The sequence below is a fragment of the Sylvia atricapilla genome, chromosome 22 (genome assembly GCF_009819655.1).
Source record: "Sylvia atricapilla isolate bSylAtr1 chromosome 22, bSylAtr1.pri, whole genome shotgun sequence".
In the NCBI taxonomy this organism is placed as follows: Eukaryota; Metazoa; Chordata; class Aves; order Passeriformes; family Sylviidae; genus Sylvia; species Sylvia atricapilla.
The window spans coordinates 7,279,643-7,394,849 of NC_089161.1; the positions used below are offsets into that span (position 1 = coordinate 7,279,643).

The 115,207-nt window shown below is 56.5% G+C and overlaps 7 protein-coding genes across 13 annotated transcripts; 3 read left to right on the forward strand and 4 right to left on the reverse strand.

The window, feature by feature from the left end:
* Positions 1-208: 208 nt before the first annotated feature.
* HSPG2 (heparan sulfate proteoglycan 2) lies at positions 209-40,746 on the reverse strand. The gene is given in 100 exon segments (XM_066334499.1): positions 209-658; positions 1,135-1,257; positions 1,317-1,387; positions 1,500-1,548; positions 1,551-1,569; positions 1,670-1,748; positions 1,872-1,947; positions 2,041-2,094; positions 2,678-2,812; positions 3,155-3,257; positions 3,709-3,941; positions 4,325-4,546; positions 5,222-5,320; positions 5,390-5,477; positions 5,479-5,502; positions 5,577-5,686; positions 5,771-5,830; positions 5,833-5,857; positions 5,859-5,870; positions 5,940-6,050; positions 6,052-6,085; positions 6,172-6,259; positions 6,514-6,606; positions 6,609-6,629; positions 6,713-6,860; positions 6,944-7,056; positions 7,131-7,397; positions 7,894-7,991; positions 8,071-8,263; positions 8,542-8,716; positions 8,718-8,803; positions 10,496-10,675; positions 10,762-10,954; positions 11,030-11,211; positions 11,682-11,816; positions 11,891-12,034; positions 12,125-12,263; positions 12,350-12,501; positions 12,584-12,722; positions 12,806-12,957; positions 13,040-13,178; positions 13,264-13,415; positions 13,497-13,635; positions 13,731-13,882; positions 13,966-14,104; positions 14,420-14,577; positions 14,695-14,833; positions 15,237-15,388; positions 15,522-15,660; positions 15,785-15,939; positions 16,017-16,155; positions 16,238-16,383; positions 16,472-16,607; positions 16,692-16,834; positions 17,789-17,929; positions 18,015-18,137; positions 18,318-18,377; positions 18,866-19,046; positions 19,369-19,469; positions 19,546-19,656; positions 19,730-19,956; positions 20,959-21,045; positions 21,128-21,255; positions 21,345-21,458; positions 22,496-22,726; positions 22,808-22,888; positions 22,973-23,065; positions 23,618-23,809; positions 23,892-24,032; positions 24,107-24,195; positions 24,276-24,325; positions 24,412-24,498; positions 24,576-24,703; positions 24,783-24,896; positions 24,977-25,088; positions 25,164-25,282; positions 25,481-25,660; positions 25,761-25,937; positions 26,602-26,742; positions 27,170-27,237; positions 27,312-27,370; positions 27,462-27,548; positions 27,618-27,745; positions 27,834-27,981; positions 28,058-28,254; positions 28,625-28,801; positions 28,872-29,035; positions 29,099-29,245; positions 29,325-29,473; positions 30,158-30,302; positions 31,236-31,367; positions 31,441-31,560; positions 32,701-32,943; positions 33,519-33,644; positions 33,854-34,014; positions 34,629-34,687; positions 34,776-34,885; positions 35,307-35,390; positions 36,245-36,374; positions 40,667-40,746. Coding segments are annotated over 100 exon segments (12,519 nt in total). The 5' UTR covers positions 40,727-40,746; the 3' UTR covers positions 209-494.
* Positions 40,747-43,465: 2,719 nt separating this feature from the next.
* CELA3B (chymotrypsin like elastase 3B) lies at positions 43,466-47,541 on the forward strand. Its single transcript, XM_066334216.1, has 8 exons — positions 43,466-43,649; positions 43,727-43,803; positions 43,925-44,022; positions 44,855-44,989; positions 45,065-45,201; positions 46,106-46,251; positions 46,329-46,481; positions 47,458-47,541. The coding sequence occupies exons 1-8, from the start codon at positions 43,607-43,609 to the stop codon at positions 47,473-47,475; spliced, it is 807 nt and encodes a 268-aa protein (XP_066190313.1). The 5' UTR covers positions 43,466-43,606; the 3' UTR covers positions 47,476-47,541.
* Positions 47,542-49,509: 1,968 nt separating this feature from the next.
* Positions 49,510-52,949, forward strand: TMEM269 (transmembrane protein 269). 3 transcript variants are annotated; one of them, XM_066334503.1, is made up of 7 exons: positions 49,510-49,704; positions 50,604-50,645; positions 51,004-51,151; positions 52,123-52,220; positions 52,310-52,453; positions 52,524-52,724; positions 52,802-52,949. In XM_066334503.1, the coding sequence occupies exons 1-7, from the start codon at positions 49,680-49,682 to the stop codon at positions 52,909-52,911; spliced, it is 768 nt and encodes a 255-aa protein (XP_066190600.1). In that variant the 5' UTR covers positions 49,510-49,679; the 3' UTR covers positions 52,912-52,949. The 3 variants fall into 3 exon arrangements, with proteins under 3 accessions (XP_066190600.1, XP_066190599.1, XP_066190598.1); XM_066334502.1 differs by lacking the exon at positions 50,604-50,645; XM_066334501.1 differs by lacking the exons at positions 49,510-49,704; positions 50,604-50,645 and having other exon boundaries at positions 50,709-51,151.
* An 833-nt stretch (positions 52,950-53,782) lies between these two features.
* On the reverse strand, positions 53,783-55,074 carry SVBP (small vasohibin binding protein). Of its 2 annotated transcripts, none has more exons than XM_066334510.1 (3): positions 54,941-55,074; positions 54,053-54,174; positions 53,783-53,971 (listed from the first exon to the last, which is right to left on the reverse strand). In XM_066334510.1, exons 2-3 carry the CDS (start codon positions 54,170-54,172, stop codon positions 53,885-53,887), a joined length of 207 nt encoding a protein of 68 aa, XP_066190607.1. In that variant the 5' UTR covers positions 54,173-54,174; positions 54,941-55,074; the 3' UTR covers positions 53,783-53,884. The 2 variants fall into 2 exon arrangements, with proteins under 2 accessions (XP_066190607.1, XP_066190608.1); XM_066334511.1 differs by lacking the exon at positions 54,941-55,074 and adding an exon at positions 54,799-54,931.
* An 886-nt stretch (positions 55,075-55,960) lies between these two features.
* LOC136370856 (E3 ubiquitin-protein ligase TRIM62) lies at positions 55,961-61,362 on the reverse strand. The gene is made up of 6 exons (XM_066334509.1): positions 61,224-61,362; positions 59,299-59,715; positions 58,463-58,558; positions 57,234-57,490; positions 57,048-57,163; positions 55,961-56,697 (listed from the first exon to the last, which is right to left on the reverse strand). Exons 2-6 carry the CDS (start codon positions 59,704-59,706, stop codon positions 56,147-56,149), a joined length of 1,428 nt encoding a protein of 475 aa, XP_066190606.1. The 5' UTR covers positions 59,707-59,715; positions 61,224-61,362; the 3' UTR covers positions 55,961-56,146.
* A 6,045-nt stretch (positions 61,363-67,407) lies between these two features.
* ZNF362 (zinc finger protein 362) lies at positions 67,408-77,793 on the forward strand. 4 transcript variants are annotated; one of them, XM_066334507.1, is made up of 10 exons: positions 67,514-68,786; positions 69,137-69,163; positions 69,274-69,358; positions 74,323-74,386; positions 74,514-74,760; positions 74,845-75,166; positions 75,266-75,490; positions 76,339-76,417; positions 76,492-76,650; positions 76,724-77,793. In XM_066334507.1, the coding sequence occupies exons 1-10, from the start codon at positions 68,726-68,728 to the stop codon at positions 76,838-76,840; spliced, it is 1,386 nt and encodes a 461-aa protein (XP_066190604.1). In that variant the 5' UTR covers positions 67,514-68,725; the 3' UTR covers positions 76,841-77,793. The 4 variants fall into 4 exon arrangements, with proteins under 4 accessions (XP_066190601.1, XP_066190602.1, XP_066190604.1 ...); XM_066334504.1 differs by lacking the exons at positions 67,514-68,786; positions 69,137-69,163 and adding an exon at positions 67,408-67,479; XM_066334505.1 differs by lacking the exons at positions 67,514-68,786; positions 69,137-69,163 and adding an exon at positions 67,408-67,479 and having other exon boundaries at positions 75,300-75,490; positions 76,724-76,824.
* Positions 77,794-79,146: 1,353 nt separating this feature from the next.
* PHC2 (polyhomeotic homolog 2) lies at positions 79,147-92,309 on the reverse strand. Its single transcript, XM_066334508.1, has 15 exons — positions 92,148-92,309; positions 88,871-89,056; positions 88,628-88,786; positions 88,479-88,556; positions 88,233-88,394; positions 87,556-87,660; positions 87,274-87,487; positions 86,439-86,794; positions 85,053-85,212; positions 83,487-83,680; positions 81,854-81,983; positions 81,624-81,738; positions 81,019-81,160; positions 80,389-80,683; positions 79,147-79,929 (listed from the first exon to the last, which is right to left on the reverse strand). The coding sequence occupies exons 2-15, from the start codon at positions 89,012-89,014 to the stop codon at positions 79,775-79,777; spliced, it is 2,409 nt and encodes an 802-aa protein (XP_066190605.1). The 5' UTR covers positions 89,015-89,056; positions 92,148-92,309; the 3' UTR covers positions 79,147-79,774.
* Between the last annotated feature and the right edge of the window lie 22,898 nt (positions 92,310-115,207).

The following is a 115,207-nucleotide window of genomic DNA, read 5'->3' on the forward strand; positions in this document are numbered from 1 at the left end:
CCCGTGCCCCCTAAATCGTCCCACCTATACCTCCTCTCCTATACCCCCATAGCACCCCCAAACTATCTTGCCGATACCATACCCCCCTGCACCCCAACACCAAAGCCCCCCTATATCCCCACAGCGCCCCCCAACCCTCACGCCCCCCATCCCATCACTCGTGTGCCCCCATCCTGCCGCGGCGCAGCCCCCAAACACGGCAGCCGCATTGGTTGTCTCTCCTTTAATACTATCCCTGCGAGGAAGTCCCCGCCAACACCCCGATTGTCCTTTGCGCCCCCACCCCGCTGCCACCCCGGGGAGCACCCAGGCGGCCCCGGCCGCCCCAGCACAGTTCGGGGGGCCGCTGGAAGGGGGGTGTAACATTTCTGGGGGTCCCGGCCCCCCACCCCAGAGTCACCCTGGGGCAGTGAAGCATCGTTTCCTCCTGGTGGTATTTTTTTTTTAAAGAATAAAATTGGCCAAATTCCCCCCAAACTCTGTTTTGCGGGGAATTAGGAGGGGCAGGGGGGCACAGGGGAGCCCCCCACAGCACCATGCCGGAGGTCGATGGGGTGTCGGGGGATCCCGGCGGACTCCAGTGCCAGTCCCCGCACGCACCCCGAGAGGCCGGAGCTGAACTTGCCAGCAGTCAGGGCACGGGGGTCAGGGGCACCACCTGTGGGGGGACACAGGAGGCACTAGGTGGGGGACAGCCGTTGGGGGCACCCGCTGGGCCCACCCATGTCCTTGCCTAGGACATCTGCCCATGTCTGTCTTGTGTCCCATCAGGTGTCCCCACCCCATGCCCCACTGTGTGTCCATCCCAAGTCTCTCCCTGCATCCCATCCTCTATTCCACCCTGTCCCATCCCATGTCCATCCTGTGTCCCATTTCACGTTCCTCCTGGTGTCCTATCCCCACTGTTATTCCATGTCCATCCTGTGTCCATGCCATATCCCATTCTGTATCTGTGTCCCACCCCACGTCCATACCATGTGTCATCCCATGTCTCACTCCATCTACCCTACATTCACCCCATGTGCGGTCCACATCTATCCCACATCCACCCTGTGTCCATTTGTGTCCCAACCTGTCCCCCTCATGTTCCATATCCCCCCGTGTCCCCCCCATATGCCCCATGTCCCACCGTACCCACGTAGACGCTGCCCTCTGTGTTGGCCATGATGTTGGATCCAGGTGATTCCCCACTCACTGGCTCCTCTCCGTCCACCTGGAGTTGCCCACGCCGGCCCTCCCTGTGGGGCACTATCAGCACTTGCAACCCCATCCTTGTCCCACCTCATGCCCAGACCCCCGCCCACCTTGTCACCAACACCCGTGCCACTCGCCGTCATTGACCGGGTCTTCAGAGGTGATAGTGGCCTCGCCGCTGCCCAGCTGGTAGCTGTTGGGGGGCATGGTGTCAGTGTGCAGGGCACCCTAGGGGGCACCTTTTGGGGCTTAGGGGACCCCTGGGTGCCACACGTCATGCCAGGGGACCCTGTCTGCCTTCTCACCTGAACACCAGGTGCCCATCCTTCAACCCGAGGCCAAGGAAATCTTTGCTTTGCCACCCTCGCCAGGCTCCTGTGGGCACAGTGAGGGGTTTGAGCACCTGGGGGGGTACCCAGAGCCCCACCCCGAGGGGGTCTGGCAGCCTGGTGCTCTCCCTGTCACTGTGTCTCACCATGCCATGCCACAGCAGCAGCCCCTGGGTGCTGCGCGTCCGCAGCTCCAGCTCGATGGTCTCAGGAGCCTCAGGGGGGCTGCCACGGAGGGGGTGGGTGTTGGGGGACAGCACCCAAAAATGGGGTGATGCCATGGGGGGAGTGCAGCACCGTAGAAACAGGGGGGTGCTGCATCCGTTCGGGGTGTACTGTGTCACTCACCCACGAGGGAAGAGGTGCCCAGGAAGGGCCAGGTAGGATCCATCCTGGAATGCAGCGCTGAACTGCCCAGGGGCATCTGGGGGAAGATGGGGTGTCAGGGGGGATGGGAGGAGGGGACCCCACCTGCATTTTGGGGGGGGGAAAAGGGGAAATGGGTGCAGGGACCCACCGCCACCCCCGCTGCCCTCCTGCCAGTCCTGCTCCAGCTCTGCCAGTGCCGAACCTGCGGGAGAAGATGGGGTAAAAAGGAGGCAGGTATCCCCCTAGTGTCTCCAAGTGTCCCCCCACCATGTTCCTGGGTGTCTCCAGCTGTTCCCAGGTACCCCCAAGTATTCCCCAAGTGAATATCCTCAAGTGTCCTCAGGCGTCCCCCATGTCCCCGGATGGCTTCAATTATTCCCAGGTATTCCCAATTATTCCCCAAATGTGTGTCTCCCCCCTGTCCCCAGGTGTCCTCCAGGTGTCCCTAAGTGACCTCCTCCTATGCCCCAAGTATCTCCTCATGTTCCCAAGTTTCCCTCATGTCCGCACACGTCCCAAACTATCTCCAAGTGTCCCCAGGCATTTCCAAGTATCCCCAAGTGTGCATGTCCCTTGTGTTCCTGGGTGTCCCCCTGTCTTCCCTTTGTCCCTCCCATGTCCTCCAGTGACCTGAGATGCCCCTCCATGTCTTCAAATGTCCCCAGGTGTCCCTTCTTGCCCTTCCATGTGTTTCCCCCTCACTGTGCTGGCAGTGTCCCTGCATGCTCCCTGTGTCCCCAGCTGTCCCCAAGGTGTCCCCCCATGGCCCTGTGCTGTCCCCTCACGGTGCTGGCAGCGGGCCCCGCTGTGTCCAGGGGGGCAGCGGCAGGAGCCATGGACACAGGAGCCACCATGCAGGCAGGGCCGGGAGAGGTGACAGCCTTCGGCCTCCTCCTCTTCCTCCTCCTTGCAGCGTGGGCCTGGAGACAGCGGGACATGGTCACTGGGGGTGATGGGTGAGTGTGCATGGCATGCATAGGCAGAGCCCCCGCAGGGTGTGTGCAGTGAACAGCTGTGAACTGTGTGTGCACAGCCCACACATGCAGTGCATACACACAAATGCACACAGTGCACACACAAGCAGCACATGGCCACGCACAAACACACATGCAGTGCACAGAGTGCAGGCATGCACATGTAGTCCACACACAGAATGCACACACACACACAAACACACATGCACTGCACACACACACAGAAATGCACATGCAGTGCACACACGTGCGCAAACGCACCACACTCCCCCCCGTTCCCACTCTCACCGCGGGTCCCCGGCCGACACTGGGCGCGGTGGCTGCAGGGCCGCACCCCCTGGCTGCGCAGGAACCGCTCCCGCAGCTCCAGCCGCTTTCCACTGATGGACACCTGCGGGGACACTGCCCACTGTCACCCCTCTGCTGGCAGGGTCACTTCCTAACCAGGACACCAACAGGGTCACCCCCGCAAAGGGGACACCAGTGAGGGTCACCTCTCCAATAATGGGGCATCCACAAGGGAACACCAATGGCACCATTCCCCAGCCAGGAGGGTCACTTCAAACTAAGGGCATACCAAGGTGTGGCATCACCAACCCAGTGAGGGAACTCCAACAAGGGGATGTGAAGGGAAGTCACCTCCCCAACAACAGGGGACACTGCCAACGGGGTCGTCTTCCCAAGGGAACACCAAGAGGCGTCATCCCCCCATCAAGGGGACATCAATGGGGGTCACCTCCCTCCCCACCAAGAGGATCATGCCCCCGATATGGGGGAATCCCCTTGGCATGTGAGGGGGGTCACCTGGCCTCCAAGGGGACACAACGGGAGGGGGGTCTCACCTCTCCGATGCAGCCGTGGAAAGAGGCATTGGTGGGGGGGCGCAGGGGGGGCTCAGTGCCCCCCAGGTACAGGGGGCTGCGCAGGTTGAGTCCCTGGCTCTTGCCAGGCGAGGAGCGTTTCAGTGGGGCGGCATCGTCCACCACCAGTGTCCCATCCTTGTGAAGTCGTTCAGCTGTCACCCAGTGCCACTGGCCCAGAGCCACCGGCTCTGCGCTCCGCAGCACTGCTGGGCCTGTGGGGAGAGGGGTGGTGTTACAGGGGGTGCTGAGGGACAACCAGGCATGTTCATGGACCTGAGATGTGCCCTGGGTGATGCCTGGGGACCAGAACAACTCCAAGGACCTTGGTGACTCCCAAGAACCTCAGTGATGTTTGGGGATCCCACTGTGGCTCGGGGACCCCACTGTGGCTCAGGGACCCCACTGTGGCTCGGGGACCCCACTGTGGCTCGGGGACCCCACTGTGGCTCAGGGACCCCACTGTGGCTTGGGGACCCCACTGTGGCTCAGGGGGTCCCCTTTTGTGCCAGTGAACCCTGGTAATGCTGTGCCACTCCCTTACTCCCACAGCTCCCAGTGCCACTCTCCACAGTGCCCCCCACCCTGTGCCACCCACCTGAGCCCAGCTCGTAGCGGAACTCAAGGTGACCACCAATCATGGCCAAGGCCACGAAGTCCTCGACAGGGGCGGCTTTGCCAGCGCTGAAGAGCAGGAGCCCATCGGGTGCCAACGGCAGAAACTCAACCTCCAGCCGCAGCTCATGGTGCACGTTGGTGAGGGGCGGGTACGAGATGAAGGCTCCCTCCTCATCGAACGATGGCACATTCACCACCTCACCTGCACATCCCAGTCAGTGCCCAGTGTCGGACCCCCCCATCCTCGGTAAGACCTCCAGCTTCATCCTCAGAGCAACGTCCGTCCACACCCTTCATCCCCAGGGTGGGACAACATCCATCCATCCATCCATCCATCCATCCATCCATCCATCCATCCATCCATCCATCATCCATCCATCCATCCATCCATCCCCAACCTTCATCCCATGATGGGACCCCATCATTCATCCCCAGCCTCCAACCCACAATGGAGCCCAATGTCCAACCCCTTGGTGAGACTCAACCTACATCCCCAGGATGGGACCCTAGCCTTCATCCCCATGATGGGACCCCATCATTCATCCCCAGCCTCCAACCCCACAATGGAGCCCAATGTCCAACCCCTTGGTGAGACTCAACCTACATCCCCAGGATGGGACCCTAGCCTTCATCCCCATGGAGCCCATCTTTCCAGGCTGATCCTTATCTCTTGCCAGTGTCCCCAAGGTGGTGCCCAGCCCTACCCCATCCCCATGTCACCAGGGTGGTCCCAGACATGTCCCCATCTCCTTGGAGTGGTCACCAATCCTACACCCACTTCACCAGGGTGGTCCCAGCCATGTCTCCATTTCCCTGGTTGATCCCACCCCGTCTTCATGTCCTAGGATTGTGCCAGCTGTGTTCCTGTGTCACTCACCCTCGGTGCACCTCTCCCCAGTCTTGCCCAGGTGGCAGCGGCAGGTGTAGCCCTGCCCATCTGGCCGGTTGACACAGGTGGCATCAGGCCCACATGCCTCTGTGGGGTGAGAAGCCATGAGTGCCCATCCTGGGATGACATCCCCATGGAGGGAGTAGTGTCACCTACCTGGGTGACAGTTGCAAAGCCCTGCGAGTACTCGCAGTTATCTGCCAGTGAAGCCGTGGGGACATTGGCAGACGTAGGTGCCACCTTTCGTTGTCCTGGCACACGCCGCCGTTCTGGGTGAGGGGTGACATGGATGTCAGCAGTGGGCAGGGATGGGTGGGCATCACCTCCTCACCTCCATTCTCACCTGGCACGGTCGGTCCTGGCAGGTGGGACAATTGGTGACACCATGTGCCTGCAGGTCCATGTCCCCAAAGGCCACCTCTTCCCCCTGGATGCGGAGCTGGCGCACGCAGCCTGTGGGGTGGTAGAGATGGGTAGAACTGTCACATGAGGCCCATCATCCCCTCACCCTGGTGCCCCCCAAAACCTCTCACTCACCCATGAAACCCCGGCTGAGCCCTGTCTTTGCCACAGCATCAATGTCGGGGTACCCCCCAGGTACAGCTCCTCGTTCAGATCCAGACCATTGGAACTTCCCCTGCAGGCACAAGAGGTGGGCACCAACTCCAGCACCCTGACCCCCACCCCCCCACCCGCAAACTGATACCTGAGAGGTGCCGTTCACAGCGGGGTGCCCATCCAGGCCCAGCGAGCCCCAGGTGAGGTTGCGGAGCAGCCGCACAGTGTGGTACTCACCCAGCCGCAGCGCTGTGGGGTTGACGGATGGTGGCCATGCCCGAACCAGCATCAAACCTGATTTTTTTGAGGGTACAAGGGGTGTGGATGGGTGCTGGCACCCATCTTCCACCTCTTCCATAGCACCTACTCATAGTTCTCACCTAAATTCGGGACGTCCACCCACCAACCCAAAAGAGATGAAGTTCGGACACCGCTGTTTTTTCCGCTGCCCATTGTAGAGGAGAAGCCCTGAGGGGTGGCAGGGGATCAGATGGGACAGTCCCATCCTGAGGTGGGGGACACGTTCTAGGGGACCCCAAAATCCTCCCAGAATGGAGGAGAAACCCCCCATAAACTGGAGGCTCTCAGGTGCACAGAGAATGGGAGATAAAGGAGCGCAACTGGAGCATGAAGGGAAGGGATGATAAAGGCAGGGAAGGGAGGGTGAAATCATGGAGGGGACATGATGGGGGACACAGAAGACGTGGGGAACACGGGCTCACCATCAGCAGCATCAGGTCGGAAGGTGATGAGGATCTCAAACCTCTTGTAGGCATCCTTGATGGTGGGCAGGGGGAGGAAGGAGAGGGGCGACTGCCGAAATAGGGGACCACGTGCTCTGCAGGGATGGGGGGGGTAAGGAGGGATGGCGTACATCACCTCCACTCCCATCCATCCATCTGTGCCTCTGTCTGTCCTCACCTTGGACCTTCAGCACATAGTAAGCTGTCTGCTGGCCACGGTGATTCGAGGCCACGCAGGTGTAGACGCCGGCATCCTCGGGGCGCACAGCTGGCAGTGTCAGCACGTTCCCCTGCACCCTGGCACCTGCCGGCAGCTCCCCCTCCAGCTGTGGCACAGCAGAGGGGGGTCAGCACCCACAAGCAGCCCCCACTACCCCTGCCACACCCAACCTCCACCCCTCCACGGCACCTTGCTCCAGGTGATCTCTGGCACTGGGAAGCCAGATGCCAAGCACGGCAAAACAGCTGCTGATCCAAGGGACACCTCCTTCACCTCCGGCTGCCCGGTGATTTGAGGAGCAGCTGGGGACACACAGAAGTGTCACCACCCTGCAGTGACATAGTGTGCATCCCCACCTCCACGTCCCCATGCTCACCTTGCACGTGGAGGATGACATGGGACTGGACGGTGCCCACAGCGTTGGTGGCAGTGCAGCGGTACTGCCCGGCGTCTGCCCGCTCCACCTGCTTGATGGTAAGGGTGCCGGTGCGGACCAGCACCCCGGGGCGGATGCGGCCCCCCACTTTGCTCCAGGTGACATGGGGACGGGGCTCCCCCAAGCCCAGGCACTCCAGCTCCACTGTTGTCCCTGCCAGCACTGTCTGCACTGCAGTCCGGATGTTGATAAGGGCCCTGGGGAGAGCTTGGGGGACAGCAGGGTTTATGAGGTGAACCCCTGGCACAGGGAGGCATTGAGGTCTGGCACCAGAGTAGAAGATAGGAAGAAATGGGGTTCCTGAGAGGGGATGTGGGACAACTGGGGTGGCTGTGGGAATGGGGAGAGGTCAGAGGTGTCAGGAGTCATTGTGAGCATGGGGGAGACATGGGGAGTACCAGGGTGGTCAAGCGTGTGGGGATAGGGGGCACTGGGGTGTCTGTGGGTGTGGAGAGAGACTGATTGTGCTGGGGTGCCTACAAGCATGGGGAAGAGTGAGGGATATTTGGGTGCCTGTGGGCTTGAGGAGAGATTTGGGGTCACCATGGGCATTGGGGGGTATCAGGGTGCCTGTGTGTGTAAGGAAATGTAAGGTGCTGGGGTGCCCCTCAGTGGGGGGACATGGGGGTCCCGGGGTGCCCTTGTTGGTAGGGGACAGGTGAGGGGGTGGATGTGTCCCCTGGTACTGGGGTGATGCTCCTACCCTGGACAGTGAGGGTGGCCCGGTCCTCCGCCTGCCTGCCTGGGGCACTGGCCCGGCACACATACACGCCCTGGGCCCCCGATGCCAGCTCCGGCATCCTGCAGAGACACAGCCGGGATGAGGGACCCCATAGGGGACCAGTGTGAGCATCCCATCTCCCTGTCCCGTGTTCCTTACCTCAGCACCCCATCTCGCACACTGTGGGTAGGAGGCAGCTCCCCACCTTCTTTCAGCCACTCCACATGGGCATGGGAGTCCCCGGAGACAGAGCAGGTGAATTCAGCAGTGCCACCCACCCCTTTGATGAGGCTCCCTGGTGTCACTCGCACTACCAAAGGACCAGTGATGTCCCCACCTTCACCAGCATCACCTGGAAGGAATGCAGAGCCTCAGTGGTACCCAGTGGCACTTGCATCATGCCTGTGGGATGCAGAGCCCTGGTGGTATCCAGCAACACCAGGACAACCCAGGTGGGTTGCAGACCCCTGGTGGTACCCAATGGCACCACCCAGGTGGGATGTGGTGCCCCAATGGTACCCGTGAGCACTGGGATTGTCTGGCCAGGATGCAGAGCTCTGAGGGCATCCGGTGGTGCTACCACCACCCAGTGTGGAGCACGAATGGTACCCAGGATGGGGATGGGCTCACCATGGACAGACACACGAGTGAAGGCCTCAGCACTGCCAACGCGGTTGGTGACGAGGCAGCGGTAGGTGCCAGTGTCAGCAGAGGCTGCGGGGCTGAGGCGGAGGAGGCCAGCACGGTGGGCCACGCGCGCTGAGAGGCTGCCGTTCACCTTGTCCCAGGTGTAGTGCAGTGGGGGGGGTGCCATGGGCCAGGCACTGCACCTGCAACGTGTCACCTGCCCGCACTGCCATGTCCTCCGGGAGGATGGTCGCATATGGAGGTGCTGCGGGATGGGAGGAGCCATCAGCCATGACGAGGCCAGGAATGGGTCAGCGGGGCAAGAGGGGTGTTGGTGAGGGGTGTAGGGGGTGATGGAGATGGCCATATGGTGGGACAGATGCGAGTCAGATGGATTCATGAGGAAGGGGTTGATAGAGTAATGTGAGAGGAGATGGAGATATAAATGGCTGGGATAACCAACAGTGATGGATCAATCTACCAGGGAAGGAAGGGATGGATGGACGGATGGATGGATGGATGATTGGAGAGTTTTAGAGAAGATGGTGAATTGGGTGTGTGCTGGGATGGATGAGATGGATGATGCACAAGGAGAAGATGGATGCGAGAGTCAGGAAATTTAGAGTTGGATGTGAGCTGGAAAGATTGAACGATGGATGAATGTACCAGGAAGGAGTGGATGGATAAATTTGAGGGGAGATTGAGAAACTAGTGTATGCTGGGATGGATCACATGAATGGATACACAAGGAAGGGATGGAGAGAAAAGGTGTGAGAGGAGACAGAGAGATGGATGTAAGCTGGGATGGATGAGCAATGGATGAATCCACAAGAAAAAGCTGGATGGAGAGTTGAGAAGATGTAGAGATGGGTGTGTGCTAGGATGGATGAGTTGGATGAATGCACAAAAAAGAGATGGATAGAAGAGTTAGGAGATGGATGTGAGCTGGGCTGGTTAAGTGATGGATGAATCTACAACCAAGATGTAAATATGTGGGTGGATGGATCAATGACTGGCAGAGTTTGAGAGCAGATGGTGAGCTGGGCACATGCTGAGATGGATGATGCACAAGGAAGGGATGGATGGAAGGGTGTGAGAGGAGATGGAGAGATGGCATGCGCTAAGATGGACAAGAGATGGGTGGATGCACAAGGATGAGATGCATAGAGGGGTGTGAGAGGAAACAGAGAGAGGAATGTCAGCTGCAGTGGGTGAGCGAGCAGTAGATGAGTCCACCAGGAAGGGATGGATGGACAGGCATGAGAGGAGATAGAGCGATGGATATGAGCTAGGATGGATGAGAGATGGGTGAATTCACAAGGACAAAATGAATGGAAGAGTATGGAAATGGGGAGACAGATGTGTGCGAGATTGATGAATCCACAAGGAATAGACGGATGGAGACGTGTGAGCAGAGATGGAGAGATGGATGTGAGCTGTGATGGATGAGTGATGGGTGAATCCACAAGAAAGAAAGGGATGTTAGAGTAAGGAGATAGAGAGATGGGTGTGTGCTGGGATGAATGAGATGGATGGATCCATGAGGAAGAGATGGATAAGAGATATGAGCAGAGATGTAGAGATGGGTTTGAGCTGGGATATTGAGATGGGTTTGATACAGGATGGATGAGCCATGGATGGATCCATGGGATGGATGAGCCATGATGAATGGATAGACAGATGGATGAGAGAGCAGAAGTGGAGAGGAACATACACAGGGATGGACAAGCAGGTGGACATATCCACAGGAAGGGTTGGTGACAGAACTTGAGAGGAGCTTGAGAGGAAGAGGATGAGTGTTGCAACGGAGTGAGGAGGGTCCCATGAGGAAAGGCTGGATGTAAGGGTGGAAGTGGTGATGGAGGTGGTCATATGCAGAGGAAAGACAGGTGATGGCCACAGCAGAGGTGGCAGAAGGAACCCAGGGGCACCCAAACCCCTGCTGTCCCCTTCTTACTCTCCACATCAAGGGTGACGAATACTTCGCTGGAACCAACGGGGCTGCTGGCATTGCAGATGTATTGGCCCGAGTCCTGCTGCGCGGCACGAGGGATAACCAGGCTGCCGTTCACCACACGGTGCTGCCAGGGCAGGGGTGCCCGCAGCTTCGACCACTCGATCTGGGGCACTGGGTCACCTATGACCACACCATGCCCATCACTGTGGTGTCAGGTACTGCTCAGGACATCCCTTCTCCACCACTGTCCTCTAGGCTCCCCATACCTCTGGCCATGCAGTGCAGTGTGGCAGTGTCCCCGGCCACCACGGTGACAGTAGATGGTGCGGTGACCTCGGGGGCTCCAGGGTGCTTCTGCACTGACTCCACGCTGATGTCCACCTGTGCCTGCGCTGAGCCCAGGGCACTGTGTGCCATGCACACATAGGTCCCGGCATGCTCTGGCTTGGCTGGTGAGAGCTGTTGGGGGGACAGGGTGGGGATGAGTACCAGGCACTCCCTGGTGCCCCATGGCACCCCTGGGTGCCCCCTCACCTGCAGGATGGCCTGGCTGTCCATGTGCAGCAGCACCTGGTGCTCCACCTTCTGCCGAGAGCCCAGCCGGCTCCAACGCACCAGTGGCCGCGGCTCGCCCCGGCCCAGGCACTCTAGGCTCAGGGATTTACCCTCCTTCACTGTCACAGGGCCTGGTGGCATCACTGACACCGTGGGGGCACCTGGAGAAGGAGGAGGGAATTGGGGTGGGGATTGGGACACCACCATGAAGGGCATCTGGAAGGTGCCTGGCCATAGGGGTACCCATCACCCTTGGGAGCACTGGGAGCATGGGAAGAAATGAGCATGAGTGTGTGGATGGGGACACAACATCTCAGGAGCATCTGAAGCCCGTGGAGGACATCTGCATGGGGATGGGGACATCACAACTCCTGGGCCCCTGGAAGGACATCAGCATGGGGACATGGGCACCACCACTCTAGGAGCACCTGAAGCATGGAAAGGAGATGGGGATAGGGACACCATCACTCCAGTGGTATCTGGATGACATGGAGGACACCAGCATGGTGACAGGGAGACCACCCTGCGGGCACCTGGAGCATATGGAGAACATGAGGATGGGCACACCAGTGCCCTGGGGACACCTGGAGCACATGGAAACAGGGATAGGGCTACCCTGGCCACCTCATACCTTGCACCACAAGGTTGACGACGCTGCTGGCGACACCAAAGCGGTTGGAGGCCACACAGTGGTAGGCGCCCTGGTTGCCCACGTGGGCGTTGGTGATGGAGATGACTGAGCCATTGGCACTGATCTTCACATTGTCTGGGCAAGGAGGAGCCATCAGCACCAAGGCCACCCTGGGGACCATGCCAGGACCACCCTGGGGACCACCATACCTTGGAGGTGTTGGCCAGGCCCCATCCGCCAAGTGATGTTGACAGGCTGGGCGCCATCGTGGACGCGGCACTTGAAGATGGCATCTTCACCTGGTGCCACCGCCATGCTGTGTGGGTCAATGGAGATGATGGGGCTCTGCAGACCTGTGGGGACAAAGGGACAGAGAGGCTTTGAGGTCACTCGTATCAGCCATCTTCCCTTAGCATCTTCCCTCACTCTGTGGCTGCACTCACGGTAGCTGGAGCTGTCACGGGAGGTGACAGTGACAGAGACAACGGCCTCGCGGGAGACGCTGCCCATGTCAGCCCGGCACACGTACTCTCCCGAGTCGGCCACTGAGAGCTGTGACAGCCGCAGCCGGGACCCTGAAATCTGGAGACACCATAACAGAAGATGGTGGCATCACCCAGCCATGCACAGCAACCACCATCCTCCACCCCACCGGTGTCCCCACCTACCTGGTGCTTGGCTGGGAGGGCCCCACCACGTTTGTACCAGGTAATGGTAGTCTGTCCCTGGCTGGCCACCATGCAGTCCAGGTCCAGAGTCTGTCCCTCGGTGACAGAGGATGCTGAGGACTCGATGTGGATGGGTGGCGTGATGCCGGTGGCTGCATGGGCAGAGTTGAGGGTGAATGGCCCCAGTAGTCCCTGACACCAGAGGGAACCTGTCCCCTGGAAGGTGGCACTCACAGTGGGATGGGTTGTCTCCGTCATCAATGGTGATGATGAGGGATGTCTCCTGTGTGATGCTGCCTGATGTCACCCGGCACACGTACTCTCCCGAATCAGCTGCTGTCAACTGGGGAATGCGCAGGCGGGTGCCTGACACCTGGAGGGAACAATTAGGGGACAAGTCACCACTGCAGAGCAGGGGATGGGACAAATTCAGAGTGACCCTCCCCTGTCCCCTACCTGGTGGCCAACAGGCAGGGAGCCACCTCGCTTGTACCATGTCACGGTGGTGGGGCCAGACCCTGTCACCACACAGTTGAGGTCCAGGGTCTGTCCCTCGGCAATGGCTGAGGACAAGGACTCGATGCGGAGGGGCTGGGAGATGCCGGAGGCTGGGGAAGGACAGGGAAAGGGAACGTTTATCAGGAGGGTGACACCCAACTGTCCCCAAGCACTGCCCTCTCTCACACTCACTGTAATAGGTGTCGGCACTGCTGGGCACGGTGACAATGACAGATGCCTCCTGGGTGACAGTTCCCAGGGTCACCCGACACACATACTCCCCTGAATCAGCCACTGCCACTTGGGCAAGGCGCAGGCGAGTCCCTGACACCTGGGGACATGACAAGATGGGGACACATCAGTACCTGATGCAGGGTTGTGGCCTGCAGGGCAAAGCCACTTCCCCCATGTCCCACCTGGCTGTTTGGTGGCAGAGCTCCCCCGCGCCGGTACCAGGTGACGTGGGGATGACCCTGTCCTGCCACCATGCAGTTGAGGTCCAGCGTCTGTCCCTCGGTAACAGCAGCGGAAGAGGTCTCAATCCTCACTGGTGGCGTGACACCAACAGCTGGGGGTGCCAATAAGGGTCCATAGGGTCACCGCTGTCTCATCACCATGTCCCTATGTCACCTCTCCCCCATCCCAGTACCATAAGAGGAGCCAGCACCAGTCTGGATGGTGACGATGAGGGATGTCTCATGTGTGACACTGCCTGATGTCACCCGGCATACGTACTCCCCTGAATCAGCCGCTGTCACTTGCGGGATGCGCAGGCGGGTGCCCAACACCTGGAGGGGTGACATACATGAGAATGGGGACATAAACCCCTCAACACCACCAAAAATCCCTTTTTGACCCGAAAACACTCCTCAGTGTCCCCTACCTGGTGCTTGGCTGGGAGGGAACCCCTGCGCTTGTACCAGGTGACAGTGGCCTGTCCCTGCTCGGCCACGATGCAGTTGAGGTCCAGGGTCTGTCCCTCGGCCACAGAGGAGGATGAGGACTCAATGCGCACCGGAGGGGTGACACCAATGGCTGGAGACAGAGACAGAAGGGTTGCCCCAAGAACTGCGGCCCTGTCCCGCAGTCCTCAGTAACCTCCTCCTGTCCCCACTCACGGTAGGTGCTGGCACTGCTGGGCTGGATGGTCACCATGATGGAGATCTCCTTGGTGGCGGCCCCACTGGTCACCCGGCATACATACTCACCCGAGTCGGCTGCTGTCACCTGCAGCAGCCGTAGCCGGGAGCCAGACACCTGTGGGGAGGGGACACAGGGGTCACCGGGGCCATCAGCTCTGGCAAGGGGTCATCTGGGACTGCACAAGGTCACTTGAGCTTGCACAGGGCTACTTTGGGTTTGCATGGGCGACCTGGGCTTATATGGGGTCATTTGGGTTTTCACTTGGGTCTTCCATGGGGTCACTCAGGCTTCTGTAGTCACGGGGCCACTAGGGCCTGCCTAGGACCTACCAACCTTGCATGGGGTCCCCAGGACTTAGTGGTCTTGCCCAGAGCTGTATGTCATCCCTATCCTCCCCACTTGGTGACATCCCCCCTCCGTGCCCCCTACCTGGTGCTTGGCTGGGAGGGTCCCCCCGCGCTTGTACCAGGTGACAGTGGCCTGCGTGGGGCTGGCGATGACACAGTTGAGGTCCAGGGTCTGTCCCTCGGTTACAGGGGATGACAGGGACGAGGACTCGATGCGCAGTGGGGTTATGCTGCCTGGGGCTGTGGAACAAGGTGGGTTCGAGACTCACCACCACCGTGTGTGTGACCCTCCCAGGGATACTGGGAACAGTGTCACCCCTGCATGGGTAATCTCCCATGTCCCCTGTCCCCACTCACAGTAGGCACTGGCGCTGCTGGGCTGGATGGCCACCATGATGGAGGTTTCTTTGGTGGTGGCCCCGCTGGTCACCCGGCATACATACTCGCCCGAGTCAGCCGCTGTCACCTGCAGCAGCCGCAGCCGGGACCCGGACACCTGTGGGGAGGGGACACAGGGGTTACTGGGGACACATGAGCTTCCATGGGGCCATGTGAGCTTGAATGGGACCACCAAGGCTTGAAAGGGGACACCTGACCTTTCATGGGCTACTTGGACTTGCACAAGCTACATGGGCTTCCATAGGTCCCCTAACCTTTCAGAGGCCACCAGGGTCTATGATAACATGGAGTTCCTTGGTCTTGTATGGGGTCACCTGGGCTTATAGGGGCCACCTGGGCTTCTATGGGACATTAGCATTTGCACAGATTACCTGGGCTTGCCCAGGGCCAGCTGGCCTTGCATGGGCCGACAGGATTGCAGGGGCCACCTAGGTTTACCCAGAGCTGTTGGTCAGCCGCATCCACTCCCTTTGGTGACAGCCCCTCTCCATGTCCCCTACCTGGTGCTTGGCTGGGAGGGTTCCCCCACGCTTGTACCAGGTGACAGTGGCCTCCGCAGGGCTGGCAATGACACAGTTGAGGTCCAGGGTCTGTCCCTCAACCACAGCAGAGGATGGAGAGTCGATGCGCAGGGGAGTCGTGTTGCCCGGGGCTGGAGAACAAGATAGGAGGGTGACACCAGTGACCACAGCAGGACCTCGCCAGCATGGGCACCTGAGCCCTGGCTCAGTGCTATGACACATGAGGACCCCCTGCTGGCACTGCCACCCCCTGTCCCTACTCACAGTAGGCACTGGCACTGGTGGGCTGGATGGTCACCATGACTGCACTCTCCTTGGTGGCGGCCCCACTGGTCACCCGGCACACGTACTCGCCTGAGTCAGCCGCTGTCACCTGCAGCAGCTGCAGCCGGGAGCCAGAGACCTGTGGGGAGGGAACACAAGGGTTATCAGAGCCACCTGGGCCTGCACAGGGTTGTGCAGCAACCTCAGCCACCCTTTGCACAGGGCTGTGCATCAACCCCATCATCACCCTCTGTGTCCCCTACCTGGTGTTTGGCTGGGAGGGACCCCCCACGCTTGTACCAGGTGACAGTGGCCTGTCCCTGCCCAGCCACGATGCAGTTGAGGTCCAGAGTCTGTCCCTCAGCCACAGTGGAAGAGGATGCCTCGATCCGGACAGGGACACCTGAAGCTGGTGGTCCTGCAGGGGAGGACAGAGCTGTGATCATCTGTTGGGAACCAGCTTGTTCCCTCCAGTGCTGCTGAGCCCAGTCTTACCATAGGATGAACCCGATGCAGCCACAACAGTGACAACGACAGATGCCTCCCGGACAGTGGTTCCCAAGCTTGCCCGGCACACGTACTCTCCTGAATCAGCTGTCGTGACGTGGGGGACACGGAGGCGGGACCCTGAAACCTGCAGTTGGGGACATGCTTTGGTGTCACACAGCAGGGGACAGGGCAGCGTTTGGGGTGCTTCCCAATCTGCTGTGCCCTACCTGATGGTCAGGGGGCAGGGAGCCCCCACGCTTGTACCACATCACGGTGGCAGAGCTGGGTCCTGCCACCACACAGTCCAGGTCCAGGGTCTGTCCCTCGACGACAGATGAGGAGGAGGACTCAATGCGAATAGGCGGCACCACCCCTGCGGGGAGTAAAAGGAGCAACATGGGTGGGTTGTAGCCCCATCCCAGCCATCCCCAAACACCACTGGCGTTCCCCACCCTCCTCACCTGGCACCACGGCCACCTCAATAGCAGCACGGGCCGTGCCAGCGGCGCTGGTGCCCACGCAGAGGTAGATGCCACCATCAGCTGCTGTCACAGCAGGGATGACGAGTGTGGCAATGTCACCGTGCTCAGTGCGGGACTGTGGCATAAGGGTGGGTGTCAGTGCCACCTGTGGTGCACTCACACCCCCTGGAGCACCCATGGGTGCCAGCACCCTGCTCACCTGCGGCGGCAGAGTGCCCCCCTGCTTCTCCCAGGTGATGGTGGCAGTGGGGGACCCTGAGACCCGGCAGTAGAGCCGCACCACGGAGCCCTCCTGTACCTCCGTCCGCTCTGGGCTCACCTGCACCTGTGGGGTGCCTGCACCTGTGGGGAGGGGGATCAGGGCGGTGCTGGGGGCAATGGCGGGGTGGGGACAATGGGGGTGACATGAGTGATGCAGATGATGAGGGTGAAGGGCACCATGGGAAGATGGAGGTGATGGGGGAAAATGAGAGTGATGGAAATGATGGAGATGATGAGGATGATAAGGGTGATGGGAACATGGAATGATGGGGATGACAGAGATGATAGGAGTGGGGGTTTTGGGAGCAATGGAGACAATGAGAGCAATGGGAACAGTGGTGTGGATAAGAGATGATGGAGATGATACAGATGAGGAAGATTAAAAGGGTGATGGGAACAATGGAATGATGAGAAACAATGTGATGATGGAGATGAAGGGAAAAGGGAGGATGAAAGGGAAGAAGAGAACAATGAGAACAGTGAGAGTGACAGATGATGGGGACAATGAAGGGTGTGAATGAGAGGTGACAGAGACAAGAGTGGTGATGATGGGATGATGGGTACAAAGGGAATGATGAGATGATAGGATGGTGGGGATGAGGTGGATGGACAATGGCAGGTGATAGGGATGATGAGGGTTACAGGGATGATAAGAATGACAGGGATGATGCAGACAATGGAGACAGTGGAGACAGACAATGGGGGTGATGAGGAATAACATGGATGATGGGTGATGATGGGAGCAAGTGGGGTGACAGGGACAATGGGGACTATAGGGGTGATGTACAAGACAGCAGCGATGGGAATGATCGGGGTAACAGGGATGATGGAAATGATGTGGATGGAGATGATGAAGACAATGGGGTGACAGAGACGATAGAGATGATAGGGATGGGGATGATGGGGACAATGGGGAAAAAGGGACAATAGAGATGATGGGGATGATGGGGAAAATGGGGTCACTGATGATGAAGATGATGGGGATGGGGATGAAAGAGTCAGTGGGTTGACGAGGATGATGGTGATGTTGCTCACCTTGCACGTGGAGGAAGGCACGTGCCGTGTGCTGTCCGGCGCTGCTCCGTGCCCGGCACTCATAGACCCCCATGTTGGTGGGCTCAACAGAGCCAAAACGCAGTGTCCCACCCTGAACCACAGCCTGTGGCGGCAGCGCACCTGCATGGACACAGCCCACCATCACCACTGCTCGTTGTGTCCCTCTGCCTGGTCCCAGTGTTCCCTTGCCCCAGCGGGCACCTACCGAGCCACTCAAGGGTGGGCTGGGGGCTGCCGGTGACCACACAGCGGAACTCGGCTGGCTGCCCCGGTGCCACGCTCAGCTGCGCCGGCTCCACGGTGGCAGTGGGGGCACTGGCGGTGCTGGCTGTGGTGAGACCCAGGGGGGCTTAGGGCTCACCAGGCCCCCAGGTGCTGTCTCCAGGTGGTGGGGCAGTGGGAAGCAGGGTGGCGTGGCACAGCCGGCAGCAGGGTGCATGTGGAGCCCCATCATGCAGTAAGTGGGGGGACCGTGCAGACCCCCAGGAACCCTCCCCTGCTGGCTTACCCGGTCTGTGCCCCTCCATGAACTCAACCGGTCCATAGAACATCTGAGTCTTCGAGGCAGCTGCAGGAGGGGATGGGTCTCAGGGGAGTGTGCCCATCACTATGGAGTCCAGGCACCAAACCTGCCCACCACTCTGATGTGCAGGCACCAAATCTACCCATCACGTTGGCATCTAGGCACGAAACCTGCTCATTGTCCCAGTGTCTGGGCATTCAGTGTGCCCATCACCCCAGCATCTGGGCACCATGCGTGCTCATCACCAAAGAGCCAGGGTGGTGAGTGTGCCCATCACCTGAAGGACTTGGCACCAAGCAAACCCGTCAGCCTGGTATCCAGGCACTGAATGTGTCCATCACCCCAGCATCTGGGCATCGACATCCGAACAGCAAGCGTGCCCATCAAACCCAGCATCTGGGGGCCAAGTGCAACTACCACGCTGGTGCCTTGGCACTGTGTGTCCCCATCACCCTGGTGTCTGGGCAGTCAATATGCCCATCACCCTGGTTTTGCCCATCACCATGGGGGTGAGCCGCAGTATCAGCACTCACCCTGGACGTAGAGCGTGGCAGTGCCCTGGTCCATGTCCAGCATGTTGGAGCCAGTGCAGACATAGACTCCGGCGTCCTGGGGCCGCACGCTGCGCAGCGTCAGGATCCCGTTGAAGTCCATGGCGCCTGCCGGCAGTGTCCCATGGTTCTGCCTTGTCCACACCAAGGTGTAGGCGGGAGACTGGGGGAGACAGAGGTGGGGAGGCCTGAAGCCATTGGGGGTGCATGGGGGGGCATATGCCCAGCTGTGCACCTATGGGGGAGAGATGGGCACCCAGGGAAGTCCCACAGAGCTATGTGTAAGGATCCAAGGGGGCTTCGGGGGGTCCATATGGGTACAGCTGTTCCTATGCTCTGGATGTCCCCATGACTACATTCTTGGCTGTCCCTTTGCTGTAAGACCAGGTGGGCACTCCAGAAGCATCTCCACACCCTGAATGTCCCTGCATACACCCAGGGGTGCTCTGCAGCACCCCTGCCATGCTGTGCCCCCTTCCCCTCACCTTGCTCTTGGCAGTGCAGACGAAGGTGACATCAGCTCCAGGCTGCACCCGCTGCACCCGCTTCTCCTCCACGGTGACAGTGATGGGCTTGTCGGGGGTCTCTGCGCCCACACAGAGAGGTGAGCCCCGCTCCTGCCTCCCCTCCGTGCATGACACCCCGCAGTGACAATGACCTACCGGTGACGATGACCTCGGCGCGGCTGGTGTTGCTGTGCTGGAGGTTGCGGCAGGAGCACACGTAGACGCCAGCTTCAGAGGGCTGAATGCTGGGGAAGTGCAGCTCCTCACCTGCGGGGACATGCAGGTGACACCCCACACCTTGGGGGACAACCCGAAGTTCCCCCATGGAGCCACTCAGTACCTTGTTGGCGGGTCTGGGCACCCTCGGGGAGCGGCCGCCCGTCCTCTCGCACCCAGTGGTAGTAGAGTGGGGGGTCCCCAGTGGCGTGGCAACGCAGGGTGACGGCACTGCCCTGTGGCACCGCGGTGCGCAGGGGGTGCACACGCACGGCCAGTGCAGGTGGCGGCCCTGCGGGGACACAGCCCTGCCCCCGCACCGTGGGGTCACCCGTGTAACCTTGGGCACAGCTGCAGGGAACAATGGGGGCACTGGGTTTGTGGGAGCGTAGTGGGGTGCAAATGGGAGGAAGTACATTGGAGTGGGTGCACTGGGGTGTGTATAGGGATGAGCATTTTGGGGTACAGAGGGTGGGTATACTGGGGTGTGTATGGGTGTGTGTATTGGGGGGAGCACATCACAGTGAGTACATCAGGATTAGTATAGTGGGGTGGTGACTGTATCAAGGTGGGTATAAGGGTGGGCGCTTTATTGGGGTGAGGCCATCAGGGTAGGTGCACTGTGTATTGGGGTGCATATGTCAGGCTGAGCCCTTTAGGGGTGAGCTCAAAGGGGTGAGTACATCAGGGTGGGTGTAGCAGGAGAACATTGGGCTATATTGAGGCTATATTGAGGTGGGTGTATTAGGGTGAGTATATTGGGGAGCACTTTGGGGTGGGTCTATAAGGGGAAGGCTATTGGGGTGAGTATATCGGGGGGTATACTGGGGTGAATAAATTGAGGTGAGCATATTGGGATGCATATGTCGGGGTGAGTACACAGATGTTCTTTAGGATGCATACATTGGGATGAGTTCATAGGGGTGAGTGCATTGAGTGGGTATATAGTAGGAGTACTTCACAGGGGGTATATAGTAGGAGTACTTCGGAGCGGGTATGTGTGTGTGGACATATGAGGGTGACCCCATCAGGGTATGTGAGGGTGAGGCAATGGAGGTGGGTTTTTGGGATAGTTACATAAGGGTGACTCAATCAGAGTGGGTTTTGGGGTGGGTATATGGGGATGAGCCTATGGCATGGGGTTTTGAGGTAGGTATATGGCAGTGAACCCATCAGGGCAGGTATAGCAGAGTGGGTACACGAGGGTGAGCCCACGGGGTGGGTTTTCGGAGGGGCATATTGAGGTTGGTTCTGGCAGGGGGTATACTGGGATGGGGTTTGGGGGGTGGGTATACGGGGGTGAGCCCATGGGGGTGGGTTTTGGGGCAGGTTTTAGGGTGCCAGCTGCCTCACCGCTCGCAGTACTGCCCAGTGTAGCCTGGCTCGCAGGCATTGCAGCGGTACCCACTGCCTCCCAGACTCTCACAGGTCCTAGAAAATCTGTGGGGACAGAGCAAGGTGAGGGTGCGCCCCTTCCCTGGCACCCCCAGCCCAGCTCCTCCACCCAAGTGCAGGCACTCACTGGTTTTCAGGGTACGGGAGGGGACAAGCGCAGGGCTGGCAGTCCTCGGGGGTCCCGGCGGTGGCATCCCCGTAGAAGCCAGGGGCGCACTGGTCACAGAAGTCCCCTGCCGTGTTGTGCAAGCATCCCTGGAGGATAGTAGGGGCACAAATTGAGGGTGTCATGGCTGGGGTAACACCTCAGCCCCCAACAAAACGTTCGGAATGTGGGGCCTTACGGAGCAGGCGCCGCTCTCGGGGTGGCAGCTCTCAGAGTGGCCGTTGCACTCGCATAGCTCACAGTGTCCCAGGTAGAGCCCCCCGCCTGCACGTGTGTACCCGGGGGCACAGTCCTGCAGGAAGGGACAGCATTGGGATCCCCCATAGCCTGGGGAAGGGGAGTGGGGAGGAGTGAAGAGGGGGCTTGGGGGACAGATGGGTGATGGGGGTGCTAGGGGGTGATGAAAAGTGATGGGGTGATGGGAACAATGCTGGGAGAAGGATGGAAGAGTGATGGTGATAAAGGGGGGATGCTGATGGGGTGATGGAGAATGGTGGGGGGTGATACTGAAGGGAGGATGGAGGGATGATGGGGGGTGATACTGAGGTGATGGAGGGTCTGGGGACAGATGGGTGATGATGGGGGTGCTAAGGGGGTGATGAAGAGTGATGAGGTGATATTGGGGGTATGCTGAAGGGGTGATGAAGTTGATGGAGGGTGACGGGGGTGATCCAGGGGATGATGAGGGGATTCTGGGGATGCTGAAGGGTGATGAGGACATGAGGGAGGGCACTGGGGGACAGATGGAGGATGATGGATGTGCTGGGGGCGTTGATGAAGCATGCTGGGGATAATGATGGGTGTGATATGGAGGTGATGGGGGTGTGATGCTGGGGATATTGGGGGCTCATGGGCAGTGATGTGACTGCTGGTGATGATGATGGTACAATGACAGAGGGATGATAGGGGTGATGGGAGCGCAGGGGGGTGATGCAGAGTGATGAGGGGGTGATGCTGGGGGAAGAATGGAGGGGTGACAGGGGTGAGGCTGACAGGATGATGATGGGTTTGATAGGGGGATGAGAGGATGGAGGGATGATGATGGAGGTGATGCTGGGGGATGCTGGAGGGATGACAGAATGCTGAGGGGCGTGACGGTGGGATGGTGGGTGATACTGGTCATGATCAGGGAATGCTGGGGGTGGTGGAGGGATGCTGGGGTTGATGATGGAGACAATGATGAAAGAGTGATGGTGGTGATGGAGGGTCACCCTGGGCGGATGGTGGGATGCTGGGGGGTGATCAGAGGCATGATGAGGAGGTACTGGGGAGGAGAGTAGGGAGGTGATGGGGGTGATGGGGTGTGACACTGGGAGGGGCTGGGCTCACCTGGCAGGACAGTCCATGGTATCCGGGGGGACAGCGACATTCCTCCACCTCAGGAGCTGGGGGCAAGCCAGGCTGGGGGGGCACGGCCGTGTCCATGGCTACATCGGCGATGGTGGCCACGGCTGTGCTTGTGGAGTAGGTGGCTCGGATGAGGATCTCATCCAGGTCAGCCAGTGCCATCAGCAGGTGCTCCCGTGTCGCTGGCTGCCCATCTGGGCGCTGCCAGTATTTCTGCACAATGGGGTGGGTTAGTGGGAGACACACTCTGGGAAAGGGGGACATTAGGGAGAAAAGCTGCCCACCACTTCCTACCTCCCGAAAAATTATCTCGAAGGCCTGGGGGGTCCGCGGGGGCAGGTCAGGCTGGTAGGCCACCAGCGTGATGTCATTGCCCTGTGGACAAGGGGGCCAAGGGTGTCAGGGGGTCCTGATGTCTCCCACTGTGTTCCTGTCCCACCCCAGGCAGCACGTCCTTACTGTGATCTGGATGTCGGCATCGGGCAGGGGGGCTCCCTGCCCCCCTGGAGTGTAGCTCAGGGTGTAGTGGAGCCGACCGCCATAGGAGCCTACCTGCACCAGGAGATGGGTGGGATTGGGATGGCAGTGGGAAAGGGAAGAGGTAGGATGGGCATAGCGAAGAGGATGGGCATGAAGAGGACAGGGATGGGGATGGGGAAGGCAATGAGATGAAATACGGATGAGGAAAAGAAGAGAGAAAAGTGAGAGAGAAAAAGGGAAAGGGGAAAGAAGAGGATAGGGATGAGGAAGGGAAGAGGATGGAGAGGGGATGGATGGGATGGGACGGAGAGAAAGAGAAGAAAGAAAAGAAGGGACATGATGATGGGGACAGGGGATAGCACAAGACAGGGATGAAAAAGGCGAAAATTATGAGAAAAAGGGAAAAGAGAAGGGGCAAAAGGGAAAAACAAAAGGTGAAAAGAGGAAAAAGGGAAGGGAAAGGGGAAAAGGCCAAGGAGAAAAGGAAGAAGGAAAAGGAGAAGGGCAGAAACGAGGCTGTGCCCATCTCCTCCCCAACAGTGCCCAGGGTGCCCATGGGGAGGGGGTGCAGCCCCTGGTGGGGCATTCCCATGGCTCCCATGGGCACCCCTGTTCTCCTGTTACCTTGTCCCCCTGGTAGGGGGGTGGCAGCTGCCAGTAGTATGAGTCAGGGGGCAGCTCCCCGAAGCGCTCATAGGTCAGGCGGGGCTGGGGGTGCCCCAGCTGCACCCCAAAGCCGCTGTCCACACGGGTGCTGCGCTGCCGGTTCACCAGGGCGAACCCCTGGGCATCCCCCAGGGCAAAGGACGTCCGGATCTGCAGGATCGAGAGGTGAAGGGTGGTCTTGGGACAGGTGGGGACACCCTGGGGACATGTGGGGACAACAGGGTACACTCACGGTGCCACGGGCGTAGGTGGTGCTGGTGCAGTGCTGAACAATGCCCATGCAGAAGCAGGGCAGGCACCCAGCTGGCTCATCTCTGCTTAGGTGGAAGTGGTGGGGACGGCACGTGGCACAGTGGGGACCCTCCACATTGGCCTGGAGGGGAATAGAGCATGATGACATTGCCCTGTCACCCCTCCAGGGGTTTGGGACACACACACAAGGCTCACCTTGCAATGACACTGCCCACTGGCATTGCAACCCTCACCAGTGCTGCCACGTTGGTCACACTGGCACTGCGCACCGGGGACACCAGGCACTGAGGGGTGACACACAGTAAGCCACGATCCCCCCTTGGTGCCACCACAGTTGACACCACTTTGTTCCTGTGACACTCACCTCGGCATGGCTCTCCTTGTAGTGGGTCCCCCACATAACCAGGCAAGCACCTACAGTGGGACAAACCAAAATGAAACAGTGAGAGGAGCATTCACCTCAAAAAGACCTCCCCACCACACCCTAGCACCCCTGTCACCTCTCGCAGAGGCGCCCACTGTGCCCTGCAGCACAGGCACTGCACGTAGGCTGCCCGTCTGTGTCCTCAAAGCAGATCTTTGTCACCCTGTGGAGGGGACAAAGGGACAGGTGACACCCAGTCAGTGTTCTGAGGGATGTGACAGACCATGGAATGGCACCTACTGGGTGTCCCCATGGGGTCCGTAGCAGGGACAGGGCTGGCAGTCGCCTGGGGTGCCCTGGGTGGCATCGCCATAGTAGCCAGGTTGGCACTTGTCACACTGGGGACCATCCGTCTGATCCTGGCAGTCCTGTAAAGAAACAGGGTGCTGGCACGGGTGTTGCTGCCATGGGGGCTCCCAGGATGTCCTCTGGCTGTCCCCATCTGACCTGGCAGATGCCAGTGTCAGGGTGGCACTCGCTGGCATGGCCGTGGCACTGGCATGGCTCACAGGTGCCCAGGTAGAGCCCAGTGGTGCTGCGGGTGTAGCCGGTGTCACAGTCCTAGAGGGGACACAGTGGCAGTGGAGTGGGACATGGCTCAGCATCCCCACGGTGATGGTGAGTGGACCAGAGGGTCTCACCTGGCATGAGGCTCCGCGGTACCCAGGGGGACAGGCGCAATCCTCCACCTCCAATGCGGGGGGGCGGCCAGTGGCATGGGGCACTGCCACATCCAGGCTAACATCAGCCAGTCTGGGGAGCCGGAGAGGAAGTCAGCACTGCCCTGCCACCCTGCTGTGTCCCCTCCTGACTCCACAAGGAACTCACCTGCTCTCCTCTGGCTGCTCTGAGTAGGACGCCCGGATCATGAACAAGTCCACGTCAGCCAGAGCCATCAGGAGGTGCTCGCGGGTGGCATCATGCCCATCTACACGGCGCCAGGCACCCTGTGCCACACCAGGATGATATGGGGGCTGCCATCCCCCACTGCACCCAGCTCAGGCCTTTGGGGCATCCAGGGTGACCTCCCCATGGCACCCAGTCTGAACCTCTGGAGTCCCCAGACCAACCCCTCCCCAGCACCTAGCCTGAACCCCTCCCTTCATGACCCTTCTTGCTGGGTGTCACACAGGGACCCCTCTCACCTCACGGATGGGCACAGTGACCATGGTGGGGACACCAGCCAGTGGGGTGGCACTGGAGAAGTGCTCCAGGAGGATCCCATTGCCATGGAGCAGGACATCAGGGTGCTGGGGGAGCAGGGGAGTGCCAGCTGGGGCCTGGTGTGTCACTGTGTACTGCAGCTCCCCGCCATACGCTGTCACCTGTGGGAACACTCAGCATGGCTTGGGGTCACCAACTCCCCGAACTTGGCGGTGGGGACATGGAGAGGTGCAGAGGTGCTCCCCGGAGCAGTTGTGTCACCTTGTCCCCGGTGAAGGGTGCAGGCAGCACCCAGTAGTGAACGCCCCGTGGCAGCTCTCGGAAGGCGTCAAAGCGCAGCTCCCGTGGGGACACGAAGTGTGGCATGGCTCCCACCAACCGTGTGCCTGACAGGTTGGCCAGGGGCAGTGGCGCTGATTCCTCAGAGCTGAGCAGCACCTGGCAGAGGGATTGTGGTGGGCATGGCCTGGCATGGCACTACATGGCACGCCATGACACTACATGACATCACGTAGCACTACATGGCATCACATGGTACAGCATGGCACTGTATGACATGACAAGGCACAACATATATGTTGTATAATATCGCACTACATGGCACAAAATGGCATGACAAGGCACCACATGGCATGGCATGGCATGGCATGGCATGGCATGGCATGGCATGGCATGGCATGGGTAACACAACATTATGGCATGGCATGGCACAACATGGTGCTATGTGGTATTACATGGCATGGCACAGTATAGCATAACACTCCATGCAATGACATGGTAACGTGTATCATGACAGTACATGGCATGGCAGGACACCATATGGCATGACACTACATATAATGGCACATCACTGCACAACACAGCAAGACATGGCAAGATGTGGCACAACACGGCATGGCATGGCATGACACAGTATGGCCCAGTACTTAATGGCATTTCATGGCACGGCTCAGCTTGATATGACACGGTATGGTCCAGCATGGCATGGCATGGCACAATATGGCACTACTATGGCCCGGAAATCCATGGAATAACACATCAAGACAATGATAAGACACGGCATGGTCCAGGATGGCACAGCCTGTCCAGTGCCGCAGAGTACCTGGTGGCGGTGCCAGGCGGAGCTGGCGCAGGAACGGGACAGTCCCATGCAGAAGCAGGGCAGGCAGCCCGCAGGGTTGGCAGCGCTCAGGTGGAAGGTGCCAGCGGCGCAGGAGTCGCAGAGCCGGCCACGGACATTGGGCTGGGAGCACAGGGCGGGCAGGGGTGAGCAGGGAAATGGGGGGGACTGGATGCAGAGGGTGGGATGGATGCTGGGGGGATTGGTGGGACTGGGTACCTGTTGCCACCAGGTACCCCAGGGACCAGTCTGGGTGCCATGGGGGATCGGAGTGGGTCACATGGGGGATGAGCTGAGTGCCATGGGGAGGTTGCCATTGGTGCTGGGGGGATTGGACTGGATGCTATGGGGGTGGGACTGGTTGCCTCAGGACATCTGACTGGGGGGTGGACTGGGTGCTATGGGGCAGAGGTAGCATGGGTGCTAGGGCAGGGACTGGGTACCTGGGACCAAGCCGGTGCAGTGGGGGATGGCAACATCCAGCCCCACATTGCCCCCACACTGTCCCCAGCAATACTGCCCCACTGTCCCCCCAGTCCCCTGCCCTCACCTTGCAGCGACAAGTGCCACCTGCCTCATCCTGGCCCCCACGGGCATCACACTTGACGAGCTCCTGGCCTGCAGGCAGCAAGGGTGAGGGTGGGGGGCACCCAAGGGTGTACAGACCCCCCCAACCAGCACCCTCCACTCACCAATCAGGGTGCACTTGCCACCTGGCTGGATGGGGTCTCCCTCGTAGCCTGGAGCACACCTATTGATGGGTAGGGGACAGGTGGGTGATAGGTGGGTGACAGGTGAGGGGGTCTCAGGTGGGGGAGTTATAGGGAGGGACCCCCACCCACCTCTCACAGCGGCGGCCAGCGTATCCAGGGGCACAGGCATCACAGGTGGCCTGGCCATCTGTGTCCAAAAAGCATGACTCCGAGAACCTGTGGGTGACAATGGTGGTGACACCAGGGCAGTGACATCAGGGGCTGATCCCTGGGGTCAGCACCTACCTGCGAGATGGCTCAGTGTAGGGGCAGGGACAAGGATGACAGGCAGAGGCTATGCCCTTGGTGGCATCACCGAAGAAGCCAGGTTTGCACTTCTCACACTGGGGACCCTCTGTGTTATGCTGGCAGTTCTGGAAGAGGGACACATGTTACAGGGGAGTGGTGATCCTGTGCTGTGTCCCTGTCGCCTTGGGACCTTGTCAACCCCTCTCTCCTTACCAAGCAGTGCCCAAAAACGGGGTCACAGGTGCTGGAGTGGCCATGGCAGCCACAGCCGGAGCAGGTCCCCAGATAAGGCCCCCTAGTCACTCTTTCAAAACGGGGGGCACAGTGCTGGCACGACAGCCCCGTGTAGCCCACAGGGCACCTGGGGACAAAGCAGTGTGACAGTGGCATCATAGCAGCAGTGGCACTGAGCCCGTGACCTTGCTGCCAGTGGTCACCTGCACTCCTCGATGTCGCCAGCTGGCCCCAGGCCAGTGTCTGCAGTGCTGGTGATGTCCATGGCCACATCACTGAGCCCCACGCTGGCCATGCGCCCGTCGTACACTGCCCGGATGAAGATGCCCTCCAGCCGCTGCAGCACCAGCAGCAGCAGCTCCCGGCTCACCAGGGCACCCTGCTCGTCCTCCCAGTGGTCCTGCCAGGACAGTAACAGTGGTGTCACAGCAGGGTGATGGCAATGCTGATATCACCCACCTGCCACCACCGGCATCAGTGCCCATCATCAGCATCATTGCTATCAGCATCACCCACCCACCACTGGTATCACTCATCCTTCATCAGTATCTCCCTCCTATCACTGAATTCACCCACCTGCTACTACATGACCCACCCATCTCCACTGGCATCACCCACCCACCACTATAACCAGCATCACTTACCCACTACCTGCATCACCCACCACCACCATCACCATCATCATGACCCACCCATCACCAGCATCACTCATCCATCTCCAGTAGCATCACCTCCTCACCATCAACATCACCATCCCTTCTCACACCCACCTCAGTGAGGGGCACGTGCCGCTGGTTGAGAACATCTGGCTGGGTGTCACCAGCACGCGCCCGCAGCTGCCGCCCGTGGCCCCACAGCAGCAGGTCGGGGTGGGTGGTGGGCTCAGGGGGCCCCCGGCCCAGCCGATACCGCACCCCATAGCTCAGCGCTCCCCCGTAGGCATCCACCTGGCAGCACAATGGGCTGTCAGCAGTCATGCCATTGGTGTGCCCAGCCCTGATCCCACCCCAACATCACCTTGTCCCCAAGGAAGGCCTCTGGCAGTGCCCAGAAGGCATCTAGTGCCAGGAAACGGCGGGACAGGTCCAGGAGCTGGAATTCCTCAGTACCCACATCCACATGGAGTTGGGTGGCCGAGAGCACTGGTGCAGATGGCACTGCTGGCACCGTCACATTGACACCTGCAAAGAAACACTCAGCCCCTGTTGTGTCCAGTGCCCCTGTCCCTTGTCCCCACAACTCACCCTTGAAGTCATCAGGGTGGTTGAAGCGCAGGTGAAGGCGGTGACGGTGCCGGGTGGTGGCACGGCAGGAGGTGGTGACACCAAAGCAGAAGCAGGGCAGGCAGCGGGATGTTCCTGTCACCTGGAAGTGGCCCTCGGGACATGGCCCTGTGGGAGATGACACAGCTGGTGATGGTGACAGTGCCATGGTAGGACTGGTGGCATGGAGCGGGGAGGGGCTGCTCACCAGGGCGGGTGACGGTGAGGATGCTGTCAGGGATGCCAAACACCATGCCCAGGGTGTTGATGGCTTCACACGTGTAGGCACCTTGATCAGCTTCTTTCACGTCCCGGATAGTCAGGGTACCCTGTCCAGCCTCACTCACGATCGACACCCTGTAGGGCACATTTGCTACCCAGCGCCTGGCACAAGTGGGGCCCAGCACACCCAGGAGCCACACACACCTCGTGCCTAGCACATGCAGCACTTGACACACCTGGTGTGCTGCACACCTTGGTGCCCTGCACGCCCAGTACACCCAACACCCTGAACACCCAGTGCCCCACACACCCACACCACCTGACACTCGGTGCCCTGAACGCCCAGTACACTCAGGGCCCTGCACACCCAGTACACCCAGTGCCCTGCACACCTGGCACCCAGTGCCCTGCACACCCAGTACACCCAGTGCCCTGCACACCTGGCACCCAGTGCCCTGCACACCCAGTACACCCAGTGCCCTGCACACTCAGTGCTCAGCCCCAGCACAGGAGCCCATTCCCGCTGTGTGACCGGCTTACACTCAGGCCCCGCCCCTCCCACAGGCACGCCTGGTCGTTGGCTCCGCCCACTTACCAAAGTCCCGCCCACACAGTCCACACCTGCACAGAAGCCCCGCCCTCAGGTCCACCCCACCACCTCAGCCCTCAAACAAAACCCGCCCATACAGGCCCCACCCAGTGGCAGCTCCTCCCCTCACAGACCACACCAGATCACAAGTTCATCCTCCCATGTCAAGCCGCGCCCCTTCCTCCGATCCGCGCCAGCCCCCCTTAGGCCCAGCCCCCAGCCCCGCCCACCTGTGGCTGCTGGGGGTGTGTCCCCAGTTCAGGCGCCAGGTGACGATGGGGGTGGGGACACCTGTGGCTACGCAGGTGAAGGTGACAGTCTGGCCTGGCACCGCCCTCACCGACTCCCGCGGCAGCGTCACCACCTGTGGGGGCACTGCCACCGCCACCCAGTCATTGTCACCACCACCGGCACCACCCACACCACACAGCACCCCAGAGGACAGGGACACTGCCACTGTCACCCCATCATTGTCACCACCCCTACCACTCACCCCGCAGTCACCACTCGCCCCAGGTGTCAAGGACACTGCCACTGTCACCCCTGTCATTCTGGACCACCACTACTATTGGCACCACCTGCCCCGCTGGCACCCCAGGAAACTGGGACACTGCCACCCTGTCATTGTCACCATCACTGGTACCATCTGCTCTGTGTGGCATCACTGGAAGATGGGGACAGTGTCACTGCTACCCCAGACCCACACGGGGACAGGCTCTTTGGCACCGTGTCACCAGTCCAGCTTGGGGACAGGGTCCCCAGTGTGATACCCAACTTGGTTCAGTGACATGTCCCCAGCATGGCACCATGTGGGGACAAGGTTCCAGTACAGGGTCGCCAGCCTGACACCATCGCACAGGCTTCCCAGTGTGCCGCTGCCTGGGGAATAGGCTCCCCAGTGTGGCAGCCAGCACTGTGCCACAACACAGGTCCTGGACATAGTGTCTCAGTATGGTCCTGCGGCACAGAGTGCCAGGCCCAATATCATTGCACAATGTCCCCAGGCACAGTGTCACCAGCCTGGTACCATGACACATGTCCCCAGCCCTGGGCTATGGCACAAGGTTCCCGGGCAGTGTCCCCAGTCTGATGTCACAGCAAAGGGTCCCCAGCACAGCTCAGACACAGCGTCCCTGGCCCTGTATCCAGAGGACAGCTTGGGCACAGTGTCCTCATCCTGGTACCACAGCACCACACGCCCCCAGTATCACAATATCCCTGGCACAGCACCCATCTCACAGCATCCCCAGCCCAGCCTTGGTGTGCAAGTCCCCTCCCTGCCAAGCTGTCCCCTCTGGTGGCACTCACCGCATCCAACCTCGTCGCTGCGGTCCGGACAGTCGGGCTCCCTGTCGCACTGGTAGCTGGCCCGGATGCAGCTCCCGCTGGACACACACCGGAATTCCGCTGGTCCACACGCCGCACCAGGTGCCTTGGTGGCTGCAGGGGGTCACAGTACAGTGTCAGCTGTGTCCCCACGTCGCCACATGGGTCCCCAAGCCCCCATACTCACGGCAGTCACTCTCGTCGGAGCCGTCACCGCAGTCGTTCTCACCGTCGCAGCGCCAGAGCTTGAGGGCGCAGTGTCCATTGTCACACTTGAACTCATTGGGCTCACAGGGGGACGGGGTGCCTGGGGGGCATGGGGCAAATCAGCACTCAGCATCCCAGAACCAATTAGGCTGGAAAGGAACTTTGAGATCATTGATGACCCAACACCACCTTGTCAACCAGACCATGGCACCGAGTGCCACATCCAGGCTTTCCTTAAACACTTCCAGGGACAATGATTCCACCACGTCCCTGGGTAGCCCTCCAATGCCCAGTTACCCTTTCTGTGTAGAGCTTCTTCCTAATGTCCAGCCTAAACCTCTTCTGCACACCTCTCATCCTGCTGTTAATTCTCTGGGAGTAGAGTTCAACCCCCATCTGGCTGCACCATTCTGTCAGAGTTGTAGAGTGGTCAGGTCCCACCTGAGCCTCCTTTTCTCCAGGCTGAACCCACCCAGCTCCCTCAGCTGCTCCTCACAGGACTTGTGTTTCAGACCCTTCACCAGCCTTGTTGCCCTTTTCAGGACACGTTCCAGCATTCCTAGATTGCAGGGCCCGGAACTGGACACAGCACTCGAGACACAGCCTCAGAAATGCCAAGTACAGGGGAAGAATCACTGCTCTGGTCCTGCTGGCCACACCGTTCCTAATCCAGGCCAGGATGCTGTTGGTCTTCTCGGCCACCCTGGCACAGCTTTTTTTTTTGCATGTCCAGCTTTTGTCCATCAATGCCCCTAGGTCCCTTTCTGCCTGGCCATTGTCCAGCCACTCTGTCCCCAGCAGGTAGCAATGCAGCAGTTGTCATGACCAAATTGCAGGACCTGGCATTGGGTCTTATTAAACCTCACATCATTGGATTCATCCCTTGGATCCAACCTGTCCAGGTCCCCCCGCAGAGCCCTACCCTCCAGCAGATCCACACTTGTACGCAACTTGGTGCGGATCTCAATGCCCTCACCCAGATGATCAATAAAGATACTGAACAGGACTGAGCACAACACTGATCCCTGGGAGACACATCTGGCTACCAGACACCAAGTGCACCGTCTCCCAGCACTCTCTGGGCCCAGCCATTAGCCAGTCCCTAGCCCAGCACAGAGTGAACCCACCCAAGGCATGGACTGCCACCTTTTCCAGGAGTTTGCCATGGGAGACAGAGTCCAAGGCTTTGCTGAAGTCCAGGCAGAGCCCCCCCAAACCCTCGCCACGCCCCAGAACCCACCGCAGGCGTCCTCGTCGGACCCATCAGCACAGTCGCGCTCTCCATCGCACAGGTAATCCCGGGGGACGCAGCGCCCGTCCCTGCAGGCAGCCTCACTCCCCTGGCACCCTCTGGCTGCTGGTTTTGGGGGATGTAGGGTGAAGGGGCGCAGGGGGGATGCTGGGGTGGTGCCTGCAGGGACGGTGCTCAGCGGACGCACGGTGGCCGGGTGAGCAGTGCTGGGGTGTGGCCGTGTGGGGGGCTCTGAGGGCAGATAAAAGGGGGGTCATGAGGGGACTTAGGAGGAATGGGGGTGAAGAGGGTGGGTTTGGGTGGGGTTGGAGGGGAGGGGTGCAAGGGGGGTTTATAGGGAAACGTAGGGGCCAAATGGGGTTATAGAGGGGAAAAAAGGGGTGTAAGGAGTGTTTATGGGGGCACAGAAATAAAATGGGTGCAGAGGGATTAAAGTGAGAAATGGGGATGCAGAGTGGTATAGAGGGGTATACCAGGCAAAAAAGGGTGTGGGAAGAGTTTATGGGGTGCAGGGGGGTTGGGGGGGAAATGAGGGCACAGTGGAGTATAAGGGGGTATATGGGAAAAGGGTATATGGGAAAAGGGTATATGGGAAAAGGGTTTCAGGGAATGTTTATGGGAGTATAGGGGTAAAATAGGGTGCAGGGGGGTTAAAGGGGGGAAGTGGGGGTGCAGAAGGACAGTACAGGAGGGTTGTAGGCAGGAAAGGCGGTGCAGAGAGGGAGTGACAGGGCCATGGATTGGGGAATAGGGGGCAGGGAGATTTGTGGGGACAGAGGAGGTTCTGAGGTGCCGAGCTGCCTCACCACATCCCTCCTCATCAGAGGCGTCATGGCAATCAGGTCGGCGGTCGCAGCGATATTCCATGGCCACGCACTCCCCACTCCCACAGGAGAACTCCCCCACGATGCAAGCACGTGGCTGGGGGGTCACTGTGGCCAGGGAAGGGGGCACATGGTCAGGGGGTCACCCCAAAACATCCCCCACCTGAATTTGGCAGGAGTCAATACATGCCAGGACATAAGAGCCGGCAGAGTAACATGGATTGGGACATGGTGCTCTGAGCCCCCCAGCCCCAAACCACTCCAGAGCACTCCAAACTCCCCTCAGGCTCGCCCCAAAGCGCCCCCCCCAGGCTCACCGGTTCCCAGGCGACGGAACTGGAAGCCCTGAGGGGAGGTGAGGTAGGAGGCGATGGAGCCGCTGGCCAACAGATCCCGCAGGACCCCCCTGAGCTGTGCCTCGTCCCCATTCCCCTCTGAGCCCACATCCAGCTCCACGAATACATCGTCGTCCAGTTGCCTGGGGGACAAGAGGTCAGCACCCCAAAACAGCCACACTGCACCCCCAAATCAACCCTGTGCCTCCAAAGTGTTCACATTGCACCCCAAGAAATCCTTATTGCCTCCAATCCACTCCATCACCTCCAAATGTCTCAGTCACCCCAAAAACTCCCTGCACTCCCAAAAGTTCCTCATTGTGCCCTGAAGTGTCCTCATTGCACCCCAAAAGCCCCTCTTTGCAACCCCAAACCATTCCCATCACCTCCAATCCACCCCAACACCCTCAAAATCTCTCTGTCCTCCCAAAAGCCCCACATTCCACCCCAAAACTTCCTCATTGTACCCCAAAAGTCCCTCATTGCTTCCCAAAACATCCCCTTCACTCCCAATCTGAGCCCATCACCTCCAAACCTCTCCATCATCCCCAAAACCTCCCTGCACTCCCAAAAGCTCCTTGCTGCACCCAAAAACCTCATTTGTATCACAAAATCTCCCCAGATGATACCTTGCTTCCCCAGGCCCCCCTGCTCCACCTGTTTTCCTGACCTTCCAAAACCCTCTGGGCCCCTCCAAACCTTTTAAGTCCCTCTAGACTTGCCCAACCCCCAAAGCTCCTCAAGCCCCTCAACTCACTTGATGAAGACCACGTTGACCACCTGCTCCCCAGGCACTTTGTAGTACTCTGACTCCAGCTGCCAGGGGGCAGAAAATGAGGGGGTCAGGATAGTCCCTTAGGTGCCCTCCACCCCCAGCAACCCCCTGAGTCCCCCCAACCCTCACCGTATCCACCACAGCCTCAGAAATCTCCCGAAATTCCTCGGAATCAGGGTCCTCCAGCCGTGAGCTGTAGTCAATGCTGCGGGTGAAGTTCACCAGCGCCCGGAAATAAACTGGGGGCAGGGAGAGCCAAAGTTGGGGGGATGGGGTGTCAAAACTGGGGGGTGGAACCTGCACACCCAAAAACTTTCCCCCTGTGACCCTCACCCAGCTGTCAACCCCCATCCAGATGTTCCTCCTGCTCCCCAGCTGTGACCCCCCCAGTGATTGGGATCCCATCCAGTGAAGCACAGGAAGAAGAAAAGTGGGGGTGCAGCAAAGGGGGGTCCCCAAAAAGTGTAACTTACTGATTGGGGGGTCGTCCTTGGGCTCGGCCACCACCATGCCCACAGGCGCGGGGCGGGGCCCGGGCGCTGCCCCCAGGGAGGAGGAGGAGGAAGAGGAAGAGGAGGAAGAAGAAGAGGAGATAGAGGTTGAGAGTGGTGTCAGCAGAGACCAGCCTGGGGCCAGGTGCCATCCACAGTGTCCCCTTACCGGTGGGTGCCAGCCTGTTGCTGGGAGGTGGGCTCATGACTGTCGGTGGCCAGGGAACACCACTGCCATCCTCCCCGCTGCCATCTGCCAGGGACACAGTGCGAGGGTGGCATCCACCCGTGAGGTTTCCCACATGTGTGGACACCAACCCACGGTGACACTCACACACTCATGGTGGCACCCAGTGCCCCATTTGCCACCAAATTCCACCAGATCCCAGTGCCATCCACGATGGGGACAATGTGGTGGCCCCAGGGGGGCATCCACACGTCCAACACACTCCCATGGACATACCCATGGCAACAACCACCTGGCGACATTTTACTGCCAGATGCTGACAGGTCCTGGTGCCACCTGCCCTTGGGACAACATGGGAGCACCCAGGGTGGTATCTACCCATGGAGACACCCACTCATGGTGTCATTTATCCATGGTGATGCTCACCCACTCAGTGCCACCCTGCCACCTGCTGCCGCCAAATCGTGGTGGCATCTGTGATGGGGACAGCACAAGTAGCACTTGCTTACAGTGACATCCACCCACCCTGTGCCACCTTATCACCAGATGCCACCAGGTCCAAATGGCAACCATATCGAGGACAGTGCAAGCAGCATCCAGGGTGGCACCCACATACGCAGTGCCACCTTAGTGCTGGATGCCATCAGGTCCATTTCCCATCTGCAATGGGAGCAGCTGAGTGAGTGGCATCCACAGTGGCACCAACTGATGGTAACAACTCCCTGCCTGCTGGGACACCCATTTATGTCACACCCACCCAACGTGACAACCAGCCACAGTGACTCCCACCCCTGGTGGCACCAACGCACCCAGTGCCACCTTACCACCAGGTCCCAGTGCCATCCACAGTGGGGACTGTGCAAGTGGCACTCAGGGTGGCATCAGGACCCACCCACCCCCAAGGCCCCTGAGTCCCTCACCTCCAGAGGCCACCAGGTCCTCGTCATCTGACAGGTGCCGGTAGTAGCGTCGCCCCTGCGTGCCCCTGACACGATCAGCCACTGTGTCCTCAGGGAAGGCGTCGGCCCAGCCATAGGTGCCGCCAGTGACCTGGGGGATGGAGCCACCACGGAATGGGACCACCTGGGGGACACGGCCTTGCGGGTGCCCAGCCACATCACCCTGCGGGGGAGGGACAGGGGTGGGGGCGCATGACTGTGTGGTGGCGTCACCAGGAAGAGGGAGCAGGATGAGCTCATCACATACCCTCTACATTCCTGCACCCACTGGCACCGGGACCACCGTGACATGTGCGGGCACGGGGCATGTGCCAGGGAGCCTGGTGCGCACACAGGTGTGCAGTGACATGGGAAGTGTGTGCACACACTTTTACACTGCTCCACGTGTGCAATGACATGGGGACGGGTTGTTTAGTGACATGGGGACATGTGTACACTACCATACGCAGGAACCAACATGAGGATATGTATGCATGTGGGATTGCACCGCAATGTGCACACGCGGACATGGGGACAACCATGCACAGTGACACCTGGCTGTGCACATATTTGGACCAGCACATGTGTGTGCACTGCCACATGCGTGGCCTGTCACAGGGGTGTGTGCAAGCTGACACATGGCTGTGCACACGCATTTGCACACTTTGTGCATGTACCAACATAAAAGGCATGTTTGCACCACCACGTGTGCACCGATGTGGGGATGTGTGTGAGCGCACACACCACGGCAGTCACCAAGAAGTAACTGTGCACAAACACTGGCACCGCCACATCCGTGCCCTGACACACGTGTGTGCCCCAGCTGAGTGTGCCCCAGTGCCCACAGGTCCGTGCACACACGTGTGCAGTGCTGTGGGTGCCCCTACTCCGGCCCCGGCAGGAATCCGTCGCAGCAGCACTTTGCTGTACAAACAAACGCCGGGGGGATTAGGCGGGCGCTGGGGGGAACGGGACATGGGGAGAACACGGGGGGACAAGAGGGGGGCACAGGGGGGCACACGGAGCACGTATGGGAGGACCCAACACCCCAAGGGGTCGGTCTGGGGAGGCCCCTGGTGGGTGTCACCCCAGCCCCCATGCAAGGGGAAACTGAGGCACAGGGCCATGTGTGCCTGGGGGGGCCCTCTGCTGCTCCCCACACATGCACTGTGTGCTCAGCCCCCATATCCCCACACGTGTACCCAGCGTGTGGGCGCTCTGCCATTGTCCCCACACATGTGGCTGCTCAGCCCTCACACATGCACCAAGTGTGTGGGGTCTCTGCCACCACATCCCCCAGCCGTGCACCGAGCCCGTCGGCGCTCAGCCCCTGCTCCCCAGCTCCTGAGTGCCCTGGAATCGCACCCCACTCATGCACTGAGCCCGTGGGTGCTCAGCCCCGGCGCCGCGGAAGGGCAGCTGCACGTTGGGTGTCTGGCGGTGTCCGAGCAGGGTCGGGGACAATCCCCCTCTCAGGTTACCGGAAGCCTCTCTGCGCCGCGGCCCCGCACCCCCGGACGCCTGGGCCCCCCCGGACACCCGGGTCCCCCTCCCTGCCGCCGGGGCACCGCGCCCGGCCGGACGCCACGGCCCCGCCGCCGCTCACATTTTCCACTCCCCGGCCCAAATCCTGCCCCGCACCCTGGGGAAAAGTGGGGGGAAGGGGGGCGAGGAAGAGAAGGTTAAGGAAGCACCACCCTGTCCACCTCCCTCTTTCAAACTGCACCCCAAACTGGAGGAACACCTCAAACCCCCCTTATTTGGATGTCCTCCACCAATTTCAACGTCTGTCCCCACCAGTTTGGACACTAAAGTTCCCCCACTAAAATTTGGATGTGGCTCCTCAAATCTTGAAGTGGCCCCAAAATCTGGATGTGCTCCCCCCCCGTCCCCCCCGGTAATTCATCCGGGCGAGGAAGAGGAGGTGACGCAGCACAGGAATAATAACCGGGAGGGGGTTATTAATAGCAGTGTCCCCCCCCGGCTTATTGTTCTCCCAATGTCATATTAAAAGGTGTTTGACCCCTAAAAAAACCCTCCTCCCCTCTCTCGGGGGTCCCCAAGGACTGAGCCACCCTCAGTTCGGGGTGAGGGTCACCCCAGGGTTTGAGGGGGCTGCCAGCACAGCTGGTGGGATGCTGGTCCCGGGGGAGCAGAAACAGCTGCTCTTCCCCGCTCCCCCCCATCCTCCACGGCCCCCGGGATTTGGGGGTGAAACAGCTGCGGGGGCAAAGCCACAGCCGGGCAGCCAGGGGGGCCCCAAAGACGTGTCTCCTCTCCTCCTCCCTCTCTTGCATTCCTCCCTGTTGGCATTGCCTAATTTATCCCGAAAGGGCTTGGACTGGGGGGGGCCGATCTGGACGTTTTTGGGGTAAATGGGTTTTGGAGGGGAGACCTTTTTTTTGGGGGGGGGCGGGTGATGGCGGGGGTGATTTTCTGGGGGGAGACTGGGGGGGGGTGATGGGTTTTTGGGGAGAGAGATGGGTTTTGGAGAGTGGAGATGAGATGTGGAGGGGGTGGATGGGTTTTGGAGGGAGAAATGGGTTTTTGGGGGTAGGGCTATGGGTTTTTTGGGGAGGAAACGGGTTGGGGGGGAGATGGACTTTTTTGGGGGGGATAGACTGATTTTAAGGGGGGATTTTTTGGGGGAGTCGATTTTTTTTGTGGCATAATAAGACTTTTGGGGGGAATGTCAAGGGTGAAACCCAGGAGTCCTGGCAAGGACCCAGCGTCTGAGCTGACCTTCCTTCCCTGCTTCCTCCTCCTCCTCCTCATCCCAGCCGGGCCATCTTTGGTGATGGGAAAGAGCCGAAGGCAAGAGGCCATGTGCGCTGCGGGCCCGGAGGGTCTCCAAGTGTCCCCGAGTACCCCTAGGCAGCCCCAAATGCCCCCGGGCAGCCCCAAATGCCCCTAGGTGTCCCCAGATACCCCCAGGTGCGACACGAGTCTCTCCAGCAGCGCGGGGTCCCCCAAAGCGGCCGTGGCCCTGCCCCTCCTCCGTGTGTGCCCCAGGCACCCGAGTGTGCAAGAGCGCGCTCGCACGCGGGGCGGGTGTGCGTGGGGTGTCCCCCCCTTCCCCAGCCCTTCCCCCCGGGCAGGGTGATCTTATCGCACATTCCTGCTTCGCCCTCCCCTTCCCCCCCACCAAATTAACTCTTCGCAATCCTCGGGGGTGGCACCCCCGTGCCCCACCCCACTCCAAACCCCTCCCTGTGCCGCGTGGGAACCCCCTCCGTGTTTGTAGGGAGATGTAGAGCCCAGCATCCCGGACAGCGGGGTTACCGGGGTGCTGGGTCCGTAAATCCCCCCGTGCCTCAGCAGAATGGGGTGAAGTGGGGATCCCCCCCTTTGTCCCCGCCAGCCCCCCAGACGTGGGTGGGAGCCCCACGGAAAGCGGGGGGGCCGCGCTGCCAGCACGGCCCCGAGCACAAGGCCCCTCTGTTCTCCACCCCGGGCATCCGCCCAACCCCAAACCACCCCCCTGCCCCCCTCCAACCTCGTTTCCCCCTCCACCTCGCCATCACCCCGCACTCCACTGAGGGACCCCCCCGTAAATCGGGAGTGCGCAGCCCCACGCGCAAACCCCCCTGCACCCCCCTGAGGGCCACCCAGAGGTGTCACCCCCTGCCTCAGTGCCCCCAGCAGGGCGGGGATCCCCCCAGGGGCACTCCCAGACGCAGCGCCCCCCCCCGGGGGTATTTCGGGACGGTTATTTTTAGGGTGACCGGCGCCACCATCTCCCTTTAAATTTAGCTGGGGCGGGGGATGGGCTGGGGGTGCGGATGGGGTAGGGGGGCACCCCAAAAGCAGGATAAACTCCTATAAGTGACCCCCACCCACGGCGTGGTACGGGGCCGAGGGGGGACTGGACCACCATGAGTGGCTTTATGAGGCGATGGGAACCATCCCCACTCTGGGGTCACGGGGGACCCCAATTCCCTGAAGAAACGGGGTGGGGTGATGAAGACACCCCCTCGGACTGAGGCCCCTACATGGGAGTCATGGGGACCCCCAGTTCCATAGGGTGATAGGGATGGGTGACCCTACGTATCCCCAGTCCCTGGGGGGCCTCAAGTCCCATAAAGGACAGGTAGGGGGACCCCACATTCCCCCTCCGGGGACCCCACCTACAAGGAAGTCCAACTTCTGGGACCCTGATTCCTTTCGGGGATTGCAGCTCCGCGGGGGGACTCCAACTCCCACAAGGAGTTGGAGTCAATTCCTTTAAGAGACCCCAAGTCCGCGGGTAGAGATCCCAGCTCCCTTCAGGTACCCCAAATTCTTTAGAGGTCCCCAACTCCTTCGCGGGACCCCAACTCCGGGGCCCCCAACTCCTTTAGGGGATCTCCCAGCTCGGCGAGGGGACCCCGACCGCGCGCGCCCGGGCCCGCCGGCCGCACTCACCACCAGGAGAGTCCCCAGCAGCAGGAGGGTCCCCAGCGCCGCCGGGCCCCGCCGCCCCATCGCGCTCCGAGCCCGCTCCGGCCCCGCCGAGATCGCCCGCTCCGCTCCGATCGCGCCGCCGCCCCGGAGCCGCCCCGCCCCGCCCGCAGCCCCCCCGCGCCCAGGGCGGGGCCACGGAGCGCGCCCACGGGGGACACGGGGGACACGGGGGACACGGGGGGGCGTCAACGGGGACACGCGGGGGCGTAGGGGCGCTGTGGGACACCCCATGTAACTTATACAGGGACACCAGGGGGGCACAGACGGGCGCGCAGAGACACCGTGGGACACCCCCGGGAACTTGCGCTGGGACACGGACACGTGTGGGACACCCCTGGGAACTTTTACAGAGGGGACACGGGGAGACACCCCCGGAACATTTGCAGGGACACCGGAGGGCACGGGGAACACAGAGGGGCGCAGGGACACAGGGGGACAACTCTGGGATCTTGCACTGGGACATGGGACATCCCTGGGAACGTTTATAGGGAGACGGGGAATTTGCGGGTGGACAAGGGGAGCAACTCTGAAAATTTATATTGGGACACGCGGTGCGTAAGGACATAGGGTGGCACCCTTAGGAAGACCTGCAGGGACACCGGGGAATACAGGGAGACACCTGGGAGCACTGCGACACCGTGGGATACCCCTGGGAACTTACACCGGGACGCGGGGATACGGGAGACACCTCTGGGAACTTTTGTAGGGACACAGGGGGACACAGGAAGTAACTCTGAGAACTTACACTGGGCCAGGGAGTGTATGGTGACACGGGGAGACACCCCTAGGAACTTTTAGGAGGCTATGAGGGCGCATGGGGGCATGGGCGTACACGGGTGGTCACCTCTGGAAACTTATACTGGGACACGTGGGTGCATGGGGACACCATGGGGCAGCTGTGGGAATTTGCACAAGGACACGGGGGGGTGCGTGGGGACACCGTGAGACACGACTGGGAACTTTATGGGAACACAAGTGTGGAGGGAGAATGGGAATGCACCTCTGGGAACTTTTACAGGGACATGGGGTGCAGAACATCATGGAGCACCTGTAGGAACATTTATGGGGACACAGGGGTGTATGGGGACATGGGGGCCACCTCTGGCCAGTTGCAGGATGACACGGGGGTGCATGGGGATACGGTGGAGCAGCTGTAGGAACTGTTATGGGGATGCAAGGCGACATGGGGATCACCCCTCGGAACTTTTACAAGGACATGGAAGTGCATGGGAACACCTTGGGACACCCTGGGAACTCTTATGGGGACACAGGGGTCACTTCTGGGAACTTCCACAGGGTCGTGGGGGTGTGTGGGGACACTGGAGGGGCATGGAGGACCCCTGTGGGAACTTCCATGAGGATTCTGGGGTGTGCGGGGACCCCACAGCCCCCCAGGCATGTGAGGAAGTTTGTGAACAATGGGGGACATGGGGTTATAGGGACTCTGGGAGTACCGTGGAGTGTGGGGGCTGTGGGGGCACAAGGGAGTTAACAGGAGCTATGATGGGGCACGGGAGGAGCTATGGGGGTACCAGGGGTGTAGAGTAGAGAGGGGGCTATGGACACTGAGGTTGTCTGTGGGGGTCTGTGGGGGGCACCACAGCCATAAAATTATATGGAGGTGGTATAGGGGCACAGGAGGTCTGTGGGCATAGGACAGTATAGGGGAATAGGACAATGTAGGGGGTATATGGGGAACACAAGGAGCATGGCAGATATGGGGGGGCTATGGAGGCACAGGGGGTGATTATAAGGGTTCTGGGTTCTGGGAGGGGGTTGTATATGAAGGCCAGGGGGGTCAGAGTAGGGACATAGGGTATGTGGGGGGCAGAGGGGTTACAGGCTCTGGGAGCAGGTGTATGTGGGGGCCATGGTGGCTGTATGGGAACATGGGGGATATGGGGGGCACAAGGCTAGTTGGAAGGGATGATGAGGCAAGTAGGGGTGAGCAAGGGGGCTGTGGGGGCACAGGGGTAGTCGTAGGTGCTATGGGGTCTGGGAGGAGGGATAAATGAGGCCATATAGTCTATTTGGGCTACCATATGGTCCCCATATGGAGACCAGAGCCATGGGGACTATGGAGGGCACCTGGGATGGTTGTAAAAGCTATGGGATGGGAAGGGAAGGGAAGGGAAGGGAAGGGAAGGGAAGGGAAGGGAAGGGAAGGGAAGGGAAGGGAAGGGAAGGGAAGGGAAGGGAAGGGAAGGGAAGGGAAGGGAAGGGAAGGGAAGGGAAGGGAAGGGAAGGGAAGGGAAGGGAAGGGAAGGGAAGGGAAGGGAAGGGTTAGGGGAGGATACATGGGGCACTGAGTCCATGAAGGCTATAGGAGCCATATGGGCACACCAAAGGCACAGGCAATATGGGGGAAGAGGGCTTATTATAGGGACTTGGGGGCTCTAGGGGCCTGGGAGAGATATATGGGGGCCACCAGAGGCACAGGGAATGTGGGGACTATGGAGGGCAGGGGGTGGTTATGGTGACTATGAGGGTACAGGGAGGTCGTGAGGGCTCTGGGAGGCACAGAAAGGACTGTGGGGTCTGTGGGGTGTACTGGGGCATACAGAGAGGTATGGAGACTATCGGGGGCACAGAGGTTGGATCAGCGGGGCTAAGGGGGGCACGGGAGCAGTTAGAAGGACCAAAGGGCCTCCTGGGGGGGACATGGGGCACTCTGGGGGTACACAGGAGGTACAGAGGCAGTAAGGGACAAGGGGGTTTGGGATCTCTACAAGGTTTGCTGGGTGTCGGTGCCACATCCCCCCAAGGCCACGGTTAATGTTTAACCCCCCCACCAAGACCCAGCTGGGCACCGGGGGCCTATTCCCAGGGGTGCCCTTGGGTGCTCCAGATACCGGTGGGGATTTAAGGCTGGCGGGTGCCCGGGACAGCCACACTTGAACCATGGCTGCGATGCTGAGCCTCGTCCTGCTGCTGGTGGCCGGCGGTGAGGTGTCCCCTGACCCCCTCCGTGTCCCCGGGCTCGGGCGGGTGCCCGGTGAGTGACGGTGCCGTGTCCTGCAGGTGTTCGTGCCGCGGTGCTGCCGGACTCCCGGGTGGTAAATGGGCAAGACGCGGAGCCCTACAGCTGGCCCTGGCAGGTGAGGAGACAGGGGCACAGGGGCACGGGGTCTACACCTGACTCCGGACAGGAGGGGGACGTCCTGTGTGGGGCGACGGTGGCACCCAGCGGTGTCCTCCCCCTCCATCCCCCCCGCCCAGATCTCGCTGCAGTACGAACGGGACGGCACCTTCCGCCACACCTGCGGGGGCACCTTGATCGCTGCCAACTGGGTGATGACAGCCGCGCACTGCATCTCGTGAGGCCACCGGGGCTGGGGGCGTGCACGAGGGCTGCAAGGATGGGGCCGGGGCGCAGGGAAGAGTGCAGAGAGCTGCATGGAAGGGATGAGGGGTGCAGAGATGGGGCTTGGGATACAGGGGTGGGTGTGGGGATGGTGCAGGAAGGGGGCAGAAGGGCTTCAGATCGCAGGGATGGATGCGTGGAGGGATGCAGGGGTCAGTACGGGAGGGGTGTAGAGGGGTGCATGGGGGTGCAGGGAAGGGTGCAAGTTGGAAAGGTGGGTGTAGTGGGAGTTGGGGGTGCAAGGCAGCACAGAAGGGCTGCAGGATGAATGCAAGGTGCAGGAGGGTGCAGGGTGCGGGGTGGTGCAGGGACAGATCATGGAGAGAGTCAGGGGGGTGCTGAGTTGCAGGAGGGGTGCAGAGGAATGCAGGAGTGCAGGGATGGGTACATGGAGACGGTTCATGGCGGTACAGGAGGGTCTTGGGTAGTGGAGGGGTGCAGTGGGGTGCAGGGAAGGAGTTCTGAGTGTAAGATGGAGTTCTGGGAGCAGGGAGGGCATTCAGGGTGAGGGAGGGGTTGCCACATGCATGGAAGAAGTGCATGGATGGAGTGAAAAGTGCCAAGTGGGTGCAGAGATGACGTGCAATGCAGGATGGATACAGGAAGGGGGCTCAGAAGGCACAGAGTGAGTTTGGGAGCAGGGTGGGTGCAAAGGAGGTGCAAAGGAGATGGGGTTCAAGGTGCAGAGAGGTGAGTTTGGGTGCAGGGCAGAGCGTTTGGGTCCCGGGTGCAGGACGGATGCTGAGGGAGGGCCGCACTCGCTGACCTCTCCCCTTTCCTGGCAGCAAATCACGCACGTACCAGGTGGTGCTGGGCGAGTACGACATGAGCGCCGGTGAGGGCCCCGAGCAGCGCATCCCCGTGAACTCCGACGACATCTTCGTGCACCCCAAGTGGCTCAGCTTCTGCGCGGCCTGCGGGTGAGCGGGGTCTCTGGGGGGCTGGGGACGCCGTGCCCTCCTGGCCGCCCCTCTGAGCCGTGTCTCTGCGCGCAGCAATGACATCGCCCTGCTGAAGCTGCAGCGTCCGGCCGTGCTCTCGGCGGAGGTCCAGGTGGGGCGGCTGCCGCCCGCCGGCTCCATCCTGCCCAACGGGTACCCCTGCGTGCTCAGCGGCTGGGGACGGCTCACCAGTGCGTCTGGGGATGGGGAGGGCAGAGACAGGGGACACGGAGGAATGGGTGGGGAGCTGGGTGGAAGCATGGAGGCATATATGGGGAAATGGATGGGAAGATAGAGGGAGGGATGGGGGATGGAGAAATGGGGACATGGATGGGGATGAACGGGGAGGTGGACAGATGGCTGGCGAGGTGGCTGGGGAGGTGGGTGAAGGGATGGATGGGGAGATGGTGAAGGGTTGGAGAGATATGGGGAAATGGATGGGAAGATGGAGGGAGGGATGGGGATGGAGAAATGGGGAGATGGATGGGGAATGGTTGGGGAGATGGAGGGAGGGGATGAGGGATGGTAGAGAATTATTGGACAATAGGGGATGGATAGAGGGATTGATAGATGGAGGATGCAGGGGGAAATGGAGGGAGGGATGGTTGAGGAGATGGTTGAAAGGATGATGGGGGGGATGTAAGGGAGGATTGGGTGGAGGGACAGAGGAACAGATGGGAAAATGAATGGGGAGGTGGAGGGAGGGTTGGAGGGATGGAAGGATTGAAGAATGGATGGAAGGATGGAGAGATGTTTAGGAAGATGGATGGAGAGACAGATAAGGGATGAAGGCATGGAGGAATGGAGAAGGGGTGGAGAAATGCATGGGGAGATGAAGAGAAGAATGGAAACGTGCAGGGATGGAGAGACGAAAGGAGGGCTAGAGGTCGTGAAGGATGCAGAGGTGGATGAATGTGGGATGAATGGAAGGAAGATGGATGGATGTAGGATGGATAGAAGAAACATGGATGGAGGGATAAATGGATGGGTGATGGATGTGGGATGGATGGATGGCTGGATGGATGGATGGATGGATGGGTAATGGATGTGAGATGGAGGGCCATGGGCAGACCCTGAGCTGCTCTGATCCCACAGCTGGGGGGTCGCTGCCAGACCGGCTGCAGCAGGCAGAGCTGCCTGTGGTGGACTATGAGCACTGCACCCAGTCTGACTGGTGGGGGGCCCTGGCCATCCGCCAAACCATGATCTGTGCTGGAGGCGCTGAGAAGGCCGGATGCAATGTAGGTACCATGCCGGGATGGAGGGGGCACATCCCAGGCTCCCTGAGGTGCTGATCCTGCCTCATGCCACACCTCAGGGCGACTCTGGGGGCCCCCTGAACTGCCAGGCTGAGGATGGGACCTGGGAGGTCCACGGCATCGCCAGCTTCGTGTCAGCCCTGGGCTGCAATGCTGAGAAGAAACCCACCGTGTTCACCCGTGTGTCTGCCTTTGAGGACTGGATTGCAGAGGTGGACACAGGCTGCCAGGGAATGGGATACTGGGTTGTCAGGGTGCAAGGGTGCCAGAGAATTGGGATATCATGGTGTCAGAATGCCAGGGAACTTGGGTACCATGGTGCTGGGGAATTGGGATGCCATATCAGGGTGCTGGGTGCAGGGCAATGGAGTACCAGGGCTCTGGGGTACCGCAGTACCAGGGGATAAAAGAGCCAGGCTGCTGGGCTGCTGGGGTGCCATGGTATTGGTGTACCAGGTTGTTTGGACACAGAGTGTTGGGGTGCTCTGATGCTGGGGTACCAGAGGATGCAGCTGTCAGGATGCCATGGTGCTGGGGTACCAGGTGTCACAGTGCCACAGTGCCATGGTAAAAGAGCTCTGGGGTGCTGGGACACTGGAGTGCAAGGGTACCAAGTTGCTGGGTGCCAGGGTAGTGGGGTGCCAAAGTGCCAGGGCACAGATGTGCCACGGCACTGGGGTGCTTTGGATCATGGAGCTGAGGAAAAAGAGCTCTGAATTGCTGGGATGACAGGACAATGGGGGCCAGGGGGTAGGGAATCAGGGTACTGTGGCACCAGGTCTCTGGAGTGCCAGGTTGCTGGGCTGCCAGGACAACAGTTTGCCGGAGCTCTGGGGTGATGGGGTGCCAGGGTACCAGGGTGCTGGGTTCTAGGTTGCCAGGGAATTGGGGTGTCAGGGAACTGGAGTATCAGAAGACTGGAGTGCCAGGGTGACATGGTGTAAGTGTACCAAGACTCAGGGATGCTAGGGCATTGGAGTGCTGGGGTGCCAGGGCAATGGGGTACCAGGGCTCTGGGGTGCCATGGTGATGGGGTGCTGAGGTGCTGGGCACTGATGTGTCAGGCTCTTGAGGTGCTGGGATACCATAGTGCTGAAGTGACGGGGTGCCAGGGTGTTGGGTTATTAGTGTTGGGGTGTCAGGGTGTTTGGGTACTGTCCTCCTGTCTTAGAAGCTTCTCCCTTCCAGATCATCAGAGACAACTGAGCATGGCAGCATCCTTGTCATCAAACCCCCAACCTGGCACCAGGCAAATAAACCACCAACAGCTGGTACCAGTGTGTCTCTTTGCTGGGGAGTGGGCTGGGGGCAGCAGGGGCTGCACCATCACCAGAAGGTAGTACTGGGAGCACCGAGATGTGCCCAGTGTCATAGGGATAGACACTGAGAGGTGCCCAGACACCAGAGGGATGAGCACCACAAACTGCCCAGATGCCATGGAGATGGCACCCTCAGACACCCAGATCCCACAGGGATGGGTACCCAGGTGCCATGGGAATAGGTAGCCTCAGACACTCAGGTGACTCAGTGCCAAGCACCCCAAGGTCCCTTGTGCCATGCGCATGGGCACCCTGCTGCCAAAGGCACCCCAAGACACATCAGAGCAGTGGCTGACTGAGGACACAGGGATGGCCGCAGTGCCACGGTGATAGACACCCAGTGACGTCCTGTCCCCCCGCGGGGCTGGGCCCCCCTGAGGCTGCAGGACGGCCCCCTTGGGGTGCCCCAGGGCTGGACACCCATGACCGTGGCCCTCCTGGCCTGGCCGTCGCTTCGCAACCGCCGGCACCAGCGCGTGACCAGCAAACAAAGAGCCCTTTCACAGGCGCCCCCGCTGTGACCAGCACCCTGGGATCCCCCAATGGGGCACCCCCCTACCTAGAGGCCCCACAACCATGGGTGCTGCGGCACCCCCCAATTTCCCACAGGGATCTGGATGGAAAATTCCAGCAGCAGGGCTGTATAAGTTTTATGGGCCCCTTGTCACCGTGTCCTTGGGGACCTTTGCTCTCCCAGTGGTGGCCCTGGCGTCGCCTGTCCCGGCAGCCCCTCGCTATCACTGGGCCTTTGTTCCAGGGGAGGGGGAGGCTGAGCTCCCCCAACTCGTGACACCCTTGCACAAGTTGGGGCCACCTGGCAGAGGCCCAGAATGGCAGAAAAGGTGACCCAGCCCAGCACAGGGGGTGAGGGTGGGGGGCACCAGCTGTGACCCCGGTACAGTTGGAGTGAATTGTTGGTGGGATGGCACTGGGTGGTGACACCTTTTGGGTGCAACCACCCTGTGGTGGCAGTGGAGTGCAGGGACAGGAGTGTAGTGGTGCAGGGACAGGATTTAGCAGTGCCAGGGGCCTGATGCGGGGCTGTGGGACTTGTGTGGGTATTGTGGGACTGGTGTAGGTGTCATGGGACTGGTGTGGATGCTGTGAGGCTGCCATGCATGCTACAAGCATGGCACGAGCACTGTGATACAGGTGGTACACACCTGGCAGAGGTCCTGTGAGCCTGTCCTGGGTGCTGTGAGTGTGGGATGGGTGCTGTGAGACTGCCTTGGGCAATAAAAAGCATAGTGTGAGTATTGTGAGTGCCTGTGAGCAGGATATGGGTGCTGTGAGCCTGGCATGAATGGTGCAACCCTGGGATGGGCTCTGAGAGCCTGGCGTGTGTTCCATGAATGCGGGATGGGTGCTGGAGTGTGGGATGGTTGCCATGAGCTGGGTGTGGGTGGTGCGAGCCTGCCAAAGCGGCTACGAGGCTGGCAAAAGTACTGTGACCGTGGCATGGGTGGTCCACACCTGGACAAGGTGAGGAGTGAGCCTGGAATTGGTGCTCTGAGACTGATCCAGGTGTTTCCAGAGTGACAAGGGTGCTATGAGCCTGTACAGGTGTTATCAGTGTGTCACCCATGCTGTGTGTGTGATACAGGTGATATCAGTGCGCCATGGGTGCTGCCAGCCTGGTCCTGCTATTGTGGGCATGGTGTGGGTGCTGTGAAGCTGGCACCAGCGCTGCGGCTGGGCATGGGAGCTGTGAGCCTGGCACGGCTGCTGCAAGCCTGGCACAGGCACTGTAGGGTTGGCACAAGCACCGCAAGCCTGGCACCAGTGCTGTGAGCCTGGCGTGGGCACTGGGAGGCTGGCAGGGGCGCCGGGAGGCTGGCAGGGGCACCGCGAGCCTGGCATGGTCCCTCAACCCCCCGGGGCAGCTCCTCCCTCACCGGTGGTGCCAAGCTGCTGCGAACCCCCCGTGTCCGTGTCCGTGGCCTCTGGCCGGACCCACCCCCGCCGGGTGACTCAGCCAGAGAGGCTTTTCCTTATATAACGCGGCACCGCGCGGAGCCCCACGGAGCGGCCCCTGCCTCAGTTTCCCCTCACCGGGGCGTCACTGTCGCTGCTGCCCCAGCCGACGCTGCCATGTGGATGGTGTCACCGCCGGTCGGTAAGTGTCACCTGGCTGCCGCTCGGCCCATTTGTGAGGTGTCCCCATCCCTAAAATCATCATTTGTCGGGGGTTAGTAGAAAAGTTAGGGTTATCAGGGCAGAAAACTGTAAAGTACATTAATTGGCCCCCCAAAATAGGTCAATTTTGCGCTTCCTGTGACCTCATCCCTTTTCTCTGCGCCTTTGGGGGATGGGGGGGAAGGGTGTGAGATAGTCCTGGGGGCACAATGCCGCGGTAACGCACCTGAGAAGAACCAAAATCACCTTGCTTTTACCCCAAAGCAGTGATAAAAGCAGCGGGAGCGGTGCAGGGCTCAGGAATTCCCTCCCATCCCAGCACTTTGATTTTGGGACGAGAAGTGCCGGGAACGGGCGGGTCTGGGAGCCGCGGCAGTGGCCGGGCGCTGTGACGCTCACAGGTGCTTGGAGCCGGTGCTGCGGCAGCTCCGGAACATTCCCAGGGCCCCGATCCTGCCTGGCGCTGGGAAGGGACGCAAATCCCCAAACTGCAAAAGTTAGCTTTCGAAGATCCCAAACTCACCCCAAATTCAGGGATAAAGTTGGGGCGTAGCACCCAGCACAGTCTCAGAGCCCCCCAAAATCCCTGGTGCCGGTGGAAGCGGGAGCGCCCGGCCGGGGCTCAGGGGGGATTTTCCCGGCTCAGCCCGTCCCGGCGGCTCCGGGCGCGGTGTCCAAAGGTCGCTGTCGCCGCGGCGCTCGGAGCCGCCGACCCCCGGCACCTAAGCTCTCCTGCGGTTCTTCCTGGTTTTCCCACCTGGGGAGCTGTTCTGGTGGCACTCCGGCGAGGAGCCCGCGGGCTCGGCCCGGAGCAGCTCGGGTGGGGCTCTGAGGGGGCTCGGGGGGTTTGTCTTGCTCTGACGTCCTGTTTTCTTTCAGATGAAGGATCTGCCTGGCTTTGGGACACGGCAAAGGCGGGGGGCAAAGGACAGGACCCTTAAATTCTTTCCCTAAAGCTTAGCCCGATAGGTATATAAGATCCATAGAGCTTAAACCGGGGTTGGCTTTTAGTCTAAGCTTGGGTTTGGCTTAATTTGTCTTTATTTTACTATGTTTTACGGTTCTTTTATTAATTTCTTTGCTTTTTTGACCTCTTTTATTCCATTTTTGGCCACCGTTGGGGAGCTCAGCAGCAGAGCTTGCACAAATCAATCCCCTGCTGCTTCCTAAACACATTTTGGGGGATTTTGGTTTGAGGAGGGGGAACCCCTGCACCAACACGCTATGTTTTGGGGGGGCTGCAGCCCCTCCCTGGTTGGAACACGGTGGGGGGTTGTAGGTATTTTCCAGTCCACCAAGAAGCTGGTGCTGAGTGAGCAAGCAGGACGAGGACGGGCACTGGAATTCCTCCGGAAAAACGCCGCCAACGGGCTCTCTGTGGCCAACCTCCTGGCTGGGCTTTCCTCCATCCTCTGCAGCGTCAACAGGTGGGGGAAATGAGGAGAAACGGGGTGAAGAATGGGGCTGGGGAGTAGGGGTTACCCTGGTTGTGCTCTGTCCGTGGCCAAGCTGTTGGCCAGGCTCCCCTCCAGCCTCTGCAGCATCAATAGGTGGGGAACAAAACGGGGAAATGGGATAAAAAGACAGGAAATGTGGTGAAAAAGATGCACAGAAGTGGGGATCACTCTGGTTTTTCTGCAAAAAGGGGAAAATGGGAGGGCAGAGATGGTAGAAAAATGTAGTTTGCCCTCGTTTGCTGGAAAAAAGAGGGAAAGGGGAGTAGGAAAGATGAAAATAGGGTGAAAATCAGGTGGAGAAGTGGGGGCCAGCTTTTTTTGCTGGAAAAATGGGGGAATGGGGAGAAAAAGGAGGATAAGAAGTAGGGGACACGGTGGTTTGGGTCTTTCCATAGTCAAAAGGCTCCTCACCTTTGGCCTCTGCAGCATCAATAGATGAGGGGGGAAAAGTGGAGGTAATGGGCTGAAAACGGGTGAAAAAGAGAGTTGAGAAGCAGGGGGGGGGTCACCCCAGTTTTTCTGGAAAATGGGGGAAATGTGATGAAAAAAGAGGAAATAGGGTGAAAAAGGTGTAAATGTGGTGAAAAAGAGTTGGGAAGTGGAGGTCACTCTGGACCTGCCCCTTCCATAGCCAACCTCTGAAGTCAGGCTCTCCTCCATCCAGAGTGGGGGAGGGGGAAGGGGAACTGAGGGAAAAAAAAAAAAGGATTAAAAAGTAGGTAAGTAGGTTGCAAAGTGGGGGCCATCCCTGCTTTTGTTGGAAAAAAGGGGAAATAGGGCAAAGACAGGATGAAAAGTGGAGATCACCCCAGTTCTGCTCTCTCTGTGGCCAGCCTGGTGGCTGGGCTTACCTCCACCCTCAATAGATGGGGTAAACAAGGGAGAAATGGGGTGATACAGAGGGGAACAGGGGCTGAGAAGTGGAGTTTCCCCCCTCCCAGACAATACCAGTACTCCTGCTGGCTGCTGCTCCTGGGCTTCCTGCTGGATCTGGCTGACGGGGCCGTGGCCCGGCAGCTCGATGCCTGCTCGGCACTGGGTGAGTGCGTCCCCCCGGCCCGGGGTGACCCGCAGGGTGTCCCCTGTGCCTGGTGCCCGCCTGGCACCTGCCCCTTGCTGCCCCCACAGGTGCCAAGCTGGATGACTTTGCCGATTTCACCACGTTTGGGCTGGGCACGGCGCTGTTGCTGCAGCCTGAGGGTGTGCTGGGGGTGCTGCTGACCCTTGCCTACGTGCTGGCTGTCTTCACCCGCCTCTGCTTCTTCTCCAGTGGTAAGATGAGCTCCTGGGGGTTGGCGGTTTGGGGTTTTGCTCCCCATATTGAACTCCTGACACTCCACAGGAATTCCCTTCACCTACCGGGGGCTGCCCTGCCCCTACGCCTCAGCGCTGCTGGCCAGCACCTTCCTGCTCACCAGGGGACACGTGGCCCTGCTCCGTGCTGCTGCAGCTGCCATGATCCTGTTCATGGCCGACTGTGGCTTCTACCCCCACGACAAGGTGCTGGAGTCACAGCTCTGGAAGAAACTGGTTTATGCTGGAGGTAAGGATAGGGATGAACCTCTCGGAATGGTGCAGGGGGAGGAAGAGCAGATCCCCAAGGATTCTCCTGCTCTGTAGGGGTGGTGGCTGTCCTGCTGGCACCGACGGCAGTGGCTGCAGTTTATTGCCTGGCCTGGGCCACGTCCTACATCGTCTTCCCTTTCGCCCTCTGGAGCTGCAAGACCTGAGCCCTCCCTAGAGCCTAGTAAAGCCTTCCTCATCCTCATCCTTATCCTCCTCGTCCTTGCTTCAGGTGCTGCTTCCTCCTTTCACTCTTCCCACTGAATGAGCCTGCTATGGTAAAAAAAAAAAAAAAAAAAAAAAAAAAAAAAAAAAAAAAAAAAAAGGCTCAGCTTCAGGGGAAGCCCTAAAATCCCTGTCCTTTTGGGGAGGGGCAAGGGAACCCCCATCCCCCCACACTAACGGCAGAGATCTCCAAATCTTTGGGAAATGGGAAATTCAGCCCTAACAAGAGACCCCCAAGCCCTTCTCTGCACAGGAAACTGAAATTTAGGGATCACTCACACTGCCCAGTGGGAATTCATTACAAAGGGAGGTTCACACTCCAAAAATGAGGAAGACCCTCCTTGGGTGGGAGGAGGAAGATGCTGGTCAAACTCCCAGAGGGTTTCCGACATGGGATTCACAGGGAACAGTTTGGAATTTACCACTTAATCTGTGGCTGCAATACCATCCCAAATGTGGTTTATTTGCAGGGAAAGGGGGGAAGCAGGACTTGATCCAAAGTCTCTGGAAAGCTGGAGGCTGCCGGACAGCGGTGGCTGGAGCACAGAGGGTGTGGGTGGAGGAAGGAAGTGAAGGTCAAACCTGACGCTGGAGAAACACTCAGGATCCCCGGGTTGGCTCTGGCGGCAGCAGCAGCTGCAAGAGGTGGCTCCTGCTGCATCCCCCGGGGATAAATCCCAGCTCCGGGAGGGCAGGACTCTTCCCTGCAGCACGGAATGTCAGGATGGGGCCACGGCTGGAACTGGCACCCGGCACCACAGCTGCTCTGCCGTCCCCCACACCATTCCCACAGGGAGCAAGCCAGAGCCGAGAAACAGAGAACCAGCACAGATTTTATTGATATAAAAAGGGCGATTTGATAATAAATACCGGGGGATAAGAAAAGGGGAGGGGGGCAGGGCAGGGGCCGGGCTGTCATTCCCCGGATCCCTGCATCTGCTTGCAGAAGGAGTCGAACTGCTGCTGCTCCAGCTCCGTCATCACCCGGTTCAGGGCGTAGATCTGGGATTGGGAAAGGGCGGATGGCAAAGGGGGTTCGGGCTGCAGCCTAGGCCGTGTCCCTCCCCATTCCCGTGTTCCCACCTCTGCCCGCTGCCGCTGCTTCAGCTCCTGCTGTGCCGACCTCTGCTTGGCCTTCTCCAGGCGAGCTGCTGGCTCCCGCGGCTTCGGCCGCTCCTTCCGCGGCCCCGTGCCCGGATCCATGGCTGTGACACGGGGGGATCACCGCGGAACCCCGGACCCACACACATGGCCCCCTATGCCCGTGACACGCCCAGACAAACGAGTCTCCCATGGGGTACCCTAATGGCATCCTCACAGGGAACTCCCTTCAAATCCATCCTGGGCCGCAGAGGTGACCCCCCAAATCCATTCTGAGCCTTACAGGTGACCCCCAAATGCATCCTAAGCCTCTCAGGAGACCCTCAGCCCCATCCGGAGCCTCCACGGAGACATCCCCCCCAATCCATCCTGAGCCTCTCAGGTCCCCTCACACCCCCAGAGACACTCTGGCCCCCACAGAGCCCCTCCAAGGCTTCTCCCCGTCACCCTCATTCCCTAGCCCCCTCAGCAGCCCCATCTTCTCACACTTCGCCCCCCAGCACCCCGCCCGCTATCCGCCCAGAGCATCCCCAACCCCACAGACCTCCCTGTCCCAAAGCCCCCCAACCCCCCTCCATCCTCACAGCCCCCCTGCACACCACTGCCCATGGAGACCACTGACGCAAGCCTCCTCAGCCCCTCAGAAATCACCCCCCACCCAAACCCCACCACACTCAGTGCCCCCAAACAAGGCGCCCCCCATGCCTCACAGTCTCCTCCAAACTCACAGGCATCCCAGTCCCACAACTCCCAGCTCTCACTCCTCCACAGGCCCACAGTGACGCCTCAGCCCCCTCCAAGGCCCCAGTGCCCCCTCACTACCCCAGCCAAGCCCCTGAGGCCCCGGTGCACCCCCGCGTCCCCTGGTACCGGAGGGGCTGTGCCTGGGGCAAGATGGCAGCGGACCCGCTTCCGCCTTTCGGCGCTCGATTGCCCGCCCTGGGCGCACGCGCAGAGCCCGCGGGTCTGGTGCCACAGCGCCGCCTGGCGGGCGGGTGGGGGAGCCGCTCACAATGTCCCCTCAGCGCTCTCAGTGTCCTTTAGTCCCCAGCGCTGCTACGTCCCACTCCCTAGGCATCACCCCTCGTACAGCTCACCCCTATATACCATCTCACTACCTAGCGTTCCTCTAAATAGCCCACCCCTATATATCACCATATATCCATATACAACTCTTCCCCTGTACAGGTTGCCTGCTATGTATCTCTCCTATTATACCACACTCCTAACACAGCCCAGGCCCTAAACACCATCCCCATGTATCACTCTACTGTTCAGCCCACCACTATGTAACACTGCCCCACATTAGATATCTCCCTCCATATACCATATACCCTATACCCTATATAGCCCACCTCTATATATCACACCCCCATTCAGCCCAGCCCCTACACATAACCCCCCTACATAGCATATCCCTATATAGCCCACTCTAACATATCACACCCCCTGTATAGAGCACCCCCTCTGTATCCCAGCACACAACACCTCCTCTGTACCACGTCTTGTATACAGCCCACCCCCATATATCAGACCATCTGTACAGCCCACCCATACAGCCCCCTTTACATTCCAATACACGCAGTGTCCCCTACATTGACACACAGAGACCCCTGCGCAGGGTTGGGACACTGTGGCACAGCCTGCCCCAGCACAGCACATACAGCATGGCCCAGTACAGTACATGCGGCACACGTCACAGTACATGTCCCAGGTTATGGTGACCCTGACACAGTACCCGCTAGCACGGTGAGAGACCCCTGCCATGGAACACCCCACCATGGCACAGTGCCACAGACCAGGCACAATGGCCGCAGCACAGTGTGGCACCCCCAGTGTGGTAACAGACCCCCACTGGAGGCACCACAGTCCCCCAGCCCAGCTCCCCCACCCTGGGGCTCTCCACCACCTCTCTCCAAATCCTTTATTGCCATATCCCAGCTACCCACACTGGGATTCCCTGGAAGCCCAGGACTGAGAGAAGCAGGAGGAATGCCATATCCTGTCCAGCACTGGGACCAGCTCCTGGAGTGGGAAAGCACCCAGCAGAGCGGGGGGACAACCCAAAAACCCCCGTTAGATACGGACAGTATTGATCCGCAGCGGCTGGACATTCTTCCCGTTGGCATGGCTCTGCCCAGGACTAAAATACGAGCATAGCTTTCCGGGAAATCTCTCCCGGAAGGTGTAGAGCCAGGACATGTCATCAGCGTTATAGAAGATGAGGAGCCCCTTGTCGTAGTCCAGGAAGACGCCCACCTTCTCCAGCTTGCCCTTGACGTTCAGCCGCGTCCAGGGCTCGGTGCAGGCGCTGTACTGGTTCCCATCGTGCATCACGATGCAGTAGAACCCGCGGCTCGGCTGGATCTGGATGCTGCCCTTGCGGGTCACGGCCTCATGGGCCAGGCCGATCATCCACTGGGTTTTTTCAGACACCACCACCTCCCAGTAGTGCACCCCAGCGCCAAAGGCCTCGGTGCCCAGCACCGACACCTCCACGTCAAAGCGTCGGGGCGAGTCCTGCAGCGGCTGCGGGTGTAGGTTGCCGTAGGCCACAATGGTGCAGTCGTCTGACAGGATAAGGCGGTGATGGGCAGTGCCAGGGTCCAGTGTCAGCGCTGCTGGCACTGGGACAGCAGGGACGGGGGAACAAGGGTTAGTGCAGCCCTGGAGTCAGTGCAGGTGCTCTGTCCCACCAGGGTGACAACTGGCATGGGGGAAGGTCACCAGGGTTGCCCTGTCCCCATCTCTCACTGGTCCTCATGCTCAGCCTTTGTCAGTGATGTCCCTATCCCTCACTGGTACATCCCTGCTCCTCATCACTGATGTCCCAGATCCTTGGCAGTAATGTCCCTATCCCTTGTCAGTGACATCCCCTTCCCTCACAGGTGATGTCTCCTTCCCCATCCCTCAGTAGTGTGTCCCTGCCCCTAGTGACCTCCCTGTCCCTCACCACCCCCCATCCCTGTGCCCTCACCAGGATGGATGTCCTGGAAGAGAGATTTCCAGATGGTGTACTGCAGCGGGCCCATGTACTTGGAGGTGGGAAAGTCCTCATAGGTCAGGTTGGTCTCATGGATCTTCCCCTTCAGCCTGTGGAGAACACACAGTGCCGAGGTGGGGGTGACACCAGGGAGCCCGCCACCCTCTCACTGCCACCCACCTCTCGGAGAGGGATGCCACACCAGCCAGGAAGACATGTTTATCTGCCTCAGCCAGGCGCTCCTGCAGGATCTGTGTGCCCTCCTGGACCTTGCGGAGCTGCTGGCTGTAGCGCTGGATCTTGTGCTCAATGTCGCTGAGCGTCCGCGCCGTGTCAGCCTCCAGCTCCTCCAGCATCGCCTTCTGCCGCTCCCGCAGCAGCCGGTGCAGCCTCTCAAACGCCTCCCCGATCGTTGCCCGCAGGCTCTTGGCTGAGGACTTGGGGTGCAACAGGGGGTTAGGAGCACCCAAAGCTCTGCCGGTCGCTCCATGAGCTCCTTAATCCCCAAATAAATATCTAAAGGGGTATCAGATCAGGGAATTCTGGGGGCTACAAGCATGGATTTGATCTTGCACCCCTGAAAAATGGACTTAAAAGATCCTAGAAGAACCACCCAAAGAGCCTTCCAAAGAACCCTAGGAGAACCTCACTGAAAAAAACTAAAAGAACCCTAAAAAAACCTCCCAAAGAACCTTACAAAGAACCCTAAAAGAACGCCCCCAAGTCACCATAAAAGAACCTCCCAAAGAACTTAAAAGAACCTATCAAAGATCCTACAAAAGGATCCTAAGGAATCTCGCCAAGAAACCAAAAAGAACCCTAAAAAAACTTTCCAAAGAACCTTAAAACAATCTCCAAAAGAACCCTGAATAAATCTCCCCAATAACTTTAAACACCTCCTCAAGAACCTTTAAAGGGAACCTTTAAAAACCCTAACACCCCCCAAACTCTCTAATAAACTCCAAAACCTCTCAAATTACACCTTAACTCCCCTAAAACCCAAGAAACCAACCTAAACTGAAAAAAACCCCCAAACTCTAGAATAAACTCTAAAATCCGAAAAAACCTCACATCACTTGTTAGGGGGGATGGGGAGAAAATTGAACCTCACTGGACACTGAATCACTGTCTGAGGAGATAATTAATTAAATTAAAAAGATAAACCAAAGAAGTACTGCAGGAAATTACAGAGCGATGAGGAGCCCCACTGGGGTACCACAGAAGGAAAAAATGGGGAAATCCATGAAATTGTAGAGTTTGGAGTGTTTGGAAGTCCCAAAACCAGGCTGGTGAGAGTCAGGGTTGGGGTGTCATCAGGGTGGCAATGAGATTGACCCTAGTTCTGCTTTGTGAAGGGCTGGGGAAAAATGGGGGGTCCTCAGGGGTGACAGTGGTGTCATCATATGTACCTTGGTCTCGGCCAGCTGCTTCTTGAGGAGCTGCAGGGCTTCTGTGTGGCCACGCTCACTCTCCTGCAGACCCTGGAGTTGCTCCTTCAGCTCACGCTGGGGATAGGGAGGGAAAATCCATAAATAGGTGATTTGGGGAAAAAAGGGATCCCACAGGGAGCTTTCCCACCCAAATCAACCATGGAGTTATGGGGCTGTGGGATGCCCATGCCATGAGTGGTCCCTGAGGAATGAGGGTCCTGCCCAGGGTGGGGGGTAACTGGTCCTGGATTAGAAGGTCCTCCTTGGGGGACAGCTCAGCCATGAGGTGATTTGAGGGTTCCCAAGGACTCCGAGTGGTGATGGAGAAGGGGGATCCCAGGGGGACAGCAGCAGAAGTGTGGATAGATGATGGATGGATGGATGGATAGATGGATGGATGGATAGATGGATGGATGGATGGATAAATGGATGGATGGATGGATGGATGGATGGATGGATGGATGGATGGATGGATGGATGCATGAGGGCATGGGCTTGACCCCAATGCAGAAAAAAGGGCTGTGGGGACAGAGAGATAGATGGGAAGAAGGCATGGAGCTGACCCCGGTGGGGACAGCAGGGACGAGCGATAGACAAGAGGGAGCCATGGCCCTGACTACAATGGGGAAAAGGAGTGCAGGAAGACACAGGGTACAGGGACACACGGGCAGGAGGAAGTCACAGGACTGACCCCCATGGGCTCAGGACGGGTGCAGGGACAAAAGGGAAGGGCACTACCATGGAGGTGAGAGGGACCAGCCAGACACAGCAGCCCTGAAGAGCCCCTCAGGGCAAGGAATCCCACAGGGACCCACCTGCAGCTCCTCGAAGGCGTCCTCCACGTTGGTGACCTGGTGCTGCTCGTGCATGGCTGGCTCGTCACAGAAGAAGCAGACGACAGCACGGTCAGTGAGGCAGAAGAGCTTCACCTTCTCGTGGTCCTTGCAGGGGAAAGGGCTGCGCTGGGCCCCCAGGATAGCGTCCAGGGGGAAGGCGCTGTAGCGCTCCACAATGTTGGCCAGCTTGAGGCTGGGGGCCAGCGTTGGCTCCGGGAAGGTGCGGCGGCACTCGGGGCAGTCGCGGGTGCCCTGCGGCTCCTGGCGCACCCAGTGCTCAGTGATGCAGCGGCGGCAGAAGTAGTGCTCGCAGCCCAGCCCCACCGGGTCCTGGTAGATGCTCAGGCAGATGGAGCACAGCAGCTCGTCCTTGAGGCTGCAGGCCATGGCTGGGGACTGGGGAGAGGGGCACAGGGTCAGGGGGGCTTGGGGAGAGGGTGAATGGGGGTTGTGGGGAGGAGGACCATGGGAGGACAGCGTGAATGGGGGGCTTGGGGTGATGGGAAGAGTGTGAATAGGGGGCTTTGGGTGGAAGGGTGAATGAGGTGGCTTCAGACGAGAGAGGGTAAAAGGGGGGCTTGGGGTAGGAGCAGTTGTGGGGGAGAGGGTGAGTGAAGGCCTTGGATTGATGGGGAGAGGGTGAACGACGGGGTTTGAGGTAGAAGGGTAAAAGGGGGGCTTAGGATGGGAGGAGGTTGAAGGTGGAGAGGGTGAATGGAGGCCTTGGGATGAGGCTGAGAGGGTGAATAAGGGCTTGGGAGGGGAGGTTAGGAGGGTGAGTGGAGGGCTGGGAGTGCAGGGAGGTTGAGGGGAAAGTTGTGGGGGGTGGAAGATGAATGAGGGTTTGGGGTGGGGGAAGTTAAGAATGAGAGGATGAGTGGTGGCTTGGTGTGGGGAATTGAGGGGGTGAATGGGGAATTGTTGGAGGAGGAAGTGAATGGGGGAACTTGGGGTGGGGAGGCATGGGGAAGTAGGGGTGAGGATGATAATAAGGGAGATGGGGGTCAGGTGGGAATGGGGGAGTCCATGGTTTGTAACCAGGGGCAAGGTGGGGGTGTTGGGATGTAATGGGGGCTGGAGGGACTGCAGTGGGGGAAAACGGGAGTGTCAGGAGCCAGTGGGGGGCTGGAGGATTTACAAAGAGGGGGAATGGGGGGCCAGGATGCAATTGGGGCTGCTGGGAAGGTCACACTGGGGAAAATGGGAGGATCAAGCCACAACAGTGGGATGGAGGGTTGCAATGGGCGACCAAGCTGCAATAGGGGTGCAGTGCAAGGGGGGAACTGGGGGTCAGGATGCAATGGGGGGGCTGGATCTGTTCCATTAGGAGGATCAGGATGCAATGGGGGGGTCAGAGTGCAGTGGGGGGAATGGGAGCATCAGGATGCAGTGGGGCAGATTTGGGATAGAGGTGATCAGAGAAACACTGGGAGTGGACACAATAGGGTTGCAATATGTGTGAGGCTGGGGGTGAATCAGATACAGAGCATGACGGATGGTCTGACAGGGGGAAATGGGGGTACCAGTGATATTGGGGAGGTGGGGCTGAGGCTGCATCAGGGGCCCTGGCTGAGGCTGAATGGTGAGGGGCAGGGATGGGGCTGAATTAGGGGCTCAGGAGTGGGTGGGGCTGAGGCTGGATCTGGGGAGTCGGGATTGAGGCTGGATTTGAGTTGGTCGGGTTCAAGCAGGATTTGGGGGCCGTGGGTGAGGCTGGACTCGGAAGGGTCACGGCTGAGGCTAGATTTGGGGGATCGGGGCTGGGGCTGCCGGCGGCGGCACCGGAGCCCCAGGTTCGTGCCCGCCCCCGCTCCCCGCAGGGCCCCGGTTCGAGACCGGTCCCCGCCAACCCCCGTCCGATGCCACCCCGCGACTCCTTCAGCTGCCGACGCTGCTGCCCTCACCCAGCCGCTGCCCGGTGCTGTTCTGGTGTGGTGCCCGGTTCCCAGTGCCGGTGGGCTGCGCGGTGCCGATGAGATCCGCGCTCCCGCCGCCGCTGCCTCAAGAGCGGCCCCGCCGCGAGGGGTGGGCGAGCAGGAGGGGGCGCGGCCGCACGGCACTTCCTGCCCGCCCCCCCCGCGGCCACAGTGGGCCCGCCCCCAACCCATTGTCCCCCGCGCGCGCGGCCTCGCCGGCGCGGACCATCGGCCACTTAAAGGGGCTGCGGCCTCGCCAGCCGTGTCTCGTCCGTCTGTCCGGACAGCCGGGCACTTTTTCTATCCCTCTCTGTCCTTCCGTCCATCGCTTTTTCCTTCACCCAGCCATCTCCCTGTCCAACCCTTGGTACATCCGTTTGTCCGTCTTTCTGTCCCTCTGTCCTCCGGTTTCTCTGTCTGTCCATCCATCCTTCTACCTACCTCTCAGTCCCCTGTCCAACCTTCTTCCCTTCTAGACTTTAATCTTTCTATCCATCCATTCGTCTGTCCTGTCCCTCTTTCCGTCCATCTGTCCATGCCCCCATCTCTCTGTCCATCCTTCTGTCCAATTATCCATGCCTCCCACTGTGCATCCCTCTATCCACTCCTCCCTCCCCTCTGTCCTTTCAACCATCCCTCCTCATCTCCTTCTTACCCTGTCCATCTCCCCATCCAATCTTTAATACCTTCATCTGTTCATTTGTCCACCCCCTGGACTCTCATCTCTTCGTCCATCTATCTATCCATCCATCTATAAGAGCCGTGCTCTCCCATCCACCCATTTCTCTTGTCCAGCCCTTAATCCCTCTGTCTCTCCATTTGTTTGTTCATCCTGTCTACCCTTCCTTCTCCCTGTACTCTAATCCCTCTATCCCTCCCTTCCTCCCAGTTTTCTGCACCCACCAGTGACCAGAGCCAGGTGACCCCACAGCTGACACTGACAAACCTATTGTTGAGAAAACACCACTTTCCCCCCAAATATACCAATTTAACCAAAAATCACAGAAAGGAGTTTTGGGTGCCAGGCATCTACTGTGTCATTGTGATGCTTCGCTGTGGTGAGACCAGTCAGCACCAGCTGGGACCAGTGGCAGCACTGTCTGCTCCATAATGAAGGTTTCACTCCCCCCTTGAGGGGCCAGAGAAACCAAAGAGGAATCACAGGGTGGGGGTAAGGGGGGCTGGAGGGGGCAGTGAGGAAGGGGACACAGTTCCTGAGGGAAAGTTGAGTTGCATATTTGGGAAGAAGCGTGACTGTCTGGCCAAGGGCCAACAGGAACAAACTCCTTGGCTTTCACTGCTGGATTACCTCACTCCCACTGCTGGCACCCTCCTTTCCTCTCCCCTAGTTCAGGTACACCCCACCTCCTGGTTATCCCTATCCCCTTCCAGGGAATAACCATCTGCTCTATTCCTCCTCCTGCTAGGCCCTAAATGCTTGGAAACAGCTAAAAAAACCCCACCAAACCCACAAAAGAACCTCCCCCCCCCAAAATAATAATAATAAAAAAACCCCAACCACCAAACAAACAAACAAACAAAAACACCCAAAAAACCAAAACAAACCCCTCCCCCCCGACTTGGTTTTTTTTCCTGCTTGTTTTCCTGCTTTAGGAATTCAGGTCATGTCTCCCCTCTGGGACCCTCGGGGGACTGAGGAATGGCTGGAATGATATCAAATAACCATGGAAAGAAGGAAAAAAATCCTTTTTTCACCCCAGATGCAGGGCTAGGGGATCCCATTCCATGTAGTTAATAGGTTATTTAATTGTATCCTAAGCATTTGGCTGAAATTTCCAGGAATTTGGGGCAACTGAGGGAATCATCCCACCGGAGCACATGGTGCTCAGCCAGCACTGCCAACACTCATCCTGACAGATCATTGGGCAACTAAGAGAAACCACAGGGTAGTTTGGGCAAACAGGGAAATTAATCCCAGTTAATTAGTAAATTGGCTTTGTTACCTCCTGTGTGAGCTGGGCAGGGCTCCACCGTGCCTTGATTCCCAACCTTTTTATGGGATACACAGCCCTTCCCTCCTGTGGTTCCAGCAGGCGGGAGGATTCCACAATGTGGCAAGAGTCTGGGTGATCCGGCAAAGCCGGTGGGCAGAGGAAACCTGTCTCCTCCCCACGTGTGCTGCGTGTGCCGGGAATGCTGGCGGGAAGAGAGGGCGGCTCCGAGGAGCCGCAGTGCTGGAATGTTCCCCCTTGCTGCTGGCGGGATGGGCACGCTGGGACGTGCCTGCTTGGCTCTTGGCATGTGTGTTTCCATCCTGGCATGGAAAGACACCCTTGCTGGAATGCCGGGAGCATCCAGCCTGCTTCTGGAGTGCACCATCCTACAGGGTTTAATCCCAAATTTGTTTATGGACCCCCTTCCTGCGGAGGATCCCACACTCCTCCATAGAAGCAGCAGAAAGCTGCCCCACACTGACATGTCTCATCTCTGCAGTGCTTTGCAAACAGTAACTAATTAATCCTAATTAACTCATTACTTAATTAGAGCCCAAGGGCTCTCCCCTTTGCAGGGAGATGGGAAAATCTGGCACCTCAGGGGATTTTTTTCCCAGCATTTACTAAACATCCCAAAATCTCGATGTTTGCTTCACACCAGCATCAGATAGTGCCCTTTGTACTCCCCATCGCTGCCAATCCAGGGAGAAAAACCTACTTTTTAGGGTTGCTAATGTCAAGAAGCCTGGAATAAGCATTTTCCCTCATCAGGATAGCTGGCACTGGGAATACTGGCATCCCCAATGCCTGGTGTCCCCCACTCGTCCCAGGGGAGCTTACTATGGTAGGTGCTTTCAATCATTTTTTAATGGAAGATAAAGGATTTGGGGGGAGGGAAACAAGTAGGTCGGTGGGATGAAGGTGCCTCCCAAAGAATTCCCCTTCCGGTGTGCCATAATCCAGGACACAGGCTTCAGGAACACTGGAAAAGTTCTAGGGAATCCCATTATCACTACTCCAGGACCACATTTCTCACTGGAAAATCCCAGTTTGCCATCCATAAAAATCTCCTTTTGTCTGCTGAGTCAACTGGAGGTCCTGGACGGATCTGGCTTCCTGGTGCTGCTGGGATGGGAAGGATACACTGCTCTGCGCAGGTCTAATGGCCCTGTGGCTTTGCCAAAACCCTCTGGTGGTGATTCCAGAATGATTTCCTTCCCCTCTCCCCTTCCGTTCCTTTTAATCACAGTTGGATCTATCCTGGGAGCAAAACCAGCCTTGGAATCATATTTTTTCAGCAGGCAAGCACTAATTTCCTTCATTTTCCAGCCTGGGATGGAGTTGGGCATGGGTTTTGTTGTTTTCCCCTGCATACCATCCACCTTCCCAGGAAAGGGGCCCCTTTCCCACACTCAAGATTAATTCATCCAAAGCAGGGTCAGAAAAAAAGCCTGGAGTGTCACTTATCCCAGCTAGTCACAACAAGGAAAATCCCAGGAGATGTTCTCCAGTCCTCAGTGGATCCCACAAGCTTAGCAGTGACCCACACTGTCTCCTCCCAGTGCAGATTTTGGATTGGATAATTCCACTCTCTCTGAAAAAAAAAAAAAAAAAGAAAAAAAATTCAGAAAATGCCTATGTTGGTGCTGAGGTTTAAAAACCACCAGTTTCTTAATCACAGGGAAAAAAATCCCACAGCAGAAGTGAAAGCCCTGATGGAAATTAACCCAGTGAGGGCAAACTCGGACCTCGGGAAGCTCTGGGGGGATCCAAGCTCTCCTGGTGTTCTATTTTGGGATGACACCAATGCTAGCTGGCAACTCCTGGGTGACAATATCTGAAAATCAAATTAAAAGGGAGTTTTAGAGCCTCTGGCTCTGGTTCTCAGTTGAGTCATGATAATTAATGGATCTGGGGATCTTCCAGGATGGGGAAGTGCTGGGTGACGGGGGATCCTGGCTGGAGGGCTGACTGAGTAGTGGGAATGTGGGGAGTGCCAGGGACAGGCCCACAGGTCCCACAGGGGATGGTGCCTCAGTCCCAGCTCCATTGCTGTGGCCAGGATCTTTTCCAGGGGCTTCTGACACCCTGGGCAGCTGCAAAGCAATGTCCACTCTGTGCTGGAGACCTCTTGCGTGCTCATTCCCATCCCATCCTAAATCTTTTCCATTTCCCACCTCTCTTGGAAGCACCATTTCCTTTCAGGACATTCCTTTCCTCTCCAACTTCTTCTGTGACAGAACATTTCAGGAAAACATGAAAAAGAGCTGTAATTTTGTGCATTTTTCTTTAAAGTAATTTTCAAAGTGGAAACTCAGAAGCTCCAGGGATCAATCCCCTGAACCTAGGAGAAGGGGAGCAGATGGGATTTGCCCCTCTTTTCCTTCCCCTGTGGGTGGTGTCTGTGGATCTGGGGGACTGCAAGAGACCCACAGAGGAGCTGGGGGGACCCTGAGATTGGGAAAGACCCTGAGAGGGGCTGGAGACCCCCTGGATAATGGGGGGATCCTCAGGGGGACGAGGAGATACAGGGAGGAGTGAGGGTGTCCCTGAGGGGGCTGTGGAGCCTCACAAAGGGGCTGATGGTGTTAGAGGCAGAGAGAAGGGCTGAGGGGAACGGGGTGGGGGGTAGAGGAACAGAGGCGGTGGGCTGTCAGGGGAAGTGGGAAGGGCTGGGACCTGGGGAGATTTGGGGAGCTAAGGGAGTTCAGGGGGTTTGAGGAGAACTGTGGGGGTGGGAGGTCTGAGGAAAATCAAGGGGTCTTGGTTCTGAGGAGCTTTGCATGGGTTGAGGGGAAATGGAGGAGTGACAGCTTACAGGGAGCTGAGAGGAACTGGGAGCATGAGGAGCTTTTGGAGGGGAATCAGGCGGAAGAGTTTTACGGGAGGTGAGGAGACCTGGAGGGGATTGAGGGAACTGGGGGTCTGAGGAGATTTTGGGGGTCTAAACAGATTTTGAGGAGTCTGAGATTTGTGGGGCCTGAGAAGATTTTGGGGGTTCTGAGGAGATTTGGGGACATTGAGGAGTCCTGGAGGTGCTGAGGGAACTGGGGGGTGAGGAGATTTGGGGGTCTGGGGGAGGCTGAGGAAAACAGAAGGAACTGAAGGGATCTAGAGGATCCGAGGGGATCTGAGGGAATCTGAGAGGAACTGGGGGTCTGAGGAGATCTGGGAGGTGTCTGAGATCTGGGGAATCTGAGATCTTGGGGAGTCTGAGTAAAACTGATGGTCTAGGGGTGATCTGGGTATTTGAGGATCTTTGAGTGGGCTAAAATGAACTGGGGGGCTGAGGAGATTTGGAGGCACTGAGATTTTGGGAGATTCTGAGGAGATTTGGGGAGGTGTGGACACAGAAATCCTGGAGGCACTGAAGGAACCACACAGTTGAGGTCTGAGGGGCCTGAGACATGGCAGCGTCAGAGGAGAACTGAGGAGCCCCAGGGCATTGAGGAACTTTGGGTGGTCTGAGCAGAAACAGGGGCTCAGGGAAAATGTGTGTCTGTGGAGACTTTGGGGACACTGAGGTGAACTAAGTGGGCTGAAGGGATTTGAGGGTTACAGAAATTTGGGTGGGCTGGTGATACTGAGGGAGCGGGGCAGGCTGAGAATGGAGGGAATCTGGGGGGTGAGGAGACTTGTGGCAGCTGAGGGAACCAGAGACGGAGGAGATTTGGGGGCCTAAGGGAACCAGGGAGCTCTGACAGGACTGAGGGGGTTTGGGGGGCTGAGGGGGTTTGGGGGCCCAAGGAGGCTTTGGGTGGCTGTGGGAGCCCTCCCGGGGCCGAGGAGGTTTGGGGAGCCGGGCCAGGGCCGCGGGGACTGGCGGACTGAAGAGGGTTTGGAGGCTGAGGGAACCGGGGAGCCCCGATGGGGCTGAGGGGGTTCGGGGGGCTGTGGGTACTGGAGCATCCTCCCGGGCCTGAGGCAACCAGGGGCCGCGGAGCTTTCGGGAGCCCTGCCGGGGCTGCGGGAATCGGGGAGCTGAGGGGGTTTGGGGAGCCCAAAGGGCTGGCGGGGCTGTGGACACCGGGGACCCCTCCCGGGGCTGAGGGAACGCGGGCTGCGGAGCTTAGCGGAGCGCTCCTGGGACTGCGGCGGTGGCGGGGCGCCGCGGGCCCCGTGAAGCCCCTTCGGGCCGGGGTGCCCCAGCCCAGCCCGTCCCTGGGCGGGCGGTGGCGGCGGCGGGGCCGGGCGGGCCGGGGGCGGGGGCGGCGGCGGGGGGACGGCGCGGGGCTCCATCTTCCTCCGTGCGGCGGAGCCGGCGGGACGGCGGGGCACCATGGCTGTCGGTATAGGAAGTGTCTTTTTTTTTACCTTCCCCCCCTCGCTTTTTTTTTTTTTTTTTTTTTTTTTTAATATCCTTCATCCCTCCCTTTCCACCCCCCCTCGTCCCCTCTCCAAAACACCTCAAAACCCCCCGAAACCCCACTCCCCCCGGGGGCGAGCGGGAAAAGGGGACCGTCACACACTCTCCCCCACCCCCGCGCTGCTTTTTATTCATTTTTCATCTAAATCAATATTCTTTAAAAAAATTCCCTCCTTTTTTCCCCGTCAACCCCCCTTCGCCCTCCCCTCAGCCCTGCAGAACATGGCGTCCCCGTCCTAGCGTTTTAAAAATAAGCCGGGGCTGCCATTTTTGTTTGCCTTTTGTCTGCGAATTTTAATAAAAACGTCTGAGAATGTGGGAGAGGCGGCGGATGGAGGGGGGATGGGGGGAGCACCCAGCCAGGCCACCCCCCCCTTCCCCAAACTCCCCCTTCCACCCCCATCTCCCGGCCTTTTTGTCTGGAAAACCACCACCCACCCCCCCACCCCCCCCGCAAATCCTCTCCCAGGTTGAGGATTTCAACTTCACTTAACCAAACTTCGCCTTTTTCCACCTCTTTTTTTCATTATTATCATCATTATTCCACCACCTCCCTCCAAGCAGGAAGAAGAAGGAAAAGAGAGAGAAAAAAGGGGGGGAAAAGAGGGGGACATCGAGGAAAATACCCATTTACCAGGATTTTCCCTTTTTCTTTCCCTCTGGATGGTCTAATGGAAAAGTTAATTGCAGCCGAACGTACCTATTTTTATGGATGTTGCATGTTTTGGGGGGGTTGTTTTTTTTAATGCATTCTTGGCTTTTTTCTGACTTTTTTTGCTTACAGGGGGTGACAGAAGCAGCACAGGGGCTGAATATTACCATTACCATCATCATAATCACCATTACTATAATTTAAACCATTTAAATTCCTTTTCACCTTCTTCTTTTCCTCCTTTTCTTCACTGTTTTCTGCATTAACTGTTTTTGTCTAGAAAAGTGGTCTCGCTGGCTGGAAGGTCTAATGGAGGGGGTAAATTTTCTTTTTCATGGCGTTTTTGGCAGGAATGCGGCAGCTTTAGTGAGGGACCCAGATTTCTGTGGCTGTGTCCCAGAGGTCTGTCTGTCCCTCTCCAACATATATTTAGCCATATACTATTTATACATCCATAATCTCCCGGCCACGTCGGGGGGCCTGGGGGGGGGAGCTTAGAGCCAGCGTAGCCACAGTGATGGATTTGAACTCAGGAATGATGAATTTGAATGATTTTGATTTCTTTTTCTCCATTCAAGGTTGGAGGATGCTCCTTGTTGGGTTATTTCCCCCCCCTAAGCCTGTGGTCCTTTGGATAGCAGCCGGGTTTTTTAACCTGGGGAGGATGGAGCAGGTGAAAGTGGCTTTGAGCCCGAGACCTTTGAAATTGTAAAGAGATATTTTAGCAGAGAGGTAGAAAAGTTTTTTAAGTCCCTCATGGTGTGTGATTTGCCAAGAGGCTGAGGGTCCAGGGTGAGAGGATGAAATTCACCCTCAATTTTCCAGCCAGCTCCTCAGCTTTCCCGACAGCTTGGGGGTGAGCGGGGCTATAAAAAAACCCCACTATTTTTTTTTCCTTGTTTTTTTGTTGTTTTCTCTCTATTTTCAGGCAAATCCCCATGTTCCCACGGGTCGGGTAGGTCGGAGCCGCTTCGCTTTTGTTCCTCCGCTGTGGGATCTCGCGCGCCGGGGGCTGGCGGGGGGTTCGGGGTGTGTGAAGTTGTCCTCCTCCTTGTCCCCCCGTAGAAAAACGCCCCACGTGCAGCACCCGGTCTCAGCTAGAGCTGGAGATGGACGCGGATAAGGGGAAGCAGCGCCAGTACTCGCAGAGGTGGGCATGATGGCTGGATGGAGGGGATCACAGGGAGAAAAAAAATCCCTGCTTTTGTACATATACGTCTTAAAATAGCATCTGTTTTAATGTGCATGCGTGTAATTATATGTGTGCTTATAAAAATAATATATATGCACACCAGAATCCAGGTATTATATGTGGATATATATATTTCTATATAAGTGGGGCCATGGTATATTTTGGGGGTGTGAAGGACTCCTTGCCTGCCCCCTCTGCAGGGAGGGGACCCCGCTCCTGGCATATGTGTGACCCCTTGATATTTCTCTTTTAAGAAATATGCCTTTATATGCATAAAACAATAATGTTCACCCTCAACCCCACCACCTTCTGCTTTTTCCCTTAAAAATGTGGATTTTTGGTCATTGAGTGCAATGTCATGACAAATGCATGTTGAATCTGGTGCTCTCACTTGCTCCTCAGGGTGATGCCCTGTCTGTGCCTCAGTGTCCCTGTGTGCTGTCACCCATAGGTGACACGCCCATGCTGCTGGGGATGGGCAGTTGCCCCCAGGCTGGTTTGTAGTCCTGCCTTTCCCTTGCAGGCTGCCTGGCTGGTCTCTTTTGGAGGGTGGGTGTACTTGGGGCCTGGGGGAACAGGACCCCCAAAGCTGCAGAGTGATATGTTTGGCAGGGCATGTGTGCCCTGTGTCTGGTGTGTCACGCCATGGGCTCTGGGTTTCCCTGCAGGCTGTCCCTGTGTCTCCTCTGCTGGGTCACTGGACCCAAATTGTGGATTTGGGGTCACACCGCCTTGGCCCCCATCTTTTGGGAGCATTGCCATCCTGGTACCACCTCCTCCACCCCTGAGTTGGTGATCCCGTGGGGGTCTCTAGCATGGTTTTGCCTCCCGTCCTGCTTGCCACTGGTGCTTGGCTCCTCACGCTGCCCTGTGCACCCTTTCTCCTGCTCAGGGACCCTTGGTCCAGGCTCTGGGCTTATTTTGGGTTGATTTTGCTGGAAATGCAGGAGAAGCCCCAGCCCAGGGCCCTCCGGGGGGCGGAAGCCAGGGTTTAATTGGTTCCATCTTGGGTGAATTCTTGTGGCGTGTGGGCCACCCCCTTCCTGAGCCACAGGGGGCTCACCCGGCGTTCCTGCTTCACAGCTATGCCTGCCTTCTGCCCCCTCGGCCTCGGGGTGAATCCCTCCTGAACGTGGGCAATTTGGGCAGGGAGGGATGTGCGTTCCCCGAGGATGGTGCTAGATGCCGGTTCCTACCCTGGTGGCTATGTGACACAGGTTTTGTGGATGGGCACTTGCTTTCCCTCCAAAACTCCTGCTCCAAAACTCCTCCTGCTCCAGGTGAACCCCAGGGAAACCTGTTCTTAAGAGGGGTCAAGGGGCATGGCCTTGTGTTTTGGGGGGGAAACAGAGGCATGGTGCAAGGAAGAGCTGGGTTCCCTGGCCCAGGAACATGCTGAGGCCACCGTCACCATCCCTGATCTAACCTGTGTTGGGAAAGATGTGCTAGGATTTGGATGGGGAAGCACGCAGGGGACATCCATCCCCCTGCTTGGTTCTCCCCAGTGCGCCGTCTCTGGCCGCCGCCGGCTTTCCTGTGCTCGCCGCTTGGCATGGAGGGGTCGGAGCTCTGCCCTGGTGCTCTTGCTGGGATACTTGGGGACACCAAACTGTGTCTTGCTTGGTTGAGGACATGTTTAGCTACCAAGTGCTGCTCTTGTCACCCTAGATCCCTCCCCTCGCCTCCCAGACCCCCCAGTTTCAGGCTGTACCAGGTCGGTGGTCGTTCGCCGGTCCCTGGGAGCTTCCCCTTTTCTCTCAGCGGTGCCGTGAAAAGAAATCTCTTGTTTCTTTTTATTTCAGCGAAGGCGAGACAGAGAGGGCTGCCAAGGTAGAGGCGTTCCCTAGAGAACTGTAGCTTGACTTAGCGGCAGTTGGGTAGGAAGTTGGAAGGCTCTAGTGAGCTCGTGCCCACCCGTGCCATCATCTACCTCCCATCAATCTGGAGCCTCAGCGACACGTCTCCCCAGGCAGCTGCGCCCACCTGGCTCCAGAGGCCACCCTGTGAGTACCAAACGCTGCCGACCCCGACGGCCCCGGCACCACCGCCCCCTTGCTGCCAGCGCCCCTGCTCTCCCCTCGCCACCCCCAGCCCTGGCTTGCCAGCTTCTCCTGCTCTTCCCTCCCCATGGGTGCGGAGGCAAGGAGGCTTCTGGTCTCTTTTTAGGATGCTGCTGCTTCCCCCCCTTGGCCTGGCAGAGCGGTGATGCTGGGTACTGTGCTGTTTTGGGGAATTGGGGTTCAGCCCATGGTTTTGGGGCTCTGTGCATCTTCCTGCTTGTTCTTCCCACATTCCTCTCCTCTGGCTGGGATGTTTGGGTCTCCACCATGCTTTGGGTACCCACTGTGTCCCTGGGGATAACCTTTGACAACCCCTCAGCAGCCAAATCTGGTGTCTGTGGAGGATGTCAGGGGCTCTTCCCACCATGGCTTGGACCACAGGACCCCACGCCATTGGAGATGTTACCCAAGGGGGGTTCCCCTGCCCAGGCAGAAACTGAGGGGGCACAGAGAGCCCTACCACCCCCCTGTGCCCTGCAGAGTTGGGGGGAGACGTGCCGCAATTATGCCCTTCATAATTTCCATTTTAATAGATTTTCTTTTTTTCCACCTTTGCTGCATGTCAGCTTCCATTTTTCATATTTAGCTGAGAATAGAGAAAAAGGGAGTTTATATATATATTTTTTTTTCCATCTGCTTTCTTCCCCCTCCCACTTTGTTTCCCAGCCCCAGAGAATGGGACGTCGCTCCTGACAAAGCACCGTGCAATTTGTAACATTAAATCGGGACAGGAACAGGGATTTTTATAATTATTTTGGCAACGCTGACCATTTCTTCCCTCTTGTTTATCCAGCTCCTAGTGTGGTGGTTTTACAGATAATTTCACATTTCTTAGTAAGTCCTCTTCAGATGGGGGTGGGGAAACACGTGATATTTATGCTTTTCTCCCCAAAATATCCTTTGTGCCTTTCCAGCCCCCTCCAGCTTTGCAGGAAGGATCCTGGGACTGGTGTCTGGGTTGGTGCCGTGTCCTGGTGATGGTTTGAGGGCCATGGCATGGATTTGATCGGTCTGGGTGCTGCTGCTGGCTCCACTGGAGCCTGGCATGCTATTGGGACAGGGAGAAGGATGGACGGATGGATGGGAAGGACAGAGGTCACGGGGCACCTGCTGAGATGGGGGATCAGCTCCAAAAACCCTTTTCTAATCATAGCTCTGGTTTCCTGTTTTCCCATGGCTGCTCTGGGGTGTGGGATCAGTGCCGGTGTGCTTGGTCATGCCAAGGGGGCTCAGAGCCCTCCTGCCTGAGCTCCTGCTCCCTGCTGCCAGCTCCACTTTTGTCCCTGATTCCTGGTGTCCAGCCCCTCATGTTGGCACTGGCATCTCTCATGCTGTGCCCATCATCCCAAGAGATCTTATATATGTGTGTGTATATACATACACACACACACACGTAGCCAGTGGGTAAATGCACGCTGTGGGCGGCCTGTGGGTACATATATAATTACACAAAATAGCTGGCATCGGCTATGTCTGTGCATGGGAAGATGCATTTAACATCCTCAGTGAATTCCTGTTCTGTGGCATGGAGTGGGACTTTGCCTCTGCCTGTGCTGCTGGGATCCAGCCCTGCTATCACTTCAGAACCCTAAAATTCGGTGCTTGAGCAGCTGGGAGGTGGTCTGGTGTGGTTCAAGACTGGGAAGGGGAATTCCCAAAGCCAATGTCTGGGTGGTGTCCTGGAAAGGCTGTGGCATTGAGGTCTGCCGTGAGAAATTGCTCCCATTCCTTGATACCCTGGAAGACACCTCATCCTGTGCTAGGCTGCTCTGTAGCGCAAGGGGCGGGTGGTTCCTTCCTTGTTGCCTTGGCTTCCCCCCAAAATGGGGATGGTCCATCCCACAGCTTCTTCAGGCTGGGGTTGCTGTTGGGATGTTACATTCTTGTGAGACTAGGATTCCCTTTCTCTGGGTGCTGCCTACCTGCCTATGGAGAGCTCAGACCGTGTTTGAAACCTGGGGCAGCAAGTAGGAGGAGGTGGAGGAGCAGGAGAAAGGAGGAAGTCTCGTTGTCCCCAAATCCTGCCTTCCCCAAGGCTTCTGGAGATGCACTTTGCTGGAGACATCGCTCTAGTTTCTCCTGGAATCCTGGCCATGGCTTGGTTTATTTTGGAGTCAGAGCTCTCTGGGGCCCCTGTCCCGTACATCCTATCAGGGTCCTATAGGTGCTTACCCTCTTGCCCCCGTAATGGGCTTTGCTGGGATGGTGATGCCTGGTCATGCTGGGCTGCTGTGCCGGGATCACCCTTTTGCTCCCCCCTTCCAGCTGTTTCCCATTACCCAAAGATGGATTTAGAGTTAATTGTCCCAACACATTCAAGCATCTTCATAAACTCCCAGCCCTGCTGTTTCTGAGTGTTCTGTTGAGCCAGTCCTGGGTGTCACAGGCATGTCACTTGGCTTTGGAGGCATATTTTGGGAGGGATTCAGCTAGGATTGCTGTTGGGTTCAGTGTGCTGAACCCATGGCAGCATCCCATCCACCTCCAGTCCCTTCCTGGATGGGAGAAATACGTCCAGGCTTGGGAGATTTGGGTGTTTTCTCCAAATTTCAGCTTCCTCCTTTTCAAAATTGTGTCCTAGTGCGCTCACCAGTGTTTTGTGGTCTTGGAGGCAGGCAAGTGCTTGGTGTCCCCCTAATGCTACAGGAGTTTTCATCTGGGAAGATGCTCAGGGGGTTCTCCAGCCCTGCCCCCCCCTACCTGCTGCCAAGCAGGTAGGGGGGGCAGGGCTGGAGAACCCCCTTTGCTCAGTCTGGGTTTTGCTTCTTGGGGGTGATGGTTTGTTTTAGGGGGTTCAGTGTGGACGGGTGGGGGGCCTGTGGCAGCCTGTGATGCCCCATAACCGCCTCCCTCTTTCCCCAGGATGGCGGAACCTCGCTTCAACAACCCCTACTTCTGGCCGCCCCCCCCCACCATGCCCAGCCAGGTAGGACCCCTGCACTGGGATTTTGGGAGGGAGGATAGATGGATGTGAACACTGAGGGGGAGGCTGGGGGTCCCCAGGGTCCCAGTTCCTCTGCCCTCACCCACCTCTCTGCCTTCTCCCCCCTCAGCTGGACAACCTGGTCCTGATCAACAAAATCAAGGAGCAGTTGATGGCGGAGAAGATCCGCCCCCCACACCTGCCTCCCACCTCGGTGGCCTCTCAGCAGCCCCTCCTGGTGCCCCCCTCACCTGCTGAGAGCAGCCAGTCCATCATGTCCCTGCCAAAGCTGCAGCAGGTGCCAGGGCTGCACCCCCAGGCTGTGCCCCAGCCTGACGTGGCCCTGCACGCTCGGCCGGCCACCAGCACTGTCACAGGTACCGCTGCTGGTTCTGCCAGTCTGGGGACAGAGGGGGATATGGGTCCCTTCAAGACTAATACTCCATCACGTCGCCCACTAGGGTTGGGGCTCGCGTCCCGTGCACCGGCCGTTAGCACCTCGGAATCCAGCCCAGGAACGGGGACCACCACCCCCTCGACCCCCACCTCCACCAGCCAGAGCCGCCTCATTGCCTCCTCACCCACCCTAATCTCAGGAATCACCAGCCCCCCCCTCCTTGACTCCATCAAGACAATCCAGGGCCATGGCTTGCTGGGACCACCCAAGGCTGAGCGGGGTCGGAAAAAGATCAAGGCAGAAAATCCTTCAGGACCACCAGTGCTGGTGGTGCCCTACCCCATCCTGGCCTCAGGGGAGACGGCCAAAGAGGGGAAGACATACAGGTAGGCACACCCCCACCTGCTGTGGGGGCTGGGGGCGATGGCGGGGAGCCCCCCCCACCCCAGCCCGGTCCCTGCGGGGTTCTCCCCCACACCCTCCAGGTGTAAGGTCTGCCCCTTGACGTTCTTCACCAAGTCGGAGATGCAGATCCACTCCAAGTCGCACACAGAGGCCAAGCCCCACAAGTGCCCCCACTGCTCCAAGTCTTTTGCCAATGCCTCCTACCTGGCCCAGCACCTGCGCATCCACCTGGGCGTCAAACCCTACCACTGCTCCTACTGTGAGAAGTCCTTCCGCCAGCTCTCCCACCTCCAGCAGCACACCCGGTGAGGGCCCCGCTGAGGGGCTGGGGACACTTGGCCGGGGAGGGGGGCAGGTGGGTGCCCCAAACCCACCAGTCTCTCCTGACATCCCTTATGACCCTGCTCTGCTTGTTGGTCCTGCTGCCATCATCTCCTTCATCATCAGCACCTTCACCATCATCTTCAGCACCTTCATAGTCTCCACCACACTCATCACTCCCACTGTGCTCATTGATTCCCCCCCACACTGGCTGTTCCATTGCTTTTATCATCCCCACCACACATAATTTTCAGCGCTTCCATGAGTTCCACCGTGCTAATCATCTCCACTACCTTCATCATCCCCACCAAGCAAGCCAATCTAACTCCACAGCCTTCATTATTCCCACTGTGCTCAGCATCTCTACCATCTTCATAGTCTCTGGTACCTCCATTATCTCCACTACTTTCTTTCTGACCACATGCCACCATGGCAACATTGCCACGATGCTCATCATCTCCATTTCCTTTATTCCCCCCACCATGTTCAGTCATCCTCCACTGTGCTTTTTACCACCACTTTCTTCATCACCACCATGCCCCCATGCGCCCACCACCCTCAGTGACCATGGGGTCATTTGTCCATGCATGCCAGTCCATCTCCTCCACACTCATCATCCCAACCACCTTCACAGCTTCCAGTGCTTGCAACCTCTCCCAACCCTCATCTCTCAGCGCCATGTCTCCTTCACTTCTCCCCTGTCACCTCCTGGGCCACTAATGTAGCTGTGCTCACTGTAACCCCCCACTCCACTGCGACCCCATGGATGGGATCAGCACTGTGCCTGGTGGTGGAAGGGGCGGTGACAGTGACCCAACATGTGTGTCCCCAGAATCCACACCGGTGACAGACCCTACAAGTGCCCACACCCTGGCTGTGAGAAGGCCTTCACCCAGCTCTCCAACCTCCAGGTCAGTGTGGGGGGACCTGGGGTGGGAGGCACAGGGTCACTGTAGTACCCCCCTGACTCCCTGTGTTCCCTCAGTCCCACCAGCGCCAGCACAACAAGGATAAGCCCTACAAGTGCCCCAACTGCTATCGGGCGTACACGGACTCGGCTTCGCTGCAGATCCACCTCTCTGCACATGCCATCAAGCATGCCAAGGCCTATTGCTGCAGCATGTGCGGCCGTGCCTACACCTCGGTGAGCATGGGGGATGGCCCAAAACCTGCCCCCAGCCCCCAGCCCCCCACTCACCCCTTTGCCCCCCTCGTAGGAGACCTATCTGATGAAGCACATGTCCAAACACACGGTGGTGGAGCACCTGGTCAGCCAGCACTCGCCGCAGCGGACGGAGTCGCCCGGCATTCCTGTACGAATCTCCCTCATCTAAGCTGGCAGGGGAAAGGACCCCCCCAGCGTGAGGAGGAAGAAGAGGAGAGGGAGGAAGAGGAGGAGGAGGAGGAGGAGGACATGACCCCCAGCGCCTCGGGCCGTGCCCAGGCCGTGCTCCTGCCCAGCTCCCGCAGGTTTGGTGACATCCAAAGACAGTTTCAGAGCACTTTGAATCTCTGCGGTTTGGTTTCTTTGCGGGGGGGGCAGAAGGGGTGGGGGTGTTCACCCCCACCGGGCCCCGCCCCCCATTTTTGCATACAAATATATATATATATTTATTGGCCAAGAACTTGGTGCTGCTAAAGACCAGAAATTCACCCCAAAAACGAACTATGGATGGAGCAAAAAGCAGCTGGGGGAGGGGGGATGTCCCACCACAACCCCCTCCCCCCCACAGACTCTGGGCCCAAGAGCCTCCGTTTAGGGTTGATTTTTAACCGTTACGGGGGGTTTTTTGTGTTCTTTTGGGGTCCCTTTTGAGGGCGAAGCTGCGGGCAGAGCTGCGTCCCCCTGGGGACAGCCCCCCCCATTCCACATCCCCAGTTTTGGGGGGTTTGGGGGTACCCCTGCTTAGCCTTGTGCCTGCCTGTACATACCCTCTGTATAGAGCTGGGGGGCACTCCCCCCAAACTCATCTATATTCTGTACTTTTTTGGTTCATTTTGGATATTAACTGTGTTATTTTTTATACACTTTTTAAGCCTTAACTCAGCATTTCTTTGGGTTGGTTTTTTTTCAGGGTGTTTTATTTACCTTTTATTAATTTTTAACCCCATCTCCTTATTTTTTACCATCCCTATTATTTTTACCCCCCATCCCCTTAATTTTTACCCCTCCATTATTTCTCCTCTCGATGTTGTACGATATCAATATTGTAACCTTTTTTGTCAGCATGTTAATACCGTGTAAATACGCCTCTTATACACTTAGCCCCCCTTTTTTCTCCCCTTCCCCCAGACTTCGGGGCTTTTTTATTTTCCTCACTGCCCAGCCAGGCCAGGCCTCTCTAGAGCTAGTTGGTACCTTATTATAAAAGGGGGAAAAAAATAAAAATAAAAAAAAAAAAAAAGAAAAAAAGAGGAGAAAATGGACAAAAAGTTGCCCCTCTCCCTGTTGTCACCACCCCCCCGTCCTGCATTGTGGTTCCTGGAGAAGCTGGGAGGGGGGCCATGGCCTCACAGTGTGGAAAAGGAGTTAAACCCCCCCAGCCCAGCCCCTTTCCAAAAAAAGAGAATAAAAGAGAACAAAAAAAGACCAAAACAGGAATTAATGAAACTGGCGGGTTGTGTTTTGGGAGGGAGGAGACTCCCCTGTGGGCATTGCCTGGGGACACAGGTGGGGGCCTCGTCCCTGTGGGGTTGCAGGAGGGGAGGGTGAGACTGGGTCATCCTCAGCAGCTGCTGAGGAGATAGGTGTCACAGTGCTTGGTGACTGGCAGACACGGGTCACTGGTGCCTCGGGGTGAAACTGGTGACTCTGATCCTGGTGAGGGGTGTGAGTGATCCACTGCTGGGGACACCAGCTCTGGGGACAGTATGTTGTGGCCACCACTGCTGGGGACATCTTGCTGTCGCCTGGGACACCTTACCATGGCTGTGAACTCTGGTGAGACCTGTGTGGCCACCAACCCCAGGGAGAGCTCAGTGTGGCCACCTGGGGACCTTCCAGGAACCTATCACCACCTCCAGGGACACCTCATCGTGGCCACAGCTCTGGGGTCAGCACACTGTACCCACCAGCCCCAGGGACATGTCACAATGCGTACCATCTCCGTAGCCACCAGCTCCAAGGATATGTCACCACCGTGGCCACCAGCTTTGAGGACACCTCACCATTGTGCTTATCAGCTTTTGGAACACACCATTACTGACATCAGTGCTTGGGGACACTGCACCATGGCCATGTCACAACCATAGCCACCACCTCTGGGACACCTCAATACAGATGCTACATCCAGGGACTCCTCACCAGGCCCATCAGCTCCAGGGAGCTGATCCCCCCCGAGACCATCTCCAGGGACATCCCCTCCTATCCCCCTTCCCACCTCACGTACTGTGTCTCCATAAGACTGGGACTTGGGGGTCATCTGGTGGGTCCACTGCAGACTCCTGGGAGGGGAACATCACCCCCACCTCCCAACTTGGGGGGCAGTGGGGATCCTCAGGGTGACACAGGTGACACAACACCAACCCTGTCCCCGTTGCCCACATTACTCCCACCACCCATGGTAGAACTTGGGGACATTCCCAAGCTGCTGCCTCAGTTTACATGAGAAGAAAATAGGGGGTGGGAAGTGAGGAAAACTGGGAAGGTCCCAAGTTCTTTTTTTTCAGTGTTTATTAAAAACAAAAACAAAAAACAGGAAAAGGGGGGGTGTGGGGCCATGTGTTTTTTTCATTTTTTTTTCCTTTTCTTTTCTTAAAAAGACCGTGCTGGCTGAGGGGGGTGTGGGGGGGTCCTTACCTGCGTGGGGGGGCCCCCCCCACCACTGTCCTCTGCTGAGGTGCCCCCAAGACATCCCAGAGTGTGTGTGGGGGGGTGTGAATGTGGGGGTGACACCTCTGCACCCCCCACCTCTCCCTGACCCCCTTTTGGGGGAAGTCCAAGCCTCCCCTGGGGGCCCCAATCCCAGCTGGGGGAGGGAGCACATATTAAGGCAACTGTCCTGCTTGGCTCTGCTGACCTGGAGGGGGCATGGGGGGACATCTGGGGACCACCTCTCCCTGCTGGAGAAAGGGGGGGGGGTGACCCCACAAACTGCAGGGCGTGGGGCTCTAGAGCTATGGGCTATTTACACCCCCCGGGGGGGCAGGGGGGGGTTGGGTGTGCTCACAAGTGTCTTTCCCCCCTTGCCTCCTCCCCAGGGCCACGTCAGGGGGTCAGGGGTCCTGCAAGGGTCCCGTGGGGGGAGTGGGGTCCCGTGGCCCCCCCCTCAGGAGTCCTTGAGCATGTTGATGCGGGCATAGATCTTGAGCGCAGGGCCCAGCTTGATGTTCATGGTGCTCATGAGATGATCCTCCTTGAGCAGCAGCAGTGCCTGCCCATCGATCTCCTGGGCCCTGAACTCCTCTGCGATCTCCTGGCAGCCTGTGGGGAGGGGCAGCATCAGCAAATCCTCTCAGGGTCCCCTAACCTAAGCTTCTCTGTGCTTAAATCCCCTAAAATTTTTATTTTGGAAGTTATCATATGTAAATCCCCTCCTCCAAGTATCCTTAGGTTTATCAGTGAGTAAAGCCTCCTGCCCCCCCAAAACATTAATGGGTTTCTGAGTGGAATCTCCCACCCGCCCAAATACTTATGGGGTTATCCGTGAGTAGATCATCCGCAAAAATATATATATTTATGGGGTTATCTGCGTGTAAATTCTACTAAAAATATATTTAGGGGGTTTTCTGTGAATAAATCTCCCCCAAAAGCACAATTCTGGGGTTATCTTTGAGTAGATCCCTCCTTCAGCATGTCGGGAGGGATGTAAGTCTTCCCAAAACCACGCTTCTGGATATCCATAGGCAGATCCCTCCCTGTCCATCCCAGGACAGCCCTCACCTGGCAGCGAGCGGATAAACTCATAAACATCCTCCACGTTCCACTTGCTGGGCTCGCTGGGCAGGAAGCGGTGGCCAAGGCCGGGCAGGTCGCGGCTGTGCACGTCTGGCAGCTCCATGTCTCGCAGCTCCAGGTCCCGCTCTCCCTGTCGGCGCCGGGACGTGGAGGAGCTGGCGGAGATGGGTGACAGCGGCTCCTCGTAGCTGGAGTTGTCAGAGCAGCGGCTGGAATCCTCCTGGCTGTGGTTGAGCTGCAATGACGCCGTCACCAACCCCGCTGGGACAGACGCTGTGGGCTGCGGGGCAGTGCTGGCCTCAGCACCCGCCCCATGTCCCCAAAATTCAGGGACAAACCCCAGGCTTGGCACCAACCCCATGTTCCCCCAGTTGGGGCCAAAACCTGGTTTCAGTGCCCACCCCATGTCCCCACAATTGGGTGGGCAATTCTACACCCAGTACCCACCCCGCGTCTCCAAAATTCAGGGACAAACCTAAGGCTTGGTGCCCACCCCACATTCCTAAAATTGGGAACAGATTCCAGCCCCAAGGCCCACCCAACTGGGGACAAACTCTGGCCTCGGTGCTCATCCCGTGTCCCCCAACCTGGGGATAAGCTTCTGACCCCCCTCACCTGTTTCTTGCTGTCCTTGCTCAGGGGGGGCAGAGTCCCTTTGCAGCTGCGGCGCCGCCCGTGGGGGGGCCCTCCTGGTTTCTGGATTTTGTTGCGATCTGGGTGGAACAGCCCCACCCTCTTCGTGCAGCCCACATTGTACCTACCACGGAGCCATGGGTCATGAAGGGGTCCCCACTCTGCTGAAGGAATTTTAAGGATACCTCTACCCCACCAAAGAGGGGGAGGGTGGATTTTTCAGGCTTACCCCTCCCATGCTGAATGGATTTTCAGGTTACCTTTCCCCTGACAGGTAGATTTCTGGGTTACTCCCACCACCCCAGGTGAATTTTTGGGGTTACCTCTACCCTGTCAAGTAGATTTTGATGTACCTCTACTTGACTGAAGAGGGCCCAAGATGGGTTTTAGTGTTACGTCTGCTCTGTCGGGTGGGTTTTGGGGTTTCCTCTACCCTGGTTGGGTGGATATTTGGGCTACCTCTATCCTACTGAGGAGGGGCCTGGGTAGATTTTGGGGTTACCTCTACCCCACCATGGAGGGATGGCATGGGTTTTGAGGTTACCTCTACCCTACCAAGGAGGCTATGGGTGGGCTTAAGGAGTTACCTCTTGGCACAGGCCATGGAGCAGAAGCGCTTGGAGCGCTTGAACTTGTAGGCGAAGTCAACGCGGCCACAGAGCTCACACTTCAACTTGGGGGGGTTCCCCTCCTCTTTGGATTCTGGGGGGCGTGGAGGGACACCCAGAGAGAGAAACCAGCCAGCTCAGCTGGGGGACTCCGGGGGAAATCCCGGGGGCTCCCAGGGGGCTGGGCGGGCTGGGGGCCCGGGCGCTACCTTGCAGGTACGGCTCCTCCATGTCCGAGTCAGTGGTGGTGGTGTTGTCCTGTGGTGGGAGCTTGTCCGGCAGCAGCTCCTGCGCATACTGCTTGTGCAGGGCTCCCACCAGCAGTGAGGAGCGGCCCACCTGTGCAACACACCTGGCTGCACCTGTGCCCCAGTGCCACATGGACTCCTTCCGGTGCCCATTGGGCTGGCAGGGACCATCCCAACCTCCCACATCCAGGGATGAGGGTAAGGAAAAGAGGATGTGTTACCAGGTACAGCTCTGCACCTTCCTGGGTGATGGTGACATGGATGTAGGTTTGGGGTCTAATTATTCTTTGACTGACCCAGTCCTGACCCCTTAAATCCAGGAGCAAGGATAAGGAAATGAGGATACATTACCAGGAATGATTCCACCCCTCCTGGATGCTGAAGTGCTCAATAACAAGGGTTTGGGAGTTCGTAATTGTCAAAGTGACCACTCTCAACCCCCCAAATCCCAATGCCCCCTTCCAAATCCCTCAGCTCCAGGAAGGACAACAGGTATGTTACTGGGAACAGTTCTGTCTCCTCTCAGATAATGGAAATGCTCAGTAACATGGGTGAGGATTTTGGGGCTCATTACTGTCTGGGTGCCCCATTCCCGACTGCCCAAATACATGAGCCCTTTTCCCAATTTCTCACATCCAGGAACAAGGACAGGTAGAGGGGGATACATTATTGGGAATGGCTCAGCCCCTTCCTGCACAATAAGGAACTCAAAAATGTGAGGAAAGGAGATTCACAACAGCATAGATGTCCCATTACCAAGCCCCCAAATCCAGAAGGAAGATAGGGAGAAGGGGATATGCCCCTTCCTGGTCAGTGAATTGCTCAATAATGTGTGTGACAATTTGGGGGTTCAAAATTCTCTGGGTGCCTCATTCCCAACCCCCTGCCAAAATCCAGGAGTAAGGATACAGATTGGTGGATACATTACCAGGAACAGCTCAGTGCCTTCCTGAATTATTAAAAACCTCAATAATGTGGAGGAAGATTTGGGGGTTCACAAGGGCCTGGATGTTCCATTTCAAGCATCCCCCTGTCCCAGAAATAGGGGTAGGGGGATACCATACTAGGAAGGTATTTGCCCTATTCTCAGTCATGAAGTCCTCAACACATGGATGGAGGGTTGGGGGGGGGGGTGATGATTGTTTGGATACCCCATTCCCAAAGCCCCCAAAATCAGGAATAAGGATACAGAGAGACAGATACATTACTGGGGATGGTTCTGCCCCTTCCTGGATGACATCCTTGATGATATGGGTGAGGATCTGGGGGTTCACAATGGTGAGTGCCCCATTCCCAACCTCCCAAATCCAGGAACAAGGGTATGGACACCGGGATATGTTACTGGGAAGGGCTCAGCCCCTCCCTGAACAACAAAACACTCAGTAATGTGCAATGATGCAGAGCCCCAAATCACGGAATAAAACTACAGATTGCGGGACACGTTACCAGGAATAACTCAGCCCTTTCCTGGATGACGAAGCAGGGGAGGATTCGGGGGTTCAAGGCCAACTGTGCGCCCCATTCCCAAGGCCCCAAATCCACGAACCTTCTCACCGCCCGCAAGCCCCGGGTCTGGGAGACTGGGATACGTTACCGGGAAGGGCTCGGCGCCCTCCTGGATGACGAAGCCCTCGATGACGTGCGTGAGGATCTGGGGTTTCACGATGGCTTGGGGCGGTTTGTTCTCACCATTGTGGGGGGCGGCGCCGGCGACGGTGGCGGCAGCGCTGCCAGAGCCCGAGGTCATCCCGGGAATGCGGGGCTGCGCATGGAGGCGCTCGGGGGGCTCTGGGGACGAGCGGGGGACACACAGGGTGAGGGGCGGGCGCTGACGCCGCGCTGACGCGGGGCCGCGATTTCCATACAGCTGGAACAGGGAGCAGCTGCTGCCGCTCCCAGTGCCACCAGTGCCGCCCAGAGCGGCCCCGGAGACACTGGGAAAGGGGTTAAAGGGCCCCTCAAAATAACCGGAGGAGTCCGGACACTCCCCAGAGACCCCAGGAAGGACCAGTAAAGCCTCAGGGCGTCGCTTTAAGGCACCAGTAAGGCCGCATCTGCCCCAGTACAGCCCCAACAAGACTCGATCTACCCCGGAAAGCCTCGATTTCCCCCAGGAAGACCCTAACAAGGCTCGATAAAGCCGGAAACCTCCGATCTCCCCCAGTACGACCCCAGAAAGGCCCGAACGACCCCACTAAATCCCAATGAAACCGCAACAGGGCCCGATCGACGCCCGCAAGATCCTAATAAACCCCTGTACACTCCAGCAAAGCCACAGCAAAGCCCAGTGAGGCCCGATAGCCCCCCAGCCCAGCCCGCCCCCGTTCCTCTCCCCTCGAGGCCGCCTCGGCCCGGCAGCACCCCCAGACCGCGCAGGCCCCGGCAGCCCCATCACCTTTGTCCGGCAGCGGCGGCTACCGCTGCCCCCACCCCTCCCTCGCCCAGCCGCGGGGCCGGACCGGGGCCGGGGGCGGATGCGGAAGTGAGGTCAGAGCCTCCGCCGCCCCGAGCCAGGCCGGGCCGGGCCCCCGCGGTCGGCGCTCACTCACCGGGCGCTCAGGGGCTCGGGGGGGCCATGGTGGGGGGCCGGGCCGAGGCTGAAGCGGGAGCCGCGCCGGGAGCAGGGCCAGGGCCGAGCGGGGACAAAGGCGGCGGCGGGGGCGGCGCCTGACGCGGACACGCCCCCCGCGCACCCATTGGCGGGGGCTGCCGCCGCGCGGGCCGGAGCTTCGGCGTGCGGACACGCCCGCCCCACGAGACCCCGCCTCCCACACCCCCGCCATCGGGGGGCGGTCTCGCCCACCGAGGGGCGTAGCGGCAGAGCCGTGACCACGCCCCCATCCCGGCGGCACCGCCGCACGCAGCCGGGCCGGAGCCTCCAGACGTGGCCACGCCCCCAGCCCGCGCGACAGAACCGCTCGCACAGAAAGGGGCGTGGCAGCGCCCCGCCCCTCGGCGCTCTCCGTGTGTGAGGCCGCGCCCCTCCTACTGGCAGCGGCGGGCGCCGCAGCCCCGTGTCAGCCGTGTACACGGGTGGGCTGAGGGAACTGCCCGCAGCACAGCCCGGCTCCGCGCACCCCCGGCCTCAGCGTTCCCCCGCTGTGGGGCTGGGGGTGCATCACCAGGAATGGGTGCCTGTCGCAGTGGGGCGGGGGCTTACCGTGCGTCAGAGGCCGCTCGCCCTCAGGGGTGTCGGGGCCCGGGGGGGCGGCAGGTGGCGAGAGGGCGGGGGGCTGCGGCGGGGCGGCAGGCGGGCTCTCGGCGCTCCTCGGCATGGGCAGCGGGTCCCGGCGGGCGCCCTCGGGGACCCCGAGGGAGGGCTGTGGTGGCAGGGACACGCGTGGGAGAGGGTCAGGTGTGCACACGCACCAGCGGAGGTCAGAGCAGGTGCATGTGCAGATGGCACAGGGGCATGCACCTATATGGCTGGAGAGTGCAGACCCGTGCATGGGTCACACGCAGTCATGTGCCTAGAGTGGGCATGCACATATGTCACAGTTGGGCACATGTGTCCGGACACACCTGCTCTGGCATGCACATTTGCAGAGACGTGCATGGAGCCTGTACACCCCCCCACAAACACACGTGCCTGTGGTCTGGTGTAAGTGTCATGCACATGCACAGGCCTGATACACATGGGTCAGGCAAGCATGTCTGCACTCATGTGCATGGACTAGGCACATACGTAGCTCTGACACGTGTACATGCACCTGGAGTGAGTATGCACACACATGCAGTGAGCACACACACATGCATACGTGCACACATGCATGTGCATGTGCCTGGCAAAGCTGCACATGCAGATGTGTATGGGCCCAGTACACACATGCACAGGTCACATATACAAGGATCAAACACACCTGCACACAACACACGGATCAGCCACATACTCCCCATGTCACAGGACCAGGTACACACAGACACATACGGGGCTTGGATGGGGCAAACCTGTGCACACGTGTGCACAGAGCAGGTACACACATGCAGTGTGGTATGAGCATGCACACCTGCACAGCTGCGGACTGATGTGACAACCCATGCACATTTCAGAAACACACATGCACACCCGCATGTACAGGGATTGTGCACTTGCACACCCACGTGCATGTGCACACATCTGACTCCCCAACATCCCCCCATTCCCACTCCAGTGTCCCCATTCCTCCTTCCCTCTCCTGAGCTCCCCTCACCAAGGGCCTTGGGGGCCCCTCACTGTGAGAGTTTGGAGGGAGCTGTGGGAGGACTGCAGAGAGGTTTTGAGGCCCCTTACCATAGGGGTTTGGTGAGTGGTTTGGGGGTGCTTTGGCAGGAGGTTTGAGGGCCATTCACCATGAAGGTTTGGGGCAAGTTTGGGGGTCTCTCACTGTGGAAGTTTGGAAAAATTTGGGGGCCCCTCACCATAGGGGTTTAGTGGGTGGTTTGGGGGTACTTTGGCAGGAGGTTTGAGGTTTGGGGGCCACTCACCATGAAGGTTTGGGGCAAGTTTGGGGGTCTCTCACTGTGAGAGTTTGGAAGAATCTGGGGAAAGGTTATGGGGGCCCCTCACCGTGGGGCCAGTGGGCTGCAGCTGCAGGATGACAGCCGAGGCGTGCTGGAACTTGCGAGGGGCAGTGTGGCAGCCAGGGTGCCCATTGGGGGGGCCACCCTCACCCCCTGCTCCTTGGGGGACTCCTGTTTTGGGCTGGGGAGCTGGGCCCGGGCTGGCAGGGGGCAGGGGCTGGAGCTGGGGGGTGGTGGGGGGCCCCGAGGGGGGCTGCCCACGGGGGCCAAGCTGCTGCTGCTGCTGCTGCTGGATGACGAACTGCTGCTGCTGCTGCTGCTGCTGCTGCTGCTGTGGTGGCTGTGGCTGCATCGGCTTCGGCGGCTGCTGCAGGAACTGGGGGGCCTGCAGCGGGGCATAGGCTGCGAGGACAGCAATGGGGACAGAGATCCCTCCTCATCACCAGCACCTCAGCCCCAAGGGAAACACCCCCAAGGAGGCTGCTGCTCACTCTGTGTTTGTTCCCTCTGGTGCCCTTGGACAATCAGCTTTGCTCCTGCTGCTGATGCGGGAAGCTGCGCTCAGGCTGTCCCAAGGGGGGCGCAATTTTGAGAGCCGTGCCAGTGCAGCACCCCAGGCTCCAGCCCTCCATGGAGCCCCCTGAATCACTCCCTCACTGCCCCAGCCCCCTGTACCCCACAGGACCCTGGGATCCTATGGGTGGTGAGACCCTCTTGGGCAAGGCCGCTGCCAGTGAGGGGATGAACCCACAAGGTCCCAAATAGAGGCAGGTGACAATGTACAGGACACACCAGTGTGGGCCATCACTAGGTTTCAGAGTGAATAGCCCATGACTCCCCCAGCACCCAGGGGTGTCCCCCGCCCTGGAGCAGCCCCTTACCTGGGGTGACGAGCGGGTGGGTGGCAGCGGGGGCGGTGGCACGGGCCAGGGCATGGGTTCGGCCCTCGTGCCCATCAGCCTTTTTGAGGTGCTCGGCGGGGGAGTCGGGCGAGGGCCCCCGGGGAGGGCCAGCTCGGGGAGGGGCACCCCCGGGGGGCTTCATGGCCAGGGCAGGGAGGTGGGGGCCGGCGGGGCGCAGGGCCAGGCTGTGCACCTGCAACGGCAGCGGGTCAGGGGTGCCAGGGCAGATTTTGGGGGGCTGGAAGGGGTGGGAAGACTCACCTGAGGGGTGGTGGGTGGTGGGACAGGTGGTGGGGCCGGTGGAGGGGCCGGCGCAGGGCTCTCGGGCCGGACAGCGCTGACAGGGCCCGTGGGTGTGAAGATGAGCTGGGGACAGGGAGAGTGAGTGCACAGCTCCCCGTGTCAGGGATGGCGCACCCTGTGTGTCCCTTCTCTGTGTCCCCACTCTGTGGCACATGGGTATCCATTTACGTAGGGTAGGGACAGGCCCACCCAGTGGGGTGGAGGGCACCCTATAGGGTCCCAACACCCCCCCAAAAGCAAAGAGCACCTGCTTGGGCACCCCTAATGGGGCTCTGGGTGCCCTGTGGGGTCTGGGCATCCCCAGTGGGATGGGGTGCACCCTACATGGGGGCTGGGTTCCCTCAGCAGAGTGAAGGCACCTCATGAAGTCTACACACCTCACAGCAGAGTAACGGGCACCCTGTTGGGAGGCTCAGACCCCCAGGAGGGTGAGGGGCACCCCATAGTCTCTGGGCACCCTATGGATTCCCCATGGGTCCTGGGCATGCCACGCAGAGAAATGAGCACCCCTACAGGATCACAGCACAGCCATGGGCACCCTGTGGGTGCTGGTCACCCCACAACAGCATGATCGTCATGGTCCTGGGCACCCCATCAGGATGCTGAGGCATGGCATGTCCCAGCCCCACCCTTACCATCTGTGCCCGCAGATACATCTGGGCCTGGCTGGCAGTAAGGGCAGGTGAGGCAGTGTTGCCCAGCAGCACAGCCTGCTGAGTGATGCCCGATGCCCCGGACCCCACGCTCTGTGCCCGGTTTAGCAGCTGTGCTGCTGCCGGTGACGTTGCCAGGTTGATCTGGAATGGGGCATCAGGAGAAGGTCGGGGTGCTGTCACAGGCAAGCACAGGTAGGGTGGGTGCTGAGAGGCTGAGGAACTCACTGTGGACTGCTGTGCTGGGGCCGGCTGGGTGCCATTGCCCCCTGAGGAGCTGCTTTGCCGGTTCGCCGCCAAGCTTGCCTTGGGGAAAAGCCAAAGGTGAGGGGTGTGGCAGCCCCGAGCGACCCCCAGTGCCCGCGGGGTGCCCGTACCTGCTGGACAGCGGCCAGGCTCTGGAGCTGGGCACTGGTGAGGTGCTGCTGCTGGAGCGCGGCCGTCTGCAGCATGAGGTGCTGCTGCTGTGCTGCGTACATCTGCTGCAGATACTGCGCCGCCGTGTTGGGCTGCCGGTGCAGCGCCTGCTGGATCACCTTTGGGGGGGAAATGTGGCCCCAGGCTGCACCACGACCCCCCCCCAGTGCCCCCCAACCCTCCAGTGCCCCCCAGCCCCATACCTGCACGGTCTGGCGGTCAGGGATGCCACTGTAGACGGAGATCTGGGGCCCGGGTGGGCGTGTGGCTGTGGTGCTGGCAGGTGTAGGGGCCGTGCTGCTGGCGCTGCTGGTGGGAGCCGGAGCTGAGAGCTGCTCATTCTCCATGGTGGGGCCGGGGCGGGATGGAGGAAGCGGATCAGACTAGAGCTGGCAGGGAGTACCACAGTGAGGGGGTATCCCTGGTACCTCATGTCCAGATGAGGAACAGGGGGCTGGAATCACAGAGGAGGAATGTGGTGTGTGCCTCTACACCACAGAAGGTGGGGCAGAGGAAGAATGATGGGAGACCCTGTGGTTCATCGTTCTCTACCAAAGTGAGTGTCAGCACCCCAGCAGAAATGGGGAAAGAACAGAGGGAAGGGAAGGACAGGAGGAAGGATGGACAGAGGAAAGGCTGGAAGGCAGAGAGATGGAGTTGAGAAGGTAAGGATAGATAGATAGAAGAATGGACTGGAGAAAGAGGGGGATAAAGGGGCAAACAGACAAAAGGAAATGAGGGAAGTAGGAAAGAGATGGAGAGAAGGAAATGAGGGAAGGAGAGGAAGGAAGTAGAAAAGGAACAAAGAACAGATGGCCAGAAGAGAAGGAAGTAGGAAAGAGATGGAAGGGAAGAGAGAAACCAAGGGTATTATGGAAGTAGGAAAGGGCAGATGTAAGCAGGTGGAAGCAGGATGGGGTTGAAGGATGGAAGGACAGAGAGAATGACAAACAGGAGAAGGAAAGGGATGGACAGAAGGACGGATGGAAAGTGAGGGACAAATGGAAGGATGGATGGGCAGAAAGGAAAACGGATGGGAGAAGGGAGGGAAAAAGGAATGGACATCAGGACAATAGAAGTAAGAAAGAAGAGACAAGATGGACATGAAAGACAGAAGGAAGGAGTGATCAAGGAAGGACGGATGGACAAGAGGATAGACAGAAGAAATGATGCGCAGGAATTACGGCTCTAAGAAAGGAAGGAAGGAAAGATGGATAGATAGAAATATGGACAGAATGAGGAAAGGATCCAAGGAGAGAAGGAAATGCTGAAAAAAAGCAGGAATGTGAGGGACCAAGGGATGCAGGGAAGAACAGACCAGAAAGGAGGGAGGAAGTATGGACAGATTAAAAGACACACAAGGGAGGAAGAGATGGAAGAAAGGCTGGATGGACATAGGAGAGGGATGGACAGCATGACAGAAGGACAAGAGGAGAATGGGAACAGTGCTGTGGGGGCCAAAGAGGGGGGTTTGTGGGCAGCACCTCTGTCACCATGGCCACTGTGGTGGCCATGAGGCCCCATGGTCACCGACAGCCACCCACAGCCACTGCATTCCACCTGTGTCACCCATCTGAGCCTCTGCAGTGCCACCACAGGACCAGGGACGACAGTGTGGGACACTGTAGACTATGGATAGCAGCCACTGAGGGTGGCATTGTTGGCCATGCCACAGCACAGCCCCACCAGGCCAGCCCAGCTCGGCACATGAGGAATGTGTCAGCAGGGATGTCCTGGCCTCATGCAGCCCATGGGGCTTTGTCCCCTGAAATGCCACTGTCGCAAAGCACAGGGTGTTCATTGGGGTGGCAGTACATGTGGCCTGTGACACATACCACCCTCTGGTCTGCACCCATGGCATGTGTCCACCATCGGCTAGAGAGGTTTTAGGCAGCACCTTTTCCACCAAACAGCCATGGAAATGTTTTTTCCCCTCTGGTGGGTTCAAATTAACATGGGGTCACCGCAGTGACTGAGACAGAGGGATCACACCAGGCCCATCTGGAGTCAATCCCCCAGGGGTGGGCACAGCTCAGGAAGCCCCCAGCAGCTCCCACTCATTGTGGGTCCAAGCCCCCTGTCCCCACCTACACCAAACCCCACCAGGGAATTTGGGATGTCAGATGGGGATACCTCACTTTTGACCCAGAAGTGAAGAAACCTGCTCCAAGCCCCCACAAACTATGACATCCATGACATAATATAAAGGGAAGATTTTGAGCACTGCTGGGACCCGTTGGAGTGGGGGAACATGAGGGGTCCCACAGCTATCACAGGAAGAGCCAGGGAGCTGGAATTCCCTGAGCTGAGCCCAAAATGGGGGTGGCAGAATAATAAGGGGGAAGGGAAATCTTGGCAGAATGGGGATACAGACAGGTTGTGGGGCAATGTGGGATATAGAGGAAAGATGGGAGAGGAAGCAGCAGTATGAAGCAATATGGGGGGAATAATATGGGGGTTCAGAATAAGGGGGGATGCAAGACGCTGGTGAAGGGTGGGATATGGTGGGAAGGTGGGATAGAAGATAGGAGGTCAGATAAAAGAGCAGGAATTGGAAAATGATGATGGGGTGGAAATAATAATAAAAGGGTGCAAAATCAGAGGAGGGGTGGAAGATAATGGGAAAAAGGGGAAAACACTAATGAAGGGGTTGGATAGAAGTGAGGGAGGTCAGATGTAACACTGGGGGAGTCAGATACAATATAGGGGCTCAGAGGCAACAGCAGGCACCAGAACTGATTGGGGGTGAGCAATAATAATAGTAATAGTAATAATAATAGTAATAATAATAATAATAATAATAATAATAATAATAAAAGGGGTGCAGGATAAGGAGCAGCAGGATATAATGTATGGAATGATAAGTTGGTGCAAAAAAAGAGGGGGGATGTAAGATGCTGGTGAGGGGTGGAAAACACTAGTGGGGGTGGGATGGAAAAGAGAGGGTCAGATATAATAAAGGAGGAATGAGATAAAATAGTAGGGACTGGAACATGAATGGTGGGGGTGGGAATAAAAGTAACAGTGCAAAATCAGAGAAAGGGGTGGAAGATGGGGAGTAGACTATGATGGCTAGGGGTAGGATGGATGACAGGGGCCTCAGATATAAAATAGGGGGTGAGAGATAACATGAGGACACTGGAATATGATGGTGGGCAGTAGGCAATAACAACACCACCACCACGACCACAATAATAGTAACAGTAAACAACAACAATAATAATAATAGTAATAGTAGTAATGGAATCCAGAACCAGGAGAGGAGGCGCAGGAGAAAGGGAAGTGGAGGGAGACACGGGTGGGGTGGGAAGCGGGGGCCTCACGGGGGGAAGGGAGCGGCAAGGGCCACGGCCCCGGGTGGGGAAACTGAGGCACGGCGGCTGCGCATGCGCGCCGCGCCACCCCCCCGCCCCCCCCCAGGTTCCCCCCCCCGGCCCAGACAAAGCCGCCGCGGCCCGGCAGCGGCGGCACGCGCGGTACCTGCGGGCCGGGCCGGCCGAATCGGTGGCGACGGGCAGGCTGCGCCATGGCCCGGGGGGCGCCGGGGGGGCCCGGAGCGGGGAGCGCGGGGGTACCGGCGGGGCCAGACCGGGCCCGCTCCCTCCTCCCTCCCTCAGGCGGCGGCGCGGCGGCGGCGCGAGGCCATCGCTCATTTGCATTCCTGCGCGCGTCACGTGGGGCAGCCCGGCCAATCGCCGCCCCGCCCGCCCCGCTGGCCCCGCCCACCTCGCTGCGCGCCCGCCGCTCGCGCTCTCCATGGCAACCCCGGGGGGAGCGGCGAGCGGGGTCGCCCGAGCAACAGAGAGAGCGGGGGGCGCGGGGACGCCCGAGGGGAGGTGGCCGGGACTGGCGTCGGGGGGAGGCGGGCGGCCACCGAGATCCGGTCCCCGGTGATGCCAGGCGGCATCCCGGGGCTGCCCAGAGTCAGGCCCAGCGGGATGCTGCAGCGTGGGGACGGTGGCACCATCCCTGCCGTTACCGGGGGTCACCCAGGGTCACCCCGATGATGCTGAGGATCGTTTCGGGCAAGACGGCGCAGCGTGAAGTTGGTGGCACCGGTCGCCGCTGCTGCATGGGGTCGCTCGGAGTCACCCCGGGGCTGCCCAGAGCGGGATGCTGCAGCCTGGGGATGGTGGCGCCGGTCCCTGCCGCCTCCGAGGGTCACCCGGGATCACTCTGGGGATACTGAGCGTCGATACCGGGGGAGGCGGCGATATAGGCGTGGTGATACTTGTCCCTGGTGCCATGCCGGGCCACCCCAGGGGATGCTGAGAGTCGGTACTGACGAGATGCCACAGCGTGGGGATGGTGGCACTGGTCCCCGGTGTTTCCAGGAGTCACCCCGGAGATGCTGGGGGCCGGTATGTGTGCGATGCACAGCCAGGGGATGGTGACATGGGTGTCTGCTGCTGTTGGGGTCTCTCGGAGTCACCTCGGGACTGCCCCAGGACAGGCACCGGCGGGATGCTGCACTGGAGCGATGATGGCACCGGCCCTCGCCGCACCCGGGGGTTCACCCGGGGATGCTGAGGGCGGATACCGGGCGGGTGACTTGGCAAGGGGTGGTGACACCCTTTCCCGATGTTTCCGAAGGTCAGGCCGGCGGTACCCAGGGCCGCTGCCGGCAGGAGGTACCGGTGGGTAGCACCACCTCCGGAGCTATCGAGGCTCGCCTGGGGATATTCCCGGAGATGCTCAGGGTCGTTACCGACGGGATGCTGCAGCGGGGTGGGGTGGGGGGGTGGCACCGATCCGCGGTATTTCCTGTGGCCACCAGGGGTCACCGCGAGGGTGTTGAGCACCGGCACGGGCCGGATGCTGCGGTACAGGGGTGATGGCACCGGGCCCGGTGTTTCCTGTCACGCCAGGCACGCTCAGGGTCGGGACCGCCGGGATGCGGTGGCGGGCTGAGGGTGGCACCGGTCCCGGTGCTCTTGGGGGTCACTATGGGGCTAGAGGTTCACTCGTGGGTCACTCGTGGCCACCAAAGCCCTTCCGATTCGGGGTCCGTCCCCTCTGAGGACACTTGGGGTGCCCCCAGCTTACACGGCTGTGCAAGGACAGGTTCTACTCCCTGCCCTGGGGATGCTGGGAGGGCTATGTGGAATCCTGGGCAGGAGGGGGGGGAAGGGGGATTGGGGGGACACTGAGCAGTCGGGGGGGCTCTAAGACCTATTAGGGGGCTGTGAGGGCACTGTGGGGGTTGTGAGGGATGTGAGAGCGCACTGGGGCAGACTGGGGGGATGTACGAGCTAAGGAGAGGAATCCGGGGGCCATAGGGGACGCTGGGGAGAGGCTATAATGGCTGTGTGTGTCACCCTGGGGAAGCTTACTGGCACCACTGGGAGACACCAGGGGGGTAGTGAAGGGCTGTAAGTGTACTGCTGGGCCGTGGGAGCACCAGGGGGCTATGCGGGTACTGGGGATCTGGGTGGCACTGGGTGGGCTGTTGGTATACTGGGGCGATACGGAGGTCCCGGGGAGAGCTATGGGGGCACCGGGTGGAGTTATGGGGCCACTGGGGGCCTATCGGGGCGCTGGATGCCGTGAGGACACAGGGGTGGCTATGGGATGGCACCGGGGACTCCGGGAGAGCTGCGGGGGCTCTGGGGACACTGAGGAACTATGGGAACCCAGGAGAGGGGGGCAGGCTGTGGGGTACCCGGGACTGCGGGGTGGCGCTGCCGCTGCCGGGAGGGGCCGCCACCGCCCCGCGCGGGGCCCGGGCAGGAGCGAGCGCATCCCACCGGCGGCGCCGCTGTCCCTCCATACCCCTGCTCTCCCTGGTCCCCCCGGGTTTCCCTCCGGATTCCCCTCTTTTCCTCCCTTTTCCCCATTTACTCTTTCCCCCCCTCTATTTCACCCTGCTTTTTCAGTCTGCCCCGTTTCTCCTCTTTCTCCCTGTTGCCCCCGCTTAATCTCTTTCCCCCCTTCCCCCGTTTTTCCTGTTTTCTCCCATTCTTCCTTCCTATCATCCCCTTTTTCCTCCGTTTCCCCTGCTTTTTTTTTTTAGCCCCTTCCACCCCCTTTCCCTCTTTTCTTATTTTTCCTCTTTTCCCGCTTTACCCCCTTATGACCTTTCCCATTTTTTTATTTTCCTCCACTTCCTCCTTTTCCTCCCTCTTCCTCCCCATTTTCTTCCCTTTATTGGCCCTTTCCCCACGTTTTATTTCCATTTTCCCGCCTCCTCCCTTCTCCCCTGCTTTTCCCATTTCGCCATTTCCCCCTTTTTTTACCTTCTTTTCCCCATTTCCCCGGTCTTTTCCTCTCTCCCTTAACTCTTTTCTCCCCTTTTATCTCCCGTGTTTCCCGCTTTCTCCTCATTCTCCCACTATTTTCCGTTCTTTTTCCCATTTCCACCTCTTCCCCTGTTTTCTATTTGCACCCCCCCCCCCTTTTTTTTTTTCCTCTTCCCCTTTCCTGCCTCATAGGATCCCAGATTTCCAGATTCCACCACCCCTCCCCACAGCCACCTCAGACCAGCGCATGGCCCAAATCCTGCCCTTTCCCACCCAAAAAAGCCGCGTCCGGTGACAAGGTCACCCCTGGGGCAGAGGCTGAGAACCACCGCGGAATACCCATCCCTCATCCCGGGGCTGAGGCTCCCTTTGGGATGGATGGATCCCCATTTCACATTCCACCCCTCAGCCCTGGATGCCTATCATTTGCGGATGGGTCCCCCCTTCCATGTCCTGCCCCTCATCCCCGGATCCCTAATATTTTTGGGATGGGACCCCCTGTCCCGCATCCCACCCGCACGGCGGAGCCCCGAAATTCCCAGCCCCGAAGTGGCAGAGCGACCGGGGCCCGGGAGCTCCGCACTCCGCGTGCATCCCGCGGGCACCGCGCCACGATGCTGCCGGCGGGATGCAATTCCGGATCGCTCCGGGGAACCGGGCAGGAAAAGCTTTTCATCCCAAATCCATATTGTTCGCACCCAGCGGGGCCACCATTCAGCCTCCCACCAGGCGCAGGGTTGGGTTTCCAGCCGGAAATTTCCGTCCGAAGATACAAAAAGGTCATATTTGGCCCCCCCAAAAATAAAGGTGAGGGTGGAGAAAAAAAAAAAAAAAAAATTCCTTCTCCTCCTTCTTCCCGCTCGTTGGGGCTGTCCAAATATTTATGTGGATCCAAAGGGGTCCCGAGAGAACAAAGCTCGGACGCGGCGCGGCTCCCGAACAATGGGGCCGGATATTTTGTGATGTGAGCGGAGCCGCGGCCGGGCCCGGATCACATCCGCCCTGCACCGCACCGGCCCCGGGCCTTCAGCGACAACCACTTCTTAAAAAAAGGAGGGTTTTTTTTAAGAAATAGTTTTTTCTGTAAAAAATACAATTACTGGATTTTTTTTTTTAATTTGCAAAAGGGTGTTTTTTTTAAAAAAAAGGCTTCTTTTTTCCTTTTTTTCATTTTTTTTCTTCCTTTGGAAGAAAGGGTTTTTGCAGAAAAAAGGATGTCCCCCTGGAATAAGATCCCCTTTTAAAAAAAAGTCTTTGAGGGGAAAAAGGGGGTTTGGGGAAAAGAGTTTTTTTTTTTTTTTTTTTTTTTTTTTTTTTTTTTTTTAAGTGGGCTTTGTTAATAAAAAGCTTTGGGGAGGAAAGGGCTTTTTTTTCCTTGGAAAAACATGCTTTCTGGGGAAAAATTATGCTTTTTTAAAAAACAAAATAGCTGATTTTTTACAGGAAAAAGAAAAGGCAGAAAATGGACTTTGGAGCTCTACAAAGAAATTCTCTACATACTACAAGAAAAAATGGATCTGGAGAAAAGGGGGGGTTGGGAAATGAGGATTTTTTGGAAAAGACACTTTTCTTGAGAGAAAAAACCTCTTTCTTGATTTAAACAAGTGGGGTTTTTTGGGAGAAAATTTTTTTTGGAAAAAGTAGTTTGATTTTTTTAAAAAAGAAACAACTTCTTGGGAAAAAAGGTCATTTTGGAGACAAAAACGTGGGTTTTGGTGAGAAAAATAAAGCCATAAGAGGCTTTAGTGGGAAAAATTTGGGGTGAAAGTGCTTTTTTCTTTTTAAAGATAAATTTTTTTGAAAAAAAAAAAAAACTCCTTTTGTGTTAAGAAGTATTTTTTTCGGGAAAAAAATCTTTTATGGGGAAAAAAAAGTGTTCTTTACAGTGGTAGGGCTTTTTGGAATAAAACTTGTGCTTTGAGGAAGATGTGCTTTTCGCGGGGAAAATGTGGGTTTTTTTTTGAAAGAAAGACCTTTTTTTGAGGAAAAATGGCTGCTTTTGGAGGAAAGAAAAGGCTTTTTTTGAGGAAGAAAAATGCCCTTTCTGAGAAAAAGAGGCTTTTTTGGGGTACAAAGGTCTTTATGGAGGATGAAATTCCAACTTTTTCTGAGATCTGGGCTTGATGTGCTGGAGGTCACACTGGACTGATCCCCAGGTGCCACTCTGTATCCAGGGCCTCAGCATCCCTCCAGGACACCAGGGACTCCATCCGTCCCCTCCGTTCCTTGCGCTCACATCCTGGCTGCAGAGGTCACTGTCATGTCCCCAGACACACCCCTGTGCCCCAAGAGCCCCATCCCACCGCTCCCATTCCAAGCCAGGAACGGTGGGAAAAGACATAACCAAGGTTACATAAATATTCCGAGCTGCCTTTGGGGGTTTATTCCATTTATTTGCCATGGATTTGGGTACTTTTCCAAAGGAAATCTCATGCTGACGTGGTCTGTTCGTCCCATCCCGCTCCGCCCCCCTCCCCCTGAATTTTTCTGGATGCTCCAAATTCGCCTTTTTTTGCACAGTTTTTTTTCTGGTCTTAGAGTGTTTTGGGGTGTGGGGGGTTTTGGTTTGGTTTTTGGGAGAAGGTGGTGATTTTTTTTTTTTTTTTTTTTTTATTATACCTCATTTTTTCCCCCAGATCTTCTACTTTCTGCTCCCAGAGCAGGAATTACAATTTTCATCCACTTGGTGTCAGCTCCGGCCCCACCATCCGTCCATCCGTCCCAAACCACCCCAACCTCACCAGCACTGGCTGTTTTGGTGGATCCATTCACTTCCCTGGAGTTAAAACCCTTGATTTACCAGCATTAAAAATTACCAGCTCATGATTCTCCTACGGGATCCACGCAGGAATTCAGCCGCTTTCCCAGCCGGAATCCCGCTGGGTGCCAAACCAGCCCTGGGAATCCACTACCTTACAGAGCTTTCAACCTGCACCATCGTTGGGTTAATTACTGCTCCCTCCAGCCTCCTGCCCTCCCCACCCACCTCGGGTCGTTTGAAACTGGATAGAACTCTGGGATGGGGAGGAATATCCTGAAATGGAGCCCACTGCTTTTGGTTGGGATGGAAATCTTTGTACTCATGTATTTAAAGCAGGATGAGCTGAAAGCTATCGGGGCATTGAGCTCAGGGGAATTTAGTGCCTAGAATCCTTAGTGTCTGGGGAATTTAGTTCCTGGAATATTTAGTGTCTGAGGAATTCAGCGTTGGGGTATTTAGCACTCAGGGAATTTAGTGCCTGGGGAATTTGGCACCGAGGCTTTTGGCTCCAGGGTATTTAGTGTTGGTACATTAAACACCAGGGCATTTAGCTCCGGGGAATTTAGTGCCTGGAGAATTTGGTGCCTGAGGAATTCCGTGGCTGGGGAATTTGGCATCGAGACATTGAGCTCCGGGGCATTGAACTCCGGAGTATTTATTATTGGGACATTAAACCCCAGGGCATTTTGTGCCTTGGGAATTTGTCATCGGAGCGTTCAGCTCTGGGTTATTTAGGACTGGTGCATTAAACATCAGGGCATGGAGCTCTGAGGTATTTAGTGCTTGGGAAATTTAGCACCAGGGCATTAAGCTCCGGGACATTTAGCTCCAGGGTATTTAGCATTGGGGTATTTAGTGTTTGGGGAATTTGCCAACGTGACATTTAGGAAAAGGGCACTAAGGATGGGGACATTTACCAACAGGGCACTGAGTCCTGGGGCATTAAACACCTCGGCACCGAGCTCCGGCGGTTTAGTGTCGGTGCATTCGCTGTCTGTGGGATTTAGTACCTGGATCATTGGGGGTGGGGGCGTTTAGCAAAAGAGTGTTCAGAATTGGTGCATTTCCCAGAGGGAGATTCAGCTCTGGGATGTCTTACCCTGATATGTTCTCACATAAGGGCATTCAGCATCCGTGCAGAAAGCACCAGGGAACACTGGGCAACAGACATTGGGGTGTTTAGCGCTGGCGTATGGAGGGTTGAGGCAGCAAATATCGGGATGTACAGCTCTGAATATTTAGGGTTGGGGCATTAAATATTGGTGTGTTTAACTCCGGAGTGTTTAGGCCTGGGAGATTCAGCATCAGTCCATAAAACATTGAGGCATTTAGGGAAGGGACTTTTAGTGTTGGCACATTTGGCACTGAGGCATTAAACATCTGGATAATCAGTTCTGGGGCATTTAGGGTTGGGATAACGGGGCATTTTGATAAACACATAGATCATCAATTTAGCTCTGGGGCACTTGGTTTTGGGGCTTTTAGCATTCAACCCTGGGACTTTTAGGGTTGGGGCATTTGCAATAGGGCATTGAGCTCTGGGGCATTAAAATGGGGGAAATTAACCCCAGGCATTTGGTGTTGCAGCATAAAAGCATGGCCGTCCACACTGGTGTGTTTAATCCTGGGGTATTTATCATCAACGTTTAAAGTACTGGTGAATGTGTTGCACTGGGGCATGTGGCTCTGGGACATTAAACACGAGGGTGTTTAGCTCTGGGACATTAAACATCAGTACATGAAATACTGGAGCATTTAGCACTAAGCCATTAAGAATTAGTGTAATTAGCACCAGCTCATTTAGCACTGGGGCATTTAGATCGGTGCATAAAGGGGAATTTAGCTCTGGGGTATTTCACGTCAGGGTATTGAGTACTGGGGTGCTAAACACTGGGGCAAATAACTTGGGGACGTTTATTGTTGGAGCACTGAGCACCAGGGCACTTAGATCAATGCTTAAAACATTAATGAATTTATCTCTGGGGCACTTGGTACTGGGACATCAAACATGGGGATGTTTAGATCTGGGTTATTTAGGATTGGAGCATCTGACACTGGAGCATTACACATTGGCAAACTTAGCTCTGGGATATTAAACCTTTAGTGTTTAACTCTGGGATGTTAAATATGAGGGTGTTCAGCTTAGAGTATTTAGGGCTGGGGCATTAAACACGAGGTTGTTTAGCTCTGGGGTGTTTAGGGCTGGGCCATTAAATATCGGTGTATTTAATATCCTTGCAGGTCCTGTGGCTCCCTGGACACTGCACTGCAAAACACCCCTTGAGGCCCCATCGAGGCCTCAGAGTTCACAGACACGAGGGATTTGCATTTGAGGGATTTTGTCTTGAAGGATTTTCACTTGGACCCAGAAATCCCAGCTCCAGATTGAGCTGGGCTCTCTCACCCTGTGAACCTGCTCCCAGTGCACTGAATCCAGTCCTTTGGATTTCCTAAGTGCAAATAAACCTTCCCCAGTAGAGTCTGAGCCTGGGACCACACAGGGAACCAGGGAGAGGGTGGGAATGCTGAGCAGAGGGTGATGGTGGGGAGAGGGTGGCAGTGCTGCAGAGAGGGTGGGAATGCTGGGGAGAGAATAGGAATGTTGAGGAGAGGGTGAACAATGCCAAGGAGAGGGTGCCAGCGCTGAGGAGAAGGTGGGAATGCTGGCGAGAGAATGGAAATGTTAGGGAGAGGATGGAAGTTATAGGGAGGGGGAAGGAGTGGTAACACCAGGGAGAGGGCAGCAGTTGGGGAAGGGCTGACAATTCTGTGCAGAGGGTGGCAATGCCAAGGAGAGGGTGGCATCTCTGGCCACTGCCCTGCTGGCCCCAGGGCCACTGATCTCTCCCACCATCGACGTTTCTCTAGCTGTGGATGCTTGTGTTGCCCAGCACCATCCTTCTTCGTCTTCCTCCTCCTCCTCCTCCTCCTTCCCCCTACTCCGGCTGGGAAGTGTCTGGCTCCTGTTGCGGAAAATGCAGCTGGTCCAGCAGAGAGCAGTGGTAACACACCGGCATCCCGGCACCTCCCTCTTGCCCATCGCGGCCTTTCCAGTAAATCTTAATTTCCCTGGAAGGAGAAAAGTGTAATTTGCCAAAAAAATTTGGAGCTTAATTAAAAAAAAAAACACCCCAGTTTTCCTGGTGGTGGAGGTGGAATGGGAGCGGACAGGGCTGGCAGAGAGATTTACAGACTGAACCGAGACTGGTAATTGCAAAAAACCCAAAAAACAAAAATAATGAAAACAACAACCCTCCTCCCCACCCCCCCCCCGCAAAAAAAAAAATCCAAAAAAACAAACTCGTAAGAGCAAGAAAAAAAAAAAAACAAAACCCTTGTAAAAATAAATTATCAGCTTCTCTATTAAATTATTCTGCCCCGCTGGAGCGGGACACCCGTGGCTTTTGATCTTCCCGCAGCCGTCCCGTTCCCAGCCCGCAGGACGGAGCCGAGGGGTCCCGGATGGTAATGGGCCCTGACAGCTTGGAAAAGCGAGACGGACTCTTCGTTAATGAGCCCTAACGAAGCCGAGGGGCCCCACGAGGCCGGCGGCGGCTTCTGCTGAGCCGGCGGGGCTGCGGGCATCGGGTGATGCCCCGGCGCGGCGGCGGGGGCCGGGGGCGGGAGGGCTGCGATCGTTGCCTTCCTCCATCTCTCGTTTTTCCAGAGAGGAAAAAAATCATTAACGAAAATTTAACGGGATATTCAGACCGGGGGAGTGGGGGCTTGGGGGGCTTCTTGCAAATGGGAGATAAGAAAAAAGACATGAGGGCTTGGCTTACTATGAGCTTGCAGTGCACCTACAACAGGCTTGCAACAGGTTTGCAATGGATTTACACAAGGGCATTGCAATGGGACTGAACCAAGTTTACAATGGGTTTGCAAGTGGTTTGAAATGGGCTTCAAAGGTCCCCAGTGAAACAGCAAAGAGCTTGCAAAGGATTTGCAACGGGTCCATGATGGGCTTGAAAGGAGCTTACAACAGGGTTTGTGATGGCTGCACAGGATTTGCAATGGGTTTGCAAGGGGCTTGCAATGAGTTTGCAGTGGGTTTACAAGAGGTTTGAAATGGACTTTCAAGGTTACAAATCTTGCCATGGTTTTGCAAGAGGTTTGCAGTAGGTTCACAATGGACTTGAAAGGGATTTGAAAGGGGTTTAAAATGGGCTTGCAATAGCCTTGCAATGGGCTTGCATGGGGTTTGCAATGAGCTTGCAATAGGCTTACAAAGGGTTTGCAGTAGGCCTGTGACTGGCATGCAGTGGACTTGCAATGGACTTAGGAGGAGTTTTCAGTTACCTTGCAACGGGTTTGCAATCAGTTTGCAACAGATTTGCAATGGGCTTCCAACGCCTTCTCTCCACATGAGCACATCCCAGGAATCCAAACCCTAGTCCTGACATTTGTCCCTCACCCTGGGGAGCCTCCTGGCTGTGCTGCTCCTGCTCTCCCAGGGCTGCCTCTGTATTCAGTCCACCCTGGGAAAGGATTTATCCCCCAGTCCCTCCCTTGGCTTCACTCTCCATGATTTAAGGAGAAGCAGCTACCCAGGTGGGAGATCTGAGATCCCACGGGAGCCCCAGGAGGGTGGAAAATCCCCACAGCCCCGGTGGGGAGGATCCAAAGGGCTGTGGCTGCGTGAGGCTCTGGTGGTGATGAGCGGCATGGAGCTGTGACGGAAGCCCTGGAGCCTCTGTGGGAGTGGAACCAGAGAGGAGGGGAGTCCAGGCTGGGAAATCAGCCAGAGGAGGTTGAGAGCAGCAGGGTTCCTTTGATCCCAGCCTCACTTCCAGGCTTCCTCCTTCCCTTGCTGCTGGGTATTGCAGTGAGCTTACAACAAGCTTGCAACAGGCTTGAAGTGGGCTGGGAATGAGCTTGGAAGTGCACACAATGGGTTTACAATGGGTGTGTAATGCATTTACGGGGGGCTTGCAACAGACTTGCAAGGGGCTTGTAGTAGGTTTACAAAAAGCTTGCAACAGTCTTACAACGAGATTACAACAGGTAGTGGGCTTGCAATGAGCTTGCAAGGGATTTACAATGGGCTTGTGATGGATTTACAGCGGGCTTGAGACGGGTTAGCAAGTGGTTTGCAACAGGTTTGTGACAGACTTGACATGGCTTTACAATGGGTTTACAATGGGATTGCCATTGGAGTGAGACAGAAATTAAAGTAATAACTAAACATGCACATAAACTGAGGGAATTATTTGCATCTTTACCATTTTGGGTGAATTTGATGCTTCTTTCAGCCTCCATCATGGATTTGTAAAAGCGAGAGAAAATCAGTCCCTACACCTGCCCAGATTATCTCATTCCCTATTTATTCCATGAAAATGTCAACACAAATTCACCCTGGACCTTGTTGGATGAGCAATTCCACATCAATTAGACAAATTGACATGGATTTGACTTGGAGAGCTGCAAATATCCCATATTTCTTGTCTTTTTTTTTTTTCTTACTGGGGCTACTCTACTGGTGGAATTTCACTTTCCTTTGGACCTTTTAGCTATTTACAGCGGGATCTGAGGGTGGTTTTGGTTCCTATTTTGCACTGGGGAGGATGTTCAGTATCACCCCCTGAGAAAATGACATATATTAAGGCTCAAATTACAACGGATCAGGGATAGAAATGCCTTTTGTTGGACATCTGCCTCTTTGCAGTCCCAAATCTTGGTGCAAGATGCCAAGATAAAAACCCAGAGGAGGGATCACTGTGGGATGGGGTTAGAAAAGACATTGCACAACTGGTCGGAGAAGTTTCCAGCCCATCCCGACCTCATGGTTTCATCCCTATGATTCTAAATAAGGGAAGAAGAGTCGGTCAGAGGATTTTCACCCACACTGTTGATTCACCCAACCCCACAACCAGTCCAGTCACCCGTGGGTGTGTGAGAACCTCTGGCGTGGGTTTGTGCCCTTGGAGAAACCTCCTGGAGAACCTGTTTCTGGTGTTTTGAGTTCTCCTAGGAGGAGGAAGACATTATTACTGGTAAATCCTGGGGAACTCATCTGAGTTGCTTCTATCCAGCCAGGAATGTCCTCCAAATTAATCCAAGGAGAAAATGCAGGAAAACCTCATGCTCTTCCAGCAAAATACTCCTTGTACTTGTGTTGTGATGAGGATATAAAGCTGTAAACCCACAAAATCCTTGGTGGATCAGCATTTTTTTGGGGAAGCAAATGGATCTGTGGGGTTTTCCTGTGGATACAGGGTGTTTATCCCTCCACACTAGCAGTGAGCAGTGATCCAATGCCTTCTCCACGCTCCTCACCATGGCTTGGGACGTGTGGTGATGCTTTGGTGCTACTGGAGACACTTCCAAGGCCCTTACTAAGCTCCTGGGAATCTCCTAAGGAGGTATTTTCCTCAATAAACCACCAAAATTTGCAAAATTTCCATTTTCTTGAGTAGGGATGATGTGCTGATTATGATTAGCAATGAATTGGGACCATTTAAAGCACCCCAGAAATTTGCTTGGCCATCCTGCTTTTGGAATATGCTGGAGAGCCCTATCCTCACATTCATCCATCCATAATTTTGACATGATCGCCTCCAAAATCTTTGAACATCAAGATTGGATCTGATGAGTATGTTACAAATGTGATAGAGTTGCCCAATACTGGGAATTTCTCTTCAGTTAATCCCTTGGATGGTCCCACCACCCACTGGAAGTGATACACTTGGATTTTGGGAATGCTGGCAAGAGAAAACAAACAGGGTGAGTGCAGGGTTATTCAGCGTGGGAGTGAGCCAGGGTCTGCATCGCCTGGACTGGCAGGGAGGGCATCTGGATCCTGGCAGTAACGGGGGTTTGGGATGTGAGCTGGTCTCTGTGGGCTGTTCAGGCTGGTGCTGGCAACCTGAGGACAAAATTTGCTGGAAATTGGTCTCTTTTGACCAAATCTTGAATCTTGCAATGGGTGACCAAATCCCTGAGCTGCCTCCAGTCTCATTCTGTGTTGTTTTTGGGGCACATCTGGTGATTTTGAGGCAAAAATGCATGATGTCACCTCCTGTTACCTTACCCATATTCACCTGACCCCAAATAAACACAAAGTTTAGGCTGTCCCCTCCGGGACATTCATGAATGATACTCTGATGTTCTTCCCATGTCTCCTCTGACATGGGATGAAGCTGGGACAAGGCAGGTTCAGCCAAGTTTTGAGGACTTTGAGGTTGCTCATACAAAGTCTTCCGCCAGCTCAAACCCTCTTTGTTACTTTGTCAGTGGATGTGGGGACCAAGAGCTGCCTTGGTTCCTCTGGCATCAACTCTTCTCCCTCACTTTGCCTGGAGCTGACCTGGTCATGCCTGAGTTTCTCCTCCAGCTTTGCTTTCTGGTTTATACTCAACCCACATGGGCCACAAAAGCTCCTCACCCTCCTCATGTTGGGTGCAAGCAAGAACCAGGAATGTGCAAAGCTCCAAAGGAATGGACACCTCCAACTTGGCCTTATCTTCAGCATTTGCTCCAGCTCCTCATTTTCATGGCTCTGGTTTTCCAGTCCAGCCTCATTGCTTCTATTGCAGGATCTTCATCCCCTGCCCTCCCCAAGAACTTCACCTCCAGTTCCCAGCAAGGGCTGGACATGTCATCCCAGGTGGGATCCTATTCCCACCATGGATCCCATAGGGTCACATCCTCCCTCTTTTCTTTCCTGGCCTGTGATTATTTATCTACCCCTTGGCTTCTTCCTTTTCCCACCCTTTGAAAGAGTGTTTTTGCTTCCTTTTGAGTCATCCTGGAGTTCCTGCTCTCTCCAACCGAAGAGATGAGTAATGGGTTGATGGGTTGAGGGTTGGATGGACAGTGCTGGTCTGGGGAGAGAGATGAGAAAGGAGAAATTGGCATAAGAACCGGACTGTCTCCTCTGACCAGAAGCCACAGTCCCATGACCAGGGAAGGTGCCAGATCTCCTTGAGGAATGAGATGGCCAGTCAAGTGTGGCCAGTCAAGACATTCAGGCCTTGGACTGGTGTCACTCTTTTGGGACAATGTGGACAGTAGGGATCCTTCCAGGTCAAGTGAAATAGCAGAAGGACCGATGCAGGGTCACCAATATTCCCAAGCCAACACATGTTGGGAGATGGGTGGGAGCTGGGCTGGGATGTAGTCAGGAAGAAGAGGATGTTCCCAGTTGGACAGAGCTAATCCTGCCTGAAAGTGTCCCACTCCTGGAAGTGCCCAAGGTCAAGCTGGAGTAACTTGGGGCAGTGGAAGCTCTCTCTGCCCATGGCTGGGAGTGGAACCAGATAGGCTTTAAGCTCCCTCCCAACACAAACCAGATTGGGATTCTATTCTAGGAAAATCCAAGTTTACTTTGATTCCGTGCTCCTAAACACCATTTCCATGACACAGGGCAGCACAAGCCCTGGAGATCCCCCAAATTTCCCCCTCTTCAGTCTCCTTCCCTTCTTTATGTTTTATAACTGGAGTGACCTCGAACTAAAACTGGGGAATTATTTCAGCTCAGCAGGCCAGAAAGAGGCCAAGATGCTGGAGGAGCTGTCGCGTTGGATTTTCCAGACCTTTGCATCAGCAGGAGAAACTTAATGTAAATAAACCCCCACTTCCATGCTATGGCACATGCAAACTCAATGTGGGTCGGACAGGCACCCAGCACCCCCCTCCCAGTGTGGCTTGGCATGAAAATCCACAGCAAATGTGTTCACTGAGGGGTTTTTCCCTCCTAAACCCTTCCTGGCAGAGTTTTCTGGGAGGTAATTCAGCATTTACATACCAGCATCGGGAATATGTGGAGGGGGAAGATGCCCAGTGGACTGGGTTCACCTTGATATTTCAAATGAAGAAAAAAGGATGATTTTTGGGCATTTATGATTCTTGTAGTCCTGGGGAGGGAAGGTTTAAATCCCCCAGGCTGAGCTATCCCAGGAATTGCAAATTATGCATATAATCTCTCTATAAAAGCAGAAATGTATTTTTGCTTTCATATATTAATTTCTATATGAATAAAATTATGGAAACATATAAAATATATAAAATATAAAATGTTTTTGTATAGATATACAGGGAGAGAGGGAGTGCTACATATATATATTTCTATAAAATATAAGCATATAAATTTACAATCGCTTTTCCCAGCAAAGGAGCTGACTTGGAAAGGAGAAAACAGCCTAAAGCTCAGCTGCCTCTAGTGTAATCCCCCACCAGCTCCTAACAAAGAATAGCCCCATTATCAATTAAAGACTGAAGTTAAACTATAGATGCCTGAAAATATTTCCTGCTGGGGCACGTGACCCCAAATCCCATGGCCAGGTTTATGGGAACTTTGATTCCTAACACTGCCCTCAATCAGCCTCCTGCAGCTTTTAGGCTTGGTTTTAAGGGGTTTGAGGGGAAACAAATGCTTATTCCTGCCTGGAAACCAGAAAATGTGTCCAGGAATGGGAGTGAATGCTAAAAATCTATCCAAAAGTTAATTTTCCAAGGTAAATTTGAGCTTCTAGAGAGAAACAATGAGAAGCCACAGCTTTTTGAGTTTAAGCAAAGCATTAAACATAAATTTATCCCTATTTTATCTGGTAAAATGCCCCCAAACCCCGTTTCAGGGACTCCTCTTCATGTTTGGATTCAGGAGGCTCTATGTTTGGGAAAAGGCACCTCAAGTTTGCACAATGGGGTGGTAAATTTGCAAAAGCAGGTTTCAGGTTTTTAAAATGTCATCCCAGATTTAAGAAAAGGCACCTCAGGTTCCAAAAAGGGAGTCCCAGGTTTACAAAAAGGGATCTCAGGCATAAGAATATTCCCCCCAGGTTTAAGAAGAGGAGCTCCAATTTCCAAAAGAGACACCCTCCAAATTTAAGAACCATCCCCAGATTCCCAAAAATGGGTCCAAGGTTTGCAAAAAGGGGTTCCAAGTTTAAGAAAAGCTCCCAAGTTTCCCTCATTCCTGAAAAGAAGCCCTGATTGACAAAAAAATCTCCTCAGGTTTAAGAAAAGCTGCTCTAAGTTCACAAAAAGGGGTACTATTGTTGAAAAAAGTGGTTCTGATTTGGGCAATGAGGTTCCAGGATTGCAAAAAGACACCCCAAGTTCCCTAAAAGGGGTCCAGGTTCTCAAAGAGGGGTCCCAGGTTTAGGAAAAGTAACCCTAAATTTAACAAAATGAGTCCTGATTCACAATCCTCCTCCTCAAATGTGAGAAAAGGCCCATGTTCCAAAAATGGGATCCCACGGTTGAAAAAAGACACCTCAAGTTCCCTAAAAGGGATACCAGGTTCCCTAAAAATGGTCCCAGATTTTTAAAAAAAGGATCCCTGATTCACTGAAAGGGCCCCAAAACTTAAGAAAATTTCCAAAGTTTCCCTATAAGGACCCCAGATTCCCTAAAAGGCATCCCAAGTTCCCAAAAAGGGCTCCCAGGTTCCCAAGTTTGCAGAAAGCGCCCCCCCCCCAAATTCAAGGAAAGACACCCCACATTCCCAAGATGGGATTCAATGTTTGCCCCAGTGGGGGCCTGGTCTCCAAAAGTGGTCTCAAATTTCCATAAAAGCCCCTCAGATTGAAGTAAATGCCCTCCAAATTTGCACACCGGCTCCAAGGGTCCCAGATCCTGGATGAAATTCCCATGCTGTTGCATGTGGGAATTGCCCTTAAACCCCAGGTGGACATTACCCTTCCCAAAGCTGAATTTTGGGAAATGATGGAGCTGGCAGCAACCCCCTGGGGCTCAGCTACATTATCCATGGATAATCCTCTAATGCCTTGAACCCCACGCTCCAATCACAGTGAAAACCTGTGGAAAAAGCAGCAAAAATCCCTGTTTGGAGCTGAAAAGGCTTTGTCAGGGCTTGTTGTGTCCTGAAACCTGTGTGATCCCCAAAACTGGAATTTAGGGGTTCCCTCCCCAGAGTTAAACACGTGGAATTTCAGTGAGGGGGATTGTAGGGCAGAGTCCTCCAGTTAATCCATTTTTGGGTGTGGGGTCCCTGGAAAATAATTTTTGAAGCATTGGGATTTCCCTGAAATTTTCGCAGCTCAGAATCCCCCATTGGGGGGTCACCTGTAGGGTCGGAGTCCCCCAAAACACCAATTTTGCACTCCTGTATCCCTCAAAAGACCCATCTGTACAGCGGGAAATCCCTGTCAAAAAGGTCGGTTTTGGGGTCCCCCAAAAGACCCTTTTTTTTCACTCCTGGGGTTCCCTAAAAGATCCTATTTTTCTAGCACGAGGTCCCCAACAGGATCTGATTTTACAACATTGGTATCTCTCCTAAAAAATCCATTTTTGCAGCAGAGGGTCCCCCAGTATTTCCAGTTTTCACTCTTGGGGTTCCCCAAAAGACCCTTTTCTGCAGCATTGGGATCCCCCCAAAAGGGTTAATTTTGCAGCATTTGACCCATTTCTGCATCTCTCCAGGGACCCAATTTTGCACTCTTGGGGTCTCCCACAAAACGGAATGTTTTTGGCATCAGGTGGTCCCCCAAAATACCCAGTTTGCAGCTCTGAGATCCCCAACAAACCTATTTTGGAGACTGGGACTCCCCCAAAAGCCTCCTTTTAGCAGCGTGGGGTGCCCCAACCAACCAATTTCTCCCCCAGGAGACCCCATCTTCCATCTCAGGCTCCCCCACAAGATTTGTATATTCAGCCTGACATTCCATAGCAAACCCTTTCGTAGAGCACTGTGCCCCCCAGGAAATCGATTGGTTTCAGTGTGGAGGCCCCATGGGACCCGTTCCCTGGGGACGTCCCCACAGAGTTCCGTCTCTGCAGCCTCCAGGATTTTTCATCTCGCCCAAAGATGAGCCCAGCCTAAAATCCCCATCCCCTTCTTGTGCCCCCAAACCCCTTTGGTTCCACCTCCCATTACCCAGGGATCCACTCTCTGTAGTAATATTAGTAACAATAATAATAATAACAACAATAATAATAAAAATAATAACAATAACAACAGTAACAGCAACAGTAACAGTAACAACAATAACCACAATAATAACAACAACAATAACAGCAGAATCTAATGATAATTTTAATTATTTGAGAACTTTTTCATTAACTGGTCTAAATGGGATTTCAACTGGATTTCCCCCAATATTTTATTAAACTCAAGAGGTAACTTTCCCGGGATTGGAAATGGCAGATGGAAAATGCCCCTTTAAAGCTGGATGTCCTGAAAAATGTTTGGGCAAAGACATAATTTAGTGTTTTAGTGGCAGAATAAAGGAGAAACAATAATAAATAATCTGAAAACGAAGGACTAAAGAAGGAAAATGATATGTAAGTGAATAGTGTAAAAGATAATGAAGGGAAATTGAAATAATGTGAAAAAAAAAACCAAGGAAAAAGGAATAAATGCAGGAGGATAAAAATGGGAATAAGGAGATAGAGAATAGAAAAGTAAGATAATGGGAAAATAAATCCAGGAAAAGAAGGATAAAATCACCTGAACGCAAAAAGAAACTATAGGAAAAAGGAAAAAATAATATAAAACATTAAAAAAAGAAGTAATAAGATAATACGAACCCAAAATAATGCATAGTAAAGTGATAATAAATTAATTACAAATAAAAATTGACAAATAAAGTAGTAAATTGAATAAAAAGGGAAGAGACTGGAAATTTAAAAGAGTATAAAAATGAGAAAAATATAAAAATTAGAAGATATAGGAATAAAATAATGTAAAATAAAAGAATAGAAATACAAAAGAATATAAAATATGAATTAAACCCAAAATAATACAAACATGCATTGTACAAAATAAAATAATATAAAATTTAATAAACAGCTAATTGAAACAATTAATGAAAGTCTAGAAAAAAGACAAAATGAATGATAAATAAACGAATATTAACAAAGTAACAAAATTTAAATAATATTAAAATTTTTCAAGAGTAAAAGACTAAAATTAAGACAACATAAAGCTAAAAAAGACCCAAAACAATAAACATAAAGAGTATTTAAATAAAAATACAGAAAATAAGTGACATCAAAGACTGAAATAAAACAATTCTAACTCTGAGCACATTAAACCCCAAGGATGTAAAATGGAATCCAACACAAGAATTCCATTCAGATGGAATTTATTAGATTTATTATTTCCCTGTCTCCCTTCCCCGCTTCCCTTTGCTGGGAAGGGAATTCCCAGGAGGGAAGGACTCGGCGCTGGGGCGGCTCAGGAGCGCTCGCACCTCCTCCTGCTCTTCCTCCTCTTCTTCTTCTTCCTCCTCCTCCACCTCTTCCTCATCTTCCTCCTCTATCTCTTTCTCCTCTTCCTCCTCCTGCTCTTCTTCCACCTATTCTTCTGCCTCTTCTTCCTCCTCCTCCTCCTCCTCCTCCTCCTCCTCCTCATCCTCCTCCTCCTCATCCTCATCCTCCTCCTCCTCCTCCTCCTCCTCCTCATCCTCATCCTCCTCATCCTCCTCCTCCTCCCCCGCAGGGGTTCCCGGGCCTTTGTTCCCCCCACAAAGCCACATCCCGCCCGTCAATAGCACCGGGAGGGGTTTTTTTGCGTTTCCTAAGTTAAATAAACACATTTTTCCCCACCTTTCTGGAATTTTCCTGCCCCGAGAATGGCCCCAGCCGGGCTGGATTTGATTACTTTTTATTTTATTATTTTTTAGTTTGTTCTCTGGCTGTTCCGGGAAGAGGAAAACAACACATGCCAGCACCAAGCCCCCAAGATCTCCCTGGGCGAGGAATCAGAACCCAAAAATACCTGGAAAAAATTTCCATCGTGGATTAAACTTGTTAGAAAAGGCTTTTCTTTTAAAAAAAGGTGGAATCGAGGATTTGAGAGGATGCTGCTGCTCCTGTGTCCATGCCCACATCACCTGTGGTACCCACAACAACCCCAAAAACCTTCATCTGTGGATTGGCTTCTCTTAGATGATGGAAAATGCTCCCCTAGAATCCACAATTTCCTCCTCTTGTTGGAGCTTAAGAGGGAAATTTGGGTAAAAGTTTGAAAATCTGTCCCCAAAAGTCACAATTTCCCTTCTTGGTGGTATCTAAAGGAAAATTTTGGAAAAAATTATGGGAAACCCACTCCAAAAAGTCACATTTTCTCTCCTCAGTGGGAACTGAGGGGGAAATTTTGGAATAAAATTTGGACAATCTTCACCTAAAACCTCACAGTCTCCCTCTCCTATTTAAGGGGGAAATTGTGGAAAAGCTATGGAAAATTTTCAAAACAAATCACAATTCCAGTGAGTCTTCCAGTGGGATTCAAGGGCTCATGGCTGGCTCTATGAGTGTCACAAGTTTGTATGGTGTCAGCTTCTCTCCGTGCTTGTCAATCCATGGATCAAACTTTCCTAAGGTATGGAAAACCCACCCCAAAAGTCAGATTTCCCCCCATTGGTGGAATTTAAAGGGTGAAAATCTGGAAAAATTATGGAAAATGTACACAAAAAAACCAAAAACCAAACCAAACCAAAACAAACCCCAAAACGGAGTGTCTCCCTATCACAGGGATTTAAAGCGGAAATTTTGAAAAAGTGATGGAAAATCCACCCCCAAAAATCACCTCCTCCAGTGGGAGCTGAGGGCTCAAGGCTGGTGTTAGCGGAGTCATGGGCTCACCCTTCTTCCAGCTGGGAGCTTTTGCTCCACTTTTCCTTGGGAAAGGAGACTAAAGGATGAAGAGGTTCTTCCAGGGGATTTGAAGATTCAAAATATGTTGTTTGGGGAGTATTTATTGAATATATGTGATTAATTCTGTTTATTTTAGTCATATTTGACAATATTATTATTATTGTATTATTATATTAATATTGAAATATATAATTATTGTATTCTATTCTTATATATTATATAATTATATATTTATTATATCTGATCTCTTATATCTGTATTCTTTTCATTGTCCTTTATTCTACTGTTTTATCACACTATACTAGATTGCCATACATTCATTGCACAACATATCCCAGTGAAATAATATTATATTTATATTATGATTAGGTTAACATTTTATTTATGTGACATATTAATGTTATTTTTATCTCATTTATTAAATATAGATATATATTTGAAGCTTTTTAGTTAAAAAGGCCCTCAACCCCTCATATATGATTTTTTAAATACAGTTTTGTGTCTTCCTAACATGAAAAAGACCCCAAACTCCACATATTTAAATTTATGTATAGTTTTTTGGCCTTCTGTTGCAAACCCCACCACAAATCCCTTCTATATTTAATTTTATTTATTTTATTTTATTTTTAATTTTTGGTATTTAATTTTACAATTTGCTAGTGGAAAAACGACCCTCATATCTGCCTTATTTATGTATTTTTAAAATAGACTTTCATGTCTTTCAAATGCAAAAATACCCTCAAAACGTTTTACCTAATCTTACAACTTCCTAGTGGAAAAACGACCTCAACCCACCTTATAAGTATTTTTAAATATATATTTTTATTTTTTCAGCTTTTTAGTGAAAAAAAAAAAAGACCCCAAAACCTCCATATATATATCTTACTGTGGCTTTCTTGTGAAAAATCCCAATTAACCTCCAAATAGATACATCTCATTTTACAGCTTCTTAATGTCAAAGCTACCCAAATCCTCCCATATATTAATATCTGATAAATGTTTTACTTATATTTAAAATATTCATGTGTCTGAGCATCTCAGCCCCTCCTTCCACCCGGCTCCTTCCAAACCAGCATCCTCAGAATTCCTCTCCCTCCATTCCTTGGAGGCAAAACACCCCTCCAAGTCCTTATATCCACAACCCACAAATAAAACCTTTCCACTGTTCCCTGGTGTCCCAGATCCTGGTGTCAAACAATTTTTGATGGATGCAAAATGACACATTCCCTCAAATTTTTGGAAATTTTGATTTTTTGGGCAAGATTCTGCATGGAGAAATGTATTCATTATAACTTTACATTTTTGTTCTTTCTTCCAAATTTATTTGTTCACCTTCTGGGGAAATAAATTTTCAGTACTTGGAGGGAAAATAAATTAGGGTTTGTGCCTACAAAATTAGGGTTTGTGCCCACAGATGTGATGGTTTTATTCACTGGGACATGAATTTTTCAGGTGGGCAATGCAGGAATTCAGAGATTTGGAACCTCGATGGAAAATTACCACTGGGCAAACAAAGAAACCTGGGATTTGGGAATAAACAGGCGGGCCAGGAAGCTGGGAGGAAACCTTGGGCAGGGGAAGGGAAGAGAGAGAAAAGCTCCCACTGCGGGGGGTGGTGAAAATAACCCTGGGGGGGCCAGTGCGTGGGAAAGGGGCTTCAGTCCTTGTCGAAGGGACCCCAAATCTGGATGCCACAGCTCCAGGTCAGGAGGGTCAGGCCTGCACCCCTGATCCTGTGTTTGGGGAGGGCTGGGAATTCTGGGCACAAAGGGAATAAATCTTTCTCTGGGCTTATTTGGCCACATGGCTCTTTGTGAACGGCAGGTGTGAAAGGCAGGGAGCATGCAAGGGAATAGGGAGTGCAGAAGGGAATGGGGAGCAAGCAAGAGAATGGAGGGTGTGGAAGAGAATGAGGAATATGGAAGGGAGGTGGTGTGTAAGGGGAGGGCGAATGTGCAAGGGGAGAACACATATGAAGGAAACAAATGAGCAAAGGAAGTGAGTGTGCACAAGAAGCAAGTGTGGAAGCAAGCGAGTATGCAAGGAGAACAATCCTAGAAGGGCACTAAGCTGCAGAAGGCCTGAGTGTGCAAGGGGAGTGTGCAAGCAAATGGAGTGAGAGTGGAAGGGGAACAAGTGTGCAAAAGGAGTGAGCACAGAGGGACAGTGAGTAGAAAAAGGGACCAAACGTTCAACGGTATGTTGGAACAAACACACGGAAACAAAGATGCAAAGGAACAAGTGTGCAAAGAGAACCAGCGCTCCAGGGGAGCAAACTTCCAAAAGGAACAAGCATGGAAGGGGAGCATGTATGTGCAGTGTGCACGGGAAGCAGGTGTGCAAAGGGAGGGAGTGTGGACAAGGAGGGAGGGGAACAAGGGAACAAGTGTGCAAGGGGAAGAGGTGTGGAATGGGAGTGAGTGCAAAGGGAGAAAGTGCAGAGTGAGGTGAGCCGGAAGCAAGTGTGTGAGGAGTGAGTGTATAAAGTGGTGAGTGTGAACAGGGAGTGAGTGTGAGCAGGGAATGTTCAAAGGGAGTGTCAAAGGGCCCCCATGCAAGGGGCTGTGGGGCAGCCAGGCTGTGCAACGCCAGCCCCCATGACCAACTCGCATTTGAGCCCCCACCATTCCCACTTTCCTTTGCTTGTCCCAGTCCTGTAGAAAGGAAACTTCAAAATATGTCCGTCAAAAAAGGGGCCTTGAGCTGGATGAGCTCCCAGCACCCACACCTGGCGTTGGAACCCATGGCTTAGGGGCTGGCAATTTTTGAGAGGTTTTTGGGAGCAAATTCCCTAAATTTGGCCCTTGAGTGAGCAGGTGGGATGCGGGGTTGTTGAGGGATACAGGAGCTAGGAGACCCCGCAGCCAAGTAGTTGTTACCATGGAGGGTGACCCTGGGAAAAGGGCTAGGACATGATGATGCTCCCCAATACTGGGAGATTTTTTCTATCATTCAGCTCTGGGGCATCCCAAAAAATG

Coding starts and splice junctions, on each gene's coding strand:
- CELA3B (XM_066334216.1), top strand. CDS start 43,607: ATGGCTGCGATGCTGAGCCTCGTCCTGCTGCTGGTGGCCGGCG. Junction 43,650..43,726: donor CCTGCTGCTGGTGGCCGGCG/GTGAGGTGTCCC, acceptor CGTGTCCTGCAG/GTGTTCGTGCCGCGGTGCTG. Junction 44,023..44,854: donor ACAGCCGCGCACTGCATCTC/GTGAGGCCACCG, acceptor CTTTCCTGGCAG/CAAATCACGCACGTACCAGG.
- TMEM269 (XM_066334503.1), top strand. CDS start 49,680: ATGTGGATGGTGTCACCGCCGGTCG. Junction 51,152..52,122: donor ATCCTCTGCAGCGTCAACAG/GTGGGGGAAATG, acceptor CCCCCCTCCCAG/ACAATACCAGTACTCCTGCT. Junction 52,221..52,309: donor CGATGCCTGCTCGGCACTGG/GTGAGTGCGTCC, acceptor CTGCCCCCACAG/GTGCCAAGCTGGATGACTTT.
- SVBP (XM_066334510.1), bottom strand. CDS start 54,172: ATGGATCCGGGCACGGGGCCGCGGAAGGAGCGGCCGAAGCCGCGGGAG. Junction 53,972..54,052: donor AGCAGCGGCAGCGGGCAGAG/GTGGGAACACGG, acceptor TCCCAATCCCAG/ATCTACGCCCTGAACCGGGT.
- LOC136370856 (XM_066334509.1), bottom strand. CDS start 59,706: ATGGCCTGCAGCCTCAAGGACGAGCTGCTGTGCTCCATCTGCCTGAGC. Junction 57,164..57,233: donor GTGGCATCCCTCTCCGAGAG/GTGGGTGGCAGT, acceptor TGTTCTCCACAG/GCTGAAGGGGAAGATCCATG. Junction 56,698..57,047: donor CTTCCAGGACATCCATCCTG/GTGAGGGCACAG, acceptor CTGCTGTCCCAG/TGCCAGCAGCGCTGACACTG.
- ZNF362 (XM_066334507.1), top strand. CDS start 68,726: ATGGATTTGAACTCAGGAATGATGAATTTGAATGATTTTGATTTCTTT. Junction 69,164..69,273: donor CCCATGTTCCCACGGGTCGG/GTAGGTCGGAGC, acceptor GTCCCCCCGTAG/AAAAACGCCCCACGTGCAGC. Junction 74,387..74,513: donor CCCCCACCATGCCCAGCCAG/GTAGGACCCCTG, acceptor CTCCCCCCTCAG/CTGGACAACCTGGTCCTGAT.
- PHC2 (XM_066334508.1), bottom strand. CDS start 89,014: ATGGAGAATGAGCAGCTCTCAGCTCCGGCTCCCACCAGCAGCGCCAGC. Junction 87,661..88,232: donor TGTATCTGCGGGCACAGATG/GTAAGGGTGGGG, acceptor CCCTGTCCCCAG/CTCATCTTCACACCCACGGG. Junction 81,161..81,623: donor TCCATGGCCTGTGCCAAGAG/GTAACTCCTTAA, acceptor GCTCCGTGGTAG/GTACAATGTGGGCTGCACGA.